The sequence below is a fragment of the Lactuca sativa genome, chromosome 1 (genome assembly GCF_002870075.4).
Source record: "Lactuca sativa cultivar Salinas chromosome 1, Lsat_Salinas_v11, whole genome shotgun sequence".
In the NCBI taxonomy this organism is placed as follows: Eukaryota; Viridiplantae; Streptophyta; class Magnoliopsida; order Asterales; family Asteraceae; genus Lactuca; species Lactuca sativa.
The window spans coordinates 141985627-142129805 of record NC_056623.2 but is presented as its reverse complement, the minus strand read 5'-3'; the positions used below and the strand labels follow the sequence as shown (position 1 = coordinate 142129805).

General features: G+C 40.1%; 1 protein-coding gene across 1 annotated transcript; it reads right to left on the bottom strand.

Annotated features, from left to right (window-relative positions):
* Positions 1 to 16695: 16695 nt before the first annotated feature.
* LOC111878377 (putative disease resistance RPP13-like protein 1) lies at positions 16696 to 20460 on the bottom strand. The gene has a single exon (XM_023874876.1). The coding sequence runs from the start codon at positions 20458 to 20460 to the stop codon at positions 16696 to 16698; it is 3765 nt and encodes a 1254-aa protein (XP_023730644.1).
* Between the last annotated feature and the right edge of the window lie 123719 nt (positions 20461 to 144179).

Sequence of the window (144179 nt, the reverse complement as noted above, 5' to 3'; positions counted from 1 at the left end):
TCTTACTCCACCCAAACCAATCCGCATCTGCTGAAGGCCTCCTTGTAATGCCAATTAGCCACCACCTAAATACCATCACATGCAATGAGGCTCGGATAATCCTTTGAGTATAAGACTTGTCCCTACAACGGTTAGACTCAAACAAGAGTTGCGCAGTAGGGCAAAATCCAGCACTCTGAGATTATTCAACTCTGATCATAGGTGATGTGACGTATTCACCTAATGGCTAACTCCCATCACTCAGAGTCCCACAAAGCACAAAGCAAGCAACATTCGGATAAAGGAAACATACTCATGCAAAACTATTCTCATAACAAGAAACTGTACTAGCATACAATGCTAAGCTCATACTATCAGGCATAACCTACACATGTTATCCTACTACTGTCTACTCAATACTAGCATGAAATTCTTATCATGCTGAAACACATAAAGCAGGCACATAAGGCATCCTCCTAGATCCTTAGTCCTATACTAGCATACCGTTCTACTGAAACTGAAACTGAAACTAGAGCTAAAACTGAAACTGAAACTGATGATCATAAACTTGTATGGGTAATTCGGGAGTACTTACTTGAGCTCGGCTGATTGCATGCACCACACCCTGTTCTCTTTTAATAATTCTTTTCGCTTTTTCTAAAACTCTTTCCTTTATACTTTTTCTAAAATTGTTTTCTTTTCTCAAAATTCATTTGTAACCATGGTTTTTCTCTTGAAAACTTTATACCACTTCCTTACTTTATGTTCAGACACACCCGGAAGTGTGCCCGAATCCCTCAATCTAAGGCTTTGATACCAACTTGTAACATCCCAAAAATACAGTCTGAAAAATTTCGTTTTAAATTAGTAATAAAACCATATCCATCAAACGTCATATAAGAATCATAAAGAATGTATCTCAAAATATCTTAACAGCTGTCAAATATATCAGAGTATAAACATCCCAGGCTGAACAAATGGTGTGTGCACTGCAATCTTCCCGAGCTCCTCTTTAAAAAACTGAGTACCTGAAACCAAAACTGAAAACCGTAAGCACGAAGCTTAGTGAGCTCCCCCAAACTACCACATACCATACAATAACATATAAACAAATATTGGGCCTTGCCCACTGCATCGGACCGAAGTCCAGAAACTGTATCGGACCGCAGTCCGGAAACTAACCAGGGCCTTGCCCTCTGCATCGGACCGAAGTCTGGAGACTGCATCGGACTGAAGTCCGGAACTAACTGCATCAGACCGAAGTCCGGAACTAACTGCATCGGACCGAAGTCCAGAACTAACTGGGACCTTGTCCCCTGCATCGGACCGAAGTCCGGAACTAACTGCATCGGACTGAAGTCCGGAACTCACTGAATCATAACATAGCATAACATGTCAACTAGCATGAACACATATACTGCATACTGCATCGGAACAGAGTCTGGAACACATAACACAAAACATGCTTGAATCACAAAGATATCAAGCACCCTAACTACTGCATCGGACAGAGGTCCGGAACTAATTGAACATAACATAACATAATCATAGCATATAACATGAACACATATACTGCATACTGCATCGGACCATAGTCTGGAACACATAACTCGTACCGTGCATGTATCACAAAGACACCAAGCATACTGAACTACTGCATCGGACTGAAGTCCGGAACTACTGCTAACTAAACGGGCCGACATTGTGGCCGTAAACCCGTTCCTATTGGAAGGAAACTCACCTCACACTGCTGAAGTCCCGTAGACACAATCCCACACTGCTGAAGTCCCGCATACTCAACCCTAGCTGATGGATGACAGATTCCCTAACTGTCAACACCAAAATAACACCCAATTAATAATTGGGTTCGAACTCATAACTATAAATACATACTTTGGATAATTACTACATTACCCCTAGCTTGGCTTACCCAAGCCCCAATCCATAGGCCCAAAGTCAACAAGGGATCAAAGCCCAACCTATGGCCCAACTTTCCAAATTGGGCCCAAACCTCTACATGGACTTCCCTTAATGCCCAATTGTTCAATCGAGTCCAACATGTCTCATTTTAAGGGCCCAATATCATACAACCATCTGGGCCCAACTATGGCCCATCTATGGCCCAATTTTCCAAATTAGGCTCAACCCTTCATATGGGCCTTACCCTAGAGCCCAACTAATTACTCTAGTCCATTTGATTATTCTTGGATGGTCCAACACAAAGCCCAAGTGAAATTAGGGTTTCACATCAAATGATAACTAGGGTTAAGTGTTTCTTACTTAACCCATTAAGGACTTAATCCATTAAGTCATTTACTCTACTAGATAAGTGATATGGAGTGATTTGGGCTTAACACACACTCCAATCCCAATGGCCCAAAGATGGGTCCAATAAGTCTAAGGCCCAATTACTCACAATTAGGTTTTTGTAAACCCTAATTAGGGTTTCCACTCAAACATGGCCCAATAGGCCCAAAACCAATGTCTAAGCCCATTAGGGTTTGCTAGCGGGGCACCAACCACTACCACCTTGGGTAGTGGTGGTTGATGGCGGCTCACGGTGGCAGCCACCACCTAACGGTGGTGGTTACTATTATTTTTATTATTCATGCTAATTACAATTACAAGGTTTTTATCCAAAAATAAACACACACACTAACTAACACACACAGCCACACCATGTTGGCCGGCGGCAGTGCTTGGCGGCAGCCACCACCTCACGGTGGTGGTGGTGGGTGTTCTTCAAGAATTCCGGCTAACCAACACCCAAACATCACCTAACTGCAATAAACCCACACACACCTACGTTTTCTGTTGTAAAACAAACTCAACCACCCCTTAGTGGTGCACGACGGCGGTAGCAGTGATCTCACGATGGCAACCACGCAACCGCAAACAGATAACTCGTGAACCCACGACGCTCGTCTTCAAAGAAATAGCAACAGCAGAGCTAATGGTCGGAGAGAAAATGAGGAGGCGAATGGCGGCGATGGAGCACGAGAAGTAACGAATCATCGGCTCCCGACGTTCATCGCCCAAGCATCTACGTTCAAGGCTCCGAATCCAGTGGCCCTCTTTGGTTGTACACAACGTCCGGTGATGGTGCTTAGATAACTGGCGGCGTCGGAGTAAGGTCCGACAGGGTTGACGCTCCAGTTTGCTAAGTGATGGTGGTGGGTGAAGCCTCGTGTGGCAGCGACTGAAGAAAAGAGAAGGAGAAGATGAACGGAGGTCTGGAGGCATTGTCGTCGGATGTGGATCGGAACATTGGGGGTGGTGATGTCGCCGATGAGGAAGGAATAAGGTGATGGAGAGGTGGCAGCTGTAAACGGGAGGTATAAGGGTGAGGTAAGGTTTTTGCAATGAAACGGTGGGATAGAGAGGTTGCCAGGTATAACCCGTGCTCCTCTAAACTTTGATCAAAATATTTAACTTCAGCCCCCCTCTTCATACTTTTATTTTCAAATTTAATCCAATATGTAACGCCCAGTTCCTGGTATGTATTTGTTTTGATTAAAGGTTCTTTTTGGAAGAGCTACTCGGCGAGTTGTAGCCCTAACTCGTCGAGTAGATGTCGAGATGGGTGCAGGCTTTAAGCGAACTACTCGGCAAGTCCACGCCTGGACTCGGCGAGTAGGCCAATCAGGAGGAGACCCAATCCTTAGGGTTTGCACCCTATTTAAATGTCCTTATAGCCCCATCTTAGCCTCTATCACCCTCAGAGCGTTCCTTGTCGAAACCCTAGCCTCCATTTGTAAGTTTGAGTGATTTGTTGCCTTGTGAAGGATTTTTGGGGCACATTGGAGCTTAGAAGGAGAAAAGAAGAGTTTGAAGAGTGCAAGAGAGGGAGTAGATCCGAAATCTACTTTGGGAGAAGCTTCCATTCAGGTAGTAAAGTCTCTACCTTGATCTTTAGTTCATTAGATCCCATTTTGTCCCAAGTTAGTGGTTTTCAAGCCCTAAAACACCAAACTCCATGTGTTTGTGCTTAATAATCCGAAAGGACTTCAGATCTAGACTTTATGGACGTGTTAGAAGCATAAAGTTGATGTGGTTGAAGTGATTAAGGACCCCCATGGAGTGCATGACCTCTTAAAGAGCTTGGAATTGCATTTTGAGCTTATAGGGCCATGCATGCACGTAAAGTTTGCAACTTTATGTGTTAAGCATGCCCTAGGATCATAGATCTTTGGTTTTGAAGATTTGCATGTCTCAGATTTGGCTCATATGGGAAATGGGTCAAGGGACTCGGCGAGTCCCAAGGTGGAACTCGGCGAGTTTTATGAATATGGCCTTAGACTCGGCGAGTTGGATGAACAACTCGCCGAGTCCTATGAAGATTGCCTGGTACTCGACGAGTTGTTCTTCAAACTCGACGAGTTGTATGAACTGTTGCTGTGTGTGAAGGGTTTAAGTGTCAGAAGTCCACCCTTCGTGTTTGCACGTTGGATTAGCAATCTAACGTGTTCCGATAGTCCCAGAAACCCCAGATCCTCATGAGGGATGTTCGGATAAGGATCTGGAAGCGAGTGGGAAGTCTGATCGCATGGACTCGGCGAGTCGGATCGCGAGCCGGTCCCATCGTCCCGAGTAGCGAGTTAAGGATGATTCAGGGAGTGGGAAAAAGGGGCTTGTAGAGAGGAACCGGGTTGGTGGTGAAGGACTCGGCGAGTTGGTGCCATGACTCGGCGAGTCCTGTCAACTGGAAGTTGACCTTGACTAAGGAGTTGACCTGGGTCGAAGGGAGGGTCAGTCACCTGACCTAAGGGTGTGAATGGAAGGCTAAACTATGTTTTTGGTTTATAGCCGGAGGATTTCTGATTCAGCAGTCAGGCGCTTAGCAAGCAGACTTCCGCAGTTACTTTCGAGGTGAGTTACCTTCCAGTAGCGGTGGGTCTACGGCCACAATGCCGGCCCACCAGTAGGAATTGTTAGATGATTGTCTTTGTGATAGTTGTCTATGTTTGCTACTACCTATTATGTTTATGTGCTATCATGATATAGTGGTTACCGGTCGATAGGGCCGAATGGGTAGATTAGTACCCAACTATGCTAGACAGATTATGATACATGTGATATGATATGATGTGGTAGTGTTAGGGGGTGAAATAGTCCCCGGTTACCGGTCGAGAGGACCAAAGGGGAGGCTAGCACCCATATATGCTAGGTAGCATCCAGTCGAGAGGACCGAAGGGGAGGCTAGCACCCAGGTATGGTAGGCAACGTCCGGTCGAGAGGACCGAAGGGGTAGGTCGGACACCCAGATATGCCTAACAATATATGTATGTTGTGTGATCTTATGGTATGTGGTACAGTGGGGGAACTCACTAAGCTTCGTGCTTACAGTTTTCAGTTTTGGTTTCAGGTACCTCTTTAGCTAAGGGAAAGGAGACGGCGCGGTAGCAGCAAATCACACACACTCTTGTTTTACCGCGCTATGGATTTTGTACTCTGAAATATTATTATGATATTATCGGTTTTCAAACACAGAGTATTATTATGAATGGTTTGTAATGATGTTTCTACGTATTAACCTAATTTAAAAATGAAATTTTTAGCCGATATTTTTGGGGTGTTACAAGTTGGTATCAGAGCCCTGGTTTGAGGGATTCGGACACATCTTCGGGGGTGTCTGAACTCAAATAGAGGGATTAAGAGATTTACTAAAAGAAAATGTTTTCAAAAAATTGTGAAAAGAGTTTTGAGATAGAACGAGGTGTGTGATGTGCGCGACCGGCCGAGCTCAAGTAAGTATTCCCCAAAGTACCCATACAAGTTTATGTCATGTTTATCAGCTTTTGTAGAACAACATGCTAGAATAGGACTAAGGATCTAGGAGTGATGCCTTATGTGCCTGCTTTATGTGTTTCAGCTGTATGAGAATTGCATGCTAGTACTAAGTAAACAGCAAGTAGGATAGTCTGATTAGGTTATGCCTGATGGTATGAGCTTAGCATTGTATGCTATTACAATTCTTGTAAGCAGATAGAGTTGATTGAGATTGTTACCCTTGTCTGAATGCTGCTTGCTTCGTGCTTTGTGGGACTCTGAATAATGGGAGTTAGCCATTAGATGAATATGTCACGTCACATGTGATCAGGGTTGAATAATCTTAGAGTGCGGGATTTGATCCTACTGCGTAGCTCTTGTTTGAGTCCAACCGTTGTAGGGACGAGTCTGTTACTCGAAGGGTTATCTGAGCCTCATCACACGGGATGATATTCGGGTAATGACTAATTGGCATTACAAGGAGGCCTGCAGCAGCTGAGGACTGCATAGAGCAGAGTCAAAGATTTCCCTAGGGCAAGCCTAGGATTAGTATAGTAGTGATCAGCAATAGTGAAAGGGATCTGGTGGAGTCGAGGCAATCCTTGAAGAAGGTACGGATAGATGTGGAAGGTAGTATGGGCCCGTACTACTGAAAGCAGAGGATCCGTACCCGAACCAAGGGAGGCCAAGATGAGACCAGGGAACTTGTAGTAGATGTGGTCCCTCAAGAAGTATTAGTATCACTAACATTTATTATTTCTATATCGCAGAATGGTGGTACTACGTTCGAGACCGATAGATGGCGGTTCAGGAGAGGGGTCAGGTTCGAGATCAGGTTCCGAGCTAGTGGATGAGGGACTATGCGAGTTCGTCGCGTCAGAGATCACCAAGGGTATCCTTGAGTCGACCCCCATTATCTTCGGGTCAATCAAGGAAGGGATCATCGAGTTGATGGAGGATCGCCTCAGGGCGTTCAGGAGTGACATGGCATCGGGCCAGTCGGGATCTCGCATGCTGTCCTTTAAGGACTTCAGGGGCAGTGGTGCGCCGGATTTCCACGGGGTGAAAGACCCCATTGCTGACAGGCGATGGATTGCAGACATCGAGTCTGCACAGTTGACTAGCTTCTGCCCCGAGGGGTCGAAGGTGAGGTATGCAGCAGAGTGTTTACGAGACCGAGCCCGAGATTGGTGGGAGTCAGTGGGTGACTTGTTGGGAGCCTCAACTATCGAGGCTATGACATGGTCGGACTTTGTGACCAGGTTCAGGGCGGAGTTTGCGCCGACTGTCGAGCTTCAGCAGCTGGCCAAGGAGTTTCTGGACATGAGACAGACGACGGAGACTGTGGCGGAGATCACCGCCAAGTTCCGGGAGAGGGCACTGTTGGTGCCCCAGTATGTGGGCGATGAGGAAATGAGGAGGACTCGTTATCATGACATGCTCCGGGCTGATATTCGGGAGCACGTTAGTTTTTCAGCTTGCCCCACCTTGGACTCCATGATTGCCAGGGTGAGGGAGAGGGAGATAGATTTGGAGCACATCCGGAAACGGAAGGCAGAAGAGGGTCAGTCAGGAGGGGCTTCAGGGAAGAAGCCCAAGGGATCAGATGTGTGGTCGAAAGGCCAACAGGGACGGGGATGCTTCAGGAAATGCGGCAAGACGCATGAGGGGGCTTGCACGTTGGGATCATCAGGCTGCTACAAGTGCGGCAAATCTGGGCACTATAGCAGGGATTGCACTGCTCCGGCAGCAGTTATTCAGACATCTGAGTTGCTGTGTTTCCACTGCAACCAGAGGAGCCACAAGAAGGCCAATTGCCCCCAATTGACAGTTGCAGCGCCAGTGAAGGCGCCAGCTCCAGCGACCCTGAGGATCACAGATGGCCGGCAGGGCAAGGCAGAGGCTCCAGTGGTGAGGAGCCGGGCATTTCAGCTGACCGGCGAGGAGGTACGCGCAGCACCCGATGTGGTGACGGGTATGATTCTTTCCCTCTCATTTATTTATGTGATGTTATGATATTGATATGTGCTCGGTATATATATATATATATATATATATATATATATATATATATATATATATATATATATATGTGCTAGGATCGTTCCATGTGAACAGTATCCCAGTTCAGGTGTTATTCGACTTGGGTGCTACCCGATCGTTTGTTTCCCTTGCGCTTAGCAAGAAGTTCACTGAGTCTTCGGGCATGTTGGATTGCCCTTTGGAGGTGGAGATTGCCGACGATCGATCGGTGCGAGCGTCATCAGTGTTCAGAGACTGTGTTCCGAGGTTATTCGAGGAGCGCTATTTGGTGGATCTGGTTCCCATTTCGTTGTGTGGGAACAAAGTGATTATAGGCATGGATTAGTTGAGCCCTAATGGGGCGGTGATAGATTGCGCGCAATAGCTAGTGCGAGTCAAGACCCCAGGTGGGGGAGAGTTAGTGATCCATGGCGAGAGGCCGCGGCGTGGACCCGCAGTATGTTCAGCAGCGAGGGCTAGACGCTACCTTCAGCAGGGATGCGCAGGATATGTCACGTACTTGATGGATACCCGGGAGGCGGGTAAGGCGACGGTGAGCGAGGTTCCGGTGGTGCGAGATTCCGCAGATGTTTTTCCAGAGGAGCTTCCTGGGATATCTCCGGAGCGACAGGTGGAGTTCAGGATTAACCTCGTTCCTGGTGCGGCTCCGATAGCCAAGGCACCGTATCGGTTGGATCCTCCTGAGATGCAGGAGTTGTCTACACAGCTGCAGGAGCTGTTAGACAAGGGATTCATTCGACCGAGCAGTTCACCCTGGGGAGCCCCGATTCTGTTCGTGAGAAAGAAGGACGGGTCGCATCGGATGTGTATAGATTACTGGGAGCTGAATAAGGTAACGGTGAAGAACAGTTACCCACTCCCGAGGATTGATGACCTCTTTGATCAGTTGCAGGGAGCATCTTGGTTCTCCAAGATCGATTTGCGTTCGGGCTATCATCAGATGAGGGTTAGAGAGGAGGATATATAGAAGACCGCGTTTCGGACGTGTTATGGCCATTATGAGTTCGTGGTGATGCCGTTTGGGCTCACCAATGCTCCTGCCGCATTCATGGACCTCATGAACCGCGTATGCAGACCGATGTTGGACCGGTCTGTGATAGTTTTCATTGACGACATCTTGGTTTATTCCAAGACACAGGAAGAGCATGAGGAGCATTTGAGAGAGGTTTTGGAGACCCTGAGGAGGGAGAGCTTGTATGCCAAGTTCTCCAAGTGTGAGTTTTGGTTGCACGAGGTGCAATTTCTCGGACACCTTGTCAACCAAAATGGGATTCTGGTCGACCCGGCCAAGGTCGAGGCCGTGATGAGATTGGAGGTTCCAAAGTCTCCATCCGAGATTCGGAGCTTCCTGGGATTAGCAGGCTATTATCGGAGATTCATTTAGGATTTCTCCAAGATAGTCGTACCCCTGACACATCTGACGAAGAAGGTCGTAATCTTTCGGTGGGGGCCTGAGCAGCAGGCTGCCTTTGAGACGCTGAGACAGAGATTGTGCGAGGCGCCAATCTTAGCCCTGCCAGAGGGTGTAGAGGATTTTGTGGTTTACTGCGACGCGTCCATTTCAGGGTTGGGCGCGGTACTAATGCAGAGGGGGCATGTCATTGCCTACGCTTCGAGGTAGCTCAAGCCTCATGAGGCGAACTACCCGACGCATGATTTGGAGTTGGGGACAGTTGTTTTCTCCCTCAAGATTTGGCGACATTACCTCTATGGGGCCCGGTGTACCATATACACGGACCATAAGAGTTTGAGGTACCTTATGGATCAGCCGAATCTTAACATGAGGCAGCGTCGATGGTTAGACGTGGTGAAGGATTATGATTGCGAGATCCTCTGCCACCCGGGGAAGGGCAACGTGGTGGCCGATGCGCTTAGCCGCAAGGCGGCGCCGATCAGGGATATTTGCATGAGGATGACCGTAGTGACTCCCCTGTTGGAGCAAATTTGGGAGGCTCAACAGGAGGCTATCCAGGAGGAGCATCGGAAGAGCGAGCGCATGGTGGGTCAGGTTTCCTCCTTCGATTATGATAGCCGAGGACTATTGACACTACACCGTAGGGTGTGGGTGCCGTATCACGGAGGCATGTGCCAGATCTTGATAGGGGAGGCGCATAAATCCCGATTCTCTATTCATCCAGGGGCGACGAAGATGTATAGGGATATTCGTCTAGATTATTGGTGGCCCTGCATGAAGCAGGATGTGGCTTGGTACGTCGAGCGGTGCTTGACCTGCAGGAAGGTCAAGGCCGAACATCAGAGACCGCATGACAAGATGCAACCGTTGGACATCCCGTTGTGGAAATGGGAAGATATCACGATGGATTTTATCACGAAGCTTCCCAGGACCGCGCGTGGAGTAGATTCGATTTGGGTCATCGTGGATCGATTGACCAAGAGTGCTCATTTTATTCCAATTCAGGAGAGCATATCGGCCAAGAAATTGGCCGACATCTATATTAGGGAGATTGTGGCGAGGCACGGGGTGCCGGTATCGGTTATCTCGGACAGGGATGTGCGTTTTACTTCCAAGTTTTGGAAGAGGTTTCATGACGAGTTGGGCCCTCGTTTTCATTTTAGCACCGCCTTTCACCCGCAGACAAATGGTCGGAGCGAGCGGACCATCCAGACTCTGGAGGATATGTTGCGGGCGTGCGTGCTAGACTTCGGTGGTAGCTGGGATACCTATCTTCCCTTGGCTAAGTTTTCATATAACAACAGCTACCATGCGAGTATTGACCGCCCTCCTTTCGAGATGCTCTATGGGAGAAAGTGCAGGACCCCAATTTGTTGGGGCGAGGTCGGTCAGCACGTCATCGGGAGCACCGAAGTGGTGCTCAAGACGACAGAGTTGATCCAGCAGGTTCGTAGCAGGCTGCAGACTGCGCAGAGTCGGTAGAAGAGTTACGCCGACAAAAGGCGTTCAGACTTGGAGTTTCAGGTGGGTGACATGGTCCTCCTAAAGGTATCACCCTGGAAGGGTGTCATTAGGTTCCGGAAGAGGGGCAAGTTGGGCCCCAGGTTCATTGGTCCTTTTAGGGTTTTGGCCCGGGTGGGTCGGGCCGCCTATAGGTTGGATCTTCCAGCAGAGCTTAGCCAGATCCACAACACTTTTTATGTTTCTCAGTTAAGAAAGTGTTTGGTGGACGAGTCGGCAGTTGTACCCTTGGAGGATATTCAGGTTGATAGCAACCTGAATTATATTGAGAGACCATTTGCGATCTTAGATCGAAAGGCGAAGACCTTGAGGAACAAGGTGGTTCAGTTGATGAAGGTGCAGTGGCAGCACCGGAGGGGTTCAGAGTGCACATGGCAGGCGGAGGAGGAAATGAGGGAGCACTACCCAGAGTTGTTTCTGGAGTCAGTGGACTTCGAGGACGAAGTCTAAGATAAGTGGGGGAGATTTGTAACGCCCAGTTTCTGGTACGTATTTGTTTTGATTAAAGGTTCTTTTTGGAAGAGCTACTTGGCGAGTTGTAGCCCTAACTCGTCGAGTAGATGTCGAGATGGGTGCGGGCTTTAAGCGAACTACTCGGCGAGTCCACGCCTGGACTCGGCGAGTAGGCCAATTAGGAGGAGACCCAATCCTTAGGGTTTGCACCCTATTTAAATGTCCTTATAGCCCCATCTCATCCTCTATCACCCTCAGAGCGTTCCTTGTCGAAACCCTAGCCTCCATTTATAAGTTTGAGTGATTTGTTGCCTTGTGAAGGATTTTTGAGGCACATTGGAGCTTAGAAGGAGAAGAGAAGAGTTTGAAGAGTGCAAGAGAGGGAGTAGATCCGAAATCTACTTTGGGAGAAGCTTCCATTCAGGTAGTAAAGTCTCTACCTTGATCTTTAGTTCATTAGATCCCATTTTGTCCCAAGTTAGTGGTTTTCAAGCCCTAAAACACCAAACTCCATGTGTTTGTGCTTAATAATCCGAAAGGACTTCAGATCTAGACTTTATGGACGTGTTAGAAGCATAAAGTTGATGTGGTTGAAGTGATTAAGGACCCCCATGGAGTGCATGACCTCTTAAAGAGCTTGGAATTGCATTTTGAGCTTATAGGGCCATGCATGCACGTAAAGTTTGCAACTTTATGTGTTAAGCATGCCCTAGGATCATAGATCTTTGGTTTTGAAGATTTGCATGTCTCAGATTTGGCTCATATGGGAAATGGGTCAAGGGACTCGGCGAGTCCCAAGGTGGAACTCGGCGAGTTTTATGAATATGGCCTTAGACTCGGCGAGTTGGATGAACAACTCGCCGAGTCCAATGAAGATTGCCTGGTACTCGACGAGTTGTTCTTCAAACTCGGCGAGTTGTATGAATTGTTGCTGTGTGCGAAGGGTTTAAGTGTCAGAAGTCCAACCCTTCATGTTTGCACGTTGGATTAGCAATCTAACGTGTTCCGATAGTCCCAGAAACCCCAGATCCTCATGAGGGATGTTCGGATAAGGATCTGGAAGCGAGTGGGAAGTCTGATCGCATGGACTCGGCGAGTTGTTCATGGACTCGGCGAGTCGGATCGCGATCCGGTCCCATCGTCCCGAGTAGCGAGTTAAGGATGATTCAGGGAGTGGGAAGAAGGGGCTTATAGAGAGGAACCGAGTTGGTGGTGAAGGACTCGGCGAGTCGGTGCCATGATTCGGCGAGTCCTGTCAACTGGAAGTTGACCTTCACTAAGGAGTTGACTTGGGTCGAAGGGAGGGTCGGTCATCTGACCTAAGGGTGTGAATGGAAGGCTAAACTATGTTTATGGTTTATAGCCGGAGGATTTCTGATTCAACAGTCAGGCGCTTAGCAAGCAGACTTCCGCAGTTACTTTCGAGGTGAGTTACCTTCCAGTAGCGGTGGGTCTACGACCACAATGCCGGCCCACCAGTAGGAATTGTTAGATGATTGTCTTTGTGATAGCTGTCTATGTTTGCTACTACCTGTTATGTTTATGTGCTAGCATGATATAGTGGTTACCGGTCGATAGGGCCGAATGGGTAGATTAGTACCCAACTATGCTAGACAGATTATGATACATGTGATATGATATGATGTGGTAGTGTTAGGGGTGAAATAGTCCCCGGTTACCGGTCGAGAGGACCGAAGGGGAGGCCAGCACCCAGATATGCTAGGCAGCATCCGGTCGAGAGGACCGAAGGGGAGGCCAGCACCCATGTATGCTAGGCAACGTCCGGTCGAGAGGACCGAAGGGGTAGGTCGGGCACCCAGATATGGCTGACAATATATGTATGTTGTGTGATCTTATGGTATGTGGTACAGTGGGGGAACTCACAAAAGCTCGTGCTTACAGTTTTTAGTTTTGATTTCAGGTACCTCTTCAGCTAAGGGAAAGGAGCCGGCGCGGTAGCAGCATATCACACACACTCTTGTTTTTCCGGGCTATGGATTTTCTGGGATGTACTCTGAAATATTATTATGATATTATCGGGTTTCAGACACAAAGTATTATTATGAATGGTTTGTAATGATGTTTCTACGTATTAACCTAATTTAAAAATGAAATTTTTAGCCGGTATTTTTGGGGTGTTACACAATAGTTACTCTTTTTCCCTTAATTCCGTAATTTCTTTTCATAGGAAGTCTTAATAATTACCGAACATACCCCCGCTTCTAAAATTCTTCTCAAAACAACTTCGTAACTTACTAAACAACCCCCAACTAACAAATTAGTCTGAGACTTACATTTATTAATTTATTTAAATAAAGGGGGCGTTACAACATTAGTTCATATGAGTCAAGTATTGGTGTTGGTAATCAGTTGATAAGATGCACAACAGTTTGAAAAGCATGGGACCAGAAGGTTACAGGGAGGCCAACATAGTGTAGTAGAGCAAGACCCGTTTCGACAATGTGGCGATGGCGTGGCTCAGCAATGCCATTTTGCTTAGGTGTGTGTGGTGGTGTGGTGTAGTGAGAGATCCCCATGGACTTAAATACCGGTATAAGGGCTTGATACTCACCACTGCTATCAGTGAACATGGAAATAATAGATGTATTGAATTATTTTTCCACCAGTAATTTGAATTAAATGAAGGTTTTGGAGACATCGAATTTAAGGTTGATGGGATACAAGCAGATATATTTTGAGTAATAATCAACAAATATGACATAATAAGCAAACTCATCAATTGATTTTTGAACAGGTCCCCAAACATCAGAATAAATGAGTTATAAAGGTTTACTTTCAATAAAAGAATTGGAGCCAAAATATTGCTTGTGGCTTTTATTGACAAAACAGGAAGCACAATGAAATTTAGTAGAAAACAACGACTTAAAATTGAGACCTAATCTTTTAGTAAGATGTTGAAAGATGCGGATAGAGGGATGACTAAGTGTGTGATGATAATCAGCATGTGATGCTCTAAGGATAACATTGAGTTGAGGAAGAAGCATATGATTGGCATAGTAGGCATCATTTATGTTGTTTCCCCGCATGAGGGGTGACCCCGTGACTAGATCCTTTACAATAAAAAACAAGAGGAGAAATTCAACAGAAACTTTATTAGCACGACAAAGTTTTGCAACTGAGATGAGATTTGTACAAAGATTGGGAACACAAAGAACATTAGATAATTTTAAAGTTCGAGATGAAGTTAGAATTTGTGTGTGACCCGTATGAGATATGGGAAGAGATGTACCATCACCAAGGAGAATTTTATCTGGTCCACCGTATGCTGAAACCGTGTGAAAGGTGGAACGTTCCGCGGTCAGGTGATGAGAAGCTCCAGTATCAAACATCTAAGGTGTATTAATTGGTGTGGAGCAACCAGATTGGTGTTATTGATAACACATGTGATGTTGTTATCTTTTAAGAAGCGAGCAAGCTTTCTACAATCACAAGTTTCATGGCCTGGAATGGTACAATACTGACAATAAGCACTAGAACGACTGTTTTTGTACTGATTATTGTTGTTGAAGCAGTTCTAAGCTGTAGTGATTGTTTGGATTGGAACGAAAGTGAGAATGAGATGAAGATCGGTTGTTGAACCGGCCAGTTTGTCGTTGAGAATAGTTGGTTGTGACAAGAACAAGGGTAGCAACAAATTCTGTTTCTTTTAAGGATCTTTCAAAATCTGTGAGTTTCTCAACCAGTTTTAAGAAGGATATGGTTGTTTCTCGGACTTTCAAGGCAGCAGTGAGGGGACCGTACTCGTCCCCAAGTTGGCTCAATATGTGAACCAACAAATCTTCTTCATCAATGAGACTTTGTGCTATAGCCAATTCATCTGAAATCTGCTTTCATTGAGAAATTTTGTGATGGAGCGACTTCCTTTTGGGTTCTTTGTAAGTTTTGATTTGAGGGAGATAATACGAGATCTAGATTGGCTAGCATAGCTGGTGTTAAGACGATCCCATGCTTCTTTTGCTGTAGAAGCTGTTGTGAGAATCGGTTGAATGGCATCAGAACAGCTTCCGAGAATGGCACTGAACAAAATTTGGTCTTGGCGATACCAGGTTGTGTATGTTGGATTTGTTTTGGTCGTGTCTTTGTGGGTGATGGTTTTTGGTGGTTGATTTTGGCTGGTGATGAACTTTTCCAAGTCAAGCCTGATTAGAGTTGACTGGACTTGTTTGCACCATACTGGGAAGTTTGTGGCGGTGAGTTTGATTGGAAAGTGATTGGTGGTTGTGAGTTGGAGGGTGGTGTCTGGTGGTGCCATGGATAACGGCTAGGGTTACAAGAAGGAGGAAGGATTAGAAACACGTTAGAGTGATTTGTGCTCTCATACCATATGCAAAAATTGAATGTGTTGATTTATTGAGTATAACATGATATATATATATATATATATATATATATATATATATATATATATATATATATATATATATATATATATATATATATATACTATTTGACAACAGGCAATTTACGATTAAAAGACTATATATGGAATATATGGGATGTAGATCAGAAAGTGATTGATCCGGGCTTGATTAGGTATATCCTTGATAATGATATCTATACAAGTTTAGACTGTGTAGACTTCCATCGTCCTTATCATACTGATCACCACAGAAAAAGACAATTAGTCATGCTATACAGAGTTGGACTATATCTTTTTTACCAAAACAGATCACGTTTAATGTTAAATGGATTATTTCTAACCTTGAAACTGATACAAATTTGTTAGGAAATCTGTTGTTATATAACAAGGGTTACAAAGGGATTAAGATGGTGTCAGTTTTCAAAATTATAAGCAAAATCAATATCTTAAAGTCAATGTGTCTGACATAAAAATTACAAATTTCTGATGTCCAAATAAAAGTGTCATAGTTTCTGGATTAAAGTCTGAATCCGTACACAATTTAGCTATTTTTTCTAGTAATTCTTTCAACAATGCACAAGTTCACTAAGCACCAATATGAACGAAAACTACAAAATGACAACGAAAAGGAAAACACAAAGAAGTGGTGAAATAAAGATAAAATAATACAGTTGGAACAAATATACCTAGCAACTTAATGGTAAAAGTTCTACAAAAGACTGAAAAATTATTCAACTACTGCAGTTATAGTTTATTCTTCTTTCAGTACTAGTTTTGATTGTTAGTTCAATATTAAAATAATCTTATCACCAAACCAAAAAAACAAGTCTCATAATTAATTTTCCTAATACACTGCGATAATTATTGAAAAAAAAATACGGAAAATTGAAATCTTACTTGATAAGGAAGATTGCATTTATCAAAAAAAAAAAAAAAAAAAAAAAAAAAAACTAAAAGAATTTCTGATGTTTATCTATCATAAGAGATGGGACGTAATATCTATAAAATCCAAAGAGGGATACAACTAATACAAGTCGTAGAACCCTCTTTCACGTTTGATAAGAAACAATGATTATAATAACCTAATTGAAAAGAATAACCACATATGATGTGAAAGGAGATGACATACTTTTTTTTACTTCCCCACATATATTGTCAAATTTGATGGGCTGGAAGTTGTCTTAAGATCTGTAATCATCGGGCATGACACGATATCAAGTCTTTTAAGGCAAGGGAGGTGTGGTAAAACCTCTGAAAATGATTCCAAATCCTCAAAACTTTCGAGCGTTAGAAAAACAAGAGATGGTGGAAGAAGAAAAGATGATGATGACGATGATGATGATGATGATGGAGTAGTAGTATTCGTCATATCGTCTGCCACTGCAAATGAAACCACTCCTGAATTTTCACCAAATAACCATAGTTCAACCAGTGAGGTAGGAAAACTCTGCGGACCCCACTCTGACATGGGCTTATTTAACAAACCTACGGTTAGTTGGCTTAAATTAGGAGGCCACACCCCACAAGGGAAGGAGTAGTCCATACTTGGACAACCATACATAAACATTACCTCCAAAGATGTGAGAATTTGAAAATGCTCATGAGGAAATGACTTTAGATTCTTGCAATCAAGAATATGAAGATATATTAGGCGAGACATGGAGAGAAAACGGAAATCTTCGACTGGAATGGGTTTGGGTTGTAATTGTATGTTATCACAATCACCGACTATCGATTCAGTAAGAGGGGATGGGTGCTCCTGCACTGCTGAGAAGGTCAAGGATGTCATTGAATCACAACTACTTATAAGCAACCTCTCAACAGTATTTGTACAATTGTAACTCTCCAATGTCTCACAGTTTTGAAATTTCACAGATTTAAGTGATTCCATGCTGATCCCAATATTAACCTCTTTCTCGGCTGATGAAACCAAGTTTTTACAGTAACATACTTCCAACTTCTGTAAACTCACAAGACTCTTGCATGCCTCTGATTCTTGTTCCCACAAGTATTTCAGTTCATCACAATTTTTAATATAAAGTTGTTCAAGTGCCCTAAGATGCATTAAAACTTCACCATGTAGTTGGGTAAGTCCTCTAACATTCAACATTTTCAGTTCAATAAGTGACGGGGACAAACCAACCATGCTTCTTAACACCGCTTCGGAACAATTTTCTATAGATAAAACCCGAAGTGAAGGTATCAATCCGATTGACACTTCATCAAGTTCTGGACAACTGCTTAAACAGATCTCATGAAGACGAGGAAATGATCTAGGAGTCCTATGGTCGTCGCCACGATTAAACGACCACATCTGCCAACCTTGCATATCATTAAATTTTAGAAATTCAAGTGATGGAAATGCAATACTATGAAAAGAAGAAGTGGATGCAAGTAACTCAAAACCCACAGTCTTCACCTCATTCATCCTTTCAACAATCAATTTCTTAAGAGACCGTAAACATCCAAGTGTTGGTAAATGTGTACTTCTACAACCACATAATATAAGCTCTGTTAGCTGATCAAACGAGGGATCACCAATCCAACTAGGAAATCTCGTTCCCTTGTTATTCAGTATATTGAGGTTTTCTAACTTTGGAGGAGGTCTTAGTTCTTTAAGTACTTCATATTCAATCATCTCATCCCGAGAATCATTAAACTCTTTACCCCAGTCCATCACCAAAACATCAAGACCTTTCTTTTGATGTAAGTTGGCATCCTTTGCTTGTATTGGATTTATCACTTTGTCTAAACCCTTAATTGTAAGCCAACCTTGAAGATCTGTTAGGTCCTTAAGGTCGGATATTTTGAACCTGTTATCTTCGTCAATAATGACTTTGCTTAGAGTCTGTAGACTCGTCAACCCACTGATCCCTAAGGGCATCCTGTTCAATTTCGGAGTATTACTTACGTCAAGATGTCGCAGATTTATTAACTTTGCAAAACTTTCTGGCAAGCTACATAATATAAAACAATTTTGAAGCAACAAGCTCTGTAGATTATAAAGGTTACTCACTTGTTCTGGCAAACATGTGATTTTAGTACAAGAAAAATTAAGGTACCGTAGATGCTTGAGACTACCAATGGATTCTGGTACCTTCGTGATTATCTGACTACCTTGGTACATGTGATTCAAGCCCACGACACATAGCACCCTCAGGAATTGTAGTTCAAGAAGAACCTTGTCCAAAAAGTGGTAGTTTTCCAAACCAACTGACATGACTAAGAAAGTTCGCAAGTGTTTAGCTCTTTGTAATTCATCAAGCTTTCTGTATGATCCAGATCTTGGACCTACGAGTGAAAAGTGACGAAACTTATCAAAAGCTTCATTCATATCAGATACATCCACCTCACCATCCAATCTAAAGGAAAACTCTCCTGCAACACTTGTGGCCAAGTCATTTATCAGGTCATGCATTGTATATCCTAACTGGCCATTCGTTGGTTGTTGAAAAAAGGACCTTGACTTTAGCTCTTCAAAATACTCATGACCTAAATTCTCCATTGACTTGTTTCCTTTTGATTGGGACAAAAATCCTTCTGCCACCCACAATAGGACTAATTTATTTTTGTCAAACACATAGTCCTTGGGAATTAAGGAGCAATATGCGAACAACTGCTTCAGATGTGGAGGGAGATGATAGTAGCTTAGTTTTAGAGCTGGAAGAATCTTATTTCCATCATCTATATCCCATATCTTACTCTTCAACAACTCCTCCCATTCATTAACATTCCTATTTCCCTTCAAGATCCTCCCAAGTGCTTTCAAAGCCAAAGGCAATCTACCACATTTCTGAACCATACCTTCACCAAGCAACTTAAGTGTTGGATGTTTGTCAAAGTTTTTTTCACCTAACGCGTGTTGAGCAAATAATGACAGTGCATCTTCATTTGACAAAACGCCTAGAGGGTAAGTTTGTTGCGAGTCCATCACTGATGCAACTCTGGTACTCCGGGTTGTGACAATAATCTTACTTCCAGGTGCCCCTACAAGAAGAGGGCTTTGGAGGAGTTCCCACTTACTGTGGTCTTCGTTCCAGACATCATCTAGAACAAATAGGAACCTCTTCTTTGAAAGTTCTTCTTTGAGGGTCACATGAAGCAGATCAAGATTAGCAAAATCTTTGTTTTGACCTGTTACTGCTTGGAAGATAGCCTTGCTAATGTTAAACACATCACACTCTTCAGAAACACAAACCCATGCCTTGACTTCAAAGTGATCTTTCACTTTCTCCTCGTTGTATAGAACTTTGGCAAGAGTGGTTTTTCCTATTCCACCCATTCCAACTATCGCGACTATGCTCACATTTTCATCACATTCTTCATTCCCCAACAACTTCCCCAGCAATGCTTCTTTATCCCCTTCCCTACCCATGATTTTGGACTCATCAACCAGTGAAGTTTGCTCCAATCGTCTTTCTATTATATTTGACCTTTCAACATTCACATTCAAACCCAAATTATTTCTCTGGTCAACAAGATCATGCAATTTGGTGGTGATCTCTTCTAGCTTAGAACTCATCTGCTGACCATACATAATGTTGCGAGGAGTGAAATTAGTACAACAATTTGGGACGAACTTCAGTACCTTACTGGTGCTGGTGCTGGAATGAGCTTCTTTATTCAACTTACGTCGTAGAGCTTCGGTGGCCAAATCATCGAGTACATCGTCAATGTTGTAAGCCAAATCCTGGAGGTCGTTCACCCACAATTGAACAGCTCTCTCTTTAATCTGCTTCTGGGTAGCATCAGCAAGCACGGCTTGGATCAGGGGAAGGTTTTTCTTCCATTTCTTCAGCTGAGAATCGATTCCTTCGAATCGAGCAAGCTTCATCAGTTCACCAGAGATCAGCTTCTCACACAGCACCGTGATGACAGCGCTAACAACAATTTCAGCCATTGGAATTTGGAGAAACGAAAGATTCGGTTCTTTGATTTCAAAGGATGCAAATTTGCAAATGAAGAAGCAAAATGATAGAATGACTACAGTATAAAGTAATGAAAACTTTACTGGGATTTCAATATATCTGGAATCTCACCACGTTATTCGATGAATTACATGTGCAATGGTTTTTTATAGATTACTTTATTTGAGTTATCTTTTTGTATTTCATCTTCGTTCAGTTTTCCAAGTGCATGGAATCTCAACATCTTTATCCGAGGAATCAGTAACGACTAATTTTCATGTGCATAACTTATTTTATTTTATTTTATTGTATTTTATATTTAGTCGGTTGTAAAATAATCAAACCTGGCCTACTGGGCTTTCAAAATATCTGGAAATCTGGAATTTCACCACGTTAATCGATGAATTATCATGTGCAACGGTTTTTTTATAGATTGTACTCTGTTTGAATTATCTTTTTTGGTATTTCATCTTCATTAGGTTTTCATGAGCATAAGTTGTTTTATTTGAATTTATTTGTATTTTATCTTTAATTACTCGTTAATAAAAATAATATTTAATCTCGTGACTTCGATAAGTTTTCTTGTATGCAACTTTAATTTATATAACACCTTTTTCATTGGGAAGCTTTTTGTTTTCTGATCATTCATCTTTGTTTGGTTTTCAAGCAATCCTTTTTATCGCGGATTTATGTTTTGCCTAGAAATATACCATCACCAACAATTTTTAGTGTCAAACATAAACCCGAAATAATTCATCAAAACTTATCAACCTATGTTTAAAAACAAAAGGTAAATTACACCATTCATCCCTCGTGCATGTGCCAAAAAGCACGTTTAGTCCTTATTTTCAAAAATTAACTCGGACCGTCCCTTATATCTTAGAACGGTGTAAGCTTCATCCATCATTAGTTTAAATTTGCATGTTTCGTCCCTGTGAGACTTGAAATGACCAAAATGCACTTTGCAATTTCTTTATCATTTATTTTAAATATTTTTGATTATTTTTAATTATTAAAAAGTATTTTAATTAAAATTGTGGGTCCACCTAACACTTTTACATGCTCTTTCTCTTTTTTTGAAGAACACTAAACCACAACCCTCATCGGACATATGCAGCACCACCGAAAACATGCACAACCACCACCGGAAACATAGACAACCACCACCAGAAATCTGCTCTCAGCTCGTCCCACCCCCTTCGAACACCACCTGTCATCGCTCAATCATCACTACAGGAAACCCAAAAAAATATAAACAAACCAATTATTATGCAAACAATCCAGAATTAGGGCAAAATCAAAATGGGGAAGACAACGTTCTTCTCCGACCAGACGTCGTCGTCCCCCTCCGCCTCCGACCAGACTTCGCTAACTCCCTCTGTCTCCTTCTTCATCTCTAAACCAGACGTCTCCTACACGGTGCACCTAGAAGAGTTCGAAGAGACGATCTCTAGCGTGCATATCGACGAAGTGCAGATCCACGAAGTGCAAATCCATGGATTACAATGTCAGTGGCTTGAGGGGGAGGGCGGTGGTGGATTGGATGCGACACGTGGAGGATTTTATTTCAGTTCCAGAAAAATGATTTTCTTTGATCTCCTCTTCCTCTCATCGATTTTGTTTCCCTCAACTTCTTTCTCTCTCTGATTAGTGGGTTTAGAGGAGAAAGAGGGAGAATTTTTTTACCATAAATCATCCTAAACACCACCAGCTCCGCCAGATATGAAACTCCCATCTGAGATACAGATTTGAACCGCCACTAGCTTCTTTCTCTCTCTCTCTCTATGTTGTGCTCTTGTTCTACATCGTGCATTAATGGTAGATGGTTTCATGATCTCGTCGTAGTAGCTTCAGGGGTGTCGATCATTAGAGAGGAAGATGAGTTCAAAAGGAAGATGAATAAGTGAGAAAGAGGGATAAAATCTGGGAAAAGGAAAGGAGGGGTGGGTGGGTTTGGACATAATATATATATATATATATATATATATATATATATATATATATATATATATATATTATTGATTTAAAATGATAAATAAATTAAAATTAAACTAAAAAACAAATTATTAAGGGCAAAATAGTCATTTTATGTCAAAAGAGACTAAGCGTGCAAGAAAAAACAAACTTAGGGACGATCCGAGTTAATTTGTGAAAATAGGGACTAAACATGCTTCTTGGCACATGCACAAGGGACGAATGGTGTAATTTACCCAAAAACAAAAAATTTTGTGATTACTACGACATTTGACTTTAAATGGTTAAAACTTAAAAATGAATGGGCTCAGAAAAAGTAATGAATCATTGGTTTTATAGTTTTTTTTTTATTTCTTCCGTTTGAAAAAAAATGTTTCGCACTAAAACAAATTTAACACAACTCAAACCAAAAGGAAAATCAAATGACAACTCGGTTTGGTTCGGTTTCAAACCGAGGAACATAAATTTTAAGGTGGGACAGTTTTAGTTTTCCAAACATAACATCCATAGTTTTAAATATCAATATCCAAATTTCCAAACATTAAATATAAAGTTTCAAAGGAAACCTAAATGCATGAATAGAACACAAGATATGAATAATGGGTTAAAAGACGAAACTTTTGAGATTTTGCAATTGAGAAGTTGACGTGTCAGCGAATATATTTCACCCAAACATTTTGAATGTATTTGAATCAGTACGAATTGTGGTCAATCTGAACGGTCCATCAAGTAAACAAATATCAACAAATATTTCCACCATAATAATACATCTTAGTCAAATATTCGAATCAACTTTGAACTATTGTTACTATATTAGCTTCATATATTTCATGCCTTTCTTTTAACTTGTTAGAATGGTCTACATTTAAATAAGTGAAAACTATGTCATGAAACATAGTACAAACAATTTCAATTATAAGACCAAAGACTAAACATTCTAAAAGAGTTGTCTTTTGATCCTATGAATAGTAGCAAGGGCTTGACATTCATAATCAAATTATCTTCTCCATGTTTTAGTCATCTTATTTCATTTTAGTCACCGCACATTATTAGAAGTAATGTTTTAATGACATTATAAATCTATATATTTGATTGAACCCCAAACATGGGAGAACTAGTTATCTTTTAATCTTATGGAATGTAGCAAGGGCTCGTAATCCATGATCAAATTTAACTTCTTCATGTTTTAGTCCTTTCACCTCAAATATATATTTTGAGCATGTATGCTTTCTTAGTCCTTTCTTCTAATGGAAATCAATAGCTATCAAAACATGTCTCAGAATAAGCTTTATTTGTCCTAGGCGTTTTGGGCCTAGATTAGGTTTACCAACACTAATCACCTTTTAACCCGTGGGCAATTGCCTTCCTTCTTCTTGACACTTGTAATGCCCTATACTGAATCGATTCCTAATTCGAGTTTGTGGTCCAAAGAGCGGTCATCATGAGGATGAGGCCTTTAAAAAGGTAAGATTTAGGCCCATTTAGATGTGGGTAATGTAGATATGTGACCCAATATTTCAGTTTGCACTTTGGAGTCAAAGGGTAAAATGAGAATGTAGTATTTCAGGCTTCTTTTATGAATTATGGATTTTATTCGATGTGTTTTAAATCAAATTTAATTAGATAGGGTTGTAGAGCTCCTCAACGCCTTTCTGTGGATATAAAGAACATAAAAAATGGAGTTAGAACGAAGAAGTTATGCCCGTTTGAAGTTTAGGTGGTTTTAGGCCAAGCTGAGTACATTGGGCATACAAAAAGGTGTACGATGGGCATACTAAAGGAATCCTGAGTACGCTGGGCGTACCAGGAGTACATTGGGCATACGCAATCAGTGCCCAAACCCTATTTTCATGGTTTAATCCCTATTTGAGCTCCTTAACTCCCCCAAACCCACTCCATTCTCAGCCTCCACCCCTCCAACACCCCTTTCATGAAACCCTAACCTTAGATGAGCCTTTGAAGCTAAAAGAAGGTGATTTTGAGTGCTTTGGAATATGCATGGTGCACCTTGGAGAAGAAGGAACTTCTTGTAGAAGGGTTGGTCGCATTGGAGCTTGTAGATTTGGACTTTGTTCACCTTGATCTATATTCTAGAGGTATCAAGTTTGAATCTTGATGATGCATTTGTTACATCTAGCTAGTTTTGGATGTTTTGAGCTTTTGGTCATTTTAGTGCATAAAGTTTAGATCTTGAAAGTTTGTGGCCTTGTTATGGATAAAGTTGGAAACTTTATCCATCTAAACATCATTGTGATTCAGATCTGAAGGTTGGAGACTTGGACCTAATGGATTAAGTTGAAAAAGATCCATTTTTGGTCCCATTTGATGCTTAAAGGCTAGATCTTGGTGGTTTGGACCATTCTAATGGACAAAGTTGGAAACTTTATCCATTATGGAGCTTTTAGGATCCATAAGAATATAATCTTGATCCTTCTATACCTTCCATGAGAGTGTCATGATGTCTTAATGGATTGATAAGTTAAGGTTTTAGCTTTTGGACCTTTTATAGACATGGAAAGTCATAAAGGTGGAGACTTTATGACTTAGAATGATGTTGTAGGACTAGATATGAGTATTGGATGAAAGGACTTAAGAGATTAAGCACTTAATGGAAAAGTGGCATTTGGCCGGTACGCTAGGCTTACCTTTGAGTACGTTGAGCGCACTCGTATCGGGTCCCAATTCTGGTTGGTAAGTACGCCATGCATATGAGCTGAGTATGCTGGGCATACTCAGCCTGAAGTTTGACATGTTGAATTTCACTTTCGTTGACCGTTAACTTTTGACCAAGTTTGACCTTAGGCCAAACTTGAGATTTTGGCTTATTAACTAAGATTTTATTTGGTTCTGGTATTGATAGCTCAAAAATTCGGCGGGGAAGCAACTAGGGATTTTTCTAGGAAGCTTCTGCAATCGAGGTAATTCTCCTCACCATACCAATGGGTCGAAGGCACCAAGGCCGACCCATTATGTGTTATGTGGTATGCTAGTTGGTTATGTGGTATGCTAGTTGATTATGTGGTATGTGATATGCTAGTTGTATTTGTGATACTTGCATTGAAGACCCAACGGGGAGCCCATGGTAGATGGATGTCAGACCATGTGGGGGTGCCAATGGCATTCCAGGTAAAGACCATGGGGGAGCCCATGACACTTGGTTATCATACCATGTGAGGGAGTCCATGGCATTCCAGGTAAAGACCATGGGGGAGCCCATGTCACTTGGTTATCGGACCATGTGGGGCAGCCCATGACATTCCAAGTAAGACCATCGGGGAGCCCATGGCACATAGGTGTAGGACCCTAGGTGGAGCCCACGACATCATGGAGTAAGACCTTGGAGGGTTTCCACGACATCCTTATATATTTATATGCATGACTTGCATGATTTATATGGTTTATGTGATTGTGTGGATTGGGTGGGGTATGTTATAGGGAACTCACTAAGCTTCGTGCTTACAGTTCGTTTATGGTTTCAAGTATCATCAGTTTGGAAAGGAAGGTTCTAACTTGATCGTAACACACACACCCGTGTTTTTCCGCCATATGTGATTTTGGGACGAACTCTGATAGATGTTTTTATTTAGAAATATTTTTGGAACGTTGGGATTAACTGACATCTGTGTTTTTAATTAGCAATATTTTTGGAACGGTGGTAGCTAGGGTTTTCATATAGATCTCATACAAATGTTTTCATACATTACATTTCTTTACATAACTGTTGGTCGTATCCAGGGATTTCGTAGAAGAGTTTTCATACAAAACAATACAATACAAAACAACTGGTGGTATCCAAGCACACATACAAAGATATTCATATACAATTACAGAATACAGTAACAAACTTAGATTTTGGTCATAAGGTTTAAGACTACTTTTCACTAGTAAAGAAAATATTGGATTTTCTTGAGAAACATACAAACATTTTCACAGATTCAAAGACAAGATTTCATTACAAAAACATACTTATGAACTCACAAACTTAAATGTTGATACACTTTCAAAACCACTTGTATTCTCAGGGAACCCGTAGTCAGGTACACCCGTAGGTTTTGAGAAGACAGAGCTTCTAGAGTCATGTCTTTTATACTTTTGTTATTCATTTTTGATGTCATACAGACTATGTATTGAACATATGTAAATACTATATTCAATCAATGTAATGGTTGTGTTTTCTTTGATTACCATTATAGAATTGTTGTGATGCTGTACATGATGTCCTCCGCCCCCGAACGTTTCCGTCGTCTCGGTTTGGGGGTGTGACAGATTGGTTTCATAGCATTGTTTATAGTGATATCAAACCTTACAAGATATACAACTGTAAAGAATAGAGAAAATTACACGGTTGGTCCCTATGGTTTGCTCTTACTTGCACGCTTCGTCCCTGGAAAGAATTTTTAACTCGGACAATCCCTATAACTTTATTTCGTTACCCGCCTAGTCCTTCAGTTAACTTTCCGTCTTATTTGGGGTTAGGAACTACTCACGTGAGTGGCACGCTGGGGGCATTTTTGTCCTTTCAACCCTACAACGGACTTAAAACTACTTCTCCTTCCTTCTTTTCTCAATCGGTGCTTCCAGTTCTCCTCTTCTACTCCATTTCTTTTGCTCGTGAAGATTGAAGATCCACAAAATTGATTATGGTGAAATGCAAGTGTGGAGCTGTAGGGATCATACGAACTTCAGGAACAAAGAGAAATCCTGGTAGGCCTTTTTATGCATGCCCTTTACAGGTATTGAGTTATCAATTTTTTTGGTAATTTCTAGGATGAACCCTAGTTTGTGCTAATCGAGGGTATTGAAAACTTCAGGGACCAAGAAGTGGATTTATTTCGTGGGTAGATGAAGAAAAGCATACGTATGAGGCTGAAAGCCAAAATCTTGAGCTTGAAATCCATAATGAAGAACTTCAAATCCAAAATCGTGACCTTGAAATCCAGAATGAAGAACTTGAAATCCAAAATCGGAACCTTAAAATGTTGTTAATTGTCAGTTGGATTTTGTTTTTTGGGATAATTGTTTACAAGTTGTAGTATTAGGTATTTCAGTAATGGTTTTTGGTTGAAGATAATCTAATGAAAGGGTAATATTAGCATGTTTGTATTGCTGCATTTTAATGAAATGGTATATTTAGGTACAATTAATAGTTGCAGTTTGTTGTCTTATAAAAGATTACAATGGATTATTACCATCTTGTATTGCTGGAATTGGGAGAGAAAGGGTATCTATTGGTACAATTAATAGATGCAATGCAACTGTAATCTTTTGGTATTTTTCATTTAACATATGACCAAAAACATGCCAAATGAAATGACCAAAAAACATGCCAAATGATCCATTATATAACATTAAATGAAATGACCAAACACATGCCAAATGAAATGTCCAAAAACATGCCAAATGAAATGACCAAAAACATACCAATAATTGATCCATTAGATAACATTAAAACAAAAGCATTACATAAGAGTTTAACCAAAAACAAATGTCTAAGTACCAACTGCAATTGTTTTGGTGATACTAAACACAATACAGTTTAATCAAAATACAAACATCACATGACATAATAGTTTAACCACAATACAAACATCACATTACATAATAGCTTAACCAAAATAAGAGCATCACATGATAAAAGAGTTTACAATGGATCCTTCTCTTTTCCTTTCTTCTTCTGTTTTCCTTTCTCATTCTCTTTTCCTTTATCCTTCTCTTTTCCTTTCTCATTCTTCTTTTTTCCCTTCTTCCCAACAGTTGGTAACTGCCCTTTGCAAGTCTTGGCATTGTGTCCTTTGTTGTTACATTTGGTACATGTAACAGTTTTTTGTGCTCTAGAAACTGTATTCCCTTTGATCATATCCTCTTTTTCTGTAGCTGACTTCCTTCGTTTCTTTTTTGGTCTTCCTATTGGGACACAGTGTTTTGGAGGCAACAAAGTAGTTGGACAAGGTGACTTAATCCACATTCTTCTACCATTTATCGGATCCACTCTGAAAGAGTACATGTTCCTCCAGGTTGATAGCCAATAACATTCATGAACAAAGGTTTCTGGAATACCAATTGCACCATTATTTCTCCTCATGTCCCAGATTGCAGATACAGCATGTTTGCATGGCATTCCAGTTATTTCCCACTTCTTGCATGAACAGGTTCGTTGATTCACATTCACTACACACTGATCTTGCCAAGGTCCACTCACTTGGTACTTCCCATTTCCACAAAATGATGCTGTATACTCCTCTGCTTGATCTTTGATCTTTTGCAATAGCTTGGTAGCTGTTGGAGTCAAAGGGCCTGTTGCTTTGTCAATTTCTTTTTCAACATTCACAATCCTCTTCATGATGTACTCCCGGATGAACTCTAAGCAATTGATAATTGGTGTGTCACGTCCGTCTATTATTTTGCTATTAAAGCACTCGCATATGTTGTTTATCACAATATCAGAATGTGCTCTCCCTATTAATTAATAGAATGCATGTATAATTGGTTAGCAAACATTAGAGTATTGTTATCATATATTATAATATATAACATGGTCAAACCTGTAAAATGAGAACGTGCCCAATGTTGAGGTGGTATTTGTTTAAGCCACTCATAACATTCTTGGTTTAATTTTCTAACTTCTTCCATTTCTTTTTCAAATTCTTGCACAGTATATGTTGTTGAACAATTCCAAAGCAGTTCTTTAAACTTATCCCCTCTCAAACGTGACCTCATATTTTCGTGTATGTGGCGAACACAATAACGGTGCTCTGCACAAGGAAACAAATCTGCGATGGCAGAACTTAAACCCTACAAGAAAGATACATTATGTCAATGATTTCTTTTCCTTTAGATATTAGTATTCAAAACTGTAACACCGTGGTTTTCAAAGCAAAATTTTTCATTTAAATAATCAATTTAATATTAAAACACTTGTTTAAAATCTTATTCATATTCGAGTTACAAAACATAGTTCCATTTTCATTTGAATAGACAACCAGGATCCTCCAAAATACAACTCTTTCCTCAGTGTGTACAATCGAGCCGATGCCATTCCGCGTTACTGAAAGAACCTGAAACAACATAACATAAATACTGTAAGCACGAAGCTTAGTGAGTTCCCCAATATACACTTACGCACATATGCCTTTCCAGGCCCTGACCTTCCGGTCCTCATTATCACGCCTTCCGGCCCATAACATAATCGCCTTCCGGCCCATAACATATTGCCTTCCGGCCCATAACATATTGCCTTCCGGCCCACATATTACACATAGCACATATAACAAATAACTTACCACATATAGCATACATATCACATATCATATCTGACCTTCCGGTCACACAGTCAAACCCTTCCGGGTACAGTATAGTGAGAAGACTCACCTCGCGGACACTGGAAGATAGCAACTCCTGAAATCTCTTGCACTTGATCCTCCGAGCTACAAGCTCCCTGTCTCATCATATATCTCTTTTTAATACTTCTATCTTCCACGTTAACTGACCCTAAAACGTTACACACAGGTCAACTCGGGTCAATGGCCATCTCGACTGGACTCGGCGAGTACCCTGGCGACTCGGCGAGTCTAGTCGTCCTCACCAATTCCTGCATGATCCCTTTCTACTCGTCGAGTATCCCTCTTGACTCGACGAGGTCCTCGTGGAAGAATCGCGGGGCCACCCCGACTCTACTCGCCGAGCCTGAAGAACAAACTCGGCGAGTCCCAGTGAATCTTCAAGCTACTCGCCGAGTCTGATCATCCGACTCGGCGAGTCTACGCCATGCAGTCGATCGAACTGCTTCCTGAGATACATATATTCTCGAATATACAAACATGGGACCTTCTGGACCTCTAAGGGTCCTAATACAAGGTTATAAGCGTTGAATAACAACACAACAATCCATCTAGACTCCAAATGGGTTCCATGAACCCTAAATCTATATACACATCAATCACAGGAGAATGTAATCCGAATTATTACCTGAATGATGTACCCTCCATGTCCCCAAACTTCAGAACTCGAACTCCCTGCAGTTCCTTTAGCTAAAACCCTTCTCCTCCTTGCACAACAATTCCTTCAAGGTCACCAATGGCCTTCAAGCTTGCTCTAGCCGCCCCAGTCGCCTAGGGTTCTTCCCAATCGATCAAAAGTCGTGAAATGACGGCATAATAACCCTTATATACGACCCAATACTGAACGGCTAGGGTTTCCGCTGAACAGCGTCGACTCGCCGAGTCCATATCTGGACTCGTTGAGTCCAGTCGTGAACCTGCGACCAAACCTGCGACCCTACTCGGCGAGTCTGGCTCCAACTCGTCGAGTCTCCCCCTTTAAAACACCCCCAAAAAGCAACTTAACAATACTTGAGATTTTGGGCTGTTACAATTCTCCCCCACTAGAATTAGACTTCGCCCTCGAAGTCTCACTCTGAAAATAGCTCTGGCTGCTGCTCCCGCATCTCACGTTTCGGCTTCCCTAGACACTACCGATCTCTTCCGAGGCCGCCACTGAACCAATACCAGAGGTACCTCCTTGTTCCTCAGAACCTTGATCTTCCGATCTCCGACGGCCACTGGCCTCTCGGCGTAACACAGGCTCGCATCCACCTAATCGTTCTCTAGAAGAACCACTGCTGACTCATCTGCTATACACCTCTTCAATTGCGACACATACAAGTGTCATGGATCTGTCCCAATTCCGTTGGCAGCTCCAAACGGTAGGCCACCCTTCCTGCCTTCGCACCTTCACGAAAAGACCCAACATACCGGGGCCCCCCATTTACCCCTCTTCCTAAATCGAAACACCCCGTCAGAAATACGAAGTCGCCGACCTGAATCACATGCTCGCAACGGCGTCTGCCTGCATAACTTTCCTGTTAACTCTAGACGATCACTAACTCTCTTTAACCTGCTGAGTCTGCTCTGTCAACTAAAGCACGAACTCTGAACTGCTCATCACTCTCTGTAATCGGAAATTACCCAAGATGCACTCTGCTCCAAATTTCAACGATCACTCAACCCATAAGGGTTAGGAAACCCTGAACCACTGGATCCCCGATCCAAAGCCCACTTTGCCCATTCCGGACCGACTGAGAGATCCATTCTCCCTCTCAGATCAACTCTCACAAGTTCCCTCTTGCCATCACATACACATACTGAACTAGTCCCAACACTCACAGGTTGAAAAACCCGATACACTGATGATATCCTCGAACATCTCCCAAGACGAACCACTAATATCCGTCCTATACCCTGATCAGAATCACACTGAGAATTCAAGATTCTCTATTCCCTTGCATCCTTTCTGAGTCTCGTCAGTTATCCCAACCCGGATGGTTCCTACTTCACTGCCGCATACACGATGCTCGAAACCATACTTGAAATACTCTAACCATAACTCTGCTCTGCAGCTTTCACTTTCGTGAACTTGCACCCCTTCGGAGTTACACACCTTCCTCTTTTCCTTTTTCCAAGGAACCCTCTTGGCCATAATGCCACTCCAACCGGTGCCACGGTGCTCGCCCCAAGCGACACCACCCTTTTTGCGTAACCGCTATCCACATACTCTGGTTCTCATTGCAGGGGCTCTCAATCTCATGCACTCTCTCCACTCATCAAAATCACTGCCTCAGCTAAACAAGATCGCCAATCCCGGGGCCCGACCTTCCAGTGTAATCACACTGCACATACACCATCCGTAATCTCAAACTGATCCAGCAATACCAACAGAGTCTCCAGCATGACTGGACCGACTCTCATAACACATACTAGCCACTCGAGGCTATATCTCTGTGGGTCCGTACACCCAACTCTGCGAACCCTCAGGTTCGAACTCTGGGAACCTTCCGGTTCCAACTCTAGAAACATGCACAACATAAATCCCGTGGGATTAACGCAGTACAACCCATCACGTACCTCAACATACCAATACTCTGATCGCATAACCCCGGTTACTTACTCAAGCTTGATCCCGGCCTTCTCTCAGGCCTCCACAGTCAAATGTCCTAGGTCTGTATCCCGTCCCGCATACCCGACACTCGCTCTCGTCGGCCTATACTCTGCGCTGACAAACACTGCTGAATCCCGGCAGCTAAGCACCCTCACATACTCATCGATCTCCCGGAGAATTTTCTAATTCTCCCCCACTAAAGCACTGACTAACTGCCACCGATCGTCATTAACGACCTTACAGAACAATCCTGTACAAAGAGAACAATTACACACTGACTGCTTCCCACAAGCACAAGCAACCCTCAGCAAAACACACCTCCTCCCTGATCAACCCACTCACAAGAATCTAGTCCTTCAATCATCCACTCCACGACTGCAGATGCTACCCGACAATCAACCCAGTGCCGCATCTCCCCTAACAACCCCCACGAACGATAACCAAAGGAATCCGCGACAATAACCCATAACCAAACCCACAATCTGCCCAAAGGATGAACACCACATCGAAAACCGCACAAGACTACTGACACTAAAACACCAATTATAACCATACCCAACCATCAGGGAACAACGAATGCCAAAGCAAAAACCTGAAGCACCAATCCATAACCATGCCAGACCCGCGAAACAACGAATACCGCCTCGAAATCCATACAAGATACCAGCAGAAACAATACGCCAAATCAATGCAAGACAATTAAGACATCATGAAAACATCATACCCGCAGCTGCCTCCGACACTGCTCCGTCTCCCTCTGTCGTACGCAGATAAACACGACCCTGAGCCCTCTGGGGCTCCGCTCCATCCTGTCCTCCTCAAGTCCCGAATTGGCACTGACTGCCAACAATCCCGTGCACAGTGCCCCTCCTTTCCGCACTTGCGGCATGCACCACCGGACCCGCAAGCTCCGATGTAACCCCTTTTTACTCGATCATCGACACCTATGGTCTCATGCTTTCCTACTGCACCTCTATACTCCACTTATTACTACTCCTGACAATTCTTGCTTTCTTACATACTGCACCCGGTTCTCCCCCACTAGGGTTCGAACCAACACCAATTAGTATACAATCAACCCACGACTATCTTTCACCAGCGAAATCGTACCTGCCCCAGTAAAGTGCTGTGCAACACCCGATAGTCCCTCCCCTTATGAAGTCAATCAATCCCCTATACTCTGAACCTCTGGCTAACTCTCCAAGAACTTCTCATCACGGCTGCCTCTAATCGTTCCAAATCCCATACTGATCTAATACTAAGCACCTGCACTGCTCGATAACATATCTGGCTCGCAGACTGCACCGCAGCATCATCGTTCCTCTCATCTCAGCTCATCAACCCGTATCCAACGCCGGATTTGTCCCAAGGACAGGGACTTACTCTCAACATAGACGACAACTCTCCGCACTGCAAAACTCGTCTGAACTCTTCACTGCTACCACTATAACCCAACCTGTTATTCTCAATTAGGTGTGGTGTGGTTCTCGACTACCTCAGCCCCAACTGACTGTCTGTACACGGTAAATCTCTGTCTCGCGGTACACCCGCTACCTGATGCTCTGAGGGAAGTCATTATCGATAACTACCTGCAGGGTGTACTCCCAAATCCAGAACTGAAACACCAGACCTCTCGCGTCTTGCACACGAGCATAAATGACACTACCCACCCAAAAGGTGACCTCTCCTCTGTCGTCTGATTGCTCGACTCAACTGAAATTCTCCCCTGTCTTTGACTCTTACCAAAATACTCTGATAGGCACTCGCCTTTCCCCTCGAGGAACGCCTCTCCGTACTCAATCATGGTCTACAGGCCTGAAACCCATAGCGTCCAATCTCTACCTCATCGGTCATAACCGGATAACAAGATAGCCACAAGCATCATCCACTACGAACCATGGTACTCATCCCATGACATCCCTCCTCAACATGCTTCAGTGTATGGTACCTGAACCATAGCACCACTCCTCAATCTGCTCCAATGTATAGCACTCGGACCACAACATCTATTTCAATCTGTTCCGATGTATGGTGCCCGGACCATAACATCACTCTGAATCCGCTCCGATGTATGGTATCCGAACCATAACATCACCCCTCAATCTGTTCCTTAGGACCTTTAGGATGCCCCCTGTATCAAGTATGGGTCCTCTGCTTTCAGTAGTACGGGCCCATACTACCTGCCACATCTACCCATACTTTTCCACACGGACCATCCCAGAGTTCCTAAGTAGCTGATAAACCTGCTCTTTCACCCATCTCATCGCGCGTGCTCGCTTTCCAGCGAAATCCTCTACTCTACCAGCGCACTCGTCTGGCTAGGTTTACTCCCTAGTCCCTTCCGCTGTCCTCCCACTTCTTTGCTATCAGCTGCTGAAGAGTTCCTAATGATGCCAGCCCTCTACCTCCTGAGTATCGTCATACTCACTTAGTAGCTGACTCCCATCATCGATAACTCCACAAAGCACAAAGCAAGCAGCATTCGAGCATTGAAGCATACATAGTACTCCCCATCTGTGGTAGCTCCACCTTCTTGGCTCATCCTCGGGAGTACCTCTGTACCCCGTAGCTTTACCCCTTGTGCGTTCTAACTAGATACTCTCATTCATCACATACACACAAAAGCATAACGCACATATAACAGCAAACCCTAGACTAAGGCATCACAAATCAGGCCACTCTAGTCCTAAGATGTGAAATACCTAGCCTGTCTCTAGCATGCAATAATGTCTCATAAAGTGCATAATAGATATTTCATAATACAAAAGTAAGGGTATTTTGGGAAATCACCGTTTGGCTCTGGCTGATTGTACACACTGCTCTTTCTTGCTTTCTCTTTGAACTCTTATTCACTTTTAGAAAACTATTTATTTGAAAACCTTTTCTTAATTCCTCAGTTTGAGTCCAGACTCACCTGTAGGCGCGTCCGAATCCCTCAAACCAAGGCTCTGATACCAATTTGTAACACCGTGGTTTTCAAAGCAAAATTTTTCATTTAAATAATCAATTTAATATTAAAACACTTGTTTAAAATCTTATTCATATTCGAGTTACAAAACATAGTTCCATTTTCATTTGAATAGACAACCAGGATCCTCCAAAATACAACTCTTTCCTCGGTGTGTACAATCGAGCCGATGCCATTCCGCGTTACTGAAAGAACCTGAAACAACATAACATAAATACTGTAAGCACGAAGCTTAGTGAGTTCCCCAATATACACTTACGCACATACGCCTTTCCAGGCCCTGACCTTCCGGTCCTCATTATCACGCCTTCCGGCCCATAACATAATCGCCTTCCGGCCCATAACATATTGCCTTCCGGCCCATAACATATTGCCTTCCGGCCCACATATTACACATAGCACATATAACAAATAACTTACCACATATAGCATACATATCACATATCATATCTGACCTTCCGGTCACACAGTCAAACCCTTCCGGGTACAGTATAGTGAGAAGACTCACCTCGCGGACACTGGAAGATAGCAACTCCTGAAATCTCTTGCACTTGATCCTCCGAGCTACAAGCTCCCTGTCTCATCATATATCTCTTTTTAATACTTCTATCTTCCACGTTAACTGACCCTAAAACGTTACACACAGGTCAACTCGGGTCAATGGCCATCTCGACTGGACTCGGCGAGTACCCTGGCGACTCGGCGAGTCTAGTCGTCCTCACCAATTCCTGCATGATCCCTTTCTACTCGTCGAGTATCCCTCTTGACTCGACGAGGTCCTCGTGGAAGAATCGCGGGGCCACCCCGACTCTACTCGCCGAGCCTGAAGAACAAACTCGGCGAGTCCCAATGAATCTTCAAGCTACTCGCCGAGTCTGATCATCCGACTCGGCGAGTCTACGCCATGCAGTCGATCGAACTGCTTCCTGAGATACATATATTCTCGAATATACAAACATGGGACCTTCTGGACCTCTAAGGGTCCTAATACAAGGTTATAAGCGTTGAATAACAACACAACAATCCATCTAGACTCCAAATGGGTTCCATGAACCCTAAATCTATATACACATCAATCACAGGAGAATGTAATCCGAATTATTACCTGAATGATGTACCCTCCATGTCCCCAAACTTCAGAACTCGAACTCCCTGCAGTTCCTTTAGCTAAAACCCTTCTCCTCCTTGCACAACAATTCCTTCAAGGTCACCAATGGCCTTCAAGCTTGCTCTAGCCGCCCCAGTCGCCTAGGGTTCTTCCCAATCGATCAAAAGTCGTGAAATGACGGCATAATAACCCTTATATACGACCCAATACTGAACGGCTAGGGTTTCCGCTGAACAGCGTCGACTCGCCGAGTCCATATCTGGACTCGTCGAGTCCAGTCGTGAACCCGCGACCAAACCTGCGACCCTACTCGGCGAGTCTGGCTCCAACTCGTCGAGTCTCCCCCTTTAAAACACCCCCAAAAAGCAACTTAACAATACTTGAGATTTTGGGCTGTTACAAAAACACAAGAAAATAACCTTTTTCCTGTCTGATATAAATGTAAAATTTGAATTTGAAGCCAACCCTAGGTCATCATCCAAGTGAGTTAAAAACCATGTCCAAGAGTTCAGTGTCTCAGCTTCAACCACAGCATATGCTAAAGGATATATTCCATTATTCCCATCTAAAGCCTGTGCAATACAATCCAATAAATAAAAGTAAAAAATAAATCAAAATATATGGTTCAACCACAACATAAGAGAAAATGTACCACAACAGATAATTTGACCATGGAAAGGTCCTTTCATGAAAGCCCCGTCTACCCCAAGAAAATCCCTCTTCCCTGCTGCAAATCCTTGCTTCAAAGCACCAAGGCACACGTACACGCGTCTGAAGGTTCTTGTCTCAACATCAGGATTTGGTTCACTTTCGACATCGAGCTTGATAGTGGTGTCTGGGTTTTGAGTCTACACTTCTAACAAATAATCTTGTAAGATCTTGTACTGAGTGGCATAATCACCCCAGATAATTTTTAAGGCTGCTTCTCTTGCCCTAAAGGCTTTCATCTTAGAAATATCTACTTTGTAGATACATTGAAGTTGTTCCCTTAAAGCCTTGACTGGAATTTTTGGGTTTGCTTCCACCAGTTGTAGAATTTGCTTTGAAAGAAACTTGTAATCACAAGCCCTAACCTTTCTTGTTTGAAGACATTTATGTTCACTAACATATGTTTTAACTGTCCAATCCTTGTCACGTTTCCACTTACTGGCTAAAAGAACCCAAGAACACTTACCTTCTTCATTGACTACTTCTTGACCGGTCCCACCACCTAGGCTTGTTATGGTTCCCCTGCATACAACCCTTACTCTGTTTTTATCATTCTTCTCAAAATCCAACTCCCTTCTTGTATCTATTGCATGTTGGTTAACCATATCTTTAAACTCCTTTGACGAATTAAATTTCTGATATAAATAGAAAGGCTCACTGACTTGAGCATTTTCGTTCTCATGCGCCCTTCTAATAGCTTTAATCTTTTTGTTTCTTTCTCCTTCGATCCCATCATCCGATGAAGAGTCGGACAAGAAAAGTTCCATATCTATAACTTCAAGGTCTGCTTCATTCCCATCTTCTGTAACTACATGATTCTTTCTTTTAGAAGCACCTCCAATCCACTCAACATCTAGGTCAACATTCAAGTGGAATTCTCTCATGTCAACTTCAACATCATCAATGATATTGTCTTCGTCCAAAAGAAAGTCACCATCTTGACTCTCACTATCATCACCACTGTTGATCTCATCACCACTGCTATTATCATCACTACTATGTTCAATTTCAGTTTCCATGATGTTTGCATTATCACTTACCATGTCCACCTTGTCAATTGAAGGCTCATTTCTAGTAGGTGAAACAGGAGGGTTGTTTCTATTAGGCTCAAATGTCAACACATCATTAGGCTCAACTTGTGTATCATGCCATTCCAAAAACAATCTTTTTGGGGTACAATCAATCTCAACTATACGTACCTTAGATGGGTTTGGTGACATCGAGTATGTGTGTAATTTCGTTTGCCCGTGCTCTGTATACACCTCTATTAGCTTATGCTGGCCAACATATTTTGCTAAATGCCTTACATCATCATCTGAAGCTAAAGCAAACAAGCCAAAATCCAAATCGCATAGTGGCCTTCGAAAATGATAGTACATCTCCATATGTAGATTTTCATCGATATACCCAAGTTTCACCATCATGTCATCAATATCGTGAACACAGAAAGTCTCGATGTCTATTAACTCAACGTAATGTCTCTTTCCGTTTACATACTTCCTTTCAGGAAAATCAGTAAACTTTCCACCATGGTTTAATAGCATGCAAAACATGGTCGGATGATCACCTATTAAGGAAATGCCCCAAAAATTTTGATTAACATTTGATTAGGGTTGTAGGATTTCACGAAGCAAATGCAAATAAAAACGAGATTAGGGACTAGGCGGACTTACCATATTGAAGACGAACTTCTGCTTCACTGATCATCCGTCCTCGTGCTTCACTTAAATTCCAAACCGGCATTGTTGATTATTTGGAAAAGCATACAAAGTTTTAGCTAGCGACTAGGGTTTTCGTTTGAGAGAAGAAAGGGAATTCGTCTGACAAGTGTGTGTTTAAGTGTGTTTTGGTTTGACGATGATCGGAATCGTAAAACCATCCGTCTGTATTCTAAATGGCGCTAATATATTATAGGGTTGAAAGGACAAAAATGCCCCCAGCGTGCCACTCACGTGAGTAGTTCCTAACCCCAAATAAGACGGAAAGTTAACTGAAGGACTAGGCGGGTAACGAAATAAAGTTATAGGGATTGTCCGAGTTAAAAATTCTTTCCAGGGACGAAGCGTGCAAGTAAGAGCAAACCATAGGGACCAACCGTGTAATTTTCTCTAAAGAATATGGGGCTGCAGCACTCTGAACTAAAAGTATACTTTTAAAAATATAAGTATTATATAAGAAGTATATAAGTATACATACATACCAGAATCTGTATCACAACAAGAACAAAACAAACGTATTTAGATGTTGAACACTACGATTAAACTTGGATAGTTATGTAATCATATTTGGGATAAATATAACCTGATCAACTATATTTATTTGAGATATGACCAACATGTTTTTGGGAGTAATAGTGGTGTTGCAATAAGCCTAAAACTTGCCAAACTCTATACAAAGACAACACTAGAAGCTAACATACAATGTACTATAGGAGTATCTTATAGAACTACAATGCTAGAGCGAAACACGTGATAATGAAGAACTCTTACTCACAAATGTATAATTTCTAAGTGTATAGTCATAAGTTATATATAATAAGATTTTATAGACTCAGAGTAGGTGGTTTAACTTTACTTCATGTTCCTTGTTTGGTTGAGGACTTAGAGTTGGATCACTTAGTCGAAGGTCTATTTGATTTTAGTTATATATAGTTTGTGTACACTATGTGATTACAGGGAGATTAAGCACGGACCCCACTATACAAATTCATTCCAAGTGTTGCTATTATCTGCATGGCGATTGTTTACTTCTATTAGTAGACTTCCTTCGTAAATCGCTTAATAGAACACTACAACTGTCAGGATTAGATATATCTCATTCATTATCACCTTACTCATAACCCCTATAGAGGACTTACCATCGTTTTCTCTTGAATCACTTTAGAGAAAGATGGCTCCTAAGAAGTCCACCAAGAAGAAAAACAACATTTCGACAAATCCACCGCCGCCACCACCACCCCAATTTGATCCTGCTGTCTTCCAAGCAGCAGTAACCGTCGTTGTGGCCGCTGCCATGTCGCAGATCAATTCTAGCGGCACTAGCGGCTCAGGTAGTGGTACCAATCCCCTTAACCTCGATGGTAGCCAGTACACCTGAAGGAGTGTTCCTACAAGGATTTCATGAATGCGAAGACCAAATCCTTCGATGCCAATGGAGATGTCATTGCTCTAACTCGTTGGTTCAAGAAAATCTAATCAATCTTCGAGATCTGTGCGTGCCTCGAGGCAAGCAAGGTGAAATTTTCCGCATGCACCTTCACCGATAGAGCATTGACTTAGTGGAACAACCATGTTAAATCACTAACTCTTCTGGTAGCCAATGCTACGAGTTGGGATGATTTGAAGGAGTTCATGCTAGCTGAATACTACTGTCACACCCCCAAACCAAGGATGGCGGAAACGTCCGGGGGTGGAGGACTTCATGTGTAGTATCATAACAACAATGACAATAGTGATGAAAGTAAACACAACCACATATATATAATTGAAAGAGTTACATCATTGTATGAATTACATGTTTCAAAATCAATTACAATATGTTGTCAAAATATGATAAGTTTGACGCCTCAACGCCCCATCCTCAAAAGTACTTTGTTACCTGTTTAGCGATTTCCTGAGAATACAAGTAGTTTGAAAAAGTGTCAACACAATGGTTGGTGAGTTCATAAGTTTTTGTATATAATTATGAAAAAAAAGCTTGTCTCGTAATTGTATAGTTATTCCAGAAAAATCCGATACTTTCCTTAAAATGAATACTGTAGTCTTGTATCCAAAGACTGGAACATATGAGTAATCTTCCTTATTTACAGAAATAACGTGAGTTTATTTCAATATAAACGTGTATGATATTAGTGAAATTCTCGTAAATTCTTAAGTTTGTTAATACTTCCTGTGAGTTATTATAACCATACTTGACATAGACGGCCTCGTAATGCGACGTTCTTCAGGCGTCGCCGTTAAATGACACTTGTCACCACAGACCTGCCGGTCTAGCTGTTGCAAGCAGCTCTGGTGTGGGTTTGTCAGACCCAATATAGATCTATACACAACTATCACGTTCTCCCTACAAGAGACTCTGGTTACAATTTACAGGACTTGTCGACTTTGTTACTTTGGAAGTAACCCGAAGGGAATGACTCACAAATTTATTCATTAACAGATTTACGTGAACTAAACTGAAAACCTTTGGTAAATAAGTTTGAGAAGTAAATGATACATAAACTATACCTATTATAGTTTATTCAAAACATTTGTAATGTATAAGAATTCTTTTATGAATGCTTTAATGCTATGAATCCATAAACTATGCTCATTATAGCTTAATATACGCGTTCTAAATGAATGATTAATCTTATCATGAATGACTATATCTCAGTTTATGATGATAAACTAACAAGGAAACACATTCAATATTTAGAACTTATCGTTGTACACTTTGCTCAACATAATACAAGGTGTTATGAAAGTTATAAGTTGTTAACAAAATTTCAACCTTTCTACACTGTTTTTGAAAAGTGATAGAAAAATCATAGGAAGTTGAAAATTAAATCCGTAAATTCTAAGAGTTCCCAAAATGTGTCTAGTTTACTCATAATTTTTATCATGATTTTTAATGACCTCCAACTTGGGTGAAAAAGTCCATAATCACAGACTGGTCCGGATTGGTGTTTGAAATGATAGACAGTTTTGTAAAAATCACCATAAATTGTAGAAAAATCGTATGGAGATGTGCAAGTAGTCATTTTAAAGCTAAGAACTGGAACTACTTACACCTAAAACAGTTTTTCAAACAAAAATGTTTAAGTTGTCCAAAACAGTCCGTGAATGGAGTCCAACTTTTCTGATGAAAGCTGTTAGAAAATTTTAGTTATGTTCTTGGTGTTTTAATTTGTATTCCCCCCCCCCCCCCCCCCCCCTAAAAACTTAAGAAAACATAAAAATGTAGGGGTATGAACTCACCTTGAGTGATTTCAGTATGTAAGTGTTGAAGAAGATAAGTGTTCAACCCAAGAACACTTGAAGAATCACTTGAAGATTCGAAGATCTAACAAGAATGTGATGATGTTTGTGTAAGAAATCTTTGATTTTGAGTAGGAGGATGTGTAATAATCATAAGAAAGATGATGATACTTACTAATTGTAGGAGAAGAGTCTTGGAGTATGCCTTGAAATTCTTGAATTAGAGAGAAAAAGATGAGAGAGTTTGGAGTGTGATTCTTGGTAAAAATGAGAGAATGATTAAAGTGTGAGGAGAGAGGATGGATGTTCCAGCCTAAGACGTGGGAATAGTTGTAAATAGTGAGAAAGGACCTATGGAGTGACTAGGGATGGGCTGGTGGTGAATAGTGACATGGAGTGGGTATGGGAGTGGTTGCTTGTGTCATAGACATAAGTAAAGTCAACACTCTACCTTTGTACTTCACCCACTCTCTTTTGGATAAGGTTTTATCCTTAAAAATGTGATTAATTAATAGTTAAGGGTCCTTATATGTTAAAATAAAGTTTTGGGTGAAAATCCCATGTTAAAACAATTAAAAACGAGCCTAAAATGCGAATTTAGTCGAAAACCGGGAGAAAAAGCGTTCCCAGCGAGACCTCTCGGTCCTAGGCCGAGGTTCGGTCCCTAGGCCGAGGTTCGGTCCTTGCTGGTGCCGAGTCGGAAGTGGGTTGCGAACCAGAGGCGAGATGCGAAGGGTCCTAGGCCGAGGGTTCGGTCCGAAGCTCAGAAGCGAGGGTCAAAAGCGAAGGTGGTCAGAAGGGAAGGTTCGGTAGCCATTAGAAGAGAAGATGTCAGATCCGAAATGTGCCGAACGTTCGGGTTCGGTTGAGGCATGCGAGGTTCGGGCCCGAGAGGACCTTTCGGGTTCGGTTCAGCAGCCTTCGACTCAGAAGGGTTCGGTTCCTAAGAGGGGTTTCGGCTCCTTAAGTCCGTTTTTCGCGTAGACTTCCGTTTTTGGGCTGTTTTCGCCAAATTCGAGGGTCGGGATGCCCCGAGTGATTATAGAAAGTTGAGAGAGATTTTGAGAGAGATTTGAGAGAGATTCCACATACTTAGAGAGATTTGGGAGAGATTTGACATTCTTGGAGAGATTTCACATACAGAGAGATATTTGGGAGAGATTTCATATTCTTAGAGAGATTTGGGAGAGATTTGACATTCTTGGAGAGATTTCACATACAAAGAGATATTTGGGAGAGATTTCATATTCTTAGAGAGATTTGGGAGAGATTTGACATACTTGGAGAGATTTCACATATAGAGAGATATTTGGGAGAGATTTCACTTTCTTAGAGAGATTTGGGAGAGATTTGACATTCTTGGAGAGATTTCACATACAGAGAGATATTTGGGAGAGATTTCATATTCTTAGAGAGATTTGGGAGAGATTTGAGATTCTTGGAGAGATTTCACATACAAAGAGATATTTGGGAGAGATTTCATATTCTTAGAGAGATTTGGGAGAGATTTGACATTCTTGGAGTGATTTCACATACAGAGAGATATTTGGGAGAGATTTCACTTTCTTAGAGAGATTTGGGAGAGATTTGACATTCTTGGAGAGATTTCACATACAGAGAGATATTTGGGAGAGATTTCATATTCTTAGAGAGATTTGGGAGAGATTTGAGATTCTTGGAGAGATTTCACATACAAAGAGATATTTGGGAGAGATTTCATATTCTTAGAGAGATTTGGGAGAGATTTGACATACTTGGAGAGATTTCACATACGGAGAGATATTTGGGAGAGATTTCACTTTCTTAGAGAGATTTGGGAGAGATTTGACATTCTTGGAGAGATTTCACATACAGAGAAATATTTGGGAGAGATTTCATATTCTTAGAGAGATTTGACATTCTTGGAGAGATTTCACATACAAAGAGATATTTGGGAGAGATTTCATATTCTTAGAGAGATTTGGGAGAGATTTGACATACTTGGAGAGATTTCACATACAGAGAGATATTTGGGAGAGATTTCACTTTCTTAGAGAGATTTGGGAGAGATTTGACATACTTGGAGAGATTTCACATACAGAGAGATATTTGGGAGAGATTTCACATACTTAGAGAGATTTGGGAGAGATTCTCGATAAGAAGAGATAGAGTGAAAACGATTGAGAGCGGTTTCGTGTGTCACGAATGTGAGTGTCCGGCTTCGCAATGCAAGGTCCGTAAACCCCGTTATGTCATGTTTTAGGATCTTACACACTCCCTATGAGTATGCAACATTGTTTTATTGTTCTTGTTCATTGTTTAGCACTAAGGTTAAAGAAATTTAAACACACGAACTTTCCAAGTGATGTTTTCTCATTAAATAGTGAGTTATACAGAAATTACATAATACAAACCCTATTATACAAGGTTTAATTGAGTTGACTGGTTTGACTCGTTGACCTTGTCCGGCTTAGACTTGACCCGAATTTGACTATTGTCACATCATCCCCCCATTAGAGGGAATTTCGTCCCGAAATTTACGCTTTGGCCAGGACTTTAAGAGTTTAGGAAAAGATGCGGGTACTTTTGTTTCATTTGGTCTTCGCGCTCCCAGGTGAACTCAGGTCCTCGTTTAGCGTTCCATCGAACCTTCACGATGGGAATACGACTTTGTTTCGTTCTTTTGACCTCCCGATCCATAATCTCAACTGGCTCCTCTACGAAGTGGAGATTTTCGTTAACTTCGATCTCGTCAAGAGGTATTACAAGTGTCTCGTCAGACAGACACTTCTTTAAGTTGGATACGTGAAATGTGGGGTGTATGTTATTAAGTTCTTGAGGTAATCGGAGTTTGTACGCCACAGGACTAATCCTGGCGAGGATTTCGAACGGTCCAATGTACCTCGGGTTTAGTTTCCCACGTTTACTGAAACGTATCATTCCTTTCTAAGGGGAAACTTTTAGTAGCACTCGATCACCAACCTGGAATTCCAAAGGTTTGGGTCGCTTATCCGCGTAACTCTTTTGCCGATCTCGGGAGGCCTTCAGCCTTTCTCGGATTTGAACAATCTTTTATGTGGTCTCCCTTATGATTTCAGGACCAGTGAGGGTGCTATTAGGGACTTGCCCCCTAGCTATCTGAGTATCCCCCACTTTAGCCCAACATAGGGGTGATCTGCACTTGCGACCGTAAAGAGCCTCGACTGGAGCAACCTTAATGCTAGTGTGATAGCTGTTATTGTAGGAAAATTCAATCAACGGCAAATGGGTATCCCATGCTTTACCAAAGTCTATCACACAGGCTCTCAACATGTCTTCTAATGTTTGTATAGTGCGCTCGCTTTGCCCGTCGGTTTGTGGATGGTAGGCTGTACTCATGTCTAGCCTAGTTCCCAAGGATTTCTTCAGGGACTGCCAAAATCGCGAAGTGAACCTACTATCTCGGTCTGAGATAATAGATATTGGTACACCATGCAGTCGCACAATCTCCTTGATGTATATCCTGGTTAACTTCTCCATCTTGTCGGTTTCCTTTATTGGCAGGAAGTGCGCAGACTTGGTCAATCTGTCTACGATTACCCATATAGTGTCAAACCCGCCTGAAGTCTTAGGCAACTTGGTTATCAAGTCCATGGTTATCCGTTCCCACTTCCATTTCGGTATATCAGGCTGTTGTAGTAGTCCTGAGGGTTTCTGGTATTCCACCTTGACCTTGGCGCAAGTCAGACACTTGCCCACATAAGTAGCAATCTCGGCTTTCATATTCGGCCACCAGTATAAATTTTTGAGGTCTAGATACATCTTGTCTGACCCTGGATGGATGGAGTATCGAGTCTTGTGTGCTTCATTCATGACCACGTATCGGATCCCACCGAACTTCGGTGTCCAGATTCGGTTACTGAGATAACGAGTTCTGTCATCCTTGACTTCTAAGTTCTTATCCATTCCCCTTAATGCCTCACCTGCCACATTCTCTGGTTTCAAGGCTTCTAGTTGGGCTTCCCTGATTTGCGTGGTCAGGTGGGAATGGTGGTCATGGTTAAGGATCTTACTCGGCGGCCCGAGTATTCCTTCCTGCTTAGGGCATCAGCCACTACAATGACCTTACCCGGGTGGTAGCGAATTTCACACTCATAGTCGTTTAGCAGTTCAACCCATCTCCGTTGCCGCATGTTGAGCTCTTTTTGATTGAGGATATGCTGAAGACTTTTGTGATCGGCGAAGATGGTGCATTTTGTGCCGTAGAGGTAGTGTCTCCAGATCTTTAAGGCGAACAATACCGCCCCCAGTTCAAGGTCATGGGTAGTGTAATTAACTTCGTGTGTTTTAAGTTGTCTTGACGCGTAGGCGATGACTTTCCCTCTTTGCATGAGCACGCATCCGAGGCCTTGATTTGAAGCATCGCAATATACCACGAAGTCATCAGTTCCTTCTGGAAGAGACAAAACTGGTGCGCTGCATAGGGCTTGTTTTAATGTCTGGAAAGCGGCTTCTTGTTTATCTCCCCACTTAAATAGCACACCTTTTTGAGTCAGGGTGGTGAGTGGGTTGGCGATCTTGGAGAAGTTTTGTATGAATCTTCGGTAGTAGCCGGCGAGCCCTAAAAATTGTCGAATTTCTGTCGGCGTTGTAGGTGCTGACCAGTTTTTGATAGCTTTGATTTTTGCGGGATCCACGTGTATCCCCTTCTCGCTAACCACATGGCCAAGGAAATTCACTTCTCTAATCCAGAATTCGCATTTAGAGAATTTGGCGTAAAGCTTCTCAGCCCTCAGTGTTTCCAAGATTAGCCGGAGATGTTGACGGTGCTCTTCCTCGCTTCGGGAGTAGATTAAAATATCGTCGATGAATACAATCACGAATTTGTCTAAGTAGGGTCGACACACTCGATTCATCAGGTCCATAAATACTGCCGGTGCATTCGTTAATCCGAAGGGCATTACCACAAACTCATAGTGCCCGTAGCGAGTTCTGAACGCAGTCTTGGGAATATCCTCTTCTTGAACTCGTAGTTGATGATAACCCGACCTCAGGTCGATTTTTGAAAAGTAGCTTGCTCCTTGGAGTTGGTCGAAGAGGTCATCGATTCGGGGCAGGGGATATCGGTTCTTGATAGTGAGTTTGTTTAGCTCCCGGTAGTCTATGCACATGTGAAAAGATCCGTCCTTCTTCTTTACAAACAGGACCGGTGCTCCCCAGGGTGAGAAGCTTGGCCTGATGAATCCTTTGCTCAACAGTTCATTTAACTGGCTAGAAAGTTCTTGCATTTCTGCCGGTGCTAAGCGGTATGGAGCCTTGGCGACGGGGGTAGCTCCTGGGATTAAGTCGATCCGGAACTCGACTTGTCGTGCAAGGGGTACACCTGGAAGATCTTCGGGGAATACATCGGGATAGTTGCACACCTCGGGAATGTCGTTGATATCCTTCACCTCTTGTTTCGTATCTACTACGTGGGCTAGAAATGCGTGGTATTCCTTTCGGAGATACTTTTGGGCCTTGACGCAAGAGATGACTTGCAAATTTGAACTGGGTTTGTCGCCATAGATGAAGAGGGTTTCGCCATTTGGCAGATTAAGGCGAACGGCCCTTTCGTAACATAGAATGTCGGCACGATGGGAACTTAACCAATCCATACCGATGATTATGTCAAAGCACTTTATTGTGACCGGCATCAAGTCTACTTTAAACGAATGGTTGTTTAGAGTGAGGGTACACCCTGAGTATATATCATTAGTGTGCTCTTCTTTCCCATTAGCCATTTCTACTACGTATGTATCTTTTAATGAATGAGGGGTTTGTTTTAGTAATTGTTTGAATTCATGGCTCACAAAACTCCTCTCTGCTCGACTATCAAATAGTACGTATGCATATGTGTTATTGAGGAGAAACGTACCAGAAACCACCGAGGGATCCTTGACTGCTTCTCCGTGTCCCATTGTCAGGACTCTCCCTACACCTCCAACATTGGTGTTTCGTGCTTTTGGGCAGTTTCTTTTGAAGTTCCCTACCTCTCCACATCCGTAACATGTTTGACTTGCTCCGGTGTTGGCGGCTGGGGCGACTTGAGGGGCGGATTGGGCTGGCACTTTACAAAATCGAGTAGTGTGCCCCTTCCAGTTGCAATTTCTGCAGTGCATTTCCCGACAAGCACCGGTATGGTGGAAGTTGTACTTGTTGCACTTGTGAAGAGTTCCTGCGTATTGCTTTGGTGGCGCTGGGGCGGTAGCAGTAGTGGCTGAACGGATAGCAACAGTCTGTTGCTTCTTTGTGGGGTCCTGCACCGGTTGTTTCTTTTTACTATTCCAGAACTTCCTCTTGTTGTTCCCTCCTTTCGTTTGGTCGGTGGTGGCAACCATGGTGCCACGGCTGGCCCTATGATCGATAAGTTGTTGTGCCAATTCCTTGGCACTCTCAAAGGTAGTAGGTTTCGAGGCCAGAACACTATCATGAATCTGGGATGATAGCCCCCAAAGGTATCGTTCTACCTTTTTCTCCTCCGGGGTGACCATTGCTGGACAGAGGAGTGCTAGGTCATTGAATCGGGCAGTATAAGCTTCGAGATCCGTCCCCGACATCTTGAGATTCCAGAGTTCTTCTTCGAGTTTTTGTATTTCTCCCCTCGGGCAATTCTCCTTTCACATCAACGCTTTTAAGTTTTCCCAGCCTATGGAGTTAGCCACTGCAGGAGTAAGTGACTTAACTCGGCCATTCCACCAAGTAAGAGCTTTTCTTGTGAAAGTGAATGTCGCATACTTGACTTTGCTCGCTTCGGGACAAACACAAATTTCGAAGACTACTTCGGTCCTTTCGAACCATTGCATCAGCGCTATGACGCCCCCGCTTCCGTCGAAAAGATCGGGTTTGCCATTCGTGAAGTCTTTGCAAGAACACTCGTTAGTACGCCCCGTGCTGTCCCCCTGATTCGAGTTAGTATTCCCGGATCCGGAACCGCCGGAACCATTTGTACCCATTTGCGACATTGCTGCCGCCACGGCTGCTGTTACTGCAGCCTGAAACATCACAGGATCAAACTGCGGAGGTGGTGGCGGAGGGGGTGGTGCTGAGTTTCCGGAAGGTCTTGGTCTTTTCCTTGGTGGCATGGTTCTGACACAAAAAATAAATAAAAGAAAAGACTTGTTGGTAAGACTTCAATGGTGATAACGAGTCGAGTGTTACTTGTTTCATCTCAATTGTATTTTATCCGAGTTTACTAATTTAGAAGGTAATTCATCGAAAAGTTTATGCAATTAAGCTTATGAATTAAATAGTGTTGACCCGAGCAGAGTCATGTGTTTGGTTCGTGTCAGCATCTAAGGAAGTAAAATACATGCCACATTCATTGATAATTTGTTAGTACATATTGTTTTGAGAAATTTGGCCTCATAAGGGTCTACATTACATCATAATAACAGATAAGGTTTTGGCAGTACAAAAGCCCCTTTGACTAGTGTGATCACTTAGTCGCGAGGTCAACCTATTCGCAATAAAGAGTAGCACCAACGCATACTCGAAATCCTAGATTTATAACAAAATAAAAGTAGCGCGAACACTACTCGTGGCGGGTAGCATCTGGTCCATGGTGGCCCTGGGATGAGGTCGAGGCCCCCTGAAGTTCCGCAATCTGGCGTTCGGCCGCGATCACTCTCTCCTCGAGAGCTGCGTGCCTCTCCTGGTACTCCCTTACCTCCGCTCGAGCAGCAGTAAGGTCCTCGATGATTTGGTCCAATGGATAGAAGTCCCTCTCCAAATCCCGGGTGCGTGCATCGGTGGCTGCCGTAATAGCGCTGAGATTTCAAACCTGGTCTGCCATTTCCCTACTCTGGTTCCCCAAGTTCATGATGTGCTGGGTCATAACGGGGAGAGCTTTGTCAGCCGGTCCCTCGTGACCGAGGTCATAGTAACCTCTTTGGTCGCCATAGGGTGACCTCTGGCGTTGTTGCCGGCTCCACCTCTCGATCATGGTTGCCCAACGGGGCTCAGGCCCGTTGTGCCCCCAGCGGTTTGCAGGTACCCTCGCGATGTAAGGAGGGTTGAAGACTTCCTCCTCTGGCTCTTCTTCACCTTCATCTTCATCCATGTCCACCTCGTCGTCTTCCTCTTCTTCTTCTTCTTCTTCGTCTACCTCCTCCTCTTCTTCTTCGGGATCCTCTTCGGGATCCTCTTCAATTAGCTCTTCGGGCTCTTCCTCAATCCAGCCGGCATTTCCCTAGTTGGGAAAGTATGGGTCTCCTGGTAGGTGAAATCCTGCCATGTCGTCTGCGCGAGAATAGAGGGGTAAGAAGCAGATAGCGGTAGATATTAATAATATTGCGATATAGCAACATACAAATACTCCTATAGTATTTTAAATGTTTAGATTTGGTTCTTATAGCATTCTTTGTAGGGTGAAGTTAGTTGATCAGGCTATATCCTTCCGAAAACTAATTACTCATACCAAGGCATACTCGTAGCGTTCAACTCCTCTTCTTTTAGTTTATGTTCTTCTAGTTATGACACTACGCGAGTATGCAATGCATGTAGGTATACTTTTAAACAAGAACTATTCGTTTTCAAAAAGTATAACCGGTTAGAATGTTTTAAAATCAGAGACTCTTAGTCCCAAATGTGTTTATAGTTTGTATATCCTATGTTGTTTGATATACTTAATTCACTATAAACCATGCTCTGATACCAATCTGTCACACCCCAAACCAAGGATGGCGGAAACGTCCGGGGGTGGAGGACTTCATGTGTAGTATCATAACAACAATGGCAATAGTGATGAAAGTAAACACAACCACATATATATAATTGAAAGAGTTACATCATTGTATGAATTACATGTTTCAAAATCAATTACAATATGTTGTCAAAATATGATAAGTTTGACGCCTCAACGCTCCATCCTCAAAAGTACTTTGTTACCAGTTTAGCGATTTCCTGAGAATACAAGTAGTTTGAAAAAGTGTCAACACAATGGTTGGTGAGTTCATAAGTTTTTGTATATAATTATGAAAAAAAAAAGCTTGTCTCGTAATTGTATAGTTATTCCAGAAAAATCCGATATTTTCCTTAAAATGAATACTGTAGTCTTGTATCCAAAGACTGAAACATATGAGTAATCTTCCTTATTTACAGAAATAACGTGAGTTTATTTCAATATAAACGCGTATGATATTAGTGAAATTCTCGTAAATTCTTAAGTTTGTTAATACTTCCTGTGAGTTATTATAACCATACTTGACATAGACGGCCTCGTAATGCGACGTTCTTCAGGCGTCGCCGTTAAATGACACTTGTCACCACAGACCTGCCGGTCTAGCTGTTGCAAGCAGCTCTGGTGTGGGTTTGTCAAACCCAATATAGATCTATACACAACTATCACGTTCTCCCTACAAGAGACTCTGGTTACAATTTACAGGACTTGTCGACTTTGTTACTTTGGAAGTAACCCGAAGGGAATGACTCACAAATTTATTCATTAACAGATTTACGTGAACTAAACTGAAAACCTTTGGTAAATAAGTTTGAGAAGTAAATGATACATAAACTATACCTATTATAGTTTATTCAAAACATTTGTAATGTATAAGAATTCTTTTATGAATGCTTTAATGCTATGAATCCATAAACTATGCTCATTATAGCTTAATATACGCGTTCTAAATGAATGATTAATCTTATCATGAATGACTATATTTCAGTTTATGATGATAAACTAACAAGGAAACAAATTCAATATTTAGAACTTATCGTTGTACACTTTGCTCAACATAATACAAGGTGTTATGAAAGTTATAAGTTGTTAACAAAATTTCAACCTTTTTACACTGTTTTTGAAAAGTCATAGAAAAATCATACGAAGTTGCAAACTAAATCCGTAAATTCTAAGAGTTCCCAAAATGTGTCTAGTTTACTCATAATTTTTATCATGATTTTTAATGACCTACAACTTGGGTGAAAAAGTCCATAATCACAGACTGGTCCGGATTGGTGTTTGAAATGATAGGCAGTTTTGTAAAAATCACCATAAATTGTAGAAAAATCGTATGGAGATGTGCAAGTAGTCATTTTAAAGCTAAGAATTGGAACTACTTACACCTAAAACAGTTTTTCAAAAAAAAAATGTTTAAGTTGTCCAAAACAGTCCGTGAATGGAGTCCAACTTTTCTGATGAAAGCTGTTAGAAAATTTTAGTTATGTTCTTGGTGTTTTAACTTGTATTCCCCCCCTAAAAACTTAAGAAAACATAAAAATGTAGGGGTATGAACTCACCTTGAGTGATTTCAGTATGTAAGTGTTGAAGAAGAGAAGTGTTCAACCCAAGAACACTTGAAGAATCACTTGAAGATTCGAAGATCTAACAAGAATGTGATGATGTTTGTGTAAGAAATCTTTGATTTTGAGTAGGAGGATGTGTAATAATCATAAGAAAGATGATGATACTTACTAATTGTAGGAGAAGAGTCTTGGAGTATGTCTTGAAATTCTTGAATTAGAGAGAAAAAGATGAGAGAGGTTGGAGTGTGATTCTTGGTAAAAATGAGAGAATGATTAAAGTGTGAGGAGAGAGGATGGATGTTCCAGCCCTAAGAACGTGGGAATAGTTGTAAATAGTGAGAAAGGACCTATGGAGTGACTAGGGATGGGCTGGTGGTGAATAGTGACATGGAGTGGGTATGGGAGTGGTTGCTTGTGTCATAGACATAAGTAAAGTCAACACTCTACCTTTGTACTTCACCCACTCTCTTTTGGATAAGGTTTTATCCTTAAAAATGTGATTAATTAATAGTTAAGGGTCCTTATATGTTAAAATAAAGTTTTGGGTGAAAATCCCATGTTAAAACAATTAAAAACGGGCCTAAAATGCGAATTTAGTCGAAAACCGGGAGAAAAAGCGTTCCCAGCGAGACCTCTCGGTCCTAGGCCGAGGTTCGGTCCCTAGGCCGAGGTTCGGTCCTTGCTGGTGCCGAGTCGGAAGTGGGTTGCGAACCAGAGGCGAGATACGAAGGGTCCTAGGCCGAGGGTTCGGTCCGAAGCTCATAAGCGAGGGTCAAAAGCGAAGGTGGTCAGAAGGGAAGGTTCGGTAGCCATTAGAAGAGAAGATGTCAGATCCGAAATGTGCCGAACGTTCGGGTTCGGTTGAGGCATGCGAGGTTCGGGCCCGAGAGGACCTTTCGGGTTCGGTTCAGCAGCCTTCGACTCAGAAGGGTTCGGTTCCTAAGAGGGGGTTCGGCTCCTTAAGTCCGTTTTTCGCGTAGACTTCCGTTTTTGGGCTGTTTTCGCCAAATTCGAGGGTCGGGATGCCCCGAGTGATTATAGAAAGTTGAGAGAGATTTTGAGAGAGATTTGAGAGAGATTCCAAATACTTAGAGAGATTTGGGAGAGATTTGACATTCTTGGAGAGATTTCACATAAAGAGAGATATTTGGGAGAGATTTCATATTCTTAGAGAGATTTGGGAGAGATTTGACATTCTTGGAGAGATTTCACATACAAAGAGATATTTGGGAGAGATTTCATATTCTTAGAGAGATTTGGGAGAGATTTGACATACTTGGAGAGATTTCACATACATAGAGATATTTGGGAGAGATTTCACTATCTTAGAGAGATTTGGGAGAGATTTGACATTCTTGGAGAGATTTCACATACAGAGAGATATTTGGGAGAGATTTCATATTCTTAGAGAGATTTGGGAGATATTTGACATTCTTGGAGAGATTTCACATACAAAGAGATATTTGAGAGAGATTTCATATTCTTAGAGAGATTTGGGAGAGATTTGACATACTTGGAGAGATTTCACATATAGAGAGATATTTGGGAGAGATTTCACTTTCTTAGAGAGATTTGGGAGAGATTTGACATTCTTGGAGAGATTTCACATACAGAGAGATATTTGGGAGAGATTTCATATTCTTAGAGAGATTTGGGAGAGATTTGAGATTCTTGGAGAGATTTCACATACAAAGAGATATTTGGGAGAGATTTCATATTCTTAGAGAGATTTGGGAGAGATTTGACATACTTGGAGAGATTTCACATACAGAGAGATATTTGGGAGAGATTTCACTTTCTTAGAGAGATTTGGGAGAGATTTGACATACTTGGAGAGATTTCACATACAGAGAGATATTTGGGAGAGATTTCACATACTTAGAGAGATTTGGGAGAGATTCTTGATAAGAAGAGATAGAGTGAAAACGATTGAGACCAGTTTCGTGTGTGACGAATGTGACTGTCCGGCTTCGCAATGCAAGGTCCGTAAACCCTGTTATGCCATGTTTTAGGATCTTACACACTCCCTATGAGTATGCAACATTGTTTTATTGTTCTTGTTCATTGTTTAGCACTAAGGTTAAAGAAATTTAAACACACGAACTTTCCAAGTGATGTTTTCTCATTAAGATAGTGAGTTATACATAAATTACATAATACAAACCCTATTATACAAGGTTTAATTGAGTTGACCGGTTTGACTCATTGACCTTGTCCGACTTAGACTTGACCCGAATTTGACTATTGTCACAATTGCCCTAGGAGCGAAATGCAAAAGATGGAGCAGGAACTCTAGAACCTGAAGATGAAGGGTTCCTACATTGTTGCATACACTGCTAGATTCAGTGAGTTCACTCTACTTTGTCCCAAGATGGTCACCCCAGAGAGCAATAAAGTAGAGAGATATATATTTGGGAATGACTCCCCCAACTCAAGGGAATGTTCTAGCTGCCAAACCACTCACATTTGATAGCTCCAAGCGTTTGGCGCAGACACTGATAGATCATGGGAGTCAACAAGATGTCGTGACAGTTATTCCAAAACAGCCCAAGGAGAACATTAATGGGAAGAAAATGTTCTAGAATAAACGCAAGGGACAATCATCATAGGAGCCTTCCAAGAAACAACAAACAATGGCAGTCCATGCTGCTACCATTCCTGCTGCTATTCCCACTACTCCAACAACTCCCAACCGATATCCTGGAAACCTACCCCTATGTAGCAAATGCAACTTCCATCACTTGGGAGCTTGTAGAGAAATACAATGCAACATCTGCATCAGAAAGGGGCACACTGCCCGTTTCTGTAAGACTCCAGTACAACCAACCAACCAAAACCTACCAGAGGAGTGAGCCAAGCCTGCTATGGGTGCGGTGAGACAGGGCACTACAAAAGGGACTTAAGGCAAGAAATGATGACAATGTAGGAAGAGTGCTGGATATGGGTCAAGAAGAGGTTGTAGCGGACCCCACCGTAGTCACAGGTACGTTTCTTCTCGATGACTGTTATACATGCATACTCTTTGATTCAGTTGAGGAGAGGAGTTTTGTCAGTCATAATTTTAAACATCTACCCAAGCACAAATCACAACTTTTAACCGAAACATTCACTATCGAGATGGCTAATGGAAAGAAATAAAACACTAACGACATATTCATAGGTTGTAACCTCACTCTAAACAACCACTCTTTTTCCATTGACCTTATTCCGTTCTCTATAAAAAGCTTTGATGTCATCATCGGCATGGATTGGTTGAGCCCCAATCGTACTGATATTCTTTGTTACGAAAAAGCCATCTGCCTTAATTTGCAAAATGGCAAAGCCCTTGTTATCTATGGAGACAAACTCAGCACGAACCTTCGCATCATTTCTTGTACTAAAGCCCAAAAATACCTGCAAAAGGAGTGTCACGCATTCCTAACCCATGTAGTTAACGAAAAACAAGAAGTTAAAGACCTCGAGAGAATCCCCAAAGTCTGTAACTTCCCTGATATTTTCCCCAGGAGTTCCTCCCGAACGCCAACTCGAGTTTCGAATCGACTTGATACCTGGAGCTTCCCCCGTAGACAAGTCCCCGTACCTTCTAGCTCCAATGGAAATGCAGGAATTATCTAGCCAACTTAACGAAATGCTCAACAAGGGATTCATTAGATCAAACTTTTCACCCTGGGGAGCACCGGTCTTGTTCGTTAAGAAGAAGGATGGATCTTTCCAAATGTGCATATACTATCGCAAACTGAACAAGCTAACTATTAAAAATCGATACCCTCTCCCACGTATAGATGACCTCTTCGATCAACTCCAAGGAGCCAGCTACTTTTCAAAGATAGACCTGAGATCGGGGTATCACCAATTATGAGTCCATGAGAATGATGTTCCCAAAACAACATTTCAAACTCGTTATGGTCACTACAAGTTTGTAGTAATGCCCTTTGGTCTAACCAATGCACCTTCGGTATTCATGGATTTAATGAATCGGGTGTGCCGACCCTTCCTAGACATATCCGTGATAGTATTCATAGATGATATACTCATCTATTCATGAAGCCAGGAAGAGAATAGTCAGCACTTGAGACAAGCTCTAGAGATTGTACGGAAGGAGAAGCTTTATGCTAAATTCTCAAAATGCGAGTTTTGGATTAGGAAAGTAAATTTTCTTGGTCACGTGATCAGCGAAGAAGGCATACACATGGACCCTTCCAAACTTAACTCAATCGAGAATTGGTCAGCACCGAGAATGCCCACAGAGATCCGTCAATTCTTGGGACTTGCTGGCTACCACCGCAGATTTATACAGAAGTTCTCCAGAATTGCTAAACCTCTTACTTCCCTTACTCAAAAGGGGTAACATTTAGCTGGATAAGAACAAGAAGCAGCATTCCAGACTCTAAAACAAGTCATGTGTAGTGCACCTATCTTGTCTCTTCCTAAAGGGACAAAAGACATCGTATTTTACTGCGATGCATCCAATCAGGGGCTAGGTTGTGTGCTTATGCAGCAAGGAAAAGTTATTGTTTATGCCTCAAGACAAGTTAAGACACACGAAGTCAACTACACTACTCATGATCTTGAGTTGGGAGTAGTGGTCTTTGCGCTGAAAATCTGGAGACATACCTTTATGGTACCAAGTGCACTATCTTCACCAACCACAAAATCCTATAACATATCTTTAATCATAAAGAACTTAACATGAGAAAACGACGATGGGTAGAGCTACTCAATGATTACGAATGCAAAATTTGCTATCATCCCGGTAAAACGAATGTGGTAGCGGATGCCCTAGTCGAAAGGAGTACTCTGGTCGTAGGGTGAAGGCACTAACCATGACAATCCATTCGTATCTGGCCACACAAATCAAAGAGGCTCAACTAGAAGCCTTGAATCTAGATAATGTGGTAGATGAAGCCTTAAAAGGAATGGAGAAGAACTTCGAAATCAAGGGTGATGGGGTTTGTTATTTCATGGACCGGATCTGGACACCAAGATTCAGTGGTTACAAAGAGGTGGCCATGAATGAAGCCCACAAAACTCGATATTCTATTCACCCAGGTTCAGATAAAATGTATCTGGATCTGAAGAAACTATATTGGTGGCCAAACATGAAAGCAAAGATTGCTACCTACGTGGGCAAGTACCTAACTTATGCCAAAGTTAAGGTAGAATGCCAAAAGCCCTCAGGTTTACTTCAACAGCCAGACATACCTGAGTGGAAGTAAGAACAAATTACAATGGACTTCATGTAACGTCGCAAAAATACGAGCCAAAAATTTCATTTTTAAAACATGTACTTAGCAAAACATTAGGAATAAAACGTTCAACGATCATATCATTTCACAAAAGATATCGTATGTCTGGAAAACATTTTTATAAGCAAAACTCTCCAAGTGTGAGTTCTGGCTCCGTAGCATGAAATTTTTAGGTCATGTTGTTAGTTAGGAAGGAATACATATGGATCCTTCTAAGGTCAAAGCCATCGAAGGATGGGCAGTTCCGACAACACCCATAGAAATTCGCCAATTCTTAGGCCTAGCAGGTTACTACAGGAGGTTCATTCAGAAATTCTCTAAGATTGCCAAGCCACTTACCTCGCTTACACAAAAGGGCGTACCATTCAAATGGAAGGACAAACAAGAAGTTGCATTCCGAACTCTGAAGCGAGCACTCTGCAGTGCCCCGGTACTATCTCTACCATAGGGAACGGAAGATTTCATGGTCTACTGTGACACGTCAAATCATGGTTTAGGTTGCGTTCTCATGCAACGTGGAAAAGTGATAGCTTACGCATCCCGCCAACTAAAGATACACGATGTGAATTATACAACCCACGATCTGGAATTAAGAGCAGTGGTCTTCGCTCTGAAGATTTGGAGGCATTACCTCTATGGTACAAAGTGCACCATCTTCACGGACCACAAGAGTCTCCAGAACATCTTGAATCAAAAAGAGCTGAATATGAGGAAACGAAGATGGGTTGAACTATTAAACGATTACGAGTGTGAAATCAAGTACCACCCTGGCAAGACCAATGTGGTAGCTGATGCCTTGAGCGGGAAAGAGTACTCTAATCGTCGTGTGAAAACTTTCTCAATAACCATCCAATCTCACCTAACCACTCAGATCAAGGCAGCCCAGTCAGATGCCATGAAGGCGGAAAACAGAACAAGCGAAGCATTACGCGGAATGGAGAAGAATCTCGAGGTGAAAGAGGACGGAGTATACTATTTCATGAACCGTATTTGGGTCCCTAAACTTGGAGGATTTAGGGAGGTAGTCATGAATGAAGCTCACAAGACGCGATACTCCATCTATCCAGGTTCGGACAAAATGTACTTGGATATTAAACAACACTATTGGTGGCCTAACATGAAGGAAGAAATTGCCACCTATGTAAGCAAATGCCTTACTTGCGCCAAAGTAAAGGTGAAATACCGGAAGCCCTCAGGGTTATTACAGCAACCAGTAATCCCTGAGTGGAAATGAGAAGGGATTTCTATGGACTTTGTGACCAAGCTACCGAAGACGTCAGATGGATTAGACACTATATGGGTAATAGTTGACCGACTGACAAAATCCGCCCATTTCCTGCCACTAAAAGAATCCTACAAGATGGAGAGGCTGAGAAGAACATACATTCGAGAAATCGTGAGGCTTCACGGAGTGCCAATGTCTATCATCTCAGATAGAGATAGTAGGCTCACTTCACGTTTTTGGCAATCACTTCAGAAAGCACTGGGAACCCATCTCGACATGAGCACTGCTTATCACCCACAAACGGATGGTCAAAGCGAACGAACCATCCAGACGCTCGAAGACATGCTTCACGCATGTGTGATAGACTTTGGGAAGTCCTGGGATACCCACTTACCCTTAGTTGAATTCTCTTATAACAACAGTTACCATTCGAGCATCAAAGTCGCTCCTTTCGAAGCGCTATATGGACATAAGTGTAGATCACCGTTGTGTTGGGCTAAGGTGGGCGACACCCAGCTAGCAAAGGAACTAGCATCAGATAAGACATTAACGGGACCAGAGATCATAAGTGAAACCACGGAAAAGATAGTTCAAATCAGAGCTCGACTAAAAGCATCACGCGACCGACAAAAGAGCTATGCTGATAGACGGCAAAATCCATTGGAGTTTCAGGTCGGGGATCGAGTAATATTAAAAGTTTCACCCTGGAAAGGGGTCATTCATTTTGGAAAACGGGGAAAACTGAACACACGATACATTGATCCTTTCAAGATCCTTGCCCGAATTGGTCCAGTAGCTACCCGCTGAGCTTAGCAGTGTACACCCCGTGTTCCATGTTTCAAATCTAAAGAAGTGTTTATCCGACGAAACTCTCGTCATTCCCCTTGATGAACTTGAAATCAACGAGAATCTCTTGTTCGTTGAAGAACCAGTCGAAATCATGGACAAGGGAGTGAAGCGTACTAAGCAAAGTCGCATTCCGATCGTGAAAGTTCGGTGGAATGCAAAGCATGGACCAGAATTCACGTGGGAATGCGAAGATCAAATGAAGCAAAAGTACCCTCATCTATTCTAGCATTCTTAAATCTAGCTTTCAAAAGAATTTCGGGACGAAATTCCCTCTAACGGGGGGATGATGTCACAGCTATGAATTTGAAGACTTGTAAACATTTAACAATGATAAAAAATGTAAACCAACAATGGGAACACATGGAAGATGCTTATTCATTAACAACCAAATCTCAATCAAACACATCATACATGCACTGCAAATAGTCAACAAATAATTGGGAACGTTAGATATCCGTGTTTAAGTCATTTTTGGATTAGGGTTTCCTTATTGGGCCCAATGGGCCAATAAGATACCAATTGGACTATCTTGGGCTTAGAACTCTTGAATGGGCTCTAATTGGACCCACTTTCATTTATTTTAATATTATGGGCTATATTGAGCCTAGAATGAAATAAGATATTTAAATGGACCATATTGGGCCATAATTAACCAAATTTAGCCCTTATAGGACATAAAAATCATATTTATAATTATTTGGGCCAAAATAATTATTTGGGCCAAACATCACTTAACATAACCACGAAATGGGCTTAAGCATACAAGGCCCAATCCTTTTCTTTTCCCCTCTCCATTCTCGACCCAAGCCTAACCAAAGAAGGAGAGTTGACTTTTCCTATGCCACCTCACATTTATCCATAGGTTTCCCATGCACCATCTCATGTTTTCTTGCAAATCAACTCAAAAACCTCTCTTCTCTCCTCTCTCTTTTTCTCTCGGCCGAGCCCAAGCACACACACACACACATTTCACTCACAATTCTCTCAAGAAAACTCTCTCCACTCCTTTCCATATTTTCGAGGTTAAGGAAGCTTTCAAGGAGATTTAACCCATAAACACATCATCTAAGGTAAGTTGATGTTAGATCCATAATCTAGTTATTTCCTTTCATTCAAGAATCATCTCTTAATTCATTCAAACTCATGATCTTGCACCTTAGAAGCATCTAAGTTCGAGATCCTCCAAGAAAGGTTGCTAGGATCGAATTTTTCTTCATCTTCTCCATCAAAAACCGAAACCACACTCAAGGTGAGTTTCATACCCCTTCCTTTTCAGTTTCTATGAGTTTTATGGGGGAGAATACATGTAAATGTGTAGATCTATGTGTAAATGTATGCTATGCGAGATTTGATGCATGTATGTGTGTGATATCGTGTGTTTTGTGATGAATATGTTATCAAAAATTGTGTAAAAACCGAGATCTAAGGCATGAGAAAGGAAATGAACATAACTAAAGTTATTATACACTAATCAAGTCAACAAAAATAGTTTATGAGGTTAGGATGAACATATCCTAACATAAAACACATTTTAGGGCTTAAAATGTCAAAAATACAAAACTTAGGGTACAAACCGACAAATTTATAGTTTCTGGAGGGTCAAAAGGTTCCAAACAGTTTCTATAATAACTTTTCTGAACAAAATTTTTTTTAAGGGACTTAAAGTGTAAATTTCGAACCTAATGGGCTAGATTTGGGCTTTTCGGCCCAATAAGCATCAAAATGCGAGATTTATAAGTTTGAGGGGCTGAAAATGTAATTTTCTGTAAAACAGCGGATTTGAAGTGAGATAAAACTATTTCACTGGTCAAAAAATGCTTTTCTAATTCAAAAAGGATAAAAAATGTAAACATTTTCTATTTTGGGCCAAAACTGTAAAAGTTGCAAAATTGGGGGTTTTAACCGAGAAAATGTCATTCTGGAAGGACTAAAGCTGTTACAAAATAAAATTTGGGTTAAAAATGTCTTTTCAACAAGTTTATGATACAAAAGTGTCAAAAAATGTTTTAAGGACTAAGAATGAAATTCTTTTATATAAAGGACTAAGAATGTTATTTTTATAAAATAAAGGTTGTGAAAAGGTAAAAATCTTACTTTTAAACATTAATTCATTAAGACAAAATACAAAATCCACGACTACCGATGAAATGGAAAAACAAATACACTCTTAACAACAAATATCGTTACAAAACTAATTGATTCGGTCTCGAATCAATAACCAAACAAAAATCAACAAACCAAAGTATTTCGATAAACACGCTATAACGATGATGAGTCAACATACAAACTTTGGGCTTGAAAGTTTTAAATCATGCTTGTTGGGCCTTTCTAGCCCAATAACATGATCTTTGGGCCCGAAGGGAATACACTTACATGTTAATGGGCCTTCTATGACCCAAATTCCATGTAAAAGGACTTCAATAGCTCTAATGTGTTATTGGGCTCTAATGGCCCATTAGTACTACTAGCGAGGTCGAGAAGTCAAATGCGAGTGGGACTAAGTGTTTTTTGCATTCCCGATAGCCTGGAATAACTCATGGAAGTAAAAGGGGGCTTCGTACCCTCCTTTCTCCTCGGTTGACCGGCTTATGAGAATTCAAGTAAACAGATTTGTGGCGTTAATCAAGAGAAGTTAGGGTGGTTGGATTAAGTGAGCAGTACCGACGACGCCTTAAGGATCATTCGTAACCTGTAGTTATAAACTAGTCATTTTCATTAATGCGTGATTGTAACAACTCACAAACCCTAATTAATCCAATGTCACCTGGGTAATCAAAAACATTCGTCGTATCGGTATAACAATGAACAAGTAATGTAATTTACGTATTGGGAAAACATCGGGTTTTCCAGGGAAGTTCAACATTTTCACTTGTGTGATGTATACAAAGTTCAACAATGATACATGTTTTAAAAATCAACAAGCATATTTACGGATCTTCACACTTTTTATAAACAAACATTTTTTTTCCAGAAAATATCGGATTTTCTGGGTTTTTCAAACTTCACCAAATCATTTTACGATAACATTACTTATGAACTCACCAACATTTCATATGTTGACGTTTTCCAAAATAACTTGTATTCTTAGGTAACAGGTAAGCCGAAGAATAAGTATCAAGAAATGTCATGGTGTTTTGCTTAAATTATCTGTCAGACAGTTTATGTTATGGATTTGTAATGTCTAAAACAATGTACTGAATGTAAACAATATCAGTTGTAATGTTCCAATGCATGGTGATGATTTGTGTTATAATTCATGTATATTCATTGTGATGGTATTCAATTTGAGTCACAAGAGCCCTCGGACGTTTCTACCGTTCGGTTCGGGGGTGTGACAAAGGTCACGTTCTCCCTCCAGGAGATTATGGTTACAAGGTTAGTCCTACACTCGCGTATCTCTGTGGAGTGTTACCAAGGACGTGTCTCCAATCTTAAGAATAACGAATTTACAAGTAATAATATGCAAAAATCCCGTTTTATGAATGGTATGAATCCTTTATGAAATATAAATATATCATTTTATATTGAGTTTCACAAGTTTCCTTGTTTTAGTTTTGAAAACAAACTCTACAAGTTAATTGATTGGTAAAAATGGTTGTATGTGTTAAAAACTCTACAAGTTAATCAATTGGTAAAAACTCTACAAGTTATACGAGTTGCATCTAAGGAGTATATGGCCTCGATAAGGAGTTTACTCTTCAAGTGTAAACTCTTAGGGGTGTTTACGGCCCAAATACCATATCCCCATGAGTTTACGGCCATAAAATCATGGGTGGGGTGTTTTTGGGTGTTCAAAGGTCTCATATTGCACAAGGGAAGGTCCTAGGGTTGAATCAAAGGCTTTGGAAGTAATTGGAACTTGAAATAACCCTAGAAATGGAGTTTTTGGATAATGAATGACCCTTGGTGAGTTTACTGCCGTACACACATGATTTTACGGCCGTAAACTCATCTTTGGCACATTTTTGCATGGTTTTGTGCTTCAAATGAAGGAATACAAGGTTCTAGACACTTATACAAGCTTTTAGAGGTGTTTAAGGGAATTTTAACACCTTAAAAAGGTGTTTACGGTTCTTGAATGTGCTTCAACCGTAAGCTCATTTTTACTCCCGTAAATTCATGTTTTTGGGGTTCTAAGTTCATTTATGCAAGTTTCTAAGTCATAGCTAATCATTAGAAGTGTTTTGGAACGGTTTTGGGGCATCAAAACCCCCTTATAGGAGTTTACGGTTTTGGAGGGTGTTCCTCAACCATAAACACATGGTTTTGAGGCTTTTGAATGATTAAACCACGAATTTGCATTCATACCAAGTTAAACAACAAGCTAGGAAGGATTACTTACGATTTTGGAGCTTGAATGGGGCGTTTTTCGATCAAATCCCGAGTTGTAGAGAGAGAGTAGAGAGAAAGCTTTAGGAGGTGGGAAAAGGGCTCAAATGAAGGCCACTCAACCCTTATATAGGGTTGAGTTCACGACCAGGTGGGGATCCACCCAATCCCGACATTAAAGGGAGTTTATGGTCGTACCCGATTAAATGGTCGTAACCCGACTTGGTCATAAACTAGAAAATTTCCAATGGAACATCGAGGGTGTTTCACATGATTTTATTTCGTTCCGACCCTTATGAAAAAACAATAAAGATCTCAATTTATTTGCCTAATCCAAAAGTTAACGGAAAATTTCAATAAAAACTAAATTTTATTAACGGAAATGGGTTACAATGACGGAATAAACTTTAGGTTGTCACAACATCGCTGCTTCAAAACAGAGTGTTGGACAGCCACGATCTACATCTGTAACTCTTCAGGATAAAATGTGACATCACTCTTTACTTGATAGTTGGTGCTTTGGATTTTCATGATGGGTTGGGAAGAAACATCTTTTGTGGTTTGAGATGGAGCATCAAAAGTAGTGGGATTAGCCATGCTTAAGGTTTGAAGATGAATGAATGAGCAAAGAGTGCTTTTGTGATTTGGGAATTTTCAAAAATTGTAATCGTTTAATGAAACCTTAAAACCCCTTTTATAGGTGACCCTTGGATTTGAATTTGAAGCGGGATCAACATTAAATGAAAGCTGATGTCGCACCTTGTAAATCGCACCCATTTGCCAATTAAATAGCCATGCGTGATAAAGTGAACATCACTTCTCCTTGGAACCCGGAAAGAATACAAAACATCTTGTAATACAGCCCGTTAACATACCCAAATGGAATAACAACCATTATAAACCTTCAGAATGGAGGCAAGGCTCTTTCACTTTTGGGTGGAAAAGCGAAGTCATATGCTAGATTTACGAAATCATCGGTCTGAGTTGGTAATACTTAGAACCTCATGGATTTCGTGAGTGCAGTGTGCCAAAGAAAAAGATAAGAAGCAAAAAAAAAAGAAAAATTTGGACCTGTGATGTCGAAACATTAAGTGTTCGACATAAAACAGATAAATGTCGGGCAAAGATTTCTTCGTTATTCATCAAGAAAGATGATTAACAACTTGTGTGGTACTCATGAATTACAATCGAATACTTGTAAAGAAGTATCGAAGGGACTCTTTTTAATAAGCTTCTTGGGTGGTTTAAGATTTCGTTACATATCAACAGTTAACATAAATGTGAGCAATTGTAACAGAAATTACTTGTTTGACCAGTGTAATCGGTGACAAGTAGGCTTTGGAAAAACGTTTATAAGTGACTTCAAGAGACAAATAATACTCACACGAAAATCATATTCAAGAAAATAAAATATCATCTAGATCTTATTGGTAAACAAATGTCATGGGTTTCGAACATTTGATCAAGACCTCGCAAAACGATTGAATATGATTTCGAGTATCGAAGCTTTGTATAGAAATAAATGTTTCGTTATATCTGGAATAATGTTCCCCGTCAATTCCTTAGATGGTTTAATATTTAGGGTTTCACTTTCATCACGGTCTCATGATGTTAGATCATTAATGCTGAATGTTGATATGTGTAGATCCTGATTGGTTTTACCAAAGATCTCTTGGATATATGTCATTGTGTGTAAAAGTGTAAGAATATTTCGATGAAAAGATTGGTTAAGGAATTTTGAATGTACCACTGCTATTTTTTGGACCAAGCAGATTACTCTAAATTCATTTGAGTTGAGTATGGTTGCTCATAGACTAATGTGAATATAGCCTGATTGGGTAGAAATTTTTGTGATGAAAACTTCATTAAGGCTTCGAAAGCACACATTGAGTCAAAAGAGGCTTGGGTCGACATACTGCAGCATGCTTCTATAGACATTCTAACTAGTACAAAGTTTTTTGAAAATATACCTGACCCCAGAACTGCAAGCATGAACCAATAATGATCTTCACATTAATCAGTAACAAACAACTAGAAAAACAACAAAGAAACAAACAATAAAATCTTTTTGGAGTTTTGAATTTTTCAAAAATGAAATACAAAACAAAAAATACATTTTTTTTGTTGTTTTTGATTTTTCGAAAATGGAAAGACAGAACAAAAGTAAAATCTTTTTGTTGTTTTTGATTTTTCAAAATTAATTTTTTTCGAAAACAAGAAAAATAAAGATAACAAACTTGTAAACATTTTTCATTTGAGCAACTCACCAAGATGTCGAAATCGAAGAGTGTCGAAGCGTTGACTATGAACAATAATCGTTGATTCCGACAGCTATCCATCTTTTTCACCGTATTATTCTTTTGAACCACTCCCTTGAACTGAACCGCCTTCGATCATTCCAAACCCTACTAAAATTTGAACAAATGATTTTTCATCCAATGATTTAGTAAAAATATCAGCAAGTAGATCTATGGTTTTTACAAAATGAACTTCGATATTGCCATATCTACATGATCTTTTATAAAGTGATATCGAAGAGCAATATGCTTGGTTTTCGAATGTTGCACAGGATTGTGACAAATTCTATATAGCACTTTGAGAATCAAAATATAATATAATTTTCTTCACATTGATTGCATAATCTCGGAATTGGCTTTGAATCCAAATAATTTAAGCAGTGCAAGCTGCAACAACTACATATCCTGCTTCTGATATCGAAATCGAAACACATGTTTGCTTCTTTGATTGCCAGCTCACAAGTTTCCCATCAAGTAAATGGTATTCGCCACTTGTGCTTTTTCGATCAAGATTAAAACCCCCTAAGCCAGCATCTGAAAATGCTTGAATGAAAAATCTTGTTTTCAAAGGATACCACAATCCTAACGAAGTAGTGCCTTTGAGACATCGAAAAATATTCTTCACTGCTGTTAAGTCTGGTTCTCAGGGATTCGGTTGATATCTAGAACAATTACAAATAGAAAACATAATGTCAGGTCGATTTGATATAAGAAAAAGTAACAAACCTATCATTCTTCTATATAAAGTAAGATCAACAACATGTTTATCTAACGAAGGTGTGAGCCTTGTTCCAACTGCCATTTGCACTCGCAATTTTATGCTATTCGTCAAGCCAAAATTTTAAAGCAGATTCTTTGTGTATTTTTCTTGATTTATAAAGATTCCTTCTCTGATTTGACAAATATTCATTCCAAGAAAGTTGTTAATTTTTCCCATGATACTCATCTTAAATTTTCTTTTCATCAGATTTCTGAATTCACTAGACAAAGCCGAGTCAGTAGAGCCAAAAATAATATCATCAACATAAATTTGATCAAGCATTAGATGATCCCCAACTTTCTTTCGAAAGAGAGTGGGATCAACAGATCCTTGATTAAATTTCGAGTGTTTTAAGAAGGAAGTTAAAGTTCCATACCATGCTCTTGGTGCTTGTTTTAACCCATAAACTGCTTTATCTAAAATATAACAATGATCAGGATACTCTTCATTTATAAAACCAGGAGGTTGTTCCACATACACAGTCTATTCGAGTTCACCATTTAAAAATGCACATTTGACATCCATTTGATAGACATCGAAATTTTTATGAGCTACATAGGCTAAAAATATTCGAACAACCTTGAGTCTTGCGACAGGGGCAAATGTTTCTTCATAATCGATACCTTCTTGTTGTGAATACCCTTTTACAACTATCCTAGCTTTATTTCGAACAATATTACCACCTTTGTCGGTTTTGTTTTTGAAATTCCATTTTAACCCGACAATTGAAACGTCTTTTCGTTTAGGAATTAATCTCCAAACCGTGTTTCTTTCAAATTCAGCCAATCCAGATTGCATTGCAATAACCCAATCTGAGTGTTCCATTGCAGTCTTAACTAAATTTGGTTCTATTTTTGAAATAAAAACATTAAACATGCAAATGTAACGCCCGTAGATCCGGGCAAGTCAATTTAGAGATAATAAGGGTCGAAAACGACTTTTTGACAAAATATTTTTTAGAATAAATAATCTTAACCAAGTTTTATAATATGTCTCAAGGGTTCCATACATATAAAGAACGCCGAAATCCGAGTTATAACGAAGAAGTTATGACCCGTCGAAGTTTTACGGCAAAACCGGCACAGCACCAGGAGACGTAAATAGGGAATTTTTGATAAAGGAATTTTTAGCCTTATCGATCCTAATCAAATTTGTAATATATGTTAAACCGAGAATATACAAAAAAAGAACGCCCAAATCTAACTTTGTATGAGGAAGTTATGAATTTTCTAAGATTTGGCATAGCAGTGCACGACCCGAAACTCGAATTTTAGTTCGAGCGGTTTTTGGCCTATGCAACCTAAATGAGAATTGAAGATCTCATTAATAGGAACTCAACGGTAAAACGACAGACAAAAACAGAGTCCATATGTAGAAGTAAGTAATTTTAAGCAGACATTTAACAGTATAATCTCCTTGTATTGTTAAATTTAAGATCGGTCGAGAATTAGCCGACAGAGTAAAAATGACAGTTGTAGATCTTATTTTTACCTATGCGATATAAAGAACGTCAAAAACGGAGGTCGTATGTGAATGTTATGGATTTTAGAAGTCGGAATTGTGTTGCGCGAAAATGGGTGATGTCGCACAATCTTGGCCGTTGCTTTCTCCCCAAGTCTTGCCACTAGATGGTGACATGTGGCACCAACTTCAGCCATTTTCACCCTATAAATAGAACCTCTCCCACCCTCATTTTCTTCACACATTTCACATTCTTTCTTCTCTTTACTCTCTCTCTCTCTCTCTCTCTATAGAACCTCTCTCTAACCCCGAAACCCCCCGAAAGGCTAGGGAACCTCCCTAGCACGAGGTGGAAGCCCCGGAGTGCTCCGCGGCTTCGAGAAGAAGAGATTTTTGGCTCGGGAACGCTGCTCCAAGAAAAGCCTGGCTTTCTATAAAACTCATTGTAAATGAGCTACGTCTACGCTATTTTTAATATAGTTTTTATTTAATTATAGTAACGTTATTAGGAACTTATAATAAGTACTTGGGCTATTATTATGGGTTATATAAGTATTGTTTAACGCTTATATAATAGTAATAATAGCTAGATTATTAATTAGTCTCGACAAATAATAGACAAACTCTAGTGGTAATAATACTAGGTTTCGTCGAAGGAAATTATTTTTAAGAAGCGAAGCGCTGTCTGAGTTCGGAATCACCGCCTTTTCAAGTGAGTGCATTGCCTCTTTCATGAACATGATTTGAATACAAGTATTAATTAAAGTATTAAATATATGTTGAAGAGTTAAATATTTGTTGAAGAGTTTATGTGTGAGTGCATAGTCCCTTTCATGAACATGATTTTAATACAAGTACTAATTATAGTATTAAATATATGTTAAAGAGTTAAATATTTGTTAAAGAGTTTATGTGTGAGTGCATAGTCTCTTTCATGAACATGATTTTAATACAAGTATTAATTAAAGTATTAAATATATGTTCAAGAGTTAAAATATTTGTTGAAGAGTTTATGTGTGAGTGCATAGTCCCTTTCATGAACATGATTTTAATACAAGTATTAATTATAATATTAAATATATGTTAAAGAGTTAAATATTTGTTAAAGAGTTTATGTGTGAGTGCATAGTCTCTTTCATGAACATGATTTTAATACAAATATCGATTGAAGTATTAAATATATGTTTATGTGCGAGTTATTTGATGTTGCCTGAGATACGTTTTAAAGAACATGCCTGATTACATATGCTGATTTAGGATAAAGAGTAAACCTAAATTAATTATGAGGAATATTGGGTAGTGTTTTCTTACGAGTAGGAGTGAATTATACTTAGAGAATAAAACCTTAGTATATGTCATTAATCCGGGAGCGTGGATTAGGCATAGTCATTGTCCTTATTCTGAGAGTATGGATTAGGCATAATCATTCATCATTAATCCGAGAGTATGGATTAGTCATTCGTCCCTAGTCCGAGAGTATGGATTAGGTAAAGTCGTTCATTTATGATCCGGAGAGTATGGATTAGGCAAAACGGCTAATCTTTGGTCCGAGAGTATGGATAGTCTCGTTGTGAGGATCGACGGGGTGGGATAAGAGTTGTTTATATATATGGTGAAATTGTATATTTTGTGAGTTTTAAACTGTATATATATATATATATATATATATATATATATATATATATATATATATATATATATATATGGTATAACATTGTTGGATTTAAATTCCTATGTACTCACCGGGTTTCCCAACCTGACCCACTCCAGCTTATTTGTATCACAGGTGTTGTTATGATGTCACATTACACTGAGAGATTAAGGAGATGTAAATCACTAGTGATAATGAGTGTAAGTTTTGTTTATGCTTATGTTTCTGTATTGACGATGACATCCCAAATTTTTTAAAATGAATAAAAATATTTTTCTTCAGAAATGCTTTGATAACACATTTATCATGTTTTGCTGGGAACAAATTCCGCAACATTTTTGTTAAAATAGGTACTCTGATTTTTTTAAAGCATAAACAAAATCGGTCTTTTCAGGCCGAGAAAATGGGAATGTCACAGGTGGTATTAGAGCATTAGTTTAAGCGAACTAGAAATTTGTAGGATTTCTAGAATTATACTTAGAATGCTAAGAGGTGATTGTGAGATGTGAGCACTAGCTTATTTTAGGAATTATGCCTAAAATGCTTTTATGTGTTAAATGCTTTGTGCCTGATATGTTGTTATTTGTTCGGATCTATGGTCTGTTGCCGACTGGATCTGGAATCCTTATGTGGTTAGGATTCTAAACATACGACTACGATATTAGAACTAGCAAATAAACGTTTTGGGGAGATAAGGATTATTTAAACGTCAGTCCTAAATAAACATCTATATTCACCTTATTCGGTGTATAGATCAAGATGGCAAGGACCCGTAGCGAAATCGTGAATGCAAATGGGAACCGAGATCAACCCCCAGTGATACAGCAAATACCAATCGTAGTAGAAGTCGCACCTGAGCCAATCACCATGGTGGGAGTACAAGCCATGATGCGGGCTATGTTAGCGGAACAAAGGGAAGAAATGAGGCGGATGATGCAAGAGAATAGGGACGAAGCCACCATGCCCATTGTACAACAGGAGCCGATTCTCGAACAATCGGAGGAAAGAAACTACAGTAGGTCAGTGGGCCAAGCTAATCTGCCAGTTAATAAGAGAAACGACCAAGATGATGTAGTCGAGAGAAACGGATTCAAGTACAAGGATTTTCTGACTTGCAAGCCATCGACCTTCACTGGAAAGGAAGATCCGATCAGAGTCATGGATTAGATCTCAGAAATGGAGTTAGCTTTTATGACGTGCGGTTGTAGAGGCAAGCTTCAAACAACCTTTGCATTGCGTCTGTTCCAAGGAGGCTCTGTGCGCTGGTGGAATACCCTAGGGAAGACTCTCTGAGCCCCAATGAGCCCCTGCAACTAACATGGGCAGAGTTTTTAGTACAGTTCTAACGAAAGTACTGCTCAGCCCAAAACCTGCTCGAGCTGGAGAACCAATTCCTAACCTTGAAGAAAGGAAGCATGACCATCGATGAATACACCAACAACTTCACGGACAAGATAGAGTTTGCTTTGCACCTTGTCCCAGACGAGCTAACAAAAATTGACAAATATGCAAAGGGACTTCCATGGGAGTATGCGGTGCCAGTACGTCAGGCACCTACTCTGGATGCAGCTATCTGGGCTGCCAAGTGTGTTGAAGATATGATCAAGGGAAGAGCCGCCAGCAAGATGGAGGTTGGCGAGAAGAGAAAGTTTGAAGGATCCTCAAGGTCCGACGAGAAGAGAAAATTCTCGAATACTGGTTCAAAGAAGTTCGAAGAAGGAACGCAATGGTAAGACAAGCGCAGAAAGAAGCACATTGGGAAATGCTCCAAAGAGATGACCTGCTTTAAATGCGGGAAGACTGGTCATTACGCCAGTGAATCCACAACCAAGAGAGAAGTCTGCTTTAAGTGTAGTGAAGAGGGACACTTGAAGCAAGACTGCCCAAGGAAAGAAGAAGCTACAAAGCCGAATATGTCGCCAAAACCAAAGGCAAGAGCATTTCAGATGATCCTTGATGAAGCAGATGAAAACACGAGGAATCAAGGATGAGGACTTCGTATCCAAAGATCGAGTTATGCAGTAGCCATAATATCGTATGATGTAGCCTATTAGAGGCATAGTCTAGGGTGAACTTGAACACCTATGTAATCCTTTCAAGGAATAATATAAAAACCTTCGTTTTGCTATCCAATTTGTTAAGCTGTCGTGTGATTTTATTTTATGGTGACTTGGGTAAACTGCGAGACAATACTGGGGACGAGTATGAGTAGGTGTGAATGGTAGTAGAGGCCTATACTACCGGAAGCACAGAACTCGCACTTGGATCAGGGAAGGTCACATGGTTACCAAGAAACTAGTAATTGGTACCATTTTATTCAAGAATATCATTACCATCATTTCGGTAATGACTAAGAAGGTGATTGTTATACCAACCCTAGCGGTCATATCAAATTGAGTCCGACTACGATAAGTATGATAAATAGTTCAGAGAATCAAGTCCGATGTAGCAACTGAATTAAGCTAAAAGCTTGAAGAGAAAAACAATCAAAGTGATCAGTAGAGGCATCGCGATAGTTGCTTGTAGCTAGAAACGCTACCTTTTAAGATGAGATTGGAACATGAACGAAAGTATAGTCTGTTCTGGAAGACTCTAAGAGACCTGAGTCTAAGCGTGGGAGCATACGATGATAAGTCATTAGAATATGACACATCGGTCCATTTTAGTAATAAATTAACTTATCTTAAGTTTGTTAAGAAGAAGAAGCAATCTCTAGTAAGGATCGAGATTGTGACTTGAAGGTCATAATTTGGAGTCTAACGTGAGATAGGGAGCAAGTGCAAGATCAAGCACCGCCTGCAATCAGGAAGTCTTAGAGTTAGATATTCGTTCGAAGAAACATCAAAGTTACGGTTATTACTTAGGATGAATAGATAATGTATGGATTCATCATGTGAGCCTATTTCGTTGTTGATTCTGGGACGTAATCATCCTAAGGAGGAGATAATTGTAACGCCCGTAGATCTGGGTTAGTCAATTTAGAGATAATAGGGGTCGAAAATGACTTTTCAACAAAACATTATTTAGAATAAATAATCTTAACCAAGTTTTATAATATGTGTCAAGGGTTACGTACATATAAAGAACGCCGAAATCCGAGTTATAACGAAGAAGTTATGGCCCGTCGAAGTTTTACGGCAAAACCGGGAGACGTAAATAGTGAATTTTTGATAAAGGAATTTTTAGCCTTATCGATCCAAATAAAAGTTTTAGTATATGTTAAACCGAGAACATACAAAAAAAAAGAACGCCCAAATCTGACTTCGTACGAGGAAGTTATGAATTTTCTAAGATTTGGCATAGGAGTGCATGGCCCGAAACTCGAATTTTAGTTCTAGAGGTTTTTGGTCTACGCAACCTAAATGAGAATTAAAGATCTCATTAATAGGAACTCAATGGTAAAAAGAAAGACGAAAACAGAGTTCGTATGTAGAAGTTATGAATTTTACGCGGACATTTAACAATATAATCTCCTCGTACTGTTAAATTTAAGATCGGTCGAGAATTAGGCAACAGAGTCAAAATGAAACTTGTAGATCTTATTTTTACCTACCTGTGGATATAAAGAATGTCAAAAACGGAGGTCGTATGTGAATGTTACGGATTTTAGAATTCGGAAGTGTGTTGTGCGAAAATGGTGATGTGGCATAATCTTGGTCATTGCTTTCTCCCCAAGTCTTGCCACTAGATGGTGACATGTGGCACCAAGTTCAGCCAGTTTCACCCTTATAATAAAACCTCTTCCACCCTCAATTTCTTCACACCTTTCCCGTTCTTTCTTCTCTTTACTCTCTCTCTAGAACCTCTCTCTTGCCCCGAAACCCCCCGAAAAGGCTAGGGAACCTCCCTAGCACGAGGCGGAAGCCCCGAAGTGCTCGACGGCTTCGAGAACAACATACTTTTGGCTCCGGAACGCTGCTCCAAGCAAAGCCCGGTTTTCTATAAAACCCATTGTAAATGGGCTACGCGTACACTATTTTTAATATACATTTTATTTAATTATAGTAAAGTTATTAGGAACCTATAGTAAGTACTTGGGCTATTATTACGGGTTATATAAGTATTGTTTAACGCTTATATAATAGTAATAATAGCTAGACTATTAATTAGTCTCGACAAATAATAGACTAACTCTAGTGGTAATAAGACTAGGTTTCGTCGAAGGAAATTATTTTTAAGAAGCGAAACGCTGCCTGAGTTCAGAATCACCACCTTTTCAAGTGAGTGCATAGTCTTTTTCATGAACATGATTTTAATACAAGTATTAATTAAAATATCAAATATATGTTAAAGAGTTAAATATTTGTTGAAGATTTTCTATGTGAGTGCATAGTCCCTTTCATGAACATGATTTTAATACAAGTATTAATTAAAGTATTAAATATATGTTAAAGAGTTAAATATTTATTGAAGAGTTTATGTGTGAGTGCATAGTCCCTTTCATGAACATGATTTTAATACAAGTATTAACTATAGTATTAAATATCTGTTAAAGAGTTAAATATTTGTTAAAGAGTTTAAGTGTGAGTGCATAGTCCCTTTCATGAACATGATTTTAATACAAGTATCGATTGAAGTATTAAATATATGTTTATGTGCAAATTATTTGATGTTGCCTAAGATACTTGTTAAAGAACATACCTGATTATATATGCTGATTTAGGATAAAGAGTAAACCTAAATTAATTATGCGGAATATTGGGCAGTGTGTTCTTACGAGTACGAGTGAATTATACTTAGAGAATAAAACCTTAGTTTATGTCATTAATCCGGGAGCATGGATTAGACATATTCATTGTCCCTATTTCGAGATTATGGATTAGGCATAATCATTCATCATTAATCTAAGAGTATGGATTAGTCATTCGTCCCTAGTCCGAGAGTAAGGATTAGGTAAGGTCGTTCATTTCTGATCCAGGATTGTGGATTAGTTAGAACGACTAATGTTAGGTTTGAGAGTATGAATAGTCTTGTTGTGAGGATCGACGGGGTGGGATAAGAGTTGTTTATATATATGGTGAAATTGTATATTTTGTGAGTTTTAAACTATATATATATATATATACACACACACACACACATATATATATATATATATATATATATATATATATATATATTGTATTACATTGTGGGATTGAAATCCCTATGTACTCACCAGGTTTCCCAACTTGACCCACTCCAGCTTATTTGTATCACAGGTGTTGTTATGATGTCACATTACACTGAGAGATTAATGAGATGTAAATCGCTAGTGATAATGAATGTAAGTTCTGTTTGTGCTTATGTTTCTGTATTGACGATGACATCCCAAATGTTTTAAAATGAATAAAAATATTTTTTTTCGGAAATACTTTGATAACATATTTATCATGCTTTACTGGGAACAAATTCCACAACATTTTTATTAAAAGAGGTACTCTGATTTTTATAAAGCATAAACAAAATCGGTCTTTTCAGGCCGAGAAAATGGGGATGTCACAGCAAAACTCTTGATGAGTATTGAGTACCTCATTCTTTGCACAAATCTGAGCTTTTTGTTAATACTCCTTCATGTAGATTCCCAATCACTTGTTCTTTAGGATGAATTTTAACCCATTTATCCATTGGAGGATATGCTGGATCAAAATTTAAAGGTGCATCCTTGAATATTTCTTCAGTTTCTGAACCTATAATAGAAATATTATTAGTTAGATCGTGAAAAGTTTCATCTTGATTGTTACTCGACATATTTTCCTCCTCCTTGACGAATTCATTTTCAGGTTGCTCCCCCTGGACATTATTATCCAAAGGTTGCTCCCCCTCAATATTATCTTCCATTCTTCTATTCTCCCCCTCTTTATTATCATCCCCCTCAACATGAGAATTCGAATTCAAGTGCCCCCCCTCCACTTTATTATTAAGCATACTTTCGACATTTGTAGATGAAGATGATAACAATTGTTCATTAGCTGCATCTGGAGTAGATGTTGAAAAATCAAAATGTCTTGACAATTTCGGAATTTGATTATCTTGAACATTTATTTCAGCATCCACAGCCCTGTCAGGAACACCAAAAATTAAATCATAATTAAAATCACATGAATCTAGACTATCAGATGCATCTTTTGATTCATTAAGAATTGGTTTTTGTTTGAAACACTTGTCAACTTGTTTGATATAACAATCATCGAACGTGAGATTAAAATTTTCCTCAAATTTCCTTGTTCGTCTATTCAGCACTCGATATGCAACCGAATTGTGAAAATATCCCAAGAAAATTCCTTTGTCAGCTTTGGACTGAAATTTTGAAAGATTATCTTTGAGATTCATGATAAAACACCTACAACCAAAAACATGAAAGAATTTATATTAGGTTTTCAGTTATTGATAATTTCATAAGGAGTGATGTTTAATCTTCGATGAATAAAAGATATGTTCTGAGTAAAACATGCAGTTGAGACTGCTTCAACCCATAGATATTGAGGAAGGTTCGCATAAATGAGCATTGTTTGTGTTGCTTCGCAAAAAGATCGATTTCCTTTCAACAACACCATTTCTTTGCGGTGTGTAGGGTGACGAAAAATTCTGTGAAATTCCGTTTTCAACTAAAAACGACTCAAGAACATTGGTTTTATATTCGGAACCATTATCACTCTTGATTTTTTGAACTTTCTTCTGTAAGCTTGTTTCCATCTTTTTGATAAAATTAATCATTATTTGAGCAACTTCGGATTTCAACCTGAGAAAATAAACCCAAGTAAATCGAGAAAAATCATCAACAATAAATAGAATGTACCATTTATTGTTGAGAGTTTCAACTGTCAATGGTCCACATAAATTAATTTGAAGTAATTCCAATGGTTCGACAATCTTCGAATCGATGGTAATTGGATGACCTTGTTTATGATGCTTTCCTTGTTCACAAGTTGCACACAAAGTATCATTATCAAACATTAAAACAGGTAAACCTCTTACCAAATCTTGAACTACTAATTTGTTCAAATTTCGAAAGTTTAAATGTGAAAGCCATTGATTCCTTAGCCAGTTAATATTGGATGAAGCTTTCGAAAGTAAGCACACTGAGGGTTTTCCAACAATAGGTTTGATGTCCATGGTAAATGTGTCGCCTTTTCTTTTGGATTTGAGCAAAACTTCTTTTGTATTGACATTCGAAATTATGCTACCTTCTTCATTAAACACCACTTGATTTCCAGTGCCCACAACAACTTGCAAAACACTTATCAAGTTATGTTGAAGACCTTTGACATATTCCACTCTATTAATAGTAAACTTTCCATTCGTGACCTTGACATATCCTTTCACCTGACACTTGTGATTGTTTCCGAACTTAACCACTCCTGCATTCTTTAAACTTCGATAATCACAAAAATTCTCCTACTTTCCAGTCATGTAACGAGAGCAACCACTATCAATGTACCATTTATCATCATATTTCTCGTTACTCAAAACTTGCAATTAATGAAAGAATTTAGGTACCCAAGGCTGTTTGGATCCTTGGTAATTAGTTTTAAAGACATAGTGAAATGAAGAACCTAAAACCCAATCATGAACTTTTGATTTGAAAGTATCATTTAAGTTCACATCATTAGGTAAAGGAACAGAAACATAAGTTTTCAAAGGTTTAGTATTGCCACTGACATTTGCCTTTTTCTTCTCAGTTTGTTTCCCAACTGGCTTATCTTTCGAAACTGGTTTCCAAGCTTCCACATAAATATTTGTTTCTTTCGAAGAAAAACATCCATTTGAAGAATTATTAAGATACTACTCATAAGCTTCTTGAATTTGTTGTTGTTGGGTCAAAAGATGGTTTATACTTTACTTTTCTGGGCAGTTGCATTTTTGTGTAATAGTTTATGAGCTTATGGTCTAGTTTACGGTTGAGTTTACAGCTGTAAACACCTTACGGCCGTAAACTCATTTACGACCCATGTGTGTCCGGCCCATGTTCTACAAGTATAAATATTAGGGTGATGAGTAAATATTGATGAACAACCGAGTGTTTACGGCCTAGAGAGAGAGAGAGAAACGTGTGTGTGTGAATCTTTTGTATCTGGATCTTCATTCTAATCAACTCATACGTAGATTCATCTTATTATTCTTCTTCTTCTCTTTTATTTGATTTGACATCATCCGTTTGATTGGGATTCCGCACCATCAAACGGATCTGACTGATACACAGGCAAATTAGGGACTTACAATTGGTACCAGAGCCAAGTTGTATCAGTCAAAAGGATTTGTTTTTTCATCCAAAAATCGAATATTCTGTGTTTCCGGTCCAAGCTTACGGCCGTAAACACTGAGTTCACGGCCGCAAACTAGTCAATTTCTTCAACCGTGAAGTCTAGATTCTTGTGCCGTAAACTCTATTTTGGAGCATTATTTGATCTTATTTTTGAAATATTTTTGCGTTTTTGGATAGATCTCGCAAAAATAAGGGGGGTTTGTTCTCGTGTTTTTCATAAAAAAGGGTTTTTGATCGAGTTTTGGAGCTTCAAAGTCGAAAAATCTCTGTTTTTTCACGTAATCGTTGAAGGCTTTTCGGCCGGAGCTTACTGCCGGAAACAGTTCACGGCCGGCGGCGGAGTTCATGTTTGCGGCTAGGGTTTCTGAGCTTGCGGCTCGGCTCGGCGGCGTACGAATCGAACGTGTGCAGCTCGGCAGAACAGCTCGTGATCGGCTAAGGAATCAGATCAGTCAGCGCTTCATTAAAAAAAGAAAGGGCAGGAGCTAATTTGCGTCTTGCAAGGATCGAACACGGGACCTCTCCACCTTCAACAAGGCGCTTTACCAGTTAAACTAAGGAACAACTTGTTACAAGCCTTCCGTTTTTAATTCTTAAACACTCCTAGTCGCATCCAACTTTCGAAATTTTTTCAAATTCAGGCCAAAAGTAAATTCTTTTATTCTTAAGTTCTATTTTCAACCAAAAATTTTAGTTTTTAAATTTTTAATTTTTATTTTTGACTTTTTACTTAAAATTTTGATTTTGACTTTCAGGTTTGACCTTTGATTTTTAACTTTGACTTTTTCGTTTAACTTTTAAAATTTCAAATTTAGCTTTTTGGTTTGACTTTTAAGCTTGACTTTTCATGTTTGACTTTTGAGTTTGATTTTTTTGAATTTGACTTTTAAGGTTGACTTTAAAAAAAAGGGCATTTTAAATTTGACGTTTAATTTTTATCTTAGCTTCTAGTTGTATTTTTTTAATTTATTTTAAGGTCTACGAGGGAGTTGAAAACATGAAAGAGAGTCGTCATGATATCTTAAGACAAAATTTCAACATGTTTGATTATATCCCTGGAGAAACCCTGGAAGCTCAGTTGCAGCGATTTACGACACTCACTACTGAGATGAATATTGCTGGGATCTTTTTGACCAAATAAGAGATAAACAAAAGGCTATTGAATTCACTTCCAAAATTGTGGGATATGGACGTGGCTGACATCAAGAAGACAAAAGATCTCAATCGTCTTAGTCTGGCTGATATAATTGAAGAACTTAACGCTTTGAATTGTCGAAAAACAATGAATTCAGCAAACCTTCCAGTCAATGAAGTGTCATGTTCTCATTCATGTGAAGTTTCATGTTCTCAATCATGTGAAGATACGATTAAATTTCTTAGGGATCAAATTGATTTATTTAAAAGAGAAGTTGAGGACCTGAGATATGAAGGATATCAACTCATGAAAGGACAAAAACCCCTGAAGGCTGAATTAGAAGCTAAAACCAAGGACTTTAGGAAACTTCAGGAAAACTACAGTAACAAATGTGAAAACTATGATTATGTAGTCAAACAAAATGCTGAGCTAGTGGCTGAAGTTGAATCTTTGAAAGGAAAGTTTGAAACCGCCAAACTTGATGTTAGAAAATATGATTTCTCAAGTGAGGTGGTTGCAAATATGATAGACCAAAGCATGCAGTTTAAAAGGAATCAAAACAAGGGTCTAGGGTATAATAGTGTACCTCCTCCTTTCAATCATAACTACACATCCATCCCTATGACAAAGAACGAAATTGGCAGGGAGGCACATCTTCAATATGGAAAACGAGCTGGATTTGTGTCAGGAGGAGTTATTAATTTTAAAGATACTAATGTTGCTACTTCATGTGCAGGTAAAGTAGCAGAAGATGAGAACAAGGAGAACACTATTGAACAAACAAATGTATCTTTGAGCTCTGAGTCTGTTGCTTCGAACTCAACTGCTTCTGATCAACTTGCTGTTGAGAAATACAGGCCACCAGTTCCAGCGAAACAGAGTGCCTCCTGCAATTGTTCATGTGGAAATAATCAGAGAAAAGGCAAAGATTCACCACCAAGGGCAGGAAGAAACAACTTCACAGTGAAGAAAAAGACATGTTTTCACTGTGGAACACCTGTTCACATTGCCCGAAATTGTCCTAATCGTGCATACGTTCCCTACTATGCACAAGGGTGGCAGAACGCGCCAGGAGGGAGATACTCCAAAAGAAACCCCTCAAGGTCACATTCAGACCATGATGACTGGAATGCGCACAAGGCCAAGCATCCGAATCCCAAGGGCAAGAAGGAAATATCAGCCAACAAGCCCAGTTCAAGAGATGCTCCTATAAAGCCAAAGTCAAAGTCATCTCAACGTTCGGCTTCCATTTCCAAATCAAGTACTGAGCCACTCATAGGATCGAAAAAGAAATGGGTTAAACCCAACTACAAATGGGTTCCAAAGGCTCACTCTCCCAAATCTCCTAATGCTTCTAACGTTTCTACATCTTCTGTTTGTGATAAGTAGGATACGTCATGGGAGAGACTACCGTGCGTTGATGACAAAGGTCGAACCAGTTTCAAAATGGACTGGGTTCCAAAGACCAACTGATCCCGCTCTGTGCTGGAGCAGCTATGGAGGCATATCATTAGACTTCGGTTTGTTGGTAGTGGCTGCTCCTGGCATATGATTGGGGACATCTCTCAACTGTACAACACTCAGAACATTATTTGAGACTATGTGTCCTTTGCGGGAAGGGAAGAAAAGAAGGGATCACATGGGGTTAGTTCTTAATGGCATAAAGAATTTTCGGATCTGTTCTGAGATTACGCATGCTGTTCTCAGACTTTCTGAATGCAGATTCAATCGGTGAATTACGGTTTGCGTTTTCTTCTCTATACTACAGAGTTTTTCTTAAGCTGATTCACTTTAAAGACAAATTTTTGTTTTAGGATAGTTTAAATTTGCGCATTTACTTTCGTTTCTCTCCTATGCACAAATTTAGGAGGAGAAATAAAAACAAAACAAAAAATAGAAAATTTTAATCCAAAAACATTAGAAAATCAGAAAATAAAAAAATGTTTGTTATGAAATGTGCTGCTTGAGGGAGTTTTTTTGGGAAGTGATATGATCATGTGATAACAGGCAACCTGAGTCTGCGTAACGTACCCGAAGTTGAAGGGTCTATGCTCTGACTTGATGCGTCGGTAGGTATGAAAAATTCTAAATGGACTTGACTAGGGAGAGTTGAACTTAGGAAATTTATAGACTTGACAAATCTTGACCTAGTTAGATACGTTCAGCCTGACAATACGACGCTTGGATAGGTTGAGCAGGGAGATATATATGGGAATCTACTCGTCACATTAATTGAACCCGTACTTGGAACCGTGGTTTAACTTTTCCTCGATGTGAGGATTTTGTTCTTAATTCCGGTTGGATGGGGCGACTGGTAAATTCCGATAAATTAGGTTTGTAGAATATCATTTTCTTTCTTTCCGTCTGTTAGCTATATGTTGTCTCCTTTGCGCGATTTCTAATCCGACCTGGTACACAACATATGCAACTCTATTTCTCTGCAGGCTATATATATGTGTGAAATACTTCTTATCTGTTAGCCATATGCTGTCTCCTTTGCGCGACTTCTAATCCGACCTGGTACACAGCATATGCAACCTTCTTCTTCTCAACCCCTCTGAAGTAGTTAGCAATAGAATTCTGAATCTCTTCTCTCTCTGAATGGTTGTCTGCTCACCCAATGTAAGGAGTACTCTGGAAGTTCTTGATGGCTGGGGCATATCAGGAAGCGGGAAACACGTTCTAGTACACTTGAAATTGAACACATACAGATTGTCTATAGATCTCGCTGCTCAATTTAGGTGGACAACAATATCCCTGGTCGTCGTCAGATGAATGGACCTTAAGATATAGTATCTAAGAAATTAGGATCAGGTATAAATTTTAGGTTTTTAAGTTCATCATGTCTTGTAACAAATAGTATGTCCTAAATTTGTCACAATTTTTCGTGTTTAAGTGGACAACAATACCGACGATCGACCAGATAAATATGTGAATATGGAAGGTACCGACAAGTGGATAAAGGTTGTCTAAAAACTTTGATCCCAAATCACTCTTAAAGTTAGATATCATTTTTATTTTTGTTAAATTTGTCATAGTTTCTTCTAATTTAAATATTAGGGGAGAATTAAAAATTAAAAATAATAAAAAAAATTCAAAAATCAAAGAAAAATAAAAAAAAATTAAAAATCCAAAAATAGTGTTATTTCTATTTTATTTCTTGTTCAGAAAATCAAAAATCCAAAAATATTTTTGTTTCTATTTTAATTTGTGTGCTAAGTTTTCTTTTAGTTTTATTTTTGTCTTGAATAGTGATTTTAGGTATAGATAAGACTCATGAAGTTTGTGTTGAAGATTTCTGAGCCAAAGCCTTGTTCCTTGAGCATCGAAGAATTCGCATTCGAAGGAGCAAGAAATGAAGATCATTCTTTCAACATTCAATCTTTCAACCCCAGAAGCAGGGTGAAGCTGAAATTGAAGATTATGTGACGGATTGCATTGAAGCCTCCTCAATCAGTCTGCTGCTATCTTTGTAGCTGCTGAAGTGATCCAGAAGATTTCTTTTCTCCGATGTTCTCTCTGAAGATTCTCAAGCTGAATGCGCCATCTTTCAGGAATCAGTACGTCAAGCCTCCTCACCCAATGTGCATTCAATGCCAAATTCTGAAGAAAACCTCAAGTGCTCAAGATGAAGTCATTCATTGAAGATTCATATGTTCATCCTGATGCTGTGAAGAAATCGAAGGTTAAAGCTGAAGCCAAGCTCTCATTGAAGATTGACAAGAAGAGCCAGCTACTTTTTAGGGGGAGCTTGTTGGGTCATTAAGAAAAGAAAGCTATAAACCAAAGGGGAGATTGTTGGGTCAAAATATGGTTTATACTTTACTTTTCTGGGTAGTTGTATTTTTGTGTAATATTTTATGAGCTTATGGTCTAGTTTACGGCTGAGTTTACAGCCGTAAACACCTTACGGCCGTAAACTCATTTACGGCCCATGTGTGTCCGGCCCATGTTCTACAAGTATAAATAGAGGTGTTAGGGTGAGGAGTAGAGATTGATGAACAGTAGAGAGTTTACGGCCTAGAGAGAGAGAAACGTGTGTGTGTGAATCTTTTGTATCCAGATCTTCATTCTAATAAACTCATACATAGATTCATCATATTATTCTTCTTCTTCTCTTCTATTTGATTTGACATCATCCGTTTGATTGGGATTCCGCACCATCAAACGGATCTGACTGATACACAGGCAAATTAGGGACTTACAGTTGTTGTGAAAAATTTCATGATTGAAACATCTTTCCTTTTCCTTCAAGCCAATGGTCTATGTTCTTCACATTAGATGAACCCTTAGTGTATGAAAATTTTGAATTTTGTTTCCTAGAAGGATTTGGAAATTTTGGAAGTTGTGGAGTGAAATCAACATATTATTTAGGACGAAAGTTGGTTTCAACATCTGTGTTTTGAGAAAATCGATTTTGAAAATTCTTTGAATGGTTTGGGAGACGAGTGCCTTGTAAGTATTGATTTTGAGAAAATTTTTGTTTCAGATAAAGAAGAAATTGATTTGTGGAATGTTGATTTTGAAATTTCTAGAATGAATCATTGAAATTTTTTGGAAAAGTTGTAGTTGTTTGAGGTTTAGATTTCGAAAATGTGGTTTGTGGAATTGATTCAGACAATGGTTTTTTAAATTGAGCGAGATTTTTCTAATTGCCTGCATTTGTTGATGACGTAGTCTTAACAGATTTAAACTTTGTCTTTTTAGATGGATTCTTTTTCAAACCTTTTTGTTGCATTCGAGACTCAACAGTTTGCTAGAAAATTTTCTTTCGTGCTTGTCTCTTTGCAATGTCTTTATCTTTTGGAAACTTGTCAATTCGGTCTTTAAATTCCTGAGAATTGATTTTAACAACTTTTTCAACCCATTTCTTTGATGTTTTTGTCTTTGAAAAGTGTAAGTGTTCTTTGTGAGATTATTTTCGATAATACTTTGATTTGCAAATAATCCTTCATCACATGTATGTTTATTTTCTTCTTCAACCAATTTGTTAAATTCAGGTTTGATGTTAACGACATTTCCTGTTGTCATAAATACTTGATTTGGAAAGACGACATCATCTGTACATTTGAAGTTAGGATACACCATGGAATTAGTTTCGAGATAATGGGCACCCTTTTCAGTCATTACTTTGTCGAATTTTTCCGTATCTCCATACACCTGATCAACAAAAATTCGTGGAATTTCTGTTTCTTTCGAACCTTTGTTTGTTGATGTTGGTTTTTGCGAAACTTCATCATCATTTTCGTCATCACCACTATTAGTTTAACTATCTCTGACACTCACATGATCGAAATCACACACTTTTGAAGTTGAGGGTTTGTCAGTGTCAATCTTAACGAACGATACATTACACTTTTCTTTTCCTTTAGACTTATATGTATTATTAACGATAGGCAACTGAGAACAATCAACATCCTCAATATCACTAATTTCGCTAATATTATTAGAATAATATTCAATATCAGCAAAAATTAGATTGAAAATCAGATGTCGAATACTCAGTCATTTTCAAAATTTTAATTTGTTCAGTTTTGGTCAAGGTATCATTCACAATATCAACTAATTCATATGCATCAAGATATTCGTCAATTTTCACAATTTCATAAGCATACCTTTCATCAGGAACTCTATCAAATTTTTTGATGGTTTTCTCACAATCATAAGAAATATTATCAACCTTCTCTCTTTCTTAGGCTAGAAAAGGTAATATCTTCCTATGTTGCTCCTTGCTTATATCAGATGAATGATGCAAAGAAGTCAATTTCTCATAAAGTCATTTAACATAATTAAAATATATGTTTCATCGAGCTAACAACAATTTTACTTCACTACTTAACAAATATCTATCACACATCATATTCGAAATCTGTAACTTTAGATATTCAACTTTTAATTTCTTGGAGTCTAACTGCTTCTGAACCTCTAGTAATTGAGTGGTTGATTTCTTAGCCTCGTTGCTAGCAGAGATAAACAAAGTATCGAAATAAGCAACAGTATCATCAAAAACAATTAATTTAGAATCATAAGCATTTAAAGGAATATTGAAATATTGAATAATAGAACGTACCTTTGTTGTCATTAGTGATTTGTCTCCTCCTTTGGTCATAAAATGGCAACGCGTCACCACTTTGTCATCTTCCTCCTCAAACTTCGCATAAATGGCTCCATGCGTAGGATTACGCATTTCCTCATCATCGGAACCTGAGAACCAAATTTGGTATCTTCCTTCATCATCATCCTCACCTTTCGCCACAGGAGAATTTCCTTTCACTTTTGCCCGAACTTCCTCCAAACGTTCAAAATAGTATGCTTCGTCTTTCACCTTGTTTCCTTTTCTTCTTTCTTTCGAAGCATACAGTCACTTTCCATGTGGTTTACACCATGACAATAGTGACAGTCGATTACGGGGTCTCTTTTAAGCTTCTTCTCAACTTTCAGCTCTTCGTCTTTCACATCACTCTTCTCATTCTTCTTTTTCTCTTCTCCTCCAACTTTTGTCACGAATTTTCCTTTTCCATCGGCAGTTTTCGACTTTCAACTAAATGGTTTCTTGAAAAACTTCTTCACCCTATTATTCGAGTAAAATGATAAATCTTCATCGTTAGAGTTTATCAACAATCCTTCATTATGAGAATGTTCCTTTTCAACCGATTCCTTCTAGTTAACTTTCGAGATCAAAGCTAATGGTCCTCCAAGACTCATTTTCGATTCCTCAACAATTTCATTTACTTCTCCTTCATGAGTTTTTAATAGATTGTACAAGTCATTTGGCATCGATGTGTCGAATCTTTGATGATTTTTCACCATTAGTGTCACATTCATCCATTCTTTACGTAAACCCATGATGAAGCTCATATTGAATTCTATGGTTGTTCGTGTAATTCCATGGCGATGGCACTTGTAGATTAATTAATTCAATCGATCATAGTAACCTTCAATCGATTGACCATCCTTCTATTTGAATTCTTTCAATTCAATCAAAAAGTGTTTCACAGAATTGATCTTAATCTTCTCACGCCCTTGAAACTTTTCTTTGAGAGTGTTCGAGATGTATTTTGCAGTTGTACAACTTTTGACATAGTTGTAAACAACAGGAGGCAATGCACCACACAATTCCCTCATACATATTTTTTCATGGTTCTTCAGTCTATTAGTTTGATCAACAACACTTGGAGTACCAGATGAAGATCCAATTGCTTGAAAATTTGGTGGAGGAGTACCATTTCCAGTAATACATGACCATAGCTCCTCATCTAGCTCGTTCAATTAGTCTTGCATGCGATCAACCCACTGAACATAGTATTCAGGGATGAGCATAGGAATCTTCGTTGAAGATCCAAGAAAATTAGAATACGATGTCATTGAGTTCAAGTTGAAATTATCCATGAACATAAGGATGAATTTTTCAGAAAAACTTAAGAGATTTTGAAAACAAATAGTTGAAACGATCAGATATTTCAAGCAGAACACTCGATTCAACAAATCAGTTGCAGAATCGAATCACAACTGTAGATCAAGAATGATTTTCAAAACAAAAGGCGCGGAAAATTTTGAATCCAGAATTGATTCAAAAACCTTTTGAGTCGGAATGAAAATCAGATAGTAGAGATTTGATTCCTGCTCTGATACCAATTGATGAAGTGCTGAATCGAGAATTGAAAACAAAATCAGAGTAACGAGAATTAAGAACACAGGGAGTAAATAAGATCTTGTTTTAGCTCATATTATGCTTCACAATTACAGAGAGAATATAGACAAAACAGATTCCCGAGTTCTTACCTATCTCTAAGTAATAACTCCTATTTAAAGGAGAAAAGTAAAGCATACAAGAAACACTAAGGATTAAACATCTAGACTTCGAAACATAAAATGCCTTAGTAAATAGATAAATTGACTTTCGAAACTGCTAAGACATACTTCAACACATTACAACAAATTCGACACTAACATATGTGTTTCATCACGTGTAACAATTGGCAAAAATAGGGACGATCGTAAGATAATATGTTCTGATTATTAAGCAATATCAACAATTTATCAAAAACGGTTAAAGGAATTTAATATGTTTTATTTAGATAAATTCTTGTGAAAAATAAAACAAGTGACTAATGATAAGTTTCATTACGATATATGACAATGAACCATTACTGGTTTGTCAAAATTAGCATATAACGTCATTTGAACATAAAAAAATTAATTACTGTATCAACATGTCTCCAGTTGATGAGTAACTTAAATTCTATATAAAATTTGTGCTTAATAGTTGTGGATGATCTAAATTTGACAAATATATGAAACAAAGTGACAAAACGTGTTTAACGATATTGTTAACCAATTAAATGTCACGAAATTATACCTTGGTAAATAAAATATATATTTAAATAAATAAAGATATAAAATGAATTATTATAAGGCATAATTAGAATTTATATAAGTGTTTTTGAATAAAAATAATAAAACATAAACATTTAAGTTCAAATACACAAAACTAAATTGTTATTTTATACCAAGAATACATGTATGTATTTGTACATATGTATAATTATGTAGTGGATGATTAGCTATGGGTCATGACTTAAAGTAATTTCATGCAAGGAATATTATGTCTAATTCAATTAATATAAGAGAAATGGTTGAGAGAAGTGCCAAGTTAACTAGTAAGTGCTTAATCACTTAAGACATTTTGTTAAGAACACTTCTTAAATCTTTTACATATTTTCGAGAATGCTATCTTCCCCCTCCATAACTAGAACATCTAAATAACTAAATAACTAATAACTATTTAGTTAACTAAATCCTATCTCAATGTAACTAACTAGACAAGTGGCTAGGAAATAAAATCTCATATTTTTCCCATCCTATCACAATCTAGCCTAATTGATTCCATCATATCTTCTTCTTTTCTTTCCCTACAAATCTCAAAACCTCTCTCTCTCTCTCTATCATTCTTCTTTCATTATCTAGAAAATAATCCATAGAAAAGATCTTAAAGGTCACTTGGTGTTTCAGCCACCATTTCACCCATTTTCACCTTCCTTTTGCTTGATATTTTCACCACCAAATACCCCTGGAAGATAGTTGTTATGCTACACTAAATTAGAGACTCAAAACAGTGGCTAAACTACTCTTATCTTACCTTCTTGCTGAGAATTTTCCTTGAAAACAACTTAGCCAAAACAGTGGTTGTTTTCGAGCATCAAACCAACACCTAAAAGTTCTACATCTTGCTGCCCATTTTCGAGATTCAAAGTATACCATATGTAGCTACTATCAATCACTTAAAATCTCAGAGAAAATTACTTTACACCTCTCAATAAACTTGTGTTTTCCACCACCTTTTGGCAACATACATTAGATCCAAGTTAAAGCTAGGTATATTCTTGATTTCTACTCTTACTGTTTATCATTAAGTCCACTGGTTTTTAATGATTTATGACATCATAAAAATCTAACATAGAAGTAAACATATGTCTTTATGAGTTAATACATCCAAAAGAATACTCAAATCGCGAATTTGAATGGAACTGGAAACCGCACGAACCGTTCATAAACTGAATAACCCTACACGACAAAAGTGAGTTTTCTACTCCCCCTCTTTTTTGTTTTACAAGTTTTGGGGGACAATACGTACCAAAAAAGTTATATTTGAATGATCGAAAGGCTTATTTAACCAAAAATACAAGTTATCTCACTAAACATATCTAAACTTAAATTTCAGCTTTTTACAGAAAAGTTTGTTGAATTCAAGGACAGTTTTTCCCTTCTTAAACCATATGGAATTCAAAAATGTACAACATGAAAATATTTTAGGTCTATAACTTTTCAAGGACTACTCGTACGCATTCATACAATTTATTTTTTCATTTTATGACGATTTTTACAAAACTACCTATTATTTCATAACATTTTCGAACCAGTCTATAAAAGTGAATATTTTCACTCTGGTTAGGAACCACTTAAGGCCCGGGTAAAAATTATGGACAAAGTAAACTTATTTTCTAAACTTTGAGAGTTTATAGATCCTAATTTCGACTTACGATGAATTTTCTATTATTTTTCTAAACTCATAGACATAATTGCCCTTTTGATTAATCTTGTTGTTTAGTTTTTCAAATATATACACAAAGATTTGTTTTAAATGTGAAATACACCAATTATGATATTGGTTAATTCACACACATTTTAAGGGTAACAAAAGTGTAAATTATAACAAGTGTTTCTAATATGATCATGTTGAAAACCTCATGACATCTGATAGTTTGAAATATGTTGGTTTTCTCACTCACAGCTAGGTTGCTTTATGAACTTTGTTGGTCACTTACAGTCGAAGTACTGTCTAAACAGTTGTTATGATCAGCTATAGTCAGAGTATTGTATAAACATTTGTTATGGTCTCTTACAGCCGGAGTATTGTCTAAACAGTTGTTATGGTCACTCACACACGCTAATCGCTACTTTCCAAATTCGATTATCCACCAGTAATTTAAAACCAAATCTATAAATTATTGATCATATGCATTGGAAATAAGTTTTATAATGTTCAAAACACTCATCGTTACACTACCCCTGCAACTCATTTTTTCTATTGTCAGAAAATTTTTCTTGAAGCTAATTTCATGATGCTGATATGTCATTTTATTTTAATTTATTTCTATAAATTGGTCAAAAAAAGTAGAAACGTTTCCATATTTCTTCTAATTTTTTAACCCATTTGTTCACCAGCATCAATTGTGACATCCCGTAATTTAAGACATAGACTACAAACGACTAAATTACAATAAATCTGTTTGTAATTTAAGTCAATCTGTTTTAGTGAATCTAAAGTAAAATAAATTAGTGTATTTCAGTTACTATAAGATGTCAGATGATACCTTACTTCCAATTGTGTAAACTCTCAATCGAATCAAACCGCTCAAACTGCAACAAGGATTAATATGTCTAAAACTGAAATTTTGTATTAGGCAGTTTTGAGCAAAGAAAACATTAAAATATTATAGTACATGATTCCATGTTTCCGAAAATATAAAAAACGTCCAAAAAGGTGTTTGTATGCAAAATATACGACAGTTTTAAGAAAATAGACAGTAACCACTAGTTTTCTTTAATCATGTAACACCGAATCGATCTGTTGAGGCACTTACACACCTCCAATGGAAATTTCGAGAGAGATTTTGACTCAGGCTATAGTATAATATTTGATTTGATACTCCAAATATTTTTAGCATAAGTATTTGCAAAAATAAAAAAATCAAGCTTTACGGGTTATTTAGACGGGAAACTTTAAACGTGATTTCTCAGAGTTCCGTAACTTGAAAAATTAATCTGTTTGAGTTTTTGGAATCCTTGAATTAAGCTCTATCTAATGATACTTTCAAAAAAAAAATGTGACGTCGGGATCCCGATACACCAAAATATAGTGGTTTAGAAGCAATAAAAGGGAATGTGATCTTGGTGGGCCCCACTTCAATTAATCAGCCACTCCTTTCCGTTAAATGAATGTTTTCTTTTACTTTCCCTTTACCATTTTAGATTGTGTATACCCTTTAGAAGAGAGTACAAAGTAAGCTAGGAAGCATGGCAATACATGGTTGTGTGTATGGCTTTCACCAATAAATAGAAATCATTAGCAGCATTCAAGCCTCACACAAATCACAACACTCTTAGTGTCGATACCCCTCTCCCTGTCAGCTACTAAATCACCACAAAAACCACATAGACCACCAATACCACTACCTTCTTCCACCACCATAAAACCACGTTTTATCACCATCTTTTGATCAAGATATCTCTCTATAACATCCATAAAAATCATGCCAAATTTAAACTTTTAAAACATTTCAAAAACCATTAAACATTACAATCTTGTTTTTGAAATAGTATAATATCAAAGTATCCTAGAAACATAATGATAAATGTAAGGAGCTGTACGATCATGCCTTCACCTTTCCGCGATCAACAGATGTACCTGAAACAATAAAATGAAACTGTAAGCCCGAACCTTAGTAATTTCGCCCAAAATACCGATATACTACACATAACACATATACACATCACACATATACACATAACAACATACGCTGCACATAACACAAAATACCGATCTCATGCCATTGTTACAGCCGATGCAACTGCAACAACAACCATCTCTGCATGGGTTGCGTAATGCTCATCAAAATACTCCGCCATGACGGTCTTAATAGACCCAAACATCTCCGGTAGCTATGCTGGAAACATAGCGGCAACTTCATCATACAGGATTTGTCGAAGCATGGCATCTAGCTCATCTGTCCCCATCTTCGTCATGCAGGATCTGTCGGAGGATTTACTTGGGATACCTCCAGAGAGATAGGTAGAGTTTAGGATTGATATGGCCCCTGGTGCGGCTCAGATAGCCAAGGCACCATATCAGTTGGCTCCTCCCGAGATACAGGAGTTGTCTACGCAGCTGCAAGAGCTGCTAGACATGGGTTTTATTAGGCTGATCAGTTCACCATGAGGAGCCCCAATCTTGTTTGTGAAGAAGAAGGACGGGACACATCGCATGTGCATAGACTACCAGGAGCTAAATAAGGTAATGCTGAAGAACCGTTACCCATTCCTGAGGATAGTTGATTTGTTTGACCAATTTCAGGGAGCATCTTGGTTCTCCAAGATTGATCTACGGTCAGGGTATCACCAGATGTGAGTTAGTGAGGATGATGTGCAGAAGACAAATTTTAGCTCTCGCTATGGTCATTATGTGTTTTTGGTGATGTCGTTTGGGCTCACCAATGATCCAGCCGCGTTCATGAACCTCATGAACCACGTGTGCAGACCGATGTTGGATCGGTCCGTAATAGTATTCATTGATGACATCTTGGTTTACTCTAAGAATCAAGAGCAGCATGAGGAGCACCTAAGAGAGGTGCTGGAGACACTGAGGAGGGATAGACTTTTTGTGAAGTTCTCCAAGTGTGAGTTCTAGTTATGCGAGGTGCAGTTTCTTGGGCACCTCATCAACCAGAAGGGTACTTTGGTAGATCCGGCCAAGATAGATATCATGACGTAGTGGGAGATTCCGATGTCTCTAACTGAGATTCGGAGTTTCCTGGGTCTGGTAGGGTAATACAGGAGATTTATCCAGTACTTCTCCTAGATTGCAGTTCTATTGACCCGACTGACCAACAAGTCGATGATCTTTCGTTGGGGACCTGAGCAGTAGACAACATTTTAGACGCTCAGGTAGCGATTATGCGAGGAACCGATTCTCACTTTGCAAGAGGGAGTGGATGAATTTGTAGTCTATTGTGATTCTTCGATCACGGGCATGGGAGCAGTATTGATGCAGTAGGATCATGTGATAGCTTATGCCTTGAGACAGTTGAAGCCCCATGAGGCTAACTATCCAACGCACGATTTGGAGTTGGGGTGATGGTTTTTGCTCTCAAGATTTAGCAGCATTACCTCTCTGGGGTCCGTTGTATCATTTACACAGATCACAAGAATTTGAGGCACCTCATGGATCAGCCGAATCTGAACATGAGACAGCGTCGGTGGTTAGATGTAGTAACGGATTATGATTGTGAGATCCTTTACCACCGGGGCAAGGCCAACACAGTGGCCGATAACCTAAGCCGCAAGGCGGTAGAGGCCCTGATTCGAGACATCTGTCTGAGGATGACAGTGATTACTCCATTGCTATAGTAGGACCGAGAGGCACAGGTCGAGGGCCTAAAATAGGAGAGCCGGAAGTGCGAGCAGATTATGGGGCAGGTGGCATCCTTCGATTACGACATCGGGGGCTGTAGACCCTACATGGGAGAGTCTAGGTGCCATACTGGGGCAGAGTGTGGCAGGTATTGATGGATGAAGCCCACAAGTCCAGGTTCTCCATCCATCCGGCAGCGATGAAGATGTACAGAGATGTTCGACCCGATTACTGGTGGCCCTACATGAAGCGGGACGTAGCTTTGTACATGGATAGATTCCTGACCTGCATAAAGGTCAAGGTAGAGCACTAGAGGCCTCACAGCAAGATGCAACCGTTAGACATTCCCGTGTGTAAATGGGAGGATATCACGATGGATTTCATTACTAAGCTTCCCAAGACAACACGTGGGGTCGATTCCATATGGGTCATCATGGATCGGTCGACCAAGAGCGCTCACTTCATACTGGTCCAGCAGAGCATCTTGGTCGAGAAGTTGGCCGATATTTATGTGCGGGAGGTAGTGGCACGTCACAAAGTGCCTGTCTTGGTGGTGTCAGACCGAGATGTCCGGTTTACTTCCAGATTTTGGAAGTGGTTTCACGATGAGATAGGTATCGTCTCCACTTTAGCACCGCTTTCTACCCACAGAAGGACGGATAGAGCGAGTGGACGATTCAGAATCTCGAGGACATGCTTCGAGCATGCGTTTTGGATTTCGGTGGCAGTCGGGATACGTATCTTCTGTTAGCGGAATTTTTGTATAACAATAGTTATGCTCCATGGGAGGAAATGTAGGACCCCAAACTATTGGGGTGAGATCCGTCACAGGGTCATGGGGAGTAGGGAGGTAGTACTCAAGACCACGGAACAGATGAAGCAGGTCCGGAGCAGGCTCCAGACTGCTCAGAGTCGGCATAAGAGTTACGCCGACAAGCGGTGTTCGGATTTGGAGTTTTAGGTGGGCAACATGGTCCTCCTGAAAGTGTCACCCTGAAAGGGTGTTATCATATTTCAGAAGCGGGGCAAGCTGGGCCCCAGGTTTATTGGTTTGTTTAGGGTTTTGCCCTGGGTGGGTCGAGTTGCTTTCCAGTTAGATCTACTAGCATAGCTCAGCCAAATCCACATCACATTCCATGTTTCACAGCTATGGAATTGCTTGGTGGATGATTCAGCAGTGGTACCCTTAAAGGATATTCAGGTTGATGACAGCGTGAATTACATTGAGAGACCGGTGGTGATTCTGGATCCCAAGACGAAGGAGCTGAGAAACAAGAGGGTTGAGCTAGTGAAGGTGCAGTGGCCGCACCGTAAGGGCTCGGAGTGGACTTGGGAGCCCGATGAGGATATGAGGGGGCACTACCCAGAGTTGTTTCCAGATATAGCAGACTTTGAGGATGAAGTCTAAGACAAGTGGGGGAGAACTGTAATGCCCAGTTCCCTGGTACACGTTTATTTAAGTATTTATATATTTATTACGAAAGAATGACTCGATGAGTTGGTAGCCCTAACTCGTCGACTAGAAGGCAATTTGTACGCGACGGTTTAGTGAGCTACTTGACGAGTCGCAACCCTGACTTGACGAGTAGGACAGGTTGGATGAAACCCTAATCTTTAGGGTTTGCACCCCATTTAAGCATCATATCTGGCCTCCATTCCAGCCTCCATCACCTCCAAAATACGAACTCCGAAACCCTAATCCTCCATAAGTGAACTTGAGAAATTATTGTCATTTTAAATGTTATTTTGTGTCTTTTAAGCTTTTGGGAGAAGTAAAAGATAGAAGACTCAAGACCGAAGGAGTAGATCCAGAAACTACACACCATTTGCTACATTTTTTGGTAATCAAGTTTCGAACCTGATCATTATTCTCTTAGAACTATTTATCTCCATTTTATGGATGTTTTGGTTCAAGAACTTTTATCCTTGGAGTTGAGACGTCCCAAGTGGCTTATATCTCGGATCTAGACCCTAGGGAGGGTTCCATGGCATAAAGGTGCAAACTTTATGACCATGGAAGCCCCATGCAAGCATATGAGCAAGTTTATAGTATTTTTAGCCCTAAAAGACTATGAATGGAAGGAAAGCTAAGAACTTTATGGGTCCAACAAATGTTAAAACCCTAGGTCTAGGTTTGTATGCATGGATTTGAGATTGTATGGCCTTTTAGACAAGATCCATGCATTATGGGAATTAGGGTTTTGTCTAAAACCCTTTTGAAAAGTTATGGACGGGTAAAGTTCGAAACTATACCCTTATAAAGGCCTTTCCAGTGGGCAAACAAACTAGAAACCTTGGATCTAGAAGATATGGGCTTAAACCATTAAGTTGGCCAAACAGATTGAAGGACTCGTCGAGTCCATAAGGGAGCTCGACGAGTCGTGTCGTGTTGTCTAGATTACAGTTTTAGAACTCGACGAGTCGGAGAGGGACTCGACGAGTGGATGAGCCAAGTTGCGACCAAACAGCTCGATAGAACTCGACAAGTTGGTCAACCTAGAATGTTGACTTTGACTAGAATGTTGACTTTGAGCAGAGTGTTGGCTTTGACTATGGGTAAAATGGTCATTTTACCCTATGAAGAGTTATTAGTTTTTGACTATGTGATATTATGGACTTTATTGCCTGAGAGTCGCCGGAGCAGAAGATAGGGATTTCTCACTCGGTTTTTCAAAAGTCAATCATACGAGGTGAGTTTCCTTTCAGTAGGGACGGGTCGAAGGCACCACGGTCGGCCTGTCTAAGTGATATATTAGTAGATGAGTGTGGACGGGGCCCGAATCTCGTAGCAGTCTCGTATGGGCGAGGCCCGATCTTCTTAGTATTATTTGAGTACATATATAAGATTGTATGGTAGATATACTTGTTGTCTATGTGATACTTGTATGCATGTTAGTAGCGGAGTGTAGGCGGGGCTCAAATCTCATAGACAGTAGAGTGTGGGTGGGGCTCAAATCTCCTAGAAAGTAGAGTGTGGGTGGGGCCCGAATCTCTTAGACAACGGAGTGTGGGTTGGGCCCAAAGCTCCATGAGAATGGATGTGGATCGTATCTCCTAGTTTCATGATATTTGTATTGTATGTGGTAGTTTGGGGATACTCACTAAGCTTCGTGCTTATAGTTTTCAGTTTTGGTTTCAGGTACTTCCAATAGCAAGGGGAAGAGCTCGGGGTGATCGCATGACACACACCAATGTTTCTTCCTGGGATGTATAGACTTTGATATTTTTCTCATAAGATTTTTTATTCAATACTTGTCATGATGCTTTTAGATACTTGATACTTGATTTTCTTTATCATTTTGGATGTTTGTGGTTTATTATTGACTTTCAAAATGAAATTTTTGGACCGTGTTTTTAGGATGTTTTAGAAAGAGCTTATGACGCAACTTCAGGAGTTGTTAGACAACGGTTTCATTAGACCTAGTTCGCCACCATGGGGAGCTCTAGTGTTATTTATAAAGAAAAAGCATGGAAGCATGAGGATGTGCATTGATTACAGAAAGCAGAAGAAGGAAACGGGAAATAACAAGTACTCATTACCAATTATTTATGACCTGTTTGATCAGCTGCAAGGTTCGAGCTATTTCTCATAGATCGATCTAATGTCAGGATATCATCGGTTGAAGGTAAGAGAGTAGGATATTGAGAAAACTGCATTCAGGATGCGATATGGATACTAAGAGTTCTTGGTTATGTCATTTGGACTACCAATGCTCCAGTAGAATTCATAGATTTGATGAACATGGTTTGTAAACCGTTCCTCGATAAATCTGTGATAGTATTCATATATGACATTCTGATTTACTCAAAAAGCCAGGAGGAGCATGGCAAGCATCTATAAGAAGTATTAGAAGTCCTGAAGAAGGAGAAGTTGTATGCAAAGCTCTCTAAATGAGATTTTTAGATTCGTGAAGTCCAATTCTTGGGTCATGTGGTTAACCAGGAAGGGATAATGGTTGACCCAACAAAAATTAAAGTAGTGCTGAAGTGGGAACGGCCGAAAAGTCCGACGGAGAATCAAAGCTTTCTAGGATTAGTTGGATATTACTGAAGGTTTATCGAAGGCTTTTATTCGATAGCTGCTACATTTGTAGCTTTGACCCATAAAGGAGCTAGATATACATGGAGTGAAAAACATGAAGAAGCATTCGAGAAGTTAAAGAAGAAGCTGTGTGAAGCAACGATTCTTTCCTTACCCGATAGAGTTGAAGACTTCGTAGTCTATAGTGATGCGTCTGGAGTTGGGTTAGGTTGTGTTCTTACCAAAAGAGAAAAAGTGATAGCATATGCATCGAGACAATTGAAAGATCACAAAAAGAACTACCCCAATCTTGATCTGGAGTTGGAAACGGTAATATTCGTCCTAAAGATATGGAGGCATTATCTCTATGGCACGAAGTGCAAATTGTTCCTTGATTATAAAAGTCTCCAGTATCTCTTTAATCAGAATGAATAGAACATGAGACAACGACGTTGGCTAGAGTTACTCAAGGACTATAACTGTGAGATACTTTACCACCCTGGTAAAGCGAATGTTTTCGCTGAGGCTCTAACTCGAAAAAGTGAACCTTGAAAGAAAAAGGCCAAGAGCGCTAAGAATAGAAGTTGTCTTGACAATTGTGGAAAGCATCAAGAAGCTCAAGAAGAAGCTTCAGAGAGGAATGACTGAAAGCAAGAATGTTTGGGCAAAAAGTTGGTATTCGGTACAAATAGTCAAGGAATGAAGGTATTCCAATATAGGATTTGGGTACCTAAGACGGGAGGAGTAAGAGATCTTCTGATTGAAGAAGCTCATAAGACCATGTACTCGATTCATCCCGACAACACTAAAATGTATAAGGATCTAAAACCCTACTACAGGTGGCCGATGATGAAGCTTGATGTTGCAAAGTATGTGGCCGAATGTGTAACATGTGCAAGAGTTATGAAATAACATCAGAAACCATATGAGAGTTTAGAACCTTTACCAGTACCCATGGGTAAATGGGAAGACATCACCATGGATTTTGTGACTAAACTACCCAAAACCAAGAACGGTCATGACATGATTTGGGTAGTCCTAGATCGGTACACTAAGAGTGCAAACTTCATAGCAGCCAATGAGAGATTGTCTATGGATAAGCTTGGAAATGCTTACATTAAGTGGTAAGACTTCACAGTATACCATTAACGATTGTATCAGGTTGTGATAGTCGTTTCACGTCAAGGTTTTGGAGGAGTCTACAAGAAGAAATGGGTACGGAGTTGTGTTTGAGTACAACTTACCATTCGCAGACTAATGGTCAGAGCCAAAGAAAGATTCAAATACTGGAAGATATGTTGAGAGCATGTACCATGGAATTCAAAGATAACTTGGATGAGCACTGACCTTTGGTAGAGTTCTCCTACAATGATAGTTTTTCACTCGAGCATGAAGATGGCACCTTATCAAGCCCTGTATGGACAAAAGTTTCGTATGCCATCTTGTTGGCTTGAGGTTAGAGAAAAGTAGTTTATGGGCCCCGAGATAGTCTATCAGACTGCTGAAAAGCTGAAGGTGATTAGGGAAAGGATGTTACCAGCTCTGGATCATCAAAAGGGCTATGCTGACAAAAAGCAATGATCGATGACTTTTGAAGTTAAAGATTACATTTTTCTTAAATTCTCACCTTGGAAGGGACTTATAAGATTTGGGAAAAGAGGAAAGTTGAGTCCAAGGTTTATTGGACCGTTTAAAGTCTTCAAAGGACTGGGAACCAAGTTTACAAGCTAGAATTACCAGAAGAACTAAATGGTATTCATAACACTTTTCATGTGTGTTATTTGAGGAAGTTCACAGGTGAAGTACCCTGTATAATTCCAATTTCAGAGTCAAGGATGGATGAGAATAAGAGGTAATCGGGGAACCTGAGGCATTGTTGACTGTAAGACGAAGAAGTTCCGACACAAGATGGTCGGCTTAGTGCTTGTGCAATGGAAGCATACGAATGGGCCAAACCGCACCTGGGAAACAGAGAGTGACATGATGAGTCGCTATCCACATCTATTTGCTGATGCATGATTCCAGGACAAAATCATCCTAAGGGGTAGAGAATTGTAACGCCCGTGTTTCGAGGCTAAGCATTAGTACAATAATATAATAGTTAGAGTCAATAGATGTAGACTACTTTAAAGTAATAAAAACGAATTATTTTAGTATCATGTGAATTTATGTGCATTAAAATTGCTTATAAAGATATAATATACTAAGATTAAAAATAAACATCAAAAACAAAATAATAGATAAACCTTATATCTATGATGAAAGTTGAAGTGGTCGTCACAAGGATTCCGGAGATATAAAGAGAGCCGAATTTCGAGTAATAAGGAAGAAGTTATCACCTATCAAAGCTTTGCGACAAAACCGGCACGACGATGTGTCACGTAAAAAGTGAATTTTTGATAAACTACTCTTTTGTCTTAGAGATCTGAATGAAAGTTGTAGTATACATTAAACCGAGAGCTTGCATAAAAAGAACGCCCAAATTTCACATCGTATGAGGAAGTTATGATTTTTATATGATTTGGCATAACCGTGCATAACCCGAAATTTGAGTTTTAGATCGATTAATTTTTGGCCAACGCAACCTAAATGAGAATTGAAGATCTCATTAATAGGAGCTCAACGATAAAAAGACAGATGAAAACAAAGTCCGTATGTAGAAGTTATGAATTTTACGCGGTCATTTAACAGTATAATCTTCTCATACTATTAAATTTAAAATTGGTCAAGAATTAGCCAATAGAGTCAAAAGGAAAGTTATATATCTTGTCATTAACTACGCGTAGATATAAAGAACATCGAAAGCAGAGCTTATATGCGAAAGTTATGAATTTTTAAGGATTGACTGTTTTACCTGCGTCCTGCGCGGTATGTCAGCACCAGGATTTGCCTTGGTGCCTACAGAAAGCTCACGACGTGAGAGCCAAATCTCACGACGTGAGAAGCTCCAGGCAGCCTATAAATAGAGGTATAAAACACTCCTAAACCTCACACCTTTCAAACTCTTTCTCTCTCATTACCCCATACCCTTTCCCCATTTCCCTAGCAACTTCTAAGTGCTATAGACGAGTCTTGGAGTGCCAGAAGGCTCCGAGAAGAAGAGATTTTGGCTTGAAAGTTCTGCCCCTATAGAGCCTGGCTCCAAGCTAAACCCCCTCGTAGGTAAGATACGTCTACCCTATTTTAAATATAGCTTTTATTTAAATATAGTAATGTTAATAGGAACTTATAATAAATATTCAGGCTATTATTATGAGTTATATAAGTTTCGTTATAATGCCTTTTTAACCACTCGCGGTACGCGGAATCCGATTTGAAGGGTCGCTTCAGTTGTTGGATTTCAAAAGTGCTATTATCCCAAAATGGTCCTACCCTCCGGTGTTTCATGTTTGGCCCCTGTCTATACATAGTAGTTCAGGGGTATTGTTTAACACTTATATAATAATAATAATAATAATAATAATAATAATAATAATAATAATAATAATAATAATAATAATATTACGACTAATAATTAGTATCAGTGAATATTAGACTAAACTCTAGTGGTAATAATACTAGGTTTTGTCAAAGGAAATTGTTTTTAAGAAGCGAAGCGTTGTCTGAATTCAGAATCACCACCTTAACAGGTGAGTACATAATTACTTTCATCTTACACATAGATATAAAGTATTTTATATAAATTATGTGCTATGTGTGCATATTATCTGAATACTTGCTGTCAATGTTGGATAAACGATTTTATACATGTTTTAAATGATTTAAATTCTATATGTATTTTATATCTACAAAATGTGTTGGGTAAAAAATAGGTAGATGTAAGAGTTGTGGTGTGATGAAATAAAATTATGAGAGGCCTTGATGTTGATGTTGATCCAGTCATCTAGCGGATTATGGATGACGACAACAGACTTTTCTAGACAGTCTAGTGGAACACTAGCAGACTCGCAACCTGTAGGTGTTTGTGAATGATGTGTTCACCGATGTACTCCATCCCCCATACGGTTTCCTTAAGGAGATTTATTTCTGAGGAACCCCCTTAGTAGTAGTGTCCATCCTGATGTTCATCCTTAGGCTACGTCCCTTATGATAGATGGATTAGGGACGTAGAGTGAGAATGACGGGAATGGATAATCGGGTTATTGTTGGTTGATGAAACTAATAAACTTATTCATTGTGGGATGAGAATCCCTATGTGATCACCTAGCTCCCAAGCCTGACCCACTCAGTTTCTTGTATTACAGGTAATGGCACACGAGCATAGTTGAATGACTCGATGAGGGATTTTGGATTATAGGCCAGTAGATATAAATAAATGTTGTAAGGCTTATAATGTACTTGATGAGTTAAAAACTAACTTGAAGATCGATTAGATCTTTATAACAGGTAGAATAATAAATACGAAAACAGCGAATAATACAAGAATGGATCAAAGCGTGTCGAATGATTAATCAACAATCCTCAGCAGAGCTCGATAAAGAACTTCCACTGTAGAGGATTTAGGGTTTACAAGAACGATAAAGAAATAATGCACTGATCTATCGTAATGATCCTTTCTATCGTTATCTAATCATTGCCTAATATGCATGCAAGCATATATATTTATATTAAACCCTATCAAGCTCTCAGTTGGACAGGCCCAAACCGGAGTTACAAAACTTGGACTAATAAACGAGCCCAATGGACGCAATACATCCAAAATCGCTACCCAACAATCTCCCCCTTTGCGTCAAATTGGAGCGAGATTACTTCGTCTTCTTGCTTGGGCAAGCAGCGGGAACCTTCTTCTTTACAGTATCAAACAGATGTGAGATAAGCGCAAGGATTGTATGTCTGAACCGAATGTACCATTGTATCATATCGTCAAAATACTTGATATCATCTGCTGTATTTTCTTTGCATCTGTGGATGATCCCTAACACATGCTCTAGACAAGCAGTGCTATAAAGATGTTTATCAGCTAAGGCAAAGAGACATTTCTGTCCTTCACTCCTAGTGAACATGACTGAGTTTCGCCTCGGGTCAATTTTTCCCATCTTCATCTGGTTTAGATCACTGGCCGAGCCAACAGGAGAGATCTTCGGTTTCTTATTGAAGACATTTGCAATCTCCTGATCCATCAGTGCGACCTCCATGATATAGCACACCAACATCCTCTTAAGATGGTCAATGATTGGACCATATTCAGCTTCGTTGGTCAGAAGGATGTTGTGCAGAACAATCCAATCATGTGGATTGAGGTTCGGTAGATCTGCTAAAGAAATGGCATGTTCGGTTTTTGCAGATCCCCTGAGCACCTTGAACCGAACATTGATAAACTACCCTTCAGTGTACGGTTTCGAGACCCGAACGTTGATGATCTTCTGAGCACTCCAGGTTTGGTATTGGGGTTGAGCAGCCTTCAGATAGAATTCAATCAATTCCCAATCAACCTCCGGATGAGGATGAGGGAACTCAGCAACGTTGGCGAAGGCGTGAAAGATGAACGCCTTTCGGGTAAGTGGCATGTCGAATTGAGAGTCGACAGAACTGTAATAGTCAAATGAGATAATTGGTTCAAGCCACAAGATGCTCGGGGTATCGATTGCCTCCTTTATCATCCTCTCGAGAGTCCAAGTAGGAAACAGAGTTTTTCTACTCTCGAGAAGGTCGTGGGCTTCTTTCTTTTTGCGTTCAGCTTCTTCAGCTTCTCTTGCCACACGATCACTTTCATCTGCATCATTGCGTCGACTCTTGCGTTTTAACAAGTCGGCAATGGTTTCTAGATCATCTTCCTCTTCTTCCTCAACAATCTTCTTGCCTTTGTCTTTCACACCCGAACCGGAGGCTTGGCCTATAGGAGGAGGTTCGGTGGTGTGAGTTGCGTTTGAGGAATGAGGTGGTTGAGGTGCAGAGTCTGTTTCTCCCCCTTGTTTCGGAATGGACACGAAATCGGGTAGCCCTTCAATTTTGCTTAAGAGGTCTAGGGCAGGAGCGAGCTTCTCTGCAAGGGTACGCCTCACAGAATGATTGAGTATCGGATCATGTGCTTCGAGGATGTTAGATATTGCTGAGTGGACATCCGAAACACACGTCTTGATGACCTCCCGTTCGGACCGAAGAGTGTCAATCTGTTGTTGAGAATTGGAGAGTTGAGCACTCTTGACCTTCAGGGAAGTGGTCTTCTTTGCCAAAACATCCATCAATGAGTTCTCAGCAGCCAAATCTTCTTGCAGCTTTGAGAGACGCTCATCGATAGAAGCACGGAAGGCTGAGTTGTCGTCGGTGAGCGATTGATGAAGTGAAGCAAAGGACTTCAACTCAGTAGAGACAAACATTGCCAACTGTTGAACAATCGGTTCCAACATAGTCTTGGTAGCAACAGCACTCTCCTGTAAAGACTTTAAAAGGGCAGAGGCATCAGAAAATAGTTTATCGACTTTTTCGGTCGCAGCCTGACAAGCTTTCGTTGAGGCATCGATGGCGGTGGTTGTAGAAGCAACAGAGTCTTGTTGAGCCCTTTAGAAAGCATCAACAATTTTCTGAATAGCAACTTCAGAGAGGGATGATTGAGACGTAGAGGAAGAGGCAATGAGCAAGTCGACCTTATCATGGAGCTCCTTAAGATGTTTCTTTGTGACCGGAGCGTCATCATCATCATCACTTTGAACTTGAAACGGACTGTAGTAGACCGAATCAAACGTCATGTTTTCCCCGCCAAGGAAAGGGTTATCTCCTTCAAAGACATGAACGGGAGATGGTGGTGGTGGTGAAGCTGGTGGTACAGTAGTTCGGGTAGGTTTAGGTTGGCTTGTTTCGGGTGTAGGTGTAGGGGTAGGTTCAGGTTGTTTCTGGGTAGGGGTAGGTTCGGGTGGTTTTTGGGTTTCGGTTGTGTTTATGGTTTCGGGTACTGGTGGACGTTCGGTTGCATCAGTATGAACCCCCATATCAGATACGTTGGTTGTAACCTTTGCAGTGGATGTTGCTGTTGCATCGGTGAAGATTGGTGGTGGCATTGGGATTGAGGTTTGTAGAATGTGGGTGAAGGGGTTTATGGTGGGAATGGAAGTAGGAATAGTTTGAGTAGGAGAGGGAATTGGAGAAGTATGGATTTTCATTTCAGGGGTTGGTGATCTGGGTGGTGTGTTGCCTCTTGGAGAGCCGTCAGAATCCGAACTCTCACCCTCTGACTCAGTGGAAGAGGAAGCGATAATGAGCTTTCTCTTTGGTTGAGTTTTTCGCCTCTTGTGCTACGGAGATTGAGCAGCTTTCGTGGGTTTCCTCTTCTTGGGGGAAGGGCCTTTAGCCCCTTTCGCCACCTGTTTCCCTTTGTCTGCCTTCTTGCCTCTTGGAGCATGCTTGTCGGCGTCGTGGATCGATTTCAACATCTCTTATGTGAGATCCCTCGGACCAGAACGTTTGAACTCTTTGTAGGTTCTGATAATCCGGCTGTCAGCTGGAACGTCAGCATACATGGTTTCCGGAATGAAACCATTGAAAGGGAATTTCGAAGCATCTGAAACGATGATCTTCGTGGTATGGAATGTACCAATCGAAGACATCGGTGCACCGGCGACAGTGGGGACGTTGTACTTGTCCATTACCCACTTCGTAACCAAGGTCCAAAACCTAGCATAAGAGACCTCTGAATGCCGTGAAGAAGAGGAGAGACTCTGGAGGAGTTGTTGCCAAAGAACAAACCCATAGTCGACATTGATGCCATTGTAGACCCCATATAAGATGGACAGGAACAGTCGACTGGAACCATCTGAGCCAAAGCTCCTTTCAGAAAGACCTTTGAATAGCACAGTGAACATCCCGTTCCACTGTGGCGGCAAGCATGACTTCTTGAACTTGGCGACGGAAGGAAGCGCCTCCATGTAACCCATATTGTAGAACATGTTGAACAGGTGCCCCATGGGAATTGTCTCTGGATTAAACCTTGTTGGATCAGCTTCAAACCCTAACAGAGAGCAAAAGCGTTGCTTGGAGATAGACGCTTTATGATGAGAAACGTCAAAGAAGATCCTATCGACCACTTTGTCGTAATGAGCAGTCGCATAGATCTACGACAGGAATTCCATGGGCACTGATTCCACCCTTGAAAGTGCAGGAGCAATTGGCGAATACTTCAAGCACCCGATGATGGCAAACATGTAGGAATCATAGACATGAGGGGTTAGATCGATAATGAGGCATTGTTGAGGGCGAATGGGAAGAATGTGGGAAGTTGCGTGAACTGAAGACGAATCTGCCATGGTTGAAGAGAGTGAAGAAGATGATGAACAGTTAGGGTTCAGGGATTTCTTGCGCTCTGGGAATCTTGATTGCAATAAAGAGGTAAATGGTAGATGATGTTGCCTTTTATACTGGGGTTTAAGGAGAGAGAAAAATCTTCCCAAATCTTCTATCGAAATACGAAGGGTTTTCCGGAATTTGACTGATGCGTGACAGTTAAGGTAAGCGATGATCATGCATGAGAGAGAGTGCCAGATTCCTTAGAACACGCCTCCCATCAAGCGCCGGTTCGATAGAAACCGTTTCAGATTCACACGCGCCCTTTCTGTGCTTTTTAGAGAAGAACCGTTTCAAATTCGCACACGCGTCTGTGACGTCATTTGGAGATTGGACGTTACAAATTCGCACGCGTTCCCTTTTTACCGCCGTTTGAAATCAAATCAATTAGAATCCCGCCCAAGTTAGCAACCCTTCATCTTATCCCTTTAAAGTGTAACGACATCTTTTGAATAATACGCCCACGTGGATTAAAATTGACCACAGCAATTAATCAACCACCAATCCAATGAAAAAGCCTGTAATTATTAGAACCAGAATTTTGGAAAATCAAAGATTTTTGTGCTAAGGGTGTAAAAAGAAAAGAAATAAAACAATCCTTTTTAGGAAAAAGGGTGATGTCAATAAAGACATGAAACAAATGATCCCGGGCACGAATCTCTTCCTTTAAAGTCAAGAAAGACCTTAAAGTGTTAATGTGGTTTCCCGTTGAATAACGATCAAACACCTATTAAGAAGTGTTGAAAGGCTTCTTTTAATTAAGCTTTTTAGGGTGGCTTAAATTTGATTCAACAGTCCTAATCTTGAAATAAGATAGAAAGTGAACAAAGTACTTGTGAGACCGGTGTAGCCTGTTGAACAAGTAGGTTTGAAATAATTTTTAAAGTGGCTGGTAAATATAAAATCTCAACAAAAATTAAAAACTGGATCCCAAGGGAAGAAATGTTATGGTTTTTAACAATTTCATAGGAATCACACAAAAGAAAATTTTGAGACTTCATGAAGATACGTCCGTGAATTCATTAGTGAAAACTAGAGCAAATTAATTGTTCACCGTCAATTCAGATTGGGTATTGAATTTTGGGTTTCACTCAGCTCGTAGTGGCACGAAACTAAGATCATAAACGCAGTTTTTGAGTAACCATAAACCTCAGTGGTAATTTCTGAGAGTCTCAAGGGTTACGTTTGGGAAACGAATTTAATGGAAAATTTTTGGAAAACCAATGAACTTAGACTTTCAAAAAGGAAATGATTTTGACAATAAGATAAACAAGTTTGTAAAACAATTGTACATGAAATTTACAACCAAGAAAACTACCTTTAATTGATGAGCGAAAGGCAGATTATTCAACCGAACCCGAACGTTCGGTCTATTTCCCTTCTTATGTTTGAGTTTGAGAGGTAGTTCGCGGTACTGACTCTGATTCCATCATAACTAGTCCTTGTAGAATTTTGTTGAACGACGCTTCAGGAAGGGCTTTGGTGAAGACATCAGCCAGTTGATCAGTGGTTCTAATAAAGTGAATTTCAACGTTTCCATCTTCCACATGATCTTTAATGAAGTGATACCTCAGTGCTATATGCTTAGTCTTCGAGTGTTGCATTGGGTTATGACAGATCCTAATTGCACTTTCAGAGTCACAATATAGAGGGATCTTTTTCATATTGAGTCCATAGTCTCGGAGTTGACTCTGTATCCAAATCACCTGAGAAGTACAGGATTCAACTGCAATGTATTCTGCTTCAGCTGTAGACAAAGACACACACGTTTGTTTCTTTGATTGCCAGCTAACCAACTTCCCGTCAAGGAATTGGCAGCCTCCTGTGGTGCTTTTCCTATCTAGTCCACCACCTCCAAGGTCTGCATCTGAGTAGGCCTGAACGAAGAAGCCCGAGTTGGATGGATACCATAGACCTAAAGAGGTAGTTCGCTTGAGATATCGTAGAATGTTCTTCACTGCAAGCATGTGAGGTTCGCGTGGGTTCGCCTGAAATCTAGCACAGTAACAAACAGAGAACATAATGTCAGGCCTGCTAGTAGTAAGATACATCAGAGAACCAATCATCTGGCGATAGAGTGTAATATCAACTGCCGGTTTATCCAAGGATGGAGTGAGCTTGGTGCCGTACGTCATGGGAACTTTGACCTTTGAATCTCCCATCATGCCAAATTTTGCAAGGAGAGTCTTCGTGTAAGCTTCCTGATTGATAAAGATGCCTTCGGGTCCCTGTATAATTTTTAAACCAAGGAAAAAGTTAATTGGACCCATTGAGCTCATCTCAAATTTAGTCTCCATTAGCTTTCTGAATTCATCCGTTAAGCTGGGATTCGTGGAGCCAAAGATGATATCATCGACGTAAATTTGAACAATCATAAGGTGGTTACCTTCCTTCTTACGAAAGAAGGTTGGGTCAACCGAACCTTGTTTGAATTTGGACATCTTTAAAAACTTTGTTAGCGTTTCATACCAGGCCCTCGGAGCTTGTTTCAGTCCATACACGACTTTGTCCAAAATATAACAATGATTAGGATACCTTTCGTTTATGAATCCAGGAGGTTGCTCCACGTACACTGTTTCTTCAAGTTCACCATCGAGAAATGCACACTTGACGTCCATTTGGTAGACTTCAAAGTTTTTGTGTGCAGCATAGGCGAGAAATATTCTAACATATTCCAGCCTAGCTACAGGAGCGAAAGTCTCTTCATTGTCAATTCCTTCCTCCTGACAGTATCCTTTCACTACCAGACGTGCTTTGTTTCGTATCATGTTCCCTTCCTTGTCCATTTTGTTCCTGAAGACCCATCTGAGACCAACAACTAAGGCATCTGGAGGAGTTGGAATTAGTCGCCAAACTTTGTTCCTTTCGAATTCATTCAATTCGTCTTGCATAGATTGAACCCAATCGGAGTGATCAAGAGCAGTGTTAACTATCTTTCTTTCAACTTTTGAGACGAAGGAGTTAAACATACAAAATTCTACTTTTGAGAACAAGGAAGTTTGTTTTGCTTTGAGTTGTGATCAGGTCAGAACCTTTTCAGATACATTCCCAACAACTTGAGAGACAGGATGATCTTTGGTCCATTTTGTGAGAGGAGGGTAGTTTGGATCAAAGGATGGATCCAATTCAGTGTTTATCATCTCTTCTGGTTCGGATGGACTTTCATCGTCATAAAGCATATCGGCATGCTCCCCCTAGACAGATAAGCTTTCAGGAATGTCTTGAGTGTCTGGTGCTACAGAGGTTTCTGCTGGTGCTGAGCTTTCGGGTGTTGATGCACCTTCGGGTGATGAGGCACTCTCGGTTGGTGTGGTACTTTCGGTTGATAAAGTGCGTTCGGGAGCAGCTTGAGAACTGTTCTCCCCCTCAACATGTGAGCTCAGCTGTGATGATGATGGCGGATCCTCCCCCTCGAATGAAGCATTGTGTTGTGGAGGGTCGTCAGAACTTGATCCTCCTTCATTCATTCTCTTTGCAGCATCATCGATAAGTTGCTTCAGATGATCTACCTTGTTGTCAGCGGCGTTGGCTTCTGAGAGAGTTGCCTTCTCTGGTTCATCAAATAACTCAACGAACTTCTCAAAGAGGTTTACAATAGAGGCGGTGACTTGGCCAGTTTGAGGAAAAATTTCTCCAGCTGTGTCTTCGTTGGCCTTTAGCTGTTTGACATAGCTATCGTCAAAAGTCACGTAATAAGTTTCTTCTATTTTCTTCGAGCGCTTGTTTAATACCCTGTACGCTTTAGAAGTGAGAGAATAGCCTAGAAATATTCATTCGTCGGCTTTGACATCAAACTTGTTGCGGTGTTCTTTAGAATTGAAGATGAAACACCGTGAACCGAACACATGGAAAAACTTGACATTTGGCTTCCTGTTGTTGATGATCTCATAAGGAGTGAGTGTGAAGCGCTTATTGAGATATGACCTGTTCTGTGTAAAACAAGCAGCAGAAATAGCATCAGCCCAAAAGTATAAAGGTAAGGAAGCGAAACTTAGCATGGTTTGGGCTGCTTCACACAAAGATCGGTTTTGTCTTTCGACAATTCCGTTTTGTTGAGGAGTGTAGGGAGCTGAGAAGTTATGACTGGTTCCCTTTTCGGCTATGAATTTTTCGAATTCTTTATTTTTGAACTCCAGCCCATTATCGCTCCTGATGTTGCGAACGACTTTCTTCAACTGTACTTCAACCTGCTTAATGAACGTCTTTAGTTTGAGAGTCGCTTCAGATTGTTGCTTCAGAAAGAACACCCATGTAAAACGCGAAAAGTCATCAATAATAACAAGAATGTACTTTCTACCACCGATACTTTCGATAGATGATGGACCACACAGATCAATATGAAGTAATTCTAGTGGTTCAACAACTTTAGTGTTTATTATAGACGGATGACTTTGACGACTCTGCTTCCCCATTTCACATGCAGCACACAAATCTTCTCTATCGTACTTGAGCAATGGAAGACCTCGAACATGACCTCCAGTGACAAGTTTATTGATGTCTTTAAAGTTGAGATGAGAGAGCCTTCGGTGCCACAACCGGATTTCGTCAGATTGTGCTTTGGATAACAAGCAGATAGCTGGGTTCCCTTTGATAGGTTTGAGGTTCAGGAGAAACATTTCACCTTTACGCTCCGATTTGAGAATAACTCTTTTCGTCTTCTTCTCAATTATTTCAGAACCCTCATCGTCGAATGAAACTTTGAGACCGGTACCTCCAACTAGCTGAGATACACTGATGAGGTTATGTTGTAGTCCTTCCACTTATGCAACCTTCCTAATCGTGAAATCACCATTTGTAATCATTCCATAGCCTTTTATGGTGCCGAAGGAGTTGTTCCCGAATTTGACATTTCCACCATTTGAAAGAGATCTGTATTCCCTTAGCTCTTCCTTCCTTCTTGTCATGTGACGCGAGCAGCCACTGTCAATGTACCATTCTTCGTCAAACTGCTCGTCACTGATAACCTGCAAAAATCAAGCAGATTTAGGAACCCAAAGTTTCTTGGGTCCTCGTGAGCCTTTCACAGGAACAGGAATAGTAAGAGAGATGTCAACAAGATATGTTCTTTTTATTAGTGTTGTTTCATCTTTCTTTTTGATGGTGAATACTTTAATTTTATTAGGATTCGTTGCTTTTGGTTTGGACTCTGGTTTAACTGATGAAACCTTTGATTTTCTTTTCGCTTCACTTGATGATTGAGGTTTTTGAGAATGAACAGAATGGAATTTAGAACGAGGTGGAGAGGAATTAGAAGAGTTTGAAGAATTAGAAGAGTTAGAATGAGAGAACTTAGACTGAGATGATTTCTTGACTGGAGATTCTAGGTGATCCTTTTGCTTTGCATCATTAGTGGGACCGAACCTAGAATTTTGATCTCTTTTGTTCTCTGAACTGAACCTTTGCTTTCGGTTGATGTTCTTCTCCGAACCGAACCTCTGCTTTCGGTTGATGTTATTTTCTGAACCGAACCTCTGCTTTCGGTTGTTTTGACATTCTTGTGACCTTACAGTGTTATTCTCTGACCTCAAGTTTCTGTCACGATATGAGAAATAGGCATTTTGAGATTGCCAAAACTGTTTTCTTTCAGAGAGATTCTTCTTGTATCTCTGATTCCTTTGCTGTTTTTGATTTCTCATCTGCTTCGGTTGATGATAGATATTGGCTTTTGGTTTCGGTTTCCCTTTAGCTGGTTCACTCTGAACTGATGATGTTTCGCTTAAAGGAGTGACTTCTTTTGCATGAATTCCTTTTTCTTGAGGAATATCTTTTGTACCACTAGTAGTTGGCACATCGAAGCTATCAGGCTTATTCAAAGGCTCTGGCACATATCTGCCTTTGCTTTTCCATGAAGTTCTTCCAGATAGACCTACCGTTTCATCGGCATTGTCAATGGGAGCTGACCAGAAGAACTCGTCGCATCCATCAACATTGTCTTCGTTTACAATGGCTGTGAGTGCAGCAGTCTGATGTTCGGTTACGCCTGTGACCTTATACACCTGATTTGGAGTGGTTCTAACCTTTTGATATACTACTGCCTTTTCTGCAAGGGTCGGGGACTTTTGTTGGGACAAACGAGCAAACTCCACTGAATTTTCTGAGATGAGATTCTTGTGGTTTTCGGGTTCGCTCTTAACAAATTTTGAACAGTCAACTGTGTCCTCTATAGAAATTTCACTCATATTGTCGTCCTCATTAAGCTCAGATGCATTTTCAACATCAATTTTATTTTCTGAGCTCAAGTTGGCATTCAATGAGTCAAATTTGTGTATGGTTTCGGTCCTCAGTTTAAGTTTATCATTTTCATCCAAAAGGTTTTTAAGCATGTCCTTATGGTCCTTGGACTTTATGAAAGATTCAATTTTGTCTAGTCCATACATATACGTTGGATTAACATCCTCAGACGAAATAACACTTTCACAATTATAAACTTCAGCATCAATTTCATCCTCCTTAAACTCAAGGAAGGGTACATTCATGCGATGAATCTTTTGTCCTATATCACAGTCCAAAATGAAGCTGAGTGATATTAGTATAAAGACGTTTAGCAATCAAACAAAAAACATTTCTCTGTTTTAAAAGCTTTAAATTGTCTCTTTGCAAATAAATATTTTCATCTTTGGTTTTGATTAACTCCGACTCCTTCAGTTCGATCGACATTCTCCGTTCCTCACTCTTCGAAGACACCCTGCTTATTTGGTCAGTTAGGTTAGAATTGGTGACTCGAGTTTGAGTTAAACTACTGTCTAGATGAGAGATTCTTGAATTAACACTTTTTAATTCTTTTTCGTATGAGCATTGTGGGACTTTGAATGAAACAAAAACTGATTGTACCTTCTTGATCAGTTCATCAAGCTCGTTGAACTGCACGCTGAGCGGTTTTGCTGTGAAGCACAAGTCCTCTCGCTCCTTTGCGTCTCCGTTCCCACTATCTGTGTTGTATCCCCTCATCTGAGACACGTCTGTCACCATCAAGCATTTTCCACCGTTGCCCTCATCTTTCGCCACATAAGCCTTTCCATGAGAAGGCTTCCTCACTTCATCATCTTCAAAGTCGGTTGACCAGACCTGCATGCCACCGAACTCATCATCCGCTACCGAACCTTGCACAATTAAAGCATTCATAGAAGGGTTAGCAGTAGATTTCTTCTTCCTGATCTCATCCAGCTTTCTCTGCAACAAAGCTTCTTCATCCTTTTCGTCATCCTTTTCTGTCATTTTCTTGAGGACGCAATCTTTTGCATAGTGGTTCTTTCCTCCACAATAATAGCAGCTCACTCCCGAATCTCCTTCAGCTTTCGGTTCCTTCTTTGATTCTTCTGCCTTCGGTTCATCTTTGACCTTTTCAGAACTATAACTTCCCTGCCAATTTCTATTCTTATTTGTGGGAAATCTTTTCTTGATGAACCTCTTGGGGTTTGACACCGTCATAGCATAGTCTTCAGAAGTGAGGTCGTAGTCCTCCAAGTTGAGATCTTCTTCTTCCATCACCGCTTTGCTTTTGGACAAAAGAGTCAACGAACCCAAGCTTGAGACCACACTCTTCTCCTGTAACACGATCTTTTCTTGAGATTTCAGGATGCCTACCAGTTTCGCCAAAGAGTAGGATTTAAATTGCTCATGCGCTTTGACAGTGGACACAACAGCTCTCCACTCAGATCTGAGGCCATTCAAAAACGTAACCTTCTGCTCAATAAGCTTCCTTTCAATGTCATGTTTAATCATCTTGCTAAGAAGATGATTGAAGCCATCGAACGTATGAGTCACGGTCTCTTCGGCCCCCTGCTTGAATTCACCAAACTCAGACAACAGTAAGGTTTGAATGGAGTGTTCAAGATCTTCGTCCGTAGAATACAATTCTCGTAGCCTGTCCTATATTTCTTTTGCAGTTGTGCATGAACTCACCAGCCTGAAAGTATCGGATTGAAGAGCGAATCTGATTAATCTCAACGCTTTGATATTGCACTGAAATTTATCTTTTTCATCTTGAGCAATATCTTTAACGTCTTTCAAAAGATCAGTATACTCCTTCTGAGTTTTAATAATCCTTGAAGTTGTTAAATGAGCGAAAGGTCCAGAAACGATTGCTTCCCAGATGAGGTATCCATTGTCCTCAGATCCTATAACATAGTCTTCAAAGTGATGTGCCCAGACTTCATAATCGTGGGTGTAAAGGATGGGAATCTTCGTTGTTGATCCAATGTTGTTCGAAATATTAATTGGATTGGATTGCGACTCGTCCATGCTTGATCGAATAACCTGTTAAAAGATCAGACTTGTAATCTATTAAATTAGGGCAAAACAATAAATATCGAGTTACGTCAATTATGGGATGACGGCTCAATAAATATTAGTAAATGTGGAATAATCCTAATCGAAACCTTTTTCACAAAAAAGAAGTGTATGAATTACACAGCCTCCTGCTCTGATACCAATTGATGAGTTAAAAACTAACTTGAAGATCGATTAGATTTTATAACAGGTAGAATAATAAATATGAAAACAGCGAATAACACAAGAATGGATCAAAGTGTGTCGAATGATTAATCAACAATCCTCAGCAGAGCTCGATAAAGAACTTCCACTGTAGAGGATTTAGGGTTTACAAGAACGATAAAGAAATAATGCATTGATCTATCGTAATGATCCTTTCTATCGTTATCTAATCATTGCCTAATATGCATGCAAGCATATATATTTATATTAAACCCTATCAAGCTCTCGGTTGGACAGGGCCAAACCGGAGTTACAAAACTTGGACTAATAAACGAGCCCAATGGATGCAATACATCAAAAATCGCTACCCAACAGTACTGTTTATGCTTTTGATTTGTATGAACATGAGATCCCAACGTTTTAATGAACTACATTTCTTCGGAAATGCTTTGATAAGTCTTTATCATAATTTTCTTTTGGGAACAATTTCCACACCACTTTTTCTTTAAAAGGTTAGTATGATTTTCAAACCAAGCATAAACAAATTTGTCTTTCCTACCCGTGAAAATTGGGATGTGACAGTCAGAGTAGCAAAATTGGAAGTCTTGGGGTTGGTGAACTCGGGCGGAAGTTATGAGCTACTTAGAGAACTAAAATGGTTGAGCACACGAGTAGTGAACGGGGCTAAGTTGTTGGGTAGGTTGTCACTAAGAAACCCCAAAGTAGTTAATCCGTTGAATTGAACTTGTATATGATAATTGGTTGAAAGAAATTATGTCTAATAAACTGTGAATTGAATAATATGTAATATTCCATTGAACTAAGTTGTTAATTGTATTTGGTTGAGCTGAAATTAAATAATGCAGTGTAGCGTAGTATTGTAAATGGTTGAAAAGAAATATGATGTAAATGGTTGAACATTGTTTGCTATTTGGTTAGTTATATAATTAAAGGTTTAATAAATACTAAAATGTTGTTTATATGAAATGTGACTATTTATATGTAATTCCGTTGTATATATGGTAGACGTTTGATCATATATGTTATGTAGTACAACTGCGGTTGAATAGTTATGCATGAATGCAGTTGAACATTCGATAAGATGATTATGATATGCATTTGTTCGCTAAGTGGTATTTGTTTCTCATTTTGATGCTTGACGGTAAAATGAATGATTAAACCATTTTGGTTTGTATAATTTATATGCAATCATTATTAACTCACTCAGCTGGGGTTGACACTTGTGTGTTTTATCTTTGTTCCTCATGAATAGTGTAGGAATATTAGGAGTTTGGCCTTAGTGAGAGGTGTTGGTTATGGAGTAGTTATTCTAACTAGATAATACCATTTTGGATATGTTAGATGTTTTATCAAATTAAGCATTTACCTTTGTTATGTATTAAATGGATTAAAATTATGAATTGATTTTAAGGTAACGTGGTGATTTGAAAATGCTTTGAAATAACTAAGTGTTCCGCTAACATATTATGTTAAAAAAGTCTTTTAAAATAAAAATATATGGTAAAAATCACGACGTTAAACGCGGATCTGAAGAGTCCATATCACCAAATACTTGATCCATTTGTCCTTCTCATGCTTCACATAAACACATGAGCAATTATTTAGTCATAATTTTCCAATGAAGAAGAATTTCATATGATATACAATTCGAATTGTATTAAACCAAGTATCAGTCCAATTGGTGATGAGATTTCTTTTCAGGCTTTCAATATGACAGTACCACAAGCGATATCATATGAATCAAATCGATAATTAATATATATGTTATTAGAAACATGATCAACATATTCTTTTATGTGATAGTAAAGAAAGATAAAAGAATCAGGAAACCGTATAAAGGGAAACTTTATTTTCATCAATTAAAGAGAAAATTGGAACTTTTCCTTATAATGCTTAAAATGAAAAACTATGTTTCTAGACATATTTGAAAAGTAATATCGCTCTATTAAAATTAACTCCCTTGTAGTACCTCCAAATTCTGACCATAGCATCATGCGACTAAAGTCCATTTCCCATGATCAGATTCAGCTCACTTTACGCAAGCTTTCTTCTTTCTTTTAGATCCCACAATATCATCAAAATGTGATCATCAAATTATGTATTAAGAGTCTATGAATAGCAATTTGTGGAGTTAGATAATGGATGTACCAGATGTAGAGTCACATGACTTGACTTTACCATCTTTAAGATCTTTTAGGTATTTTGGGCAGCTTGGCTTCCAATGTCCCTTTAATTGGCAGTAGAAACAAATGCGCTTATTAGGGTCATTGTCTACCACATGATTAAACGGTTTGACCTTGGTCGATCACTTTCGATTCGGAAGAGTAATCTTTTCTAGATTACCAATACTAGCATTGTTAATATTTTTGGATCTCTTAGGATTAGTCCCTTTAAGCATCTCTGCTTCGGTTGTGTTCTTAAGCATTTCTACTTCAACAATTATCAATGTATGGTTCAGATTAATTAGGGTCACGTCAACATTCCTCATATGAATGTTCTCAATGAACTAACCATATGACTTTGGAAGCAATAGAAGAACGAAATCATTGGCTTGATCCTTTGAGAATACGACACCCATTCTTTCTAGCTTTTCGATGTATGATTTCATTTTCAGAACAAGTGCACACATAGAGTCTACGTCTTCATGTATACTTTCCAATAGGGCTCGAGTAGTTTAATATCTTTCAACTTGAGGAAAACGTTACGAAGGGACAATCATAGGAAGAGAAGGTGGTGGAAGAGTTAATGTGAGATGATGTCCAGTTCTACTATTACCGAAAGTATGGAAGATATTTTCACCTTGACTTGAATGCAGAAGACCATCTCCAAAAGAATGAGAAAAAACATTTCCAAAAGATCGAGGAATACCATTTCTATCTTCAAAAAACATCTAAAGGTGGGAAAAGAGAGAACTCAAGTTAGTTGATTTTAGTCCTTAATTATTAACCGTAAATTTAAATTAAGGAAAGGATCCATATTTTCATTTCATAATATGGAGAGCAATATCGTAGTCATATCATGAAACTATGTTAGGTAGGTTGAATCATTTCACCAATTTCATTTAGATGAAACTTCTAGATCTTTTGATATTTTCATTGAAACATCAATGACATGTTTAATCTTGGATTATGTTCTTACTTATTGTGGTTGGGATGCAAAGGTTCACAATTATGATGTGATTAACCATGCATACCCGCTTAAACACCCTCAATCAATTTATGATCTCTCATTAATGTGACAGTCAACCGCACACGCTCCATCACCAGTTTTAAACACAATTTGTTTCATCATTTCATCTTTATAGTTCCATATTATTGTTTCTTTTAAACACCAATGCCCCAATAATGACTCATAAAGAAATGATGGGCGTTTTCATGGATTAGCATACATTTCACATTTTTCCTAAAGTAACTAGCGTGAGATTTTACAAGAATGTTTTAGTACTTTATAGTGTTATACTTTTAATGTGATTATGTCCTATCGATCCCATTAGGATAACGACCCTCCACTACATAAAGGACCGGTAGGTGAAAAGGACACCCATTCAACGGTCATTGTATAGGTCGTTTCCTTATACCCCTCGTATAGCATGACTTTGTGAATGAGACCCACTATTGATTAAATAGATTTTTCTTATAAATATAGTATTAAATTTAATATACATTTATATAGGGTGTGTTTTAAATATTTTAAAATCTTCATGCTATAAAATTTAATTTCAAATTAAGTATTAATTAATTTATCTTTTGAAAGACGTTAATGATTTATCTTTATCATTTAATTAAACATTTAATTAATCAAATCATTTGGATAATTAATGGATTTAATATTTATCTTTTGATTATCATTAACTAAATTCGTAACGCCCCATTCCTGGTACGTATTTAATCTATTTTATATCATTTTTATAAGAGTAACTTGACGAGCTGTAGCCCTAAATCGTCGAGTTAATGCGAGGATTGGATGCGGGTTTTAAGTGATCTACTTGCTGAATCCACGCTTGACTCGACGAGTAGGCCTGTATGGGCGAAACCCTAATATTTGGGGTTTTCACCCTATTTAACCAACATTATGAGCTTCAAGTCTAGCCTCCATCACCTCCAGGGCATTAATCTCGAAACCCTAATTCCCCATAAGCGAGCTTGAGCTTACTTAGTGATTTTGAGAGTAATTAATGCATCTTGTAGCTAGTGAAAGAGTAGGAAGGAAGAAGGATCAAGGGAGAAGGAGTAGATCACAGACCAACTTTAGTTTCTGTTCACTTTCTGGTAATCAAGCTCAACACTTGACTTATAGTTCTATAGATCTTCTTATTGTCAATTTTGGGACCGACAAGCTTGATTCTTGACACTTGGACGTCCCAAGTTGATTCACCTTCAGATCTAGGACCTTGAAGGGTCCTCATGGCATAATGGTGCCTTCTTTAGGGCCATGAAAACCCCATGCATGCTAAAACCCCCATTTTTGGCCTTACAAGCACCAATCATATATGCATGCACGTAAACTTTGTAACTTTACGTGTTAGATCGACCTTAGAAACCTAGATCTACATTTTGCATGAGAGTTGTACACTAGAAATCGAGTTATAGACTTGGACATTAGGCGACTCGACAAGTTGTTCTTGGAACTCGGCGAGTCTGGGGCATGAGTCCCCAATCTATTGTGGTTCAAAAAAGCCCAACTGAGTGATAGAAGGGATTTAGACAACTCCAGAGGAGTGATTCATTGTATTAATACATAGCCATAATCTGGAAACCATTGGACTCGACGAGTGTAAGAACACACTCGGCGAGTCCAAGGCAATCTCCTTACCCACAAGAACAGAATCGACCAGCTGTTCATACAACTCAGCGAGTCGTAGTATGGACGTGTTCATATAACGAAGGTGGACTCGACAAGTTGTTCATACAACTCGGCGAGTCGGATGAAGATCGACTCGACATTAGTACAGATGGAGAACTCGTTGAGTCTTTGCTAAACTCGGCGAGTAGAGTCGGGTAGGGAGCAGAAGAGAGGACAGTTACTCGGCGAGTTGGCGGCCCAACTCGACGAGTCAGGTCAACTGGGAGTTTACTTTGACCAGGATATTGACTTTGACCAGGGGTAGAATAGTCATTTTACCCTAAGATTAGTTGTCAGTTTCTGACTAAGTGTCTCTATGGAAATTGTAGCACAGGAGTTGCCGTAGCAGCAGTCAGAAATTTCCCGCTCAATATTTTAGCAGTCAGCTTCACGAGGTGAGTTTTCTTCCTGTAGGAACGAGTCTACGGTCATAATGTCGGCCCGTTGATAGCAGTTCCGGACTATGGTCCGATACAGGGTGGTCCCGAGAAGTAGATTCATATGCTTGATGTCTTTGTGATTCAGGCATGTCTATGTGTTATGTGTTCCGGACTACGTTCCGATGTCGGGCAAGCCCGATGTAGTATATGTGTTAAGTTATATGTTTATGATTATCTTATGCTATGCTCAGTAGATTCCAGACTCCGGTCTGATGCGGTGGTCAAGGCCCTAGTTATTCCGGACTTCGGTCCGATGCAGTGGGCAAGGCCCATGTTATTTTGGACTACAGTCCAATGTAGTGGGCAAGGCCCTAGTTAGTCTAGACATCGGTCTGATGCAATGGGTGAGGCCCTAGTTATTCCGGACTTCGGTCTGATGCAATGGGCGAGGCCCAAGTTATTCCGGACATCAGTCTGATGCAGTGGGCAAGGCCCAATATTTGCTTTATATGTTATTGTATGGTACATGGTAGTTTGGGGGAGCTCACTAAGCTTCGTGCTTACAGTTTCAGTTTTGGTTTCAGGTACTTCCACCAGCAATGGGAAGGGCTTGAGTTGATGGCATGGCACACACCACAACATTTCGCCTCGGATTTATTGACTCTGATATTTTCTTATTCAGTTTTTGAAACAGTGTTTGATATAATATTTTGAGACACACGACACTTGTTTTCATTTTAATTATGGATGATTACGTTTTAGTAATGATTTTCAAACTAAAATTTTGAGACTGTATTTTTGGGATGTTTCAAGTTGGTATCCAGAGCCTTGATTTGAAGGTTTCGGACACACTTTCGGGTGTGTCAAAACTTAAACTAAGGAATTGGTATAAAAACTTTCAAAAATGGAAAATCAAATTTTTGAAAATCGAGTTTGAGAAAAAGTAAAGAGTTTTAGAAAAGTGAAAATAATTTTTAAAGAAAAGAATTTGAAAAGAAAAGGGTGTGGTGCATGCGATCAGCCGAGCTTATACTCCCAAATTACCCATACAAGTTTGTGTTATGATTACCAGTTTTAGTAGAACAACATGCTAGATTAGGGCTAAGGATCTAGGAAGGATGCCTTATGTGCTGGTTTTACGTGATTATTGAGTTGCGTGCTAGTATCAAGTAGACAGTGGCAGGATAACATGATTAGATTATGCATGATAGTGTGAGCTTAGAATCATATGCTAGTACATATTCTTGTTATATGAATAGAATTGCTTGAGTTGTTTCCCTTTGTCTGAATGATGCTTGCTTTGTGCTTTGTAGGACTCTGAGTAATGGGAGTTAGCTATTAAGTGAATATGTTAAGTCGCATGTAAGAAGGGTTGAATAATCTTAGAGTATTGGATTTGACCCTATTTCGTAGCTCTTGTTTCAGTCCTAACCATTGTAGGGTAGATTCCTTTACTCGAAGGATTATCCGAGCCTCGTTACATCTGATGGTATTCATGTAGTGGCTAATTGGCATTACGAGGAGACCTTCAGCAGCTGAGAACTGGGTGAAGTCCGAGATTCTGTAGGGCAAGCCTAGGATGAGAGTGTTAGAGAACAGTAGTTGTAGAAGGGACTTGGTGAAGTCAAGGCAGTCCTCGAGGAAAGTACCGATACATGTGGAAGGTAGTATGGGCCCATACTACTGAAAGCAGAGGATCTGTATTTGAACCGAGGAAGGCTGAGACAAGACCAGGGAACCTGTAGTAGATGTGATCCCTCTAGATATATCAGTATTTCTGACGGTTGTCTCGATGTGTTTTCAGAATGGTGGTGCTACGCCCTAGACCAGCATTTGGCAGTGGAGGTGAGGGATCAGGCTCGGGCTCGGGGGTCGAGCAGCTAGAGGAGCAGACTTGGGAGTTTCTCTCCTCACACATCACACGCACTATTCTCGATCAGACTCATGTGATCTTCGGTTCGATCAAGGAGGGTATTCTGGAGCTCATGGATGAGAGATTGAGCATGTTTTGCGCTGAGGTGGTGGCCATGATGGGGTCCCGCACGCTCACCTTTAGAGAGTTCAGAGCCTATGGAGCTCCTGATTACCATGGGGCCCGAGACCCGATTGCTAGTACAAGGTGGTTGGCAGATGTTGCCATCGCCTTCCGCACGAGCAGATATCCCGAGGGGGACACGGTCAGATTGGCATCCTGTCTTCTAAAGGACAGGGAACGAGACTAGTGGGTGGAGGTTGGGAGAGCAATTGGAGATGACACAACCTTGGATACGATGACCAAGGGAGATTTCACAACCACGTTCAGGGCCGAGTTTGCACCCGTCATGGAGGTGTAGCAGCTTGCTAAGGAGTTTCAGGATCTCTAGCAGATGACAGAGACGGTGGCAGATATTACTGCCAACTTTAGGGAGAGGGCTCTCCTTGTTCCGCAGTATGCCGCGGATGAGGAGATGAAGAACACCCGATATCATGAGATGTTGCGGAGTGATACCTTCCAGTTTGTGAGTCGATCCAGCTGTAAAACGTTGGAGGATATGATAGCACGAGCTCGGGAGAGGGAGATTGATCTGGAGACGGAGACGAAGAGGAAGCCAGAGTTGTCGTCTGGCAAAGCGAGTGGACACAAAAAGTCCCAGTGTCCTAGTTTAGCATCAGCAGGATAGGTGGTGGTACCCGATCCTGCTACCCTGAGGATTATAGACGACCGAAAGGGTCGGGCCGAGATGCCAGTGGCGAAGAGTAGAGCATTTTAATTGTCAGGTGAGGAGGCTCAGACGACTCCAGATGTGGTTATAGGTATGCACCTTCTCTATCAACTTTCTATTAATATTTCTTATAGCTTATAGTTATATGTTTTCGTATAGGATCGTTCCTCGTGAACGGCATCTCAGCTCTTGTATTGTTTGATTCGGGAGCTACCCGATCTTTTGTGTCCCTCGCGCTTAGTGAGCGATTTAGCAGATCTCCTGGGGAGCTGGATTGCCCAGTTTATGTGGAAATAGCTGATGACAGGACCTTCAGGGTCACGAGAGTTCATAGAGGATGTACACTACAATTATTTGATGAGCAGTTCTCAGTAGACTTGGTTCCTATTCCCCTGCGAGGGAATAAAGTTATAGTAGGTATTGATTGGCTGAGTCCCAATGGGGCAGTGATTGATTGCGAGTTACACTTAGTGAGGGTTAGCACTCCTAGTGGGGGAGAGTTAGTGATTCATGGCGAGAGGCCAGAGCACGAAACAATTATTTGTTCAGCAGCGAGGGCGAGGCACTACTTTCAGCAGGGTTGCGCGGCGTACGTCGCCTATGTTATGGATGCTCAGAATAAGGGTAAGGCGACAATTAATGATGTATCGGTGGTACGTGAGTACCCAGATGTATTCCCGAAGGATTTTCCTAGGATACCTCCTGAGAGACAAGTAGAGTTCCGGATTAACGTGGTCCCTGGTGCGGATCTGATAGCCGAGGCATCGTATCGATTGGCTCCTCTAGAGATGCAAGAGTTGTCCACGCAGCTGTAGGAGCTGCTGGACAAGGGTTTTATCAGGCCGAGCAGTTCACCCTGGGGAGCCCCGATCTTGTTTGTGAGAAAGAAGGACAGGTCACACCGTATGTGTATAGATTACCGGGAGCTGAATAAGGTAACAGTGAAGAACCGTTACCCACTACCGAGGATAGATGATTTGTTCGACCAACTTCAGGGGGCATATTTATTTTCCAAGATTGATCTACGGTCCGGGTATCACCAGATGCAGGTCAGGGATGAGGATATTCAGAAGACCACTTTTTGGAACCGCTATGGTCATTATGAGTTCATGGTGATGTCGTTTGTGCTCACCAACGCTCCAGCTGCGTTCATGGATCTCATGAACCGCGTGTGCAGGACGATGCTGGATCGGTCAGTGATAGTGTTCATTGATGATATCTTGGTGTATTCCAAGACTCGGGAGCAACATTTGGAGCACCTGAGGGAGGTGCTAGAGACTTTGAGGAGGGAGAGACTTTTCGCAAAGTTCTCTATGTGCGAGTTTTGGTTGTGCGAATTGTAGCTTTTGGAACAACTCGTCGGCCAGAAGGGTATATTAGTTGATCTGGCCAAGATAGAGGTCATGATACAGTGGGAGGCCCCGAGCTCTCCTTCCGAGATTCGGAGCTTCTTGGGTTTGGCATGGTATTACAGGAGCTTCTTGGATTCGGAGCTTCTTGGATTTCTCCAAGATAGCAGTTCCACTCACCTGACTGACTAAGAAGTCGGTGGTGTTTCGCTGGACTCCTGAGCAACAGACAGCCTTTGAAATGCTCAGGCAGCGACTGTGCGAGGCACCGATTCTTACCCTGCCAGAGGGGGTAGATGACTTTGTAGTTTAATGTGACGCTTCGATCACAGGTATGGGAGCAATGTTGATGTGGCAGAGGTGTGTGATAGCCTATGCCTCAAGACAGTTGAAGCCTCACGAGGCTAACTACTTGACGCATGATTTAGAATTGGGGGCTGTGGTGTTCGCCCTCAAGATTTGGCGGCGTTACCCCTATGGGTCCGGTGTACCATCTACACGGACCACGAGAGTTTGAGGTGCCTCATGGATCAACCAAAACTAAACATGAGGCAACATCGTTGGTTAGATGTGGTAAACGATTACGACTGCTAGATCCTTTACCACCCGGGCAAGGCCAGCATAGTGGCCGACGCTCTGAGCCACTAGACGATAGCGGCTCCAATCCGAGATGTCTGTCTGAGGATGACAGTGATGACTCCCTTGTTGGAGCAGATTAGGGAGGCATAGGTTAAAGGCTGGAAGGATGAGCGGTAGAAGTGTGAAAGGATTGTGGGTCGAGTGGCTTCTTTTGATTACGAAAGCTGAGGATTGTTGACCATGCCTGGGAGGGAATGGGTACCATATTGGGGCGGAGTACGGCAAGTGTTGATGGATGAGGCCCACAAGTCTCGGTTCTCCATTCACTTAGGGGCGACGAAGATGTACAGAGATCTTCGAACCGATTACTGGTGGCCTTGCATGAAGCGGGATGTGGCTTGGTATGTAGAGAGGTGCGTGACTTGCAGAAAGGTCAAGGCAGAACACCAAAGACACCATGGCAAGATACAACCGTTGGACATACCAGTGTGGAAATGGGAGGATATCACCATGGATTTCATTACTAAGCTTCCTAGGACCACACGAGGGGTTGATTCGATATGGGTCATCGTGGATCGATTCACCAAGAGCGCTCACTTTATACCGATTTAGGAGATCATCTCGGCCGAGAAGCTGACCAAGATTTATGTGCATGAGGTAGTGGCACGACATGGAGTGTCTGTTTCAGTGGTGCCAGACCGAGACGTATGGTTTACTTCTAGGTTTTGGAAGCGGTTTTACGACAAGATGGGTACTCGTCTTCATTTCAGCACCGCTTTCCACCCTCAGATGGACGGGCAGAGCGAGAGGACGATTCGAACTCTCGAAGACATGCTTCGGGCATCTGTGTTAGATTTTGATGCAGTTGGGATACGTATCTTCTATTAGCGGAATTTTCGTATAACAACAGCTATCACTCCAGTATAGACCGACCTCCCTTTGAGATGCTCTATGGGAGGAAGTGCCGGACCCCAGTTTATTGGGGTGAGGTCGGTCAGAGAGCCGTGCGAAGTACGAAAGTAGTACTCAAAACCACATAGTTGATACAACAAGTTCGTAGCCGGCTCCAGACTGCTTAGAGTCGGTAGAAGAGTTATGCCGACAAGAGGCGTTTTGATTTGGAGTTTTAGGTGGGCGATATGCTCCTCCTGAAAGTGTCACCCTGGAAGGGTGTCATCAGATTTTGGAAGCGGGGCAAGTTGGGCCCCAGGTTCATTGGTCCCTTTAGGGTTTTAGCCCGGGTGGGTCGGGTTGCGTATCGGTTAGATCTTCCAGCAGAGCTCAACTAGATCCACAACACTTTCCTCGTTTCTTAGTTACGGAAGTGCTTAGTGGATGATTCAATAGTGGTACCCCTTGATGACATTCAGGTTGATGATAAGCTGAACTATATTGAGAGACCAGTGGAGATTTTGCATCGCAAGGTGAAGGATATGAGGAACAAAAGGGTATGGTTAGTTAAGGTGCAGTGGCAACACCGCAAGGGCTCGGAGTGGACGTAGGAGCCCGAGGTGGAGATCAGAGAGCACTACCCAGAGTTGTTCTCAGAGTCATCAGACTTCGAGGACAAAGTCTCGGATAAGTGGGGCAGAATTGTAACGCCCCGTTCCTGGGACGTATTTAATCTATTTTATATCATTTTAATAAGAGTAACTCAATGAGTAGCACCCTTAACTCGTCGAGTTAATGCAAGGATTGGACGCGGGTTTTATGTGATCTACTCGCTGAGTCTGTGCTTGCCTTGGAGAGTAGGCCAGTCTGGGCGAAACCTTAATATTTGGGGTTTGCACCCTATTTAAGCAACATTATGGGCTTCAAGTCCAGCTTAAATCACCTCCAAAACATTAATCTCGAAACCATAATTCCCAATAAGTGAGCTTGATCTTACTTGGTGATTTTGAGAGTTATTGGTGCATCTTGTAGCTAGTGAAAGAGTTGGAAGGAAGAAGGATCAAGGGAGAAAGAGTAGATCCAATACCAACACCAGTTTCTCTTCACTTTCTAGTAATCAAGCTCAACACTTGACTTGTAGTTCTATAGATCTTCTTATTGTCATTTTTGGGACCAAAAAGCTTGATTCTTGACACTTGGACGTCCCAAGTTGACTCACCTTCAAATCTAGAACCTTGAAGGGTCCTCATGGCATAACGGTGTCATCTTTAGAGCCATGAGAACCTCATGCATGCTAAAACCCCCCATTTTTGGCCTTGTAAGCACCAATGATATATGCATGCACATAAAGTTCATAACATTACATGCTAGATTGACCATAGAAGCGTAGATCTACCTATTAGATGAGAGTTGTACAACAGAAATCGAGTTCTAGACTTGGACAATAGGCTACTCAACGAGTTGTTCTTGGAACTCGGTGAGTCCGGGGCTTGAGTCCCCAATCTGTTGTGGTTCAAAGGAGGCCAACTGAGTGATAGCAGGGATTTAGACTAGTCTAGAGGAGTGATTTGACGTATTAATACATGGCCATCATCTAGAAACCATGGGACTCGACGAGTGTAAGAACACACTCGGCGAGTCCAAGGCAATCTCCTTACTCACAAGAACAAAATCGTTGATTTGTTCATACAACATGGTGAGTCTTAGACTGGACGTGTTCATATGACGAAGGTGGACTCGACGAGTTGTTCATACAACTCGGCGAGTCGGATGAAGATTGACTCGATGTTATTAAAAAAGGAGAACTTGTCGAGTCTTTGCTAAACTCGGCGAGTAGATTCGAGTAGGGAGCAGAAGAGAAGATAGGGACTCGCCGAGTTGGCGGCCCAATTCGGTGAGTCCGGTTAACTGGAAGTTGACTTTGACCAGGATATTGACTTTGACCAGGGGTAGAATAGTCACTTTACTCTAAGATTAGTTATCAGTTTCAGACTAAGTGTCTTTATGGAAGTTGTAGCCGAGGAGTTGATGGAGCAGCAGTTAGACATCTCCCGCTAAGTATTTCAGCAGTCAGCTTCACGAGGTGAGTTTCCTTCCAATAGGAACGGGTCAAGGACCATAATGCCGGTCCGTTTAGATGATAGCAGTTCCAGACTGTGGTCCGATGCCGGGGTGGTTATGAGAAGTAGATTCATATGTTTGATGTCTTTGTGATTCAGGCATGTCTATGTGTTATGTGTTCCGGACTGTGGTCCGATGCCAGACAAGCCCGATGCAGTATATGTGTTACGTTATATGTTTATGATCATGTTATGCTATGTTTAGTTGATTCCAGACTTCGGTCCGATGCATTGGGCAAGGCCCTAGTTATTCCGGACTTCGGTCCGATGCAGTGGGCATGGCCCTAGTTATTCCGGACATCGGTCCGATGCAGTGGGCAAGGCCCTAGTTAGTCCGGACTTCGGTCTGATGTAGTGGGCGAGGCCCTAGTTATTCCAGACTTCGGTGTGATGCAGTGGGCGAGGCCCAAGTTATTCCGAACAACAGTCTGATGCAGTGTGCAAGGCCCAGTATTTGCTTTATATGTTATTGTATGGTATGTGGTACTTTGGGGAGCTCACAAAGCTTCGTGCTTACAGTTTCGTTTTTGGTTTCAGATACTTCCTCCAGCAAAGGGAAGGGCTTGAGTTGAAGGCATGGCCCACACCACAACTTTTCGCCTGGGATTTATTCAGTCTGATATTTTCTTATTCAGTTTTTGAAATAGTGTTTGATATGATATTTTGAGACACACGACACTTGTTTTCATTTTAATTATGGATGATTGTGTTTTAGTAATGCTTTTCAAACTAAAATTTTTAGATTGTATTTTTGGTATGTTTCAAAATTAAATATTAAATTCATGAGGATAATCATGCAGTTATCTTATAACTTGATTAGGTTTCCATGTTCATCTCTTTAACACTCAAATTAGGGTTATTAACCTTATAAGGCAAGTAAAATTGGTTTCCAATAGAACCGTAACTAGATATTGACAAAATAACCACCTAACAATGACTAAATACCAATCTACTATTATGATAAGGTGAAAAATCCTGAAAATTAAATTCCAAACTGATTTCAGATCGTGGCAGAAGACATGTCACGCCGTGACTATATTGAATGTTGAAAAAAAATTGTCCAATTCATATCATGCACAATCAATGTAAGAGAATCAAGCTCTGATATTGTTGATTGTTGATGGTTTTATAGGTTATAAATTCAATGTACTACCTAAAATTCTCTTAACACTTAAGGGTAGATCCAACCTAAGGATTTATGTCTTTACAATTAATAGCAACATACTATGAAACTTAAGGAACCCTATGTTATTTACGAAATTCATTAATTAGGGTTACATGCCTTTTGAATTGTTATAGAAAAAAATAATTTTGATTCCGTTTTTTATCTTTAGAGAGCTATCACCAAAAGTATGACGCCTCCAATGGGTCACACCCAAAACCCTAGAAAACCTAAAATGAAGAAGAGATAGAGGAAGTAACATTCATTCATTTGCTTCTTTGGAAAGTTGTGCACAATATTTGCTAGCCAAGGAGTCTTATTTATAGTTTAGGTAACTAACTGATGAATTCAGATTTGAATTAATTAAATAATAGAATTAATCCCAATTCAAATGCTTTCCTTATTTACAACCACGATGCTTGCAGAAACCCTAGTAATCCCTTCAAAACTGTGCATACAATGGGTGGTTCTAGAATTGTTTTTTTTTGTTAAACTATTGAACAATTAGAATTCATTGCTTTCACATTTAATTAGTTCCGGTTAATTGAAAAATTAATTCTAATTAAATCTGATTAATTCTTTATTAGATCTCAGTGATTTCTTATTGGTTTATTAATCATGTAAATTAACAAATCAACTATTTAACTATTGATCTCGTATTAATTTATTAATCACATAGTAAATTAGCAAGTTAATTATCTATTTCTAATTAATATATTAATCATATAATATATCAACAAATCATTACTTGTGTCACCTAATATATTTTCTAATTATTTATGGTTATAAGGACAACCCAAAAACGAGTTTGCCTCTAATTACAAGAATATACCAATTTAGTTATGAACTTAGACACCTTAATCAAATAGGAGATTGAAAGATCTTGGATGCCTAAGAGTCATATCATAACGATATTACTAATAACACAGGATCCTATAGGGCCACACTTTATAGAAAGTTAATACGAATTGATTATTTAGTAGTTTAATGTGACGCTCCGATCACAGGTATGTGAGCAGTGTTGATGTGGCGGAGGCATGTGATACCCTATGCCTCAAGACAGTTGAAGCCTCACGAGGCTAACTACTCAACGCATGATTTAGAATTAGGGGATGTGGTGTTCGCCCTCAAGATTTGGCGGTGTTACCCCTATGGGTCCGGTGTACCATCTACACGGACCACGAGAGTTTGAGGTGCCTCATGGATCAACCGAAACTGAACATGAGGCAGCGTCGTTGGTTAGATGTGGTAAAGGATTACGACTGCTAGATCCGTTACCACCCGGGCAAGGCCAGCGTAGTGGCCGACGCTCTGAGCCACAAGACGATAGCAGCTCCAATCCTAGCTGTCTGTCTGAGGATGACAGTGATGACTACCTTGTTGGAGCAGATTAGGGAGACATAGGTTAAGGGCCGCAAGGAGGAGCGGTAGAAGTGTGAAAGGATCGTGGGTCGAGTGGCTTCTTTTGATTACGATAGCCGAGGATTGTTGACCTTGCCTGGGAGGGTATGGGTACCGTACTGGGGCGGAGTACGACAAGTGTTGATGGATGAGGCCCACAAGTCTCGGTTCCCCATTCACTTAGGGGCGACGAAGATGTACAAAGATCTTCAAACCGATTAGTGGTGGCCTTGCATGAAGCGGGATGTGGCTTGGTATGTAGAGAGGTGCCTGACTTGCAGAAAGGTCAAGGCAGAACACCAAAGACACCACGGCAAGATACAGCCGTTGAACATACCAGTGTGGAAATGGGAGGATATCACCATGGATTTCATTACTAAGCTTCCTAGGACCACAAGAGGGGTTGATTCGATATGGGTCATCGTGGATCGATTAACCAAGAGCGCTCACTTTATACCGATTCAGGAGAGCATCTCGGCCGAGAAGCTGACCACGATTTATGTGCATGAGGTAGTGGCACGACATGGAGTGTCTGTTTCAGTGGTGCCAGACCGAGACGTCCGGTTTATTTCCAGGTTTTGGAAGCGGTTTTACGACAAGATGGGTACTCGTCTTCATTTCAGCACCGCTTTCCACCCTCAGATGGACGGGCAGAGCGAGAGGACGATTCGGACTCTCGAAGACATGCTTCGGGCATCTGTGTTAGATTTCGATGCAGTTGGGATACGTATCTTCTAATAGCGGAATTTTCGTATAACAACAGCTATCACTATAGTATAAACCGGCCTCCCTTTGAGATGCTCTATGGGAGGAAGTGCAGGACCCCAATTTATTGGGGTGAAGTCGGTCAGAGAGCCGTGGGGAGTACGAAAGTAGTACTCAAAACCACAGAGTTGATACAGCAAGTCCGTAGCCAGCTCTAGACTGCTTAGAGTCGGTAGAAGAGTTATGCCGACAAGAGGCATTTTGATTTTGAGTTTTAGGTGGGCGATATGCTCCTCTTGAAAGTGTCACCCTGGAAGGGTGTCATCAGATTTTGGAAGCGGGGCAAGTTGGGCCCCAGGTTCATTGGTCCCCTTAGGGTTTTGGCCCGGGTGGGTCGGGTTGCGTATCGGTTAGATCTTCCAGTAGAGCTCAACTAGATCCACAACACTTTCCTCGTTTCTTAGTTACGGAAGTGCTTAGTGGATGATTCAATAGTGGTACCCCTTGAGGACATTCAGGTTGATGATAAGCTGAACTATATTGAGAGACCAGTGGAGATTTTGCATCGCAAGGTGAAGGATATGAGGAACAAAAGGGTATGGTTAGTTAAGGTGTAGTGGCAGCACTGCAAGGGCTCGGAGTGGACGTAGGAGCCCGAGGTGGAGATCAGAGAGCACTACCCAGAGTTGTTCTCAGAGACATCAGACTTCGAGTACAAAGTCTCAGATAAGTGGGGCAGAATTGTAACGCCCCGTTCCTGGGACGTATTTAATCTATTTTATATCATTTTAATAAGAGTAACTCAATGAGTAGCACCCTTAACTCGTCGAGTTAATGCAAGGATTAGACGCGGGTTTTATGTGATCTACTCGCTGAGTCCGCGCTTGCCTTGGAGAGTAGGCCAGTCTGGGCGAAACCTTAATATTTGGGGTTTGCACCCTATTTAAGCAACATTATGGGCTTCAAGTCCAGCTTAAATCACCTCCATAACATTAATCTCGAAACCCTAATTTCCGATAAGTGAGCTTGATCTTACTTGGTGATTTTGAGAGTTATTGGTGCATCTTGTAGCTAGTGAAAGAGTTGGAAGGAAGAAGGATCAAGGGAGAAAGAGTAGATCCAATACTAGCATCAATTTCTCTTCACTTTCTGGTAATCAAGCTCAACACTTGACTTTTAGTTCTATAGATCTTCTTATTGTCATTTTTGGGACCAAAAAGCTTGATTCCTGACACTTGGACGTCCCAAGTTGACTCACCTTCAGATCTAGAACCTTGAAGGGTCCTCATGGCATAAAGGTGTCATCTTTAGAGCCATGAGAACCTCATGCATGCTAAAACCCCCCATTTTTGGCCTTGTAAGCACCAATGATATATGCATGCACGTAAAGTTCATAACTTTACGTGTTAGATTGACCATAGAAGCGTAGATCTACCTTTTAGATGAGAGTTGTACACCAGAAATCGAGTTAGAGACTTGGACAATAGGCTTCTCAACGAGTTGTTCTTGGAACTCGGTGAGTTTGGGGCTTGAGTCCCCAATCTGTTGTGGTTCAAAGGAGCCCAGCTGAGTGATAGCAGGGATTTACACTAGTCTAAAGGAGTGATTTGACGTATTAATACATGGCCATAATCTAGAAACCATGGGACTCGACGAGTGTAAGAACACACTCGGCGAGTCCAAGGCAATCTCCTTACCCACAAGAACAAAGTCGTTGAATTGTTCATACAACATGGTGAGTCTTAGACTGGACGTGTTAATATGACGAAGGTGGACTCGACCAGTTGTTCATATAACTCGGCGAGTCGGATGAAGATTGACTCGATGTTATTAAAAAAGGAGAACTTGTCGAGTCTTTGCTAAACTCGGCGAGTAGATTCGAGTAGGGAGCAGAAGAGAGGATAGGGAATCGCCGAGTTGGCGGCTCAATTCAGTGAGTCAGGTCAACTGGAAGTTGAATTTGACCAGGATATTGACTTTGACCAGGGGTAGAATAGTCACTTTACTCTAAGATTAGTTATCAGTTTCAGACTAAGTGTCTTTATGGAAGTTGTAGCCGAGGAGTTGCTAGAGCAGCAGTCAGACATTTCCCGCTAAGTATTTCAGCAGTCAGCTTGACGAGGTGAGTTTCCTTCCAGTAAGAACGGGTCAAGGACCATAATGCCGGTCCGTTTAGATGATAGCAGTTCCAGACTGTGGTCCGATGCCGGGGTGGTTCTGAGAAGTAGTATCATATGCTTGATGTCTTTGTGATTCAGGCATGTGTATGTGTTATGTGTTCCGGACTGCGGTCCGATGCCAGACAAGCCTGATGCAGTATATGTGTTACGTTATATGTTTATGATCATGTTATGCTACGTTTAGTTGATTCCAGACTTCGGTCCGATGCAGTGGGCAAGGCCCTAGTTATTCCAGACTTGGGTCTGATGCAGTGGGCATGGCCCTAGTTATTCCGGACATCGGTTTGATGCAGTGGGCAAGGCCCTAGTTAGTCCAGACTTTGGTTTGATGTAGTGGGCGAGGCCCTAGTTATTCCAGACTTTGGTGTGATGCAGTGGGCGAGCCCAAGTTATTCCGGACAACAGTCTGATGCAGTGTGCAAGGCCGAATATTTGCTTTATATCTTGTTGTATGGTATGTGGTACTTTGGGGAAATCACAAAGCTTCGTGCTTACAGTTTCGTTTTTGGTTTCAAGTACTTCCGCCAGCAAAGGGAAGGGCTCGAGTTGAAGGCATGGCCCACATCACAACTTTTCGTCTGGGATTTATTCACTCTGATATTTTCTTATTCAGTTTTTGAAACAATGTTTGATATGATATTTTGAGACACACGACACTTGTTTTCATTTTAATTATGGATGATTGTGTTTTAGTAATGCTTTTCAAACTAAAATTTTTAGATTGTATTATTGGTAGGTTTCAAAATTAAATATTAAAATCATGAGGATAATCATGCAGTTATCTAATAACTTGATTAGGTTTCCATGTTTATCTCTTTAACACTCAAATTAGGGATATTAACCATATAAGGCAAGTAAAATTGGTTTCCAATAGAACCGTAACAAGATATTGACAAAATAACCACCTAATAATGACTAAATACCAATCTACTATTATGATAAGGTGAAAAATCCTTAAAATTAGATTCCAAACTGATCTCAGATCGTGGCAGAAGACATGTCACGTCGTGACTATATTGAATGTTGAAAAAAAATTGTCCAATTCATATCATGCACAATCAATGTAAGAGAATCAAGCTCTGATATTGTTGATTGTTGATGGTTTTATAGGTTATAAATTCAATGTACTACCTAAAATTCTCTTAACACATAAGGGTAGATCCAACCTAAGGATTTATGTCTTTACAGTTAATAGCAACATACTATGAAACTTAAGGAACCCTATGTTATTATCGAAATTCATTAATTAGGGTTACATGCCTTTTGAATTGTTATAGAAAACAACAATTTTGATTCCGTTTTTTATGTTTAGAGAGCTATCACCAAAAGTATGACGCCTCCAATGGATCACACCCAAAACCCTAGAAAACCTAAAATGAAGAAGAGATAGAGGAAGTAACATTCATTCATTTGCTTCTTTGGAAGGTTGTGCACAATATTTGCAAGCCAATGAGTCTTATTTATAGTTTAGGTAACTAACTGATGAATTCAGATTTGAATTAATTAAATAATAGAATTAATCCCAATTCAAATGCTTTCCTTATTTACAACCATGATGCTTGCAGAAACCCTAGTAATCCCTTCAAAACTGTCCATACAATGGATGGTTCTAGAATTGTTTTTTTTTGTTAAACTATTGAACAATTAGAATTCATTGCTTTCACATTTAATTAGTTCCGGTTAATTCAAAAATTAATTCTAATTAAATCTGATTAATTCTTTATTAGATCTCAGTGATTTCTTATTGGTTTATTAATCATGTAAATTAACAAATCAACTATTTAACTATTGATCTCATATTAATTTATTAATCACATAGTAAATTAGCAAGTTAATTATCTATTTCTAATTAATATATTAATCATATATTATATCAACAAATCATTACTTGTGTCACCTAATATATTTTCTAATTATTTATGGTTATGAGGACAACCCAAAAACGAGTTTGCCTCTAATTACAAGAATATACCAATTTAGTTATGAACATAGACACCTTAATCGAATAGGAGATTGAAAGATCTTGGATGCCTAAGAGTCATTTCATAATGATATTACTAATAACACAGGATCCTATAGGGCCACACTTTATAGAAAGTTAATACGAATTGATTATTTATTAGTATAGTTTGACTATTAATAAATATTATCAAAACTTGTATTTAAATTCGAAAAAAATTATTTTAGGAAATAATATCTCACCAAAATATTGGGAATTATTGTTTCTAGTAAATAAAAATAAAAGAGAATATTTTGGCTACTTTGAGTAACCATTAACATTTTTTTTCCAACTAGATATTTATAGGTTAAGTAAAAGGAATTTCACCTTTTGTCTTCTTTCTTATATGCTTGAATTTTTTCGTCATTGAGAGAAGTTTGCTTTACGAATGATTTAATACTTAATCCATTGCTTCTATAAGTCACTAGTTTAATATGATTATATAGATTGTACATGTACTGGTGAATTGTTTATTCATTCCTCCATGCTTGTAAGAAAATGGATTTCACTTTTTCTTTATGGTCTTTTTGTTTTTCATAAGCTTGGATGTATAAATGAAAGGCACAATACGTGAGAAATGGCTAGTCTTTTACTCTAACGTTTTTCACTCAAATTGTAGAGAATCCAAGGGCTTTCCCTATCTCCATCTCTTGCATTTTGGTGCACTTTCTTGGATGATTATGTTGATTCTATTTAAGTACTTATTTGTTATAAGTCTTAAAGCTTAAGAACAAATTAATACTAGTGAATACTAGAATGTTTTAGCAGATTTATTCTTGCTTTAGTTTATACATTATGCAAATCTTCTTCTTGTATTTTTAATGTGGTCTCCATCAACTTCCAAATTTCAAAAAGGAACCTAATCCCTTTGGTTATGTTTTAATCCTTCTAAGCTTCGCAAAATGATCCTTGGTGGTTTAAAATGTTTATAGTTTATTCAAATTTAAAAAGATTACATTGATAATCACGTCAAGTTTGATACTATAATTTAACTATTTTTGAATAAAAACCCAATGCTTTCTTGGACAACTCTTCATCCTCAGGAGGTGCAAGACGATAGGTTGCCTTGGCTATTAGGCCACACCAAGACTATGTCAATCCTGAACACTACCTGTCTCTTGGGAGTCACTGGCAAAAAATCCTCAGGGAATAGATCAAAGAAATCCTAAAAAATAGGTACGTCCTAAATAGACTTCTTCCCTTCAACTCGAGTATCCACAACATATGCAAACAATCCTAAATGTATATTCTATAAGTAACCTCTAGCTCTCACAGTTGAACGAATAGTCGGCCTGCTCAACACACCCTCGCTATGAATAATCAGTTCTTTCCCACTAGGGTTCAAAATCACACCAACTGATTCTTGCTGTCAATTATAGCCCTATTTCGACTAAACCAATTCATTCCCATAATAATCTTCATCTCTCTTAAAGGAATAGGAATCCAATAAATCGGATACTTCACGTAAAACATCTCAAGAACACAATATCGGTGAACCCTAGAAGCTCTCACCAAACGAGCATATGTGATCTTTAACTCCAAAGGACAATCCAACGCTCCTCTAGCGACATAAAACTTCTTACTAAGAGAAAGAGACACAAACGATTGAGTGGCAGCCGAATCATAAAGAAAAAGAGCAGGTTACTTTTTCTTCATGTTGTGGATGTTTGGATGAAAGGATTCCATAATGTTGGCAACTTTATGGGTCCTTGAGGTCCCTGAAGTGTTATATATGTTGGATCTGAAGTTTTGCTATGTTTTAAAGACATTCATGTGTTTGTTGTTCCATTTCTTCATCATTTTGATTATAATATAAGATAAAGAAATGCATTCGGCATGCATGTCTATAAAGCATCGATTTTAGGATGATTTTGGAGTAAGAAGGCCCTCTCTAAAGTTGGAATGGATGGCCTAAAAGATTAAGGGTTAAATGCATCAAGTTGTCCCAATTTGTTGTAGTCACGATGTGACCACTTTCTACTCATGATGTGATGAGGAATTTTCCCGATTATTTTGGATGGACTCTATCATGACGTGAGGGCATGGCCATCACGATGTGACAAGGGTTTTGATTGCTATTGAGTTGTTTGAATCTGGAATCTTGAATAATGGTTGACTGGTATCCAAGATATGACCATGGGAAGGTCAAGGCGCGAGTATTGGCTGTTGGTGATTTTGACTGCTGAATTTAGCTGTTAAATTTGATTTTGACCATTGACCTTTGGCATGGTTTGACTTTTGGTCAAATTTCTAGTTCTACAAGTGTAATGATGTAAATTTCAAAACAATTTTTCACATTTTAAAAACACACTTTCATTGATAATTGTCATAAAATGTCATTGTATCACATAAAAACTCATAACATCACATCCCAAGATCATAATATGTAAAACTCCTCATGTGTGTGTACTAATCAAGCCGGCGCCTTTCCGCGATCGTCGCTAGTACCTGAAACACATAACATAACAACTGTAAGCATAAATGCTTATTGAGTTCCCCAAAATACCACCCATAACACATATTCCTTTCCAGGCCATAACTCTGTAGGATCTTCCGATCCAAGTGTCTCAGGGGACTTCCATCCCGAATCCCAGTAGACCTTTTAGTCCTACCTGTATCGACCTTCCGGCCTGTAACCTCCTGACCTTCCGGTCCGTACAATACACACATACATAACACATACATATCACATAACCGCATATAGCACATACATCTCATAGCATACAAGACCTTCCGGTCGCACATAGGTACCCTTCCAGGTACAGTATAATGAGAAGACTCACCTCGTATGATATTCTAGTAACTCACGTTCTCGATATCCCTGAATCTCGAAATAACGACCTAACCCTTCCTAACCACATAAAGTAATTATTTCAAATCATTAACGACTTTCAAGGCTAGACTACATCCCTTTCTACAAATCCATAGAAGGGAAAAAGACCATTTTACCCCTCCTTGACCCAAGAGTCCAAATGTTTACCAAAACCCTAAAAGTCAACGAAAGTCAATGGTCAACTTTGACCCGACTCGTCGAGTGCACAAAGGTGACTCGACGAGTACATGCGGGTCCTCTGAATCCTTTCACTCTCTCTTGGATCGTTGAGTCTTTCTTCCACTCGACGAGTTACACCTGACACGAATCGCGGGGCAACCCCGACTCGACTCGTCGAGTCTGCTCATGTACTCGGCGAGTTCATTCCATGCTCACACTCAAATGACCTCCTGAGGTCAGATATGTTCCTCTAATCCATAGATCTTTCCTTCCTAAGCTCAATAAACATGTAAAGGCTCGAAATTGATACTCATGTAACGTCCAAATGATTCTACTTGATGATTTAGCCCCAAATACAACATCCTAAGTCCACTTCTTCCATAAATCCTCATAAAGCACGATGGAATAAGTCCTCTAGACCACTATGGGTCTAGATCTGATGTCTAAACATGATAAGGGACCATATTCCCAACACATCAAACCAATAAAGGGTATAGAAAACCCTAGGTCCATGGATTCTTTAACAAAACAGAGAAAGGATCGATATGCTATCTAAAGGATGATGTCCTTTGCTTGCAATCCACGAATAAGCAACCTCCTTGGCCTCCTCTAAGCCGGAATCAACTTCTTCTTGCAAAACAAACCCACAAAGGTACAAATAATGGCTTCTTCACTCTCACAAACGCTCAATCACTATTAGGGTTTCTCTCAAGGGTCTGGTAGCCGCAACTGGTGGCTATACGGGTCCTTAAATAGGTCCTAAACCCGAGAAATTAAGGTTTCATTAAACAACATGGACTCACCGAGTCCACGTATGGACTCGCTGAGTCCTCCATTAAATCAGACCAACACATGCGCGATCCCACTCGGCGAGTCTGAGATCCTACTCGTTGAGTCCCTGTCTAAGATTCAATATAAATACTTAAAATAAGATACCTAGGAATCTGGATGTTACAAGAAGGTAGACAAAGGATTTACTTTTTATGGTTTTAGTAGGATGCTTTTAGCACCTGTTATTTGGCTGTGAGAGTCATTAGTTGTTGATTATGTTTGCAGGGTGAGTCTTCACACTATATTATGTAGGATGCTAGTTATCTTTGTGATACCTACATGCAAGACTAGGTTATGGCTCCTAGAAGATGTACGTAAGACCAGGGTATAAGCTCGATAGTTATATGTTGGGTGCTAGTTATCTTTGTGATGTTTGCATGGAGGACCATCAGGTGGGTCTTAGAACTTGTATGTAAGACCAGGATTTAGCTCTTGGTGTTTTAGTACTTCCAATTCCAAATTGAAGAGCCCGGCTTCACTGCACAACATCCCTTGATGGCTTTTCCACACTATTTGTTATTGTTTTTCTCTCATTTGAAAGATACATTTTATTCTGATTGATTTTAGAACAAATGGTAGTATGGATTTAACGGCTTAAAATTGAAAATTTTTGTTGTTATTTTTAGGAGATTACATGTTTGTATCAGAGGCTTGGTTTCAGGGAATTGGGTACACCCTCGGGTGCATCTGAACTAAAACTGAGGATTTGGTAATCTTTTTGAAAGAAAATAAATTTGCTAAAAAGGATTATTTTTTCTTTTTATTTTTTTACAAATAAAAGGATGTGATGCATGCAATCATCAAACCTCAATTACGTGATACCTAGAATACTCGTAAATGTTGATATGGTATATATGCTATAGAATGGTTTAAATGCTAGAAGTTACCATAAGGATTTATTCAGGGTTGCATGTTTGAATGTCTAATAGTAGAGATGCATAATAGGAAAGATGCCTTTTGGTGTTTTGTGGCTTATAGAGTTTTACTTCTCGAATGTTGCTTGCTTTGTGCTTTTAGGACCCATATTGATGTGAGTTAACTATTAAATAAATATGTTAAGGTACATGCTGAAAAGGGTAAACAATTTTAGAATGATTAATTTGGCCGTATTGTGAAGCTCTTGTTTGAGTTCAACCGTTGTAGGGTTGAGTCTTTTAGTTGAAAGATTATTTAAGCTTTATTACATGTATTTATATTCATGAAGTAGTTAGCTGACATTAGTAGGAGTTTTTCAGCAGCTGATGACATGTTGAGGTGGGGATCCTAGGAGAGCCTAGGAAATGCTTTAGTGTGTGAATGGCGCCCTGTTTAGCGGGTTTTGGGAGTATTATTATAAGTAGGTGACATAGAAGATTTGGGATGATTCTTAAGGAAAGTATGGCTAGGTGTGGAAGGTTTTATTGGTCCTGTACTACTGACAGCACATGATCCGTACTCGAATCAAGGAAAGTCACAGGGATTCTAAAGAGCATGTAGAATGAAGAATTCTTCGGGTATGTTTTGATCATTTGTATGGCTATGTTTTTAGTATGGTGATCAGCACTCGTGGAGGAGGTTCTACTTCGAGTTTAGGCTCATGCTCTAGTGTTGATCCAATTGATGAAAGGATATGCAAGTTTTTTACGTCTGAGATTTCTCATAATATTATAGATATGATTCTTGTGATGTTTAGTACGATAAAGGAGGGGATCATGGAGCAGTTGAATGATCGACTTGGGGCTGTTTGTGGAGAGATTGTGGCTGGTCAGATTGGGGCACAAAATCTCTCTTTTCGGGATTTCAAGGCTTTCAGAGCCCTAATGTTCTTCAGGAAGAAGGTCCCTATTGCTAGTTGACAGTGAATTGCTGACATGCAAAATTCTCAATGAACGAGTTTTTACCCCGAGGGATTGAAGGTGAGATGTTCATATTTCCATGTGAAGGATGGAGCCTACAACTAGTGAGAGGAGGGTGGTCACTCTTTAGGAGCTGAGAACATGGAGGACAGGTCTTGGGCTGACTTTGGGTCAACGTTTAGGGAAGAGTTTGCACCAACATTTAGCTTCAACAGTTGGCGATGGAGTTTTAAGACCTTCGCCAGAAGATGGAGACAATGGTGGAGATCATCGTTATGTTTAGGGATAGGGGTTTACTGGTTCTGCAATATGTTGCAGACGAGGAGGTGAAGAAGACAAGGTACCACGATATGTTGTGGGATGATATTTGGGATTTTGTGAGCATCTCGAGTTGCAAGATGTAGGTGATATAATTGCCAAAGCCCATGAGCGGGAGATTGAGTTAGAGCTTCGGTCAAAGTAGCAGCCAGTTTTGGTTTAGACATCAGAGGGATCAGTGAAGAAGTACAAGACTTTTCATTCGTAAGCTAGAGGCGAGCAAGGTCAGGACCATTATGACAAGTGACGGAAACCGCACAGTGGGGTGTGTCGATCTAAAGGTATTGGTTGCTACACGTGCTGCATGATTGGTCGTATTAGCATGGATTCTACCCATAGATTGAGTATGTTCTATGTTCACTACAACTAGATGTTCCATAATAAGTCCGAGAGGTGACGAGTGGACTGATGAGGTGTAACATCTCGAAAATCAAGTATACCTTGTCAACCTTCTTCTTTGAGTGATTGTCATATTTAGCCCATGATAGGAAGATGTTTGGTTGGCAGGTCGCGGAGCGTACTGGGGTGTACGCTCGGCGTACTTATCCGAATTTTGATCGTGAAGGATTGCCAGGTACGCAGGGCGTACCAATGTGTACGCGGGGCATACTCGACCCAGTAAAGAAACCCTAATCCTTGAGCCTCCCTATTCGAAGAAACTTATGGCCTCTTGTTGGCCACCTTCTTCCAGAGCATTATCCTTTCTAAACCCTAAATCTCGTTCATATAGCAAGGGAGTGTCTAGGAGAGCTTTGTAGTGTGTTCTTGGCCATTTGGAGCAAAGTGAAAGCCATGGAAAAGGAAGAGTTAGAGCTCAAGCTTGTGGATCCGAGATTAGCAGTGAAAGAAGCTTCATTTTGAGGTAAAAAGCTTCAAGCTTTACATCTTTACTGTTCATACCTTGTAAGAGAAGTCTTAGGGTTTTTGTCCCCAAGTTGATAGCTTTATAAGTTGTTGAGCTCTTAGAAGCCGAGATCTGTCTCATGCTAGTTCATTTAGGGTTGTTATGTGATAAAAATCTAGTCTTGGTCGTTAAAAGTTGTTCATGCATGAGATATGGACCTTTAAAGGTTGGAAATTGAGTGGTTTGGGTGTTTGTGACTTCCACAGCCAGGCGAAGGTTTAAGTCACCGACTTTATGGATTAAGTCGTATTAGAGAAGTCAGATCTGGAAGTTGGATGCAAGTCTTAACTGATTAAGACCCAAAAATCAAAGAAGACTGAAACTGGGAATTACTCCGGGCGTAATCCCACTACGCACAGCGTACGGGGTGGCGTTCCCCGATTATGAGAGACTGCCGGGTACGCCCAACGTACACATCAGGTATGCGAAGCGTAACCCGAAGAGAGTTGACTTTTGTTGACTTCTAGGGTTTGGTTAATATTTGGGTCTTCGAGCCATGAGAGGGGTAAAATGGTCTTTTACCCTTCTTAGAGTACCAAGAGAGACTTTAGTCTAGCCTTTGAGAGTTGTATTGATTAGGGTATTTATTCCATGTAATTAGGCGGAGGCTAGACCAGATTTTACCGAGTCAGAGATTTACCGAGACACTCGAGGTGAGTCTTCTCACTATACTTTACCTTGAGTAGGTAGCCAGAGTTATGTGATAGAGTATCTTGTATGATATCTATGTGATGTGTTGAACTGCATTATTTCTATGTGATTTATGTTGTGTATATATCAGAGTTAGGACCGGAAGGTCCATAGAGCTAGGACGAGAAGGTCCACAGAGTTAGGGCCCAAGGGCCCATACATTTATAGCCTCGAGTGGCTAATATGTGTTATATGTGGTATATTGGGGAACTCACTAAGAATTTATGCTTACAGTGTTTTGTGTTATGTGTTTCAGGTACTAGTGACAATCGCAGGAAGGCGCCGGCATGATTCATACACACACACCGAGTTTTATATGTACTTTGATCTTGGGATATGTTTTATGAATTGAGATGTGATACATTGAGATTTTTATAATAATTATGAATGCAAATGTGTTTTGAAAATGTGAAAAATTGTTTAAATTTTTATGGTGTTACAAGTTGGTATCAGAGCCTTGGTTTGAGGGACTCGGATGCACCTTCGGGCGTATCTGAACTCAAACTGAGGTTTTGAGGAAATTTTTTTGATAATAAAATAATTTTCAAAGAGTAAAGGAGTTTTGAAACAAACAGAATAGAGCCGTGTGTACGATCAGCCAGCGCCCAAACAGTGATTTCCCAAAAATACCCTTACAATAAGTGTTATGAGATATGTTATGCTATGATATATGATGAGTTATGTTATGCATGCTATAATAGACTAAGTATTCTTATTAGGAATAGAGTGGCTTGATTTGTGATGCCTTAGTCTAGGAGTCTTGCTGCTAGGGAAGCTTGAGAGTTATTAGATAGTAGCGAGGAGTTTATGAGAGATCTGCTAGAGAATAGCCTATGATCATTGAGAATAGAGTACTTGGGGTGAATGTTGATGTGGTATGGACAGTAGTATTGGGCCCGTACTACTGGAGACACTGGATAAGTGCCCAGTCCATGTAAGAATCTTCGGGGTACCAGAGGTCAAGTAGGGTTGAGTTATCGAGTGTGAGTATACTCAAGCGAGTCCCTAATATTTCTTAGGTTGTATTTCAGAGACATCATGATTGGGACACGCCACACACCAGAGAGCAGCGGTGCTAGTGATGAGGAGATCCATAGGATCATTCACGAGGAGGTGGTTGCGGCCATGTCACACCCTAAAACCATGAATGGCGGAAACATTCTGGGGCGTAGGACGTCATGTACAGTATCACAACAATGAATAGTAGTAAACAAGCAACAACATCATCCATTACATTAATAATATAATTTCATACATGTGTGTTTGGTCAAGTTATATAGACACCAAAAATATACATATCAAAATAAACGTCGAGTCTTGAACGAACTCCGTCTTCTCAAAATCTGGCACCTGTACCTATCTAGTGATGACCTGAGAATACAAGTTATTTTGAAAGCGAGTATCAGCTTAAGCTGGTGAGATCATAAGTATATTAATGTATGTGTTTGTATGAAATCATTTGTAAGATGTTTTGTATAATGTTTTGAACTCTCCTAGAAAACCCTATGTTTCCTACTAATGGTAGCCTTCTACCAAGGCATCTAGTGTCTGTGTGTATGTCTCTTGTAAGAGTGTGTACTTTCCTAAATCTGACTATCATTAACCAAAAATATAGTTTTTACAATACCGTGCATCGTGTGAATATTCATGAAGTGAATGTAATGGGAAAATATAATAGTACTATAGTATTTGTAATAAGTGACTACTGTTGTAGTAACTACCTTAAAAAAAGGTATTTAAAATAACATGTGATCGGCCTGCATCCTGCTACTGACTCTAGTAAAACGACGATGTAAGACGCCGTAAGAAATGACATTTGGCACCCGTAGACTACCAAGTCCCACTGTAGCGAGTAGAAAGGTGTAGGATAGTCAATCTAGTATAGATCTATAGGAAAACTCATATGCTCCCCAATTAAGGAGATTATGGATACAAAAACGATCATGGCACGAAGTGCCATGACCCGTTCAATGGTTCACATAACTGCATGAATGTATATGTAATGAATGTGCTAGCTGTAATAGTGTACTCTTTCTCTGTTTAGCCTATATGTACTGTAATGTTATGTGTGTGTTAGTTGTAATGTGTGTTCTCTCTCTATCTAGTATGTATAGTAATGTACTGTGTGTACTACTCGTATTGACTGATGAATAAACTGACTCATTGTATGTTTGCATTGTTCTAGTAATAGTATTAGTATCTCCCTGTGCTACCCTATGGTAGCTTACTAGTAATGTATGATTATGATTGTGAAAACCTTTTCTACCCAAAGGTATGGAACTGGTTGAAAGAACTTTTATGACTATA

Coding starts and splice junctions, on each gene's coding strand:
- LOC111878377 (XM_023874876.1), bottom strand. CDS start 20,460: ATGGCTGAAATTGTTGTTAGCGCTGTCATCACGGTGCTGTGTGAGAAG.